The sequence below is a fragment of the Dermacentor silvarum genome, chromosome 10 (assembly GCF_013339745.2).
Source record: "Dermacentor silvarum isolate Dsil-2018 chromosome 10, BIME_Dsil_1.4, whole genome shotgun sequence".
NCBI lineage: Eukaryota > Metazoa > Arthropoda > Arachnida > Ixodida > Ixodidae > Dermacentor > Dermacentor silvarum.
In genome coordinates this window covers 61,792,378-61,920,886 of record NC_051163.1, presented here as the reverse complement: position 1 = coordinate 61,920,886, position 128,509 = coordinate 61,792,378, and the positions used below count along the sequence as shown (strand labels likewise).

At 47.2% G+C, this 128,509-nt stretch overlaps 5 protein-coding genes across 10 annotated transcripts; 4 read left to right on the top strand and 1 right to left on the bottom strand.

The window, feature by feature from the left end:
* The first annotated feature begins 23,307 nt into the window (after nucleotides 1–23,307).
* On the top strand, nucleotides 23,308–31,423 carry LOC125940886 (uncharacterized). Its single transcript, XM_049657536.1, has 3 exons — nucleotides 23,308–23,559; nucleotides 29,468–29,718; nucleotides 31,200–31,423. Exons 1-3 carry the CDS (start codon nucleotides 23,331–23,333, stop codon nucleotides 31,377–31,379), a joined length of 660 nt encoding a protein of 219 aa, XP_049513493.1. The 5' UTR covers nucleotides 23,308–23,330; the 3' UTR covers nucleotides 31,380–31,423.
* Nucleotides 31,424–32,179: 756 nt separating this feature from the next.
* On the top strand, nucleotides 32,180–43,594 carry LOC119431591 (phospholipid-transporting ATPase ABCA3). The gene is made up of 6 exons (XM_049657928.1): nucleotides 32,180–32,197; nucleotides 32,410–32,568; nucleotides 35,890–36,071; nucleotides 36,809–36,982; nucleotides 38,742–38,964; nucleotides 43,025–43,594. The coding sequence occupies exons 1-6, from the start codon at nucleotides 32,180–32,182 to the stop codon at nucleotides 43,259–43,261; spliced, it is 993 nt and encodes a 330-aa protein (XP_049513885.1). The 3' UTR covers nucleotides 43,262–43,594.
* Nucleotides 43,595–46,023: 2,429 nt separating this feature from the next.
* Nucleotides 46,024–57,094, top strand: LOC119431590 (neprilysin-1). Its single transcript, XM_049657927.1, has 6 exons — nucleotides 46,024–46,066; nucleotides 48,798–49,477; nucleotides 50,729–51,301; nucleotides 52,931–53,508; nucleotides 54,209–54,525; nucleotides 56,618–57,094. The coding sequence occupies exons 1-6, from the start codon at nucleotides 46,024–46,026 to the stop codon at nucleotides 57,058–57,060; spliced, it is 2,634 nt and encodes an 877-aa protein (XP_049513884.1). The 3' UTR covers nucleotides 57,061–57,094.
* Nucleotides 57,095–64,805: 7,711 nt separating this feature from the next.
* LOC119465798 (striatin-interacting protein 1 homolog) lies at nucleotides 64,806–92,487 on the top strand. 5 transcript variants are annotated; one of them, XM_037726256.2, is made up of 17 exons: nucleotides 64,806–64,915; nucleotides 65,274–65,364; nucleotides 65,439–65,513; nucleotides 66,402–66,657; nucleotides 67,687–67,862; nucleotides 68,817–68,944; nucleotides 69,030–69,218; nucleotides 70,393–70,500; nucleotides 73,432–73,794; nucleotides 75,139–75,210; nucleotides 75,328–75,399; nucleotides 77,776–77,873; nucleotides 78,345–78,572; nucleotides 80,471–80,537; nucleotides 81,920–82,024; nucleotides 83,781–83,985; nucleotides 85,539–92,487. In XM_037726256.2, exons 1-17 carry the CDS (start codon nucleotides 64,910–64,912, stop codon nucleotides 85,835–85,837), a joined length of 2,538 nt encoding a protein of 845 aa, XP_037582184.1. In that variant the 5' UTR covers nucleotides 64,806–64,909; the 3' UTR covers nucleotides 85,838–92,487. The 5 variants fall into 5 exon arrangements, with proteins under 5 accessions (XP_037582184.1, XP_037582180.1, XP_037582181.1 ...); XM_037726252.2 differs by having other exon boundaries at nucleotides 75,325–75,399; XM_037726253.2 differs by having other exon boundaries at nucleotides 70,390–70,500.
* A 4,582-nt stretch (nucleotides 92,488–97,069) lies between these two features.
* LOC119465799 (ras-like GTP-binding protein Rho1) lies at nucleotides 97,070–126,549 on the bottom strand. Of its 2 annotated transcripts, none has more exons than XM_037726257.2 (5): nucleotides 124,620–126,549; nucleotides 107,438–107,604; nucleotides 105,171–105,371; nucleotides 101,892–102,074; nucleotides 97,070–100,470 (listed from the first exon to the last, which is right to left on the bottom strand). In XM_037726257.2, the coding sequence occupies exons 1-5, from the start codon at nucleotides 124,657–124,659 to the stop codon at nucleotides 100,432–100,434; spliced, it is 630 nt and encodes a 209-aa protein (XP_037582185.1). In that variant the 5' UTR covers nucleotides 124,660–126,549; the 3' UTR covers nucleotides 97,070–100,431. The 2 variants fall into 2 exon arrangements, with proteins under 2 accessions (XP_037582185.1, XP_037582186.1); XM_037726258.2 differs by lacking the exon at nucleotides 124,620–126,549 and adding an exon at nucleotides 108,523–108,654.
* Between the last annotated feature and the right edge of the window lie 1,960 nt (nucleotides 126,550–128,509).

The following is a 128,509-nucleotide window of genomic DNA, read 5'->3' as shown; positions in this document are numbered from 1 at the left end:
CCCAATACGCTGCTACTGCGAATGATATACGTACGCGTACTTTATCTTGGATATAATCAATGCAGCAGGAACAAGCTGACCTAAAGGTAATGTCAGCTGATATTTCAAGTCTTACCAAGATGCCAGAGCCAATGCCGCTGGTGCAAATTTAGGCCACGCCTTGTTCTGGGATCCCTTGTTATGTAGATGTGACGGTAGAGGACCCACCGGTTCGTTCGTTCGTTCGTTCGTTCGTTCGTTCGTTCGTTCGTTCGTTCGTTCTTCGTTCGTTCGTTCGTTCGTTCTATCGTTCGTTCGTTCGTTCGTTCGTTCGTTCCGTTCGTGTTCGTCGTTCGTTCGTTCTTCGTTCGTTCGTTCTTTCGTTCGTTTTTTCGTTTGTTCGTTTGTTCGTTCGTTTGTTCGTTCGTTCGTTTCGTTCGTTTCGTTCGTTTCGTTCGTTTCGTTCGTTTCGTTCGCTCGCTCGCTCGTTCTTTCTTCCGTCCGTCCGTCCGTCCGTCCTACTTACTTACTATGGAACGAGTGGAGTTACACGTTGCTGCGGACAGTGGCTACAGCAAACACTAGCGCTCGCGACCAAAACGTAGTAATCGCATACTGGCAACAGGATGTTGCACAAACAACGGGTGATTTGATGTACTTTGAAGTCCGCAACAATTCACGTAACTTTCTGCTCACGATATACAAACTACTTCCGTAGAAAGCACTGCAGATCAAAGACAAGCGCACTAAAAACGCGTAAAGTGGGAATTCCATGGCAGCACTATACCTCCGTAGCTGCCGCCGCGTTGCCTTCTAAGTATCAGACGGAAGACAGTGTTAAAACATTCAGTGTGTAACAGTTCTGGGTGCAAGAGTGACGAAGGTCCACGATAACGCATTATGTCCTCGCATCGTCTACGCTTTGCGCACGTCACGCAGGTGCGATGGCTCGCCGACTTTCTTGAAGCAGCGATACGGCACGGGCTACCACATGAAAATCAACAAGCTTCCCAGGTGCAACGTGCCAGCGATCGAAGATCTATTGCGCAAGTACGCTCCCAAGGCTAAGCTGCAGACCAACTCGGACAACGAGGCTGTCTTCATCCTGGGGCAGATCATCGCGACGCGGAAGATCGTCAGCATGTTCAAGGTATACTCTGCGCGAATTCGCGCCTGTCCACATAAGCCGGACCTTGCCTAATGTCATATGATACAACATAGGCAGCCGAGTGCGTTCTTTATTGCGATAGGAATTACACGGGCACTCGAGGAGTGTTCGCGCCGTCGCCGTCGCCGTGCTGATCCGGATGCTACGGTGCTTGAGTGTCTCGCCCGCTGTGTGCTGGAGTTCACGTGATTTGCTGCGTGTGAGACAGGGCGAGCATGCAAGCACAAGCCAAGAAAGCCAGCTCCTTAATTCACGCCATCTTCCCGCGCACCAAGTGCTGGAAGTCACGTTATCTGCTGAGTTTCGGATGTGCAGCACATTTGAAATGGCGAATCGAACGGCAGTACCAAACATTCACTTTGGGACAAGCACGCGCGCTCACCTCTGTCGGCACTCATCACGCTACAGTTTTGACTGCACGTGCTTGCGATCATCGAGTGAACTTTGGTATGTCCGTGGCTAATAATACCAGCAGCAATATCAACTTGCTAAGTTTTCTACCCTGTTCTGTTGTGTTTTGGACGACGTTTCAGTAATCGAAGGTTTTATACTTAGCCTATAGATATATACGAGGCTTACATCGCGTAATAAGTTTAATACTTCAGTACCGCTGTCAGTGACTTTCTGTGGGATTTAACTTTCATTTCTCTATAAATCCAGATCTATAAATGGGCATGCGAACAGTCGCGGGCACGCACCCTCAAATATATTCAATGCTATTATCATTCTTTGGTAACTTCACGTAGTTTGTCGTATATATTTCTGTCTCTCTGTATTCGGCTAACATATTCCCGCCTTCTTGGATCACTGCGTAGTCTCTGGTATAATGGGTAGGGCATCGCGCTGAGGAAGCCACGTTCGAAACCAGCCATTGAATCAATCAGAGTATGAGGCACTGGGTTTGTTGTGCCACTCGATCTTCGATGACGTTATACCACGTTGCACAAGCACCACCACAAGCGACGTACGTCACGTGCACACGTACGTATAGTAGGCGGAAGTGCAGCATACATCTTCATTCTTCAAGGCCGTCCGCCAAGCGCGAGTGCCTTATTGAACTAAATGTTTAAAAGTAAATTGCGTCAGAAAATGCGTAAAGTACGACTTACACACAAGCCGCAGACATGATGGCTTCGGATTGTCATTCGAATGTACGAGAAAGCCGTCGTTTTTTTTTTTTTTCGGGGGGGGGGGGGGGGGGTGAGCAACGACGACAAGTGCCGACCAACTAGAGTCTAAGAGCTTCGCTGTAAAATAGCACTTTTAAAATAACTCCAGTGCCAGGCGGAATCTAACCCGTGTCGTAGACATTCCGACAATTTTGTGCATATTCACACACGCGCCGCGCACGCATTTCGAGGCGCCACCGCCAGATGGGGCAGCGTGCCTACGGTGACACGTGATAGGAGCCCAGCTGCACACACGCCTCGTACACACATGACCCGTTTCAATGGTGGCAGGACCGGGTGTCGGCATATCGCTTCAATGCTATTCGCATTAACGCCGACTTTCATCGCGAGAAAGGTTCTGCGGGAATTCTTGTTTTACTGGAAAGGAAGTTTCTCGTTATTGTTTCTTAATATGACCACGGCGACTTAGTGTGATTGTGGAAACCAACAGAAACGTGGTTTATGTGAAGAACGGCTGGCCCACTATGGTGGACCCTATGTTATTACTGATCCGATCGTATCAGTGAATTGACCTACCGCATAGCACGCCTCACATCAAGTGGCCGACGGTCACCAAAGACTGAACTTTCGCATGTGGCCCCGTTTAAAGCCCTTTATCTCTAGACAACCTGTTTGATTTGCCCGGCGGGCTTCGTCTGCGCAGAGGGCAATGTGACTCTTACGTGCGTTCTGGCTTACGCCTCGACAGGATGTGGGGCATCCAAGAGGGAAGAAGGCGACGTGCGACTAGCTATAGCTTGAATCTCGATTGGCACTCAGCTGATCAAGGCACGCCGCGACTCACTCTACTTGGCTTATCAGTAAACGCCTTTTGTGGCGTAACAATATTACTAGTCGTTCCGAGTTAATTTTGACAAGGGTTGAAGGCAACGTGCATTTATTTCTAAGTAGAAAACGAACGCGACGGTGTCCATACGGTAGTTCGAGATGAGAATAACTGTGTAGTTAAACTGCCATCTGGATGCCGCGTTGGTGATCTTCGCGATCCCGCTTTTTGCAGGGCCTCGAGAACCGCAGCGCCGAGCTCGGCATCGCCTCTTGTGGGGTGACGGTGACCATCCCTGGAGGACGTGTTGGTGCGGGTGGGCGAAGAGCAGAACATCCACCGCAAGGCCCATAATGTAGGGCCCGCAGCGAGCGAGGAGAGCCTTCCCTCGTCGATGCCAAGCGTAAGCTGTCGCCTGTTCCACCGCTATTATCACTTACGCGAAGTGTCACCAAGGCCTCAGAGATTAGGCGAAGCGCCTCCCGCGCTGACGATCTCGGAGGCCATAGGCATCACTATACGGTCTCGTACAAAAAAATCACGTGAGAGAAATCGTACGCCGCCGTCATCAGTGTTCAGTCTGCAAGGGAATTATAGGAATGACATGTATAGTGTATATACTTAAAATCGGCCATCCTGTATTCGAGAGACTTATTAACCGCGCTCCTGAACGTCATTTTTTTCAAATTAATTTGTTGTACGCCAATAATTAACGGTTTTATTTCTACTGTACATGGTTTTCCTAATAGCAGAAACAAATAATTGTCCAGATTATGCATTGAGAAGCACGACGAATGTTATTTACCAAACGTCATTTATATTTAGCCACAGACTCATACCCGCAAGGGCCGTAATTGATGTAATTGTACCCACCGTGGTTGCTCAGTAGCTAGGTGTTGGGCTGCTGAGCACGAGGTCGCGGGATCGAATCCCGGCCACGGCGGCCGCATTTCGATGGGGGCGAAATGCGAAAACACCTGTGTAACTATAAAGTAACACAGCGTTTACTACCCTAACATTGTTTTTTTATTGTCTTGTGACTGGCGCAGCATGGCCTTTATCGCTTTTGCGCCATTAAACCAGAATTAACTAACCAACCTGTGTATTTAGATTTAGGTGCACGTTAAGAACCCAGGTGGTCCAAATTTCCGTGTAAAGAAATTATAAATTAAGGTGGAGTCCCCCATTACGGCGTGCCTCATAATCATATCGTGGTTTTGGCACGTAAAACCCCATAATTTTTTTATTAATGTAGTTGTGAACATCGAACACATCATTACTTTCAACGGTTCGTTATAAGATAGTACGGAGCACTCCTGAATCACGCAAAGAATAACATAAGCTACCCTACGCGTTCTCAACGAGACCGAGTCAAATTCGGTCAGAAATCCTCTAACCGGTCGCTATTGCCTGGTGTCTGAAAGATAGCACGAAACGGCCGATATTACCTATTAATTTAAGCCTGAAATTCAGCGTGGAGTAAGTAAGCACTTTATAGCACCAAAACAGAGCATTGCAGCCCAAGTTGGACTGTGGCTACGACAGACATTCTAGTGGGTCCCTCCAGTGTAACTTCTCGCCCTTTGATTCATTTGCCATGCAAAAAAATATTTTTTTTTTTTTTTGCATTCTGACCGCATCGTGACGTGACCACGATGCACCGGCTTTGGGCATAGGACCAGCGCACTTCTGCGCCGCAGGAGATGTAGCTTCACATTTAAATTTTGATATTTAAGATAAGCCAGCCATGCGAAAACACCCGTGTACTTAGATTTAGGTGCACGTCAAAGAACCCCAGGTGGTCCCAATTTTCCGGAGTTCCCCACTACGGCGTGCCTCATAATCAGATCGTGGTTTTGGCACGTAAAACCCCATAATTTAAGATAAGCCAGCCGGCTTTGCTACACTGCAAAACCTAAGATCTTCCGTCAGCGATCTCCAGTAGCCCCTGTGTACCGTCCTCATTCTATACTAAACCCATCACACTGTCTAAACTGCTGCCGCCCCCAAATATGTTCCTTCGTCATATGGCCACTGCTCCATTCCTAAGCGAGCAGTCATCTGTGCCACACATCACGCGATCTGTCCAACTGCATCTGCTTTATTGTAGTGCTCTCCTGTAGGCCGGCTTCAAAATACGCCATTGTGTTTCTGTGCTACGGAGGGTTAGGTGCGGAACACGAGGTGATGATGTAGATGATGATGTTGCGACGGGGCAGAGACAAGAAGTCATCTATCCTGCTGATTTATTCAGGTTTTTGTTTTACTCCATTTATCGCCATCTAGTCTTTTGCCTATCTAATCTCGATCTTTCGCATTTAAAACTTCTGTCACTATGTTCTACTATTATACCTACGCTTGCAACGACTATGGCGGCTCTATCAATATCTTACCTGTTATTTTTCGATCAATAATCTATTCACCTCTTAATTATCTCTACCGCTCGACAGTTAATTCTTAATCCCAATACTTCTGGAAGGTGGACACTCCCCACGGGTCTTGTTGGGTGAATATCTTGGTATTCCATTACGATGTAACGAGTCATTTCCGGGTTTTTTCTCGTTTTGCAACACACATGCCTCAACAGGTGGCATATAATCTGCGGTATATGTTCTTGTCTTCAGGCAGCCGGCACGGGCCTCAGATAACAAGGCATTATTTGAGGCACTATGGTTTGAACCCGGTCATGTAGAGAGTTCGAACCCCGATATCTGGCGGCAGAATACCAAGGGGGCCAGAATGTAGAATGCTTATAAACAGTACCTTGGGCGCACGTCTCAGAACTCCGGGTGGTGTTATTAGTTAATCCGGTGCGCACCTTAGGATGACCTCTCTGAAATTCATGCGTTGCCTTCGGGATGTTAAACCCGTAACAACAACATGGCCTGGTTGCCTTTTATTAAGCTTACGTGTTCTGTGCCTCCTGCGGTCGAAAGGATCTATCTACATCTGCCACCATGCCCCCGAGTGGCGCGGGCTAACAATCCTACGGCTACGGATTAGTACACATACAGAAATACCCGAGAAAGTGGACGGGCAAATTGGACGTCGTTGTAGTTCAATCGTAGAGCACCGCGTGCGTAATGACGAAGACGTGGGTCCGACTGCCAGGAGAGTTCATTTTACCCACGCAACCCTTGGCTTCATTTCCTGATGGCTTCACGTGGTTGTAACCGATATAAAAATCCAAGCCCCTTGATTTCCCTTCTCATACACAGCATAGTCAAAGAGTTTGGGCCAAGAAATAACTTTTTTGTTTCAGGTGGCAACAGCGGTGAGGACCGGGAAAAATGAAGGCGCACAAAACAAACCAGACACTGCGCTGATAAGTGCCTTCACTTTGTCATTGGGCCGTGTTCCTACCTGAAAAATGAATAAGCGACTAGGCTAATGACTGCGTGTTAACCAACCCAACTCCCTCCTCCCACAGTGTCCGTCATCCGGATGATGGCAGCGCCTCGGCCACGGAGCCCTCGCCCTTCGCGTGCGTCTGGGCCGTGCTTCACAAGCGAGCCACGTACATGTGGCGAGAGAAGAAGATGCCCCTGTTTCAGCTGGATGCTGCCGCCCCTCCTCCTCCTGCTGCTCTTCTTCCTCGAGGACGTGGGCCTGCGCGGCAGCGGCTACGACGTCGAGCACGAAGGCGGGACGCGTCGCGTACACCTTCCCCGAAGTGGTCGGACCGGCCAGGTGAGCGACTCGCGCACCTGTATTCGAATTTACGTTTGTGAAGTGGGAGAAAATATTTCATCAACCCCACTGTAGCACAAGCTACAAAGGAAGACCCATAGGTGCCCCTTTGCAGAATGAAAGTGTTTTGCGGTGGGAAAGAAAATTCACCGTGATCCGGGGTTTTGAATCCGGTACCAACGCCTTTCCGGAGCTGTCACTCTACATCTGAGGTAACCAAGAGGCTTGAAGATAGACACAGTGAGACCAATTTCTTCGATTATTTGATGCATTTAATCTTCTTCCGCCTTCTGGGCTTACCCAGAACTGATTTGCCATATTCGTGTCCCTGTGCATCAAATTTTCAAATTTGGCCTCGCGGAGGCGATCTGCTAGCCTCCTGGTTAGCTTCAGACTGCATAGAGCGACAGGCTCCTGTTCATTCTACTTATCTTATATTACAACAATTTATTGCTGGTAATTAGTCACGTTTTTGATGTGAAGTTTTCTCATTTTATAGTTCTTGTCACTGTTTCGAATGTAAGGTTGTTGTTTTTTTCAGCCAACTATCCCTCTTATTCTTTTTTTTTTTCAGTGGTTTAGATACTGCCTGTTCCTTTTGCATTGTGATTTACTTTTAACACTCCTCATTTCTGTACCTGACGTGCTGCTTTGCTGCATATTTTTGTAGCAGCTACCACGAAACCCGTCAAGCAGTTTATACAACTGTTAGCTCAGGTAGCGAGCAAGGGGGATCTGGTTACTGAAGTGCGTTGAAAAAAGACCATTACTTATAAAAATGCCTACAGCGCCCAAATTGGCCCTTATTGTATGCGGAAACAAAATGAATAAGTTACAATGTAATTTCGGTCAGCATATGTACATGAACAATATTGTTTGACAAAGACAGGTAATCATCCTTTGATTTAAAATACACGTTCTTGCAGCACGGTAACAAACGATGGCGGAGTGACAGCAAGCTTCGGAAATGAAGTCCACTCTTCATTGCACAGGGAAAAAAATCATGTTTGAAAACAATAATGCAGCAGTTATACTGGCGTACTTTCACGGCATGATTAGCTCTTCTTGACACGTAAGTGGATTTTTGAGGTATTCTTGTTGACATAATAGTACTGTTTATGTCCATCAACACATACATGTTGACAGAGGTGGCAACGACATGGGTCGACGACGGTAGATAAATGAAGTGCATACAAAAAAAAGGCGAAAGCTTGCACTAGGCCGCGCAAAGCTCAAGACACAGCGAAGCTGGCCGATTGATTGCTGTCCGTTGGTTGCTAGCTAGGTTGAACTGGGCTATGTCGAGGTATAAAACTTGGTTGTAGCTAGGCCTATACTCGTGTACGTCATCTGTGTAGTACTGGAAAGGCTGCGGTAGTATCGGAAAGGTGCGCGGCGCTAGCGCGATCGGTGCGGGGAGCATGACGTCATACCAGCTGTAGCAGCTGGCGATAGTGCAGGCGGTGGCGCGATGGGGCGGCGCACCTTTCCAGTACTACCGCAGCCTTTCCAGTACTAGCACAGATGACGTACACGAGTATAGGCCTAGCTACAACCAAGTTTATACCTCGACATAGCCCAGTTCAACCTAGCTACAACAAAGAGACACAATCAATCAACTAGCTTCGCTGTGTCTTGAGCTTTCCGCGGCCTAATGCAAGCTTTCGCCTTTTTTTTTTTCTCTCCTGGTTCAGCGCGCCGCGGAGAGAAAAGAGGCGGCGGCTGGGAAGGGAGGGAGCTATCGAGGAGGAGACGGCGTGCTCACGTGCTGCGCCGCCCTCCTGGGTGTCGCCGCCCTCCCGGTTGCCATGGCTACGGCGCGGCAGTTTCTTGATACGAACCACTCATTACGGCTGGCTTAAACAGCTTTTCTGTTAATAGTGGAACGTATTGATCCTTTTCGCGGAGCAGTTGATTCTAGAGAAACGAGATGGCGCTTACGGCGGCGCGCCATACGTCTCCTCAGCGACCGCGCACGAATACGAAACCATTACCGCTTCTACCTTGCTTCTGTGCGATCAGTTGTCGGAAATTCAACTGAGTTTTCGCTAACACACTGTGCTCCAATCATGCTAGATTGAATCATGCGGATTGAAGACGTGTGCAGTAGTTGGCTGCAAAAACAGTGACTGGCGTATTAAGGAATGTAATGAATATGCGGGGCCAAGTTCGCGGACAGCTGCTTCAACTGTCCTTACGTGGGTCCGGCACTTCGAGATGTACGGCTTTCCTCGAGGATACACAAATTTGCTCATCCGCCAGCGTTGTTTCGCTAACCTTCCAAAGAAAGGGTTTAATCCCAGGAACGTCAGCAAGAGTGAGTACTGCTCGTTAAGCAATGGTAGCGTGGCTTCTTGTTATAGTAGGTTTTGCGCATTGTATCTACACGCATCTGGCCCAACCAGCACGGAAACTTACACCCACTCTTTCACCAACGTGTCAGGAATAAGTGAATGGGCGCACACTTGAATATATGCGCACTGTATAAGCACAATAAGTCACGGTACTACACCGATAGCGCACGAATGGTCGAAGCTGAATGTTTTGTGACAGTCCACAAGAGTAAGCAAGTTACGAGCGATAATACGCATTTTCTACAAAGTATTACAATGTGCCGAACAGCTGCGTTTCAAGCCTTGTGCGCGGCAAGAACAAATCTAACCGAACTGAGTACACCCACGAGCGATTAGGCAGAAAAGGATCAGATAATGACCGCACCGAGGAACCTTACTGAGTCGGAAACGTGACAAGCCACTGCTTCAAAATATTTGCCCTCCCCCCCCCCAAAAAAAAAAAGTAAAGAACGAAGACCAAAACACCATAATCCTGATTCAATTCACGAGCGGAAAGTTTGAATAGCTTCGAATACACATTTAGCCCCGCTTTTAGAGCAAGCACCATATACGCTGCTGGCGCCGTTTGGACATAGCTTAATCAGCTCCGAAAGCGCTTTAGCGGGTTCTCTGAAGCTGCGGCCAAATCTTCGTGTCGTTCACCCAGTCAACGTCTACGATATTTCCCGAATAAGAGGTTTGCTAAGCCGCACCGGCGTCATACACATCCATTGTAAACATGGAGGCAACGGAGGCAGTTGAGGCAAGCAATGGACGCGTCACCACGTGATCAAACATGGCAGCGCCACGGGATCGCCGCGAAAAGAGTCAATAACTTAGAGCATACGTGATCATTTCATTATACGTAGTAAATATAAATAATAATAATATACGGCTACACATGCGCAAAAACCTACGGCGGTGATGGTAAAAGAAAATACGAAGAGCATCTTACGCTTGTACACGAAACACAGAATTCAACTAATGGAGCACAAAGCCCAATAAAATATGGCCGTACATGCAAACGTTATTGGCAATTTGCGGCGCCGCAGAAAGAAATAGAAGAAAAAGAGAACGACCAGTGATCAAGTTAAGGTTTAAAAAAAATTACACCATCTTCCCGAGGGGAACCATGGGCTGATGCGGAGCATCGCGGTCGTTCTAACGGCGTTAATTACGTTGTTATTAACGTTAACTTGGTGTTACTACGTTTTTATTACGTGTTAACTTGCGTTGGTCACCATCACATCGCTGTGAACGCCGTGCTGCTGCTCGACGTTCTCGAACGACGCTGCTTCACGTTTCCGAAGCTCAGGATCCGCTGCCCGACGTTCACGAACCAAACGCGGCTTCACGTTCTCGAAGGTCGGGTTCGCCGCTCGCTTATACGTTTACGTTGAACTTCACGGTCCCGAACCTCAGGTCTGATGGTTCGACGTTCACGAACCAACGCGGCTTCCCGTTCCCGAAGGTCGGGTTCCGCGCTCGCTTCGTACGTTACGTTGAGCTTCACGGTTCCGAACCTCAGGTTCTGCTGCTCGACGTCACGAACCAACGCGGCTTCCCGTTCTCGAAGGTCGGGTTCCGCCGCTCGCTTCGTACGTTTACGTTGAACTTAACCGTCCGAACCTCAAGGTTGTGCTGCTCGACGTTCACGAACCAACGCGGCTTCCCGTTCTCGAAGGTCGGGTTCCGCCGCTCGCTCGTACGTTTACGTTGAACTTCACTGTCCCGAACCTCAAATTCTGCTGCTCGACGTTCACGAAACCAACGCGGCTTCCCGTTCACGAAGGTCGGTTCCGCCCGCTCGCTTCGTACGTTTACGTGAACTTCACGGTCCCGAACCTCAGGTTCTGCTGCTCGACGTTCACGAACCAACGCGGATTCAGTTATCGAAGCTCAGGGTCCGCTGCTCGACGTTGACGTTTCGAAGCGGCTTCGCGTTCTCGAAGTGTGGAATCCGCTGCTCGACGCTGACGTTGCGAAGCGGCTTCGCGTTGCGAACTGAATCTGGATCCGCTGCGCGTCGCCGACGTTTACGTTTCTCTCTGCTCTTCTCTGCGCAGCCCTTGTTTTCAGAGGTGCTCGCGGTTCTGTAATGAACTGGCTGCTGCTGTTTGAAGATGTGCCAGACAGGCGTTGACAGATTCGTTGGCGTCCATTCAGCGCATCGGACGTCACAGCGGACTAAACCGAGCAGCAACTGAGGGCAGCGGCGCATGCACCGGGTTTATATAAGCAGCTGGCGCGGAGAGGAGGAGGAGAGAGAGAGGCGCGCATGCGCGCGCTATCGCACAGGTGGCGGATGAAGACACGGGGGGAGAAGCACATTATCGAACAGATGGCGTGGAGAGGGGGAGAGGAGGAGAGAGGCGTTAACGCACAGCTGGCGTGGAGAGAATGAGGAGAGGCGCGGACGGACGCCGACGCCAACGACGCCGCGGGACAGGCCGCCGCTATAAGATGCTCCGCATCTAAAACATAAATTGGTAGGGTTAGACAAGAACAACATTTTGTTTGGCTGTAAAGTAGTCCCGAATAACGGAATAACTGATGTTCTATAGGCAAGCATTGGCATTAGCTAGATTACTGAGCGTTAGCTTATATTACTTATTTTGGCAACCATAGTTAGTCGTTACAGCGGGTAGTACAAAATAAATATTGGAAAACAGTGATATCCGCAGATATTTTCGTCTCTGTGATGGCCACCCCGATTGCCAAAACCTGGACAAAAGTTTCCTTCCACTGAAAAGCTCTTCTTTATTCTCTCTCTCTGATAAACCGCTACGTGATTACTTCGTGTGTGTTACTTTTGGGTGGATGAAAATTTTGTACATGTAATATAACCGGACTATACTCTATCGTTATACGTATACTAATGTGCTTTGGTATAAATAAAAATATTAAAAACTTAATTGATAATGATAACAATGATGATAAGAGAACAGAAAATGGACGTACGTAGCGCAATTCGTTGCTTGATTCATTGATTCATTGCTTCGACGGCTGACTGCAAATGCAACGGCGGCTGTTGGAACAACGGCGACAGTTATGAAATGTTGTGTATGGGCTACCGTGCAGGGTTTCTACGCTTTGGAAACGGAGAAGTCGTTCACCGACAAGTGGCTGCGCCCGTTGACCAGCGACACGGGCGAGTACTTCATGGAGGAAGTGGACCCGTCCACCGACATCGCGACAGGTCTCCTCGACATTGCGAAGGAAACGCTGCGCAAATACGTATTCAACATCCACTTCGGCGTGCAGGCGACCAAAAAAACAGGGTAAGCCTTGCACGGCTGCGAGTATTCGAACTCTTTAACGGGATCAGTAGGGAAATCTGGAAAGCAGATAGCATGTATCGCGGGAAAGTTAAACAGCTGGTGGACAATGGGGGCAAAATTTCTGTAAGGTGACACCAGGGAGAAACAATGCCTGTGAAAGAGCCAAAATGGATTTTTCTGGACCATTTTACTTGGTTGGAGGAGTTTTAACTGCTATCGTGGTAAACAAATGCCTGGCCAGCCTTTTCAAATTCTGCCCCTAACAGGCACCGCCTGTGACGTGGCAGTACAGCGTCAGATATTTGCTGCCATTATGGGCGCAATGGGGTATTTTTTATGCATAAAATGCAGGAGATGGAAAAATGCTAGGTATGTAGAGTCTTCGCTTCTCTTCACATGGCAATTTAGCCACTTCCTTATAGGTGTGTGCGAACATTCAAAGTTTCGAATACGAGTAGAATATTCCCTGCTATAGGGTTCGCTTCCCATTCGAGAATTCGCTGTTCAGAGTTGTCGAATATTCGTTTCTTTCGAACATATAAGAGATTTTTTTTTTAATACTGATGAGTCGAAGGGGACAGAACGATGAATGTGAGCACTGTTTCGAGTGATTCTGCTGCAGGATAACTGCGGTTGTGGCGGAGAAGCACCACTTTTAGAGAGAAACGCACGAAGCGGATAACTCCTGCTCAATAATTTCCATTCTCTCATTAAGCATGGCTCCCTTTTAGGCAGCATATATGCAAGTGTGTTTCGACTTACTGTTCGGCCAGTCTGACCATGTTTGCATCATATTACGGTGGTGGTTGTAGAAATATACGGAACGTCAGAGATGTCTGCTAACTTTTTAGCTTTATCTCAACAAGAATTGTTTTAAATACGCAGCTGTTTAGCAAATGCGTTTCTCATTATTCATACAATAATGAAGCGTTTGGTATCAGCACTCTTCTTTACTACTAGACACAGACGAAGCGAGTTAACCGGCAATGGCGGCACCAGCGCAGGAATTGCGCTGCTGAATCGTCTTCTTTCTGCGTGAGCAGCGCACTCTGCTTCTACGAGCAGCGCCGGTATTCTTTATTACAGTACCAAGTTTTATCTAAAATATATTGGCAAGTACTGGTATTGTAAGCTTCTCTATCTATCCGTATTTCTACCGTATTCAAGGAACATTTTAAAAATGTCTGATAGAATTAGAGCGCTCAAACTCCTGTCAAGTATGGTTCACAAATTAGGCGTTTGACGGAGCTAAAAGAATAGCATTCACATTTTCGTTCGCTTCAAAACACATGTTTCAACATTGACATCCCATACAAGGACAATTTGGCAAGAAAAAAAATATTTTTATTTTAAAAGATCTACTTAAGGCAACGAAATTGTTGTATTTCCGTAGATGCATTAGACAAATAGCAACAATTGGGGAAAGTCTCGCTCTAAACATTTTGCGAGTTCCGGAGACAATGTTCCTTTCGTCAGCAAAAAACGGTGTTTTCCTGAGATCGCGTTCAAGTTTGAGTTGTGAACCATCAAGCCAAAAATCAAACAGCGCCATAATTTCCCACAGCATTCACCAGTCATTGCTTTGCCAAATTATTTTTGCCAATTGCTCTATGTAACTGCTTTCAGGTAACTGAACAAAACACGAGCGATCTTCATGACGGTAGCCTTCCTGAGCGCGGCTTGGCCACGTTGACGACACAGGGTATAGCGCCTGTTTCCCCAGAGCCTGCAGTATTAATGCGAAAGCATTATATATATATATATATATATATATATATATATATATATATATATATATATAGTAACTAGATTTTTCAATGGGCCAAGCGTCTTTAGGAAAATCAGAAGCACAACTTCGCGGTTGTCTTAGGTTTATTATTTACCCAACAGTTTCGGTCGGTGGACCGACCTTTTCCCTTGAAAAAAAAAATATATATATATATATATATATATATATATATATATATATATATATATATGCCGAATTTTTCAGAGACGTTCCTGGAAACACAGTTATTCAACTCCATTGAAAAGGAAAAGTTGTAAATTTCGGTCTAACTGGAAATCGAACACGGCCCACCGGGGTTCGATTCCCACCCAGACCAAAATTTAACAAACCAATGCTTACACATATTCCCACACGTAAACAGTTTTAAGTGTCTCTGCGGAATTTTTTTCAAGTATTACGAGAAATGAGTCCCTCCGGTCTTCTGAATGTAACATGCGAACACAACTCCGTTCTATACTAAAAAAAAAAAAAAAAAAAAAAAAAAAAAAAAAAAAACGCATATCCACGCGGTGAATGAGTGGGCGAAGCTCCGGAGGGAATCATCGGTAAACCGTGAATCTTCCGTGTAATTCGCCCAGTCTCGCCGCACGATTGACTTCCACCAATGACACGCGCCATGTGTGACGTCATTGCTATTTTATAACAGCGCCCTTCATTATAATTGCACCATCTCCCGCTTAAGGGGACGCTAGCACAAACGCGTTAGAAACGTGCAGTGCTCTCTAGTAAGGGGGAGAGGCCACAGCGTCTTACGCAGCCGTTTACACATGCCGGAACGTGCACCGCGTTTGCCGACGCCATCACATGACTGCTGAGAGAGTATAACCCCCGTATTCATAAACGCTCCTCGACTAGAACTTGACTTGCCACCGCCTTCAACGCGTTTCGAACGCGCTGCCCAAGGCGGTGGCAAGTCAAGTTCAAGTCGAGGAGCATTTATGAATACGGGGGTAAGGCGGAGAGGCCACAGCGTCTTACACAAGCTTCTTACACGGGCCGTAACGCGCTAGCACAAACGCGTTAGAAACGCGCAGTCTTTCGTTAATGTTGGGTATTTATTGGCATCGTGGTGCGTGTGTCTATGTGCGCTTCGTGGCGTAGTGGTTAGCGCCGCGCGTTCGGAAGCGAGGGGTCCCTGGTTCGATTCCGCGCTACGGACACAACTTTCGGAATTTTTTTTCATAAAAATTGTCGCAGTTTCACCTGAAAGGCGAAGCATCAATTGCGATAGCAAATTTGTAGAGAGCTATACGGAGTAACGATAGTAGCTTTATCAGGTGTATAACCTTGGACATGCAGCAGCACCGGCAACACGCAGAACTGTTGTCGACGCCGTCGGCGTTTTGCCCGCGTTCGCACAAAATGCGTACGGCGTTGGTGACTGTTGCTGGAGCCTCTGATATAAATAGGCACTTGATGCCGCAGCTGAACGTCGCCTCCCTTCCCTCATCCCCCCCCCCCTTCCCCGCCACGGCCTTTCGCGCGTCGGAAGAAGGCGCGTTTGTTCTACATATATGGTGATTGTAAAGGAGGAAAGATACTCCTACTTCTGCAGCCCTTAAGAGAGCACGGCGCGGAACGCGCGTTTTTTCTTCGCCGTGCGTTCACTCCCCGTGAAAGCGTGCGTCCCTCGCGCCCTTTCACTCGCACATACAGCGTTCGGCGCGCGGCGACGATTTCATCTCCACTGACGTCATATGGAACCTCACGGCAACGGCGACGGCGACGACGACGACGGCGACGCCGACGGTATAAATCTGCTTTGGAGTGTCCATATAATTGCTATCGCAATAAAAGTAGACGTGGCTACCTACTACGACGACGACTACTACTACTACATACTACAGAGGAGGGACAGACCCACACCCTACGGAGCTTCGCCCCTAAAAAATTTGGAGAATTTGACCTGCGATGAGCAAAGTGGCGGATGCGTAGGGCAAGAGCGCTGGAGCCACAACATTTAGCAATGTCATGTTTAGTGAACATTCAAAACTCCCAGAAGCGAAAATCAGTATAAAGCCACATTCTCATTTGTAAACGATAAAACAAAAAATAAACACAACTTTCTGCATGTTTCAAGTCCTTTTCAAGAACGAGTTTTGTCAAATGGCTATAAGGCCAAGCCGATTTTTATAGGTGGTAGCTAACTTTGGCGCCTCGTTTGAAGCACTTCTGTTGTTCGTTTCGGAATGAAATTAGGAGGGTATATTCTTTGGTAAATGAATTATTTATTGTAACAAAATTGGGAAAAGCACCTTTTTTTAAGATCGTTACGTAACGTCCCTCATTAAGCACAATGTGTGATGCTGTAATGTGGCACACTTGTTTCCTTCAGCGAACGCAACACTGTACGTGCACCTGTTGGTATGCTGTTCTCCTGTTCGATTGCACTCATGGTCTCAGGCAATTCAAAGCAGTTCATCATTTATGAACTCCTCAGTTATTCGGGTGTTGTGAACGATCATATAACCATGTTTCAATATATACATTTGAAGAAATCTACGAAAAAACACAACCTATTCATTTGCGACGTTTCGGCCGGGGACGTCATAATATATATGTATATATATAAAGATCGGTCCACCGAACGAAACTGGTCTGTAAATAAGCCTAAGATAACCAAACACAAAGTTGTGTTCTCATCTTATATATGACTCAAATATTGCTACCAAGTGGAGGAGCCTGTGCAAACTTTATCTGATGTTACTTCAGATGGAACTGAAAAAAAATTCGATATTCGGGGGCCATTTATCTCAAATATTTTTATACGATTCGATTCGAAAATTTCACTACACGAACACGAGTGTTTTTTATTGGTAAATCATTAACCAGCGTTGAGCAGACGCTACCGACTTCGTTTGCTAAACCAAACACCCAATATTTATTTTAGGGGGAAAGACACTGATCATGGAGACAGCAGTTAGGTAATCGTTGGTGGGTGGCCTCTGAAGTTAAATCATGTGTTCAGTTTTCAATGGCTTTATAGATACGCGCGAACACGGTGAAAATACTGCTATAACCATCTTTGCCGAGATTTGTTCACCAACTGCATTTCTGCGCACCTCACTTTACCAATCCACTTGCGCAACATTACCGTGAATGTTATCACGTAGTCACGGCGACGAACAAAAAAAAGAACATTAGGAATCTAGTTCATCACTGGGCGAACCTATGCCCAGAAAGGCACGGAACACTTAAGTCACTACGATAGCGACGAGCCCGATCTTCGGTAGTTGAATCGAATCCCACGGGTCGAATTTGTCCGATTATTTATACATGTCTAACCATACACACCAAGTCAATCACTGGTGCTTGCCCCCTTAGTGAATGAACAACACTCTTGTGATGCGCGGTTATTCTGATAAGGAAAGATAGGTCGAAAATTGAAAGAATGAAATAAGTATATTTTTAAACAATAAAGGAAGTAAAGCAGGGAAGCATTCGCTCGGTCGCGCTGATCTGCGCATGCGCCGTTGCACCCACGACAAGATGGCGGTGGCTACTACGTGAACGCACCTCGAATGTCCTCATAATTATCGTAAAAAAAAAAGCTGATGTAGACATAAATGTCTTAGGTGTTTTGTTCTTCGTTTAATTCAAAGTGAAGTCGAAGACATTGGGTAAACAGCATTCCTCTCTCTGTCGTGGATATCCTCTCGCAGGAATGTGCTCTGGTACAACGGTCAAATCCAGCACACGGCGCCCCTGGTGGTGACGCTTTACAACACGGCGCGTCTCCGCAACGTTACCAACGACGCCGCGGCCGACTTCACCTTCGAGTTGACGGCGCGGGGCTCCGAGGAGCTCCACGCCGCAGCGGGGAGCGGATCCGGCGTCCTCGAGGAGGACATCCGCAGCCAGAACACCTACCGCACCATCCTGCCCAAGGTGCTGCGTTCTATCTTCTTCCCGCTCGTCACCAGCCTCATGTGCAGCAACTTCGTCATCTTCCCGACCGCCGAGAGGGCACTCAAGGCGAGTGGTCCCACATGCGGTATATACAGTTGTCCATCTGTGTTCCGCGATGCACGGAATTAGACTCTTTTGCGAAGCGCGTCGACACGAAAGCTTTGGGACTTTTCTGTGGAGAGAACGACTCAAGACACTCACTACACTGTAAAACGTGCCGCAGTAAATGATAGGAAATATCTTGGCAGACCTATTTCCAAGCATTTAGCCGTCAGAATAACGGCGGGCTATAATTTTTGTAAGGCGTAAACAACGACGTATACTGCACACGGCAGCCAGTCGAGTCGCCTTACTGTCACGAGCAGTTTCATAATTTTTTTTTTTCGTGTGATATTCGCGGCTCTCTCCTTATCGCCTTGCTGAGGGCGATAAAAACGCCTTGTCAGAATGGCGCCGATGGCCTGACAAGCATACAAACATGATCGTTAAAGTGACGGCTGGTTTTTACAGTGTCACTTGAAGCCTTTGGTTACTCACAATGTAACATAATCCTCGTTTACCAAAGCAACAAAAAAACTGTTCATTAGACCAGAGCAGATGTTGATACATTCCATGGTAGCGTGAACAGCTAGTACGAGAACTTAAAGGTGAAGTCGCAGCCGGTCTTTTCATGTTTGTGCCCTTTTCTGTCTTACAAGCTCACCGCACGTAAAAAGTTTTCGGTGCTGCAGGAGCAGCAGTTGGTGAATCGAGATCAAGTTCGTAATATTATTTAGTGTCCATTAAACGTGCGGCGGATTCGAAGACGAGCGTGCACCCGATACGCATGCAGCGGTGTTATACAGTGGAGATTTCTGTCCTTTTATGTCAAATTAGTCTGTCAACGACTCGAACCAAATCGGTCACATTGCAAATTTTCTGCGACCAACTCGGTCCCGCGATCTCTACAACTCACCAGTAATATGAATGCCGGCTTCGACAAACCCCCGACCATTTGCCACCGTCGTAAGCTGCTGCGCTGCCTCCGAGGCTGGTTCGCGAGAAAGCGTATACGTTTGTTCTTTGCGCGGCACCTCTTTCGGCAGGTGAAGCACCTGCACATGATCGCCGGCATGGGCCCCGTGCTCTACTGGCTCACAAACTTCGCCTTCGACTTCATGTTCTACATGGGCACGGCGTTGATCGTGCTGCTTCCGCTGCCGCTCGTCCCTCACACGCCGCTAACCTCCGAAGACTTCCGTGAGTGTCCTGCACAGGTCTCTTCACGGCGCCGTCTCCCCTATACCGTTCAAGTTTGCCTATGACCGACTTCGCAACGTTATGGCGCGAACGTACACGAAATAGGCCGCATATATGTGCATGCCCCAGATGGTCCAAAGTCCCCCACTACGGCGTGCCTCATAATCAAATCGTGGTTTTGGCACGTAAAACCCCATAATTTAATATGTGCATGAAAATGCATGTTAATATGCAGAAGAGAAAGGGTAATGGGCAATCGCCTGCCAAAGGAACTAGAATTAATGATTGCCAGTCAGCCTCCTGTGCAGGAGTAAATTTGTCTAGGGCAATTACTCCCAGGTGATCCTGATCATGAGAAGGCCTATTGCAGAAGAATAAAAATGGGTTCGAGTGCATGCGGCAGGCATTACCAAATCCTGTCTTGTAGCTTACCACTGTGGTTGAAAACAGAAGTGCACAATCATTACATTCCACTGGTGCTAACATAAAGATAAGGGCTTAACAGAGAACTTCTATACTAGTAAAAGACCGCGCAAAGAGCTATGACATCAAAAATGTTAAGGGGAACGTTAAGGGACGTGAAACTAGCAGTGAGCATCAGATAGCAAACGGGGACAGCCGATATTCCAGTTGACATCGCGAGAAAAAAAAAAGGAGCTGGGCAGACTATACAATGCGCAGTGGAGATAACCGGTGGACCATTACAGTTACAGAATGGGTGGCAAGGGAAGTAAGTGCAGTCTAGGACGGAGGAACATTAGGTGGGGTGACGAAAAATGTGGAAATTTGCAGGCGCAAGTTGGAATGAGCTAGCGCAAGACACTTGGAGATAGCTTAGAGAGGGCTTCGTGCTGTAGTGGGAACATAAATAGGCTCATGATGGTGACAACGACCATGATGATCATGATGATGTGCATGAAAAAGTGAAGGTGCTACGTGCAGGCGAACTGCCCCTGGAGACTGGATTGTTTCAATCGGACAGAGATGAGTTACTCACGCACTGCTGACCCAAGCTTTCCAGTTTAGATAATTTTAGTAATCGGCCGCGTAACATTAGTACCCTGACAAGACCATCTCTTCAATTCAGTTTTATTCAATATCATGTCACACGGTGCCAGGGGCACAGACAACCAAAAAACGCCAAGCGGCTTGACGGGCATATGTGCTCCCTACACGAGGAATTATGAAACGGGAACAGCACACTAGCTGTGGTAGCACAGCGGATCAATGATTTCCTGGTTCGCATAGCTATCTGCATATATGTGTCCCAGAATATTCTGAATTTCTCGAGCCAAAGGTTTCTTTTTCTAATATTACGTATATCCTGGCATAAACATATTTCTAACATCACATCATCTGCTAATAAAACACTAGGTTTTTTAAAGCGTAATCTCCGTCAGGCCTCTCAAAACGTAAAACTGCTTGGCTACAAATCAATTGTTCGAACTAGAATATGCATCTGCCATCTGGAGCCCGCACCAAACATATTTTATCAACTCACTTGAATCTGTTCAGAACCGCGCTACTAGGTTCATTCACTCACAATATTCAAATGACTGCAGTATTTCTGCACTTAAAACACAATCCCGATTAACACTACTATCTAATCGCTGACGCATCGCTAGTCTTGAGCTCTATCACAAGTTCTTTTTCAGTGTCCTTCATCATGCGCCATACATCATTCCTGCGGCGCGCATCTCTCATCGCACCAGTCATCCGCAGCAAGTCGCACGCCCGCGTGCCCGAACCACTCATTTTTCCGTCTCGTTCATTCCTCGAACAGCTAAAGACTGGAACGGCCTTTCTGCTGACATTGTTAACAGCACTTGCCCGTCTTTGTTCCAACAGCGTGTGATTGATCATTTTGCATATAACTACTGATGTGTACAAAATGTGGAACTTCTGTTAAACCCACCCGTTATGTAATACCCCCTCCGGGGGTCTTTAAGGACAATAAACTGAACTGAACTGAAGTGATACTGCGGTGCCAGGGCCTGTATTTTATAACGACGCGTTATGCTTTATTGTATACTAGTGTTATCATCCACCGCTCACGGCCGGCTGATCCCGTTGATAACGTGAGCGGACCGTCGCTCTGGCCACTGACCAAGCGCGAAAAGCGCGAAAAGGCATTAGCATCGAAAAGGCATCGCTACAAAATACCGGCCCAGGTCTCTCCCGATGTAACAATTTTTAAAAAATGTTCCCATCAGCACGCATTCCTCTGAAAACCTGATTACAGAAATCCTGCAGCCTGTTGCGTCACAATGTTTGAAGCGTTCGTCGTCCTGACCTTAATGCCAGCCAAACGTTTTGACCATGTTTTGTCGGTCAAGAGCATTGCCCTATGTGTTGTGCGAGAAAGCTTTTTCACAATAAAGTCTGCCCTAAATCGCGACGTACCTTGTTTTCACTCGCAGAGCTGATCTTCGTGCTCAATCTGCTTCACGGCTACGCTGCTCTCCCGGCAATCTACATCTGCTCCTTCCTGTTCGACAGCCCCATCATAGCATACTCGGCTCTCGTCATCATCACGTTCATCATCTGTGAGTAAACTCACCGCCCATCAAAACCGGAGACAACGCGATATATAGGCCCTTTAAATGGATCGGCAAGAGTGTCGGCATGTTTACTATATCATAAGAAGCCGACAAACAAAGACACCAAGTACAACATAGGTGAAATTACTTGTACTTACTAGGTGCATTAAAGAAATCGAAAATTCTGGGGTATTTATTCAATTGGTAAGAGTGCATCGCACGCGTAAAGCAAGGACCTGGGAGTGTTCCACACCTGCGGTAAGTTTTTTTTTTTTAACAGCGAAGCTATTTTAAGCGACGGCTGGCTTAAATTTATGGTAACGTAAGGAAACTAGTCGAAACAGCGAAGATTCACATGCCTAGACCAGTGTTTGTCAAACTTTTCCATTACGAGGCTGCTTTTATTAGTTTCAAACCTACCATGAAACCCCCCTCCCCATTTTTATAAGCCTTCCGAATTCTTTTTTTTTTCAGTGATGCAAGATACACTTACATGTTAATTTATTTAAAACACATTAACCAAAGCAGATAGAACTACCGAAAATACTTGTTAATATTTTAACGAGGATTTATTTAATGATGTGTTTTAATATGATGGGTGTACTGGCTTTCTTGATACAATCATATCCGCTGAACTCCAAATTTACGGTGTCGACGAGACAAAACTTGTTGGGAGGCTGTGTTCGTTAAGGTTTCTTTGTGGTGACCGAAGGTTGAGATCGCCGTTTGCCTTTGCAGTTTCACCGTTCATTTTGCGCCCAACACTAATATTATACTCTGCAAATAAACATTTAAGGGGCAATATACATGGGCAATATACATGGGCAATATACATGGGCAATATATATGGGCAATATATGGGCACGACACTGAACATTCATCTCTGTTTCGGCAAGCAGAATGCAAATATAGTTCGACCCTCCCTGAACCCCAAAAATGCTCAAAATTCATTTGGGGGTCAGGACCCTCAGTTTGAAAAGCACGGTCCTAGCCTCAAGATTTCAAAAAAAAGTTTTACTCTTATGGTGTGACACGGATGGCGCACTCATATAAAAATCTGACATGTGCTGCATGTGGAATCCTTCAGCAACTTCTCTCATGAACTTTATCCCTGCTATTCAATAACACCCTGGTATCACTGTAAGCGCGTATTTGCGTCCTGTCTTTGTCGTTGCCCGATGTTCTTGCGCCATAGAAAACAACTCGCCTAGAGTCCCTACCTTCACTCTCTCTCTTACACACACGCACGCACGCACGCACAAACACCCGCGCACGCGCCCAATCTGTACTTAAGCTCGGTGTTAAACAAACCGCAATATTGACGTTATAAGATTATAAGGAAAACGAATGAGTGATCACGCCAACTGAAACAACGGAAACAAGCCGATACGAATTTATCGGAATCCAATTCGCGCAGCCTCGGGAGGTTCTTTGGCCGCGGTGTTCATGGAGCACTACGGCGAGGATCTGCACAACGCTGTGCTGACCACGATCATCGAGGTGACGCTACAGGTGCTGAGGCTGCTGCCTTCACAGTCCTACTCTCGCGGCATGACCAAGATCCTCCAGCTGGCCAGAGAGAACGCGCTGTGCCGCAGGGGAGGACTGCAGCTCGAAAGCCGCTGTCACACCAAGCAGGCACAAGGCCGACTGTCCCTGCTGCAGTGCTGCTTGCGTGAGTTCTCTCGTACGCTTTTGAGACCCGGAAATGGAAAATGCGTCCAACTATATTCGTTGGACGACGGTTTCTTGGATGCTACGGTTAAGTGCCAGCAGATTTTACCGCAGGGAAGTCATCTATCAGCAAGTATTTGGACCTGGGAGTTCGACGTTGCGAGTGTATACGGTCAAAGTCTCATTGTGTCACGCTTCAACGGGAGCTCTTGAAGTGTCGAGCGTGAGCATGTTCGACGATGCCTGTCGGAAAACCAAGCAGATCAACACTGGTGTACGCGGGCATTCTTCCAAGCATTAAAGCGTTTGAAACGTATTATCTCGTAGAATGCACAGATTAGCGCAGAATTCCATTGTTACGTCAAAAAATAACCCGGTCGATGTCTAACATGTTCGACAGTAACGTGCAGAAAGCCAAAAGTTCAGAAGAAAAACGAAACGCCTGTATTCACAACGTCTCGGCAGACAAGTAACCATGAAATAAATGTTAAAAATTGGCAACCAAAGTTGACTGCAAGAGGTTAAACACAAAGTAAGGCGTACACTAACGTCATATAAAGGGATCATCCTCCAGTAGTTTGGGCTCATTTAAAAACTGCGCACAGCCGAAAGTACCATGACCACAGATGGAGGCATGGATACACAGAAGCCACTTTCATGGAATGTGATGTGAATCGTTTTCAATCGGCGATCGATACAAAAAAGACGCATTTGGTCACGGCCGTAACTACAAGCAGACACCAGCTCAACTAGTCGTTCCGCTTCATTATCACCACCAAGTAACGCATACTGTGTCAAAGCAGTTGTCCATCCCGCTTAAAACAAGTCATGAAGCGTAGCTGAATTGAAACTGTCGAAACAAAATGTTTGCGTTTGAGGACATAGCCCAAAATTGCGCTTTCTACAACCTGAATAACAGATTCTCTTTACTATTAAATGCAACAAATTTATTGTGCAATGAAAGGGCCGCTATCAATGCTGTATCTCACTTGTATTTGCATGGGGAAATATGGCGTGACTTCGAGCGAGGCTGCCCCTTAAAGACAATGAGGCAAACAGCGCAAACAACGACACTGTAGGTGGCGTCCAAATCCAGCTCAGAGCGACCGCTTGGTTGGGGTAACCATGGGGTCTCAAACGTGCTCTTGGGACCAACGACAACCCAGTAGTGCAGACAATCGCAAGAGCATTTATTGCACCTTTCACACACCAATGTCAGCTAGCCGAATTGCTATCAATAGAACATGCCAATGGGCGAGGACTAATCGAGGAAGTCTGACTCACCGTGACAGAATATCGAGCGAATATGTTCGCCCCCCATGCTGGACACCAACGTTCAATCGTACTCGTGTATAGCCACGCGAACGGTGGCGCGCTCGAACGATCAAGTTCGTACACCCCGGTGCCCGCTCCGAAGGCTCGCGAGACCATCCCGCAGAGAGTACCAACAGGGGCGCGACCAGTCGGCACTATTGTGACTCGGGATCCGGGACGAGAGACTGAGTCTTGAAGCAGGCGAAGATGAGACGAAAGCTTTATACAATATGTACAAATATGTACAGATATAGCAGGAATAGCAGGTAATAGCTGCCATTAGCTGGGGATAGCTGGTCAAAGCAGTCAGAGCTGGTAAGAGCGCACCAGACCGACGGGGCGGCCGGTGGCGACTCTCTCTTAACAATGGGCCGGTTCCTCCTTAAATCCCCTTGGCGGCGGCTCCTCGTCGACAGGAGGAAGAGGGGACGGTTGCTGACGTCACTCGCGTCGCATTGTGTCGTCGCGTCCCCCTGGCGACTCGTCGACAGGACCCCGAGGTGGCGATGATGGCCGGGGCTGCTTGCACGTCGGCAGGACACAGACGGGGCAGTTGCCGAGGTCCCCCCGCGCCGTATTGTGTCGCCGCCTCCCGTCGGCGACTAGTCGGCAGGACCCAGAGGGACGGGTGGCGATGATGGCAGGTGCTATGGCACAACAGCACCCCCGCCGCCAGACAATGCATCCAGAGGTCGAGCTGTCCGACGCAGCTCGGAAGAATGGATGCGCCGGTTGGGCGACGTCTAGGATGGTCTGGAGGTATCGGCTCTGCCGCTTTTGACGCCGGTGGTCTTTTCTGCTGCTCGGTCCTGATAATGTCCACTGGAACGACCAAGAATCAACAACGCCAAACCACTCCGGCCAAAGCAAGCACCCTCCGAATGCTCTCCAAACCGCCAGACCAAAATCATCGAACAAAGCATTTTTCGAGATCTGGCTACGCTAAACAAAACAAAACAAAACAACAACAACAAAAAATCCCGAACAACACGAGGCACGTATCGGAGAGTGAAATTCGAAATACGGACCCCCCTTTTTTTTTTCTTTAATCGTCAATGCGTGAGGGTTTATCAAATCAGAATTGCGTCGCAAGCGATTCTCAACTGTAATGCGGGCGGGTTGGCAAAGATCAAGGCTGCCGAAGATGACTTAATTTTGCCCCCGAAAGCCGTGGCGCAAAGGCTAAGCGTAGCTTATCTATGTGCTCGGGCGCCACTTCGCAAAATACGGAACGAAATCCGATAACCACAAGAGCCAACCGAAAAAGCCCGCCGCTTTGTGCTGTCTAAATGCACTCGACAAAACGAGCGCCACATTCTTACAGCACAGAAGCGGTCCTAACAAAACAAACAAAAAAGATACTAAAACTCACACTAATGACACGAAAGCAAAGGTGAATCAAAATTATACACTGACACTTACACTTATAACTAACGCGTACAATACAAAACAAGTCATAATCTAAATCAAGCATTTAGGCTTTGTCTAGCCTAGGTAAACGTAAAAACAACAAAACGTGAAAACACTGACGCTTTCTCTACTTGAGCGTTCAGCAATCATGTCTCAGTAAACTAATGATGAACAAATTAAAAAACGTCGGTGTCTCGCGAAAAGAAAGGACCAAAGACTTTAAAATTGCGCTCTTGGCCTATCCACCCTTTCCTACGCTCAACACGCGACTCAACTTTATCGCAAGAAAACACAGAACAAAATGATCACTAAATGTACAATTAACAGAATGGGCTTTCAAACTACCATGGCACGTTCACAATCACTTGGTGCTCACAACCACACCCTTTGAGACGCGCTCGAGCCGGTCGACCATTCTCGGGTCTACGAGTTGTCCACTCGCGACACCAGAACAAAGCGGATTTGCACGAAGTACCTATAGTAGCCGTGACATTCACACTACTGCCTCCAAACAGTCGGGGAGCGGCGCATCCACGGGCCCGCGGGCGCGCTGTCCCTTTGTCCGCTAGACAGTCGCCTTTCTTTCTCCCACGAAGGGGGCGACCATTGCAGCAGACTATCGAGCATACCTGATGCTTCGCTACGTTACTCTGCTTACAATTCATTGATATCGCTGAGAACCGGCGGAATTTGCGGCGTCTAAATTTCCGCGATATCCTTTCTTTACAGACGCGCGTCACGCCTGTTATAGACCTCAGCAGTCTCCTAAGCCTCGGGCTCACCCTACTGCGCTTTTTCCCAACGTGTTGGCGGTTGGCGCGCTTGACCCGGCTCGTATCGCCGCCCGAGTCCGACTTTCTCGGCTTGCGCCTTCGTCGTTTGCCCTCGGCGCGGCTCACAGGGCTCGCGGTCTCGGCACGCGTACTCGTAGGTACGCTGCCTTCTTGTCGCAACGACGTGGCTCCGGACGGCAAAACCAAGCTAGGCTCGTGGTCGTCGCTAGATGTATGTACCTCTGATAAGACATGACTGCATCCGACGCCATCTGAGCTAGCCGGCTCGCCCTGCGGTCTCTCATCGACAGGCTTCGCCTTGTCGCTACTATCTAAATCAAAAGAGCCACTGTCGGCCACTTTTCCCAAAGCGGCCTCTCTAGACGGCGAAACAACATCGTGTTCGTGCCTGTCACCTAGCGTGTGCGCCAATGGCACCACATCGTCTCCTGGGCTAGTAAGCATTTCACTAGGCGGTCTGTCTTCGACAAGCTCGGTCTTGTCGCTACCGCCTTGGCCTTCGCAGTCGGCCTGACTTATAGCTTCAAAATGCCTCAACAGAGCCATCTTTGCCTCATCGTAGTCCCGCCTCTCCTCATCAAGCAGGCGTTCCAGAACACACGAGAGTCTACGAGGAAGCAACAGGATCAACCGCTCGGACCAGAGGTCCCGGTTGACACCTTCTTTCTCGCAAACTTTTTCAAAGTCCGCAAGAAAAGTAACAATGCTATCGCCCGCCTTGAAACTACAAAGATGGTATCGCGCTGTGCGCCATATCCATGTTTGATTCTGTCGACGGCTCTCTCGTCTTGCCCTTTCCTCGGGACTTACGTGCTCTTTCGCTTCAAGCTCGCGCCTCTCACGTCGCTCGCGTTCTTTTGCCTCGAGCCTTCGCTCCACAATCATTTCCCAAGCCTCTTCGGCTTCCTCGGTCGTCACGTCCTCTGCTCGCATCACGTCGAGAATCGCTTTTCTTGCCTTTTCGGAGCCAGCGGAAATGCCCAACTCCTCGCAAATTTGAATGAGGTCCTGAACTTGGAATTCCTCCATCGCGATCTCGTTCCTCGTGTTGCTTGCCCACTAAATTTACCTTACTTTAAACTAAAATCCACTGTTTAAAGAAGGTAGATGCATAAATCATAGTCTACCAAGAAACAAAACACTCTCCTAACATCTGCCTGTGCTAGAGAGGTCTGGCGACCTGAGAAGCAAACATGGGGCACTCACCCAGCCAAAGTGGTTGACGCTGGTCGATCTGGTAGCTGCCATCGAGCGGTGTAGCAGTCGTCTTCGGGCCTCGTATCTCGCAGCTTGCCATCCGCTGTTCAGATACTGGTTCGCCAATCCCATAGCTGCCATCCACTATTGTGACTCGGGGTCCGGGACGAGAGACTGAGTCTTGAAGCAGGCGAAGAGGAGACGAAAGCTTTATACAATATGTACAAATATGTACAGATATAGCAGGAATAGCAGGTAATAGCTGGTAATAGCTGGGGATAGCTGGTCAAAGCAGTCAGAGCTGGTAAGAGCGCACCAGACCGACGGGGCGGCCGGTGGCGACTCTCTCTTTAACAATGGGCCGGTTCCTCCTTAAATCCCCTTGGCGGCGGCTCCTCGTCGACAGGAGGAAGAGGGGACGGTTGCTGACGTCACTCGCGTCGCATTGTGTCGTCGCGTCCCCCTGGCGACTCGTCGACAGGACCCCGAGGTGGCGATGATGGCCGGGGCTGCTTGCACGTCGGCAGGACACAGACGGGGCAGTTGCCGAGGTCCCCCCGCGCCGTATTGTGTCGCCGCCTCCCGTCGGCGACTAGTCGGCAGGACCCAGAGGGACGGGTGGCGATGATGGCAGGTGCTATGGCACAACAGCACACACTGCCGACCCCAAGCGAAGGAGCAGGCGGCTACTCCCTTTCGTGCCCGAGTAACCCCGCCGTTAGGTGGCGTTAGGAGCGCGACACTCGCGCCATCTCTCCTACTATTCTGCAACTACTGGCTGAATGCGGAGGTTACGACTGCGGGAGCCCGAAGCACGTCATAATACGCCGGGTTTTCGACATCACCAATTTGCAAGGTCACGCAGCAGTGTGAAAGCCACAAGCGCAAAGTTTAGCCAAATCCATCTGCTATCCATCACTCCCATGCTGGCTGAATTAGCGCCAGATTTTCATCTAGTAACACATTCATGTATATATTTTAGGTGCACAACGGCGAACCAAGGTGACAAACATTATTTCGGAGCCTTCCACTACGTCATCCCCCGTAACCCATTGTGCAGTTTCTGGACTTAAGCTCCACAATTTCTTTAATTTTAATGCGAAGCAATGCTTTCAAGGACGCTCGGTCCTTATTGGTGCGGCAAGGCGTCAGTGTATGCGCGACTGAGGCGCCACCGCGCGGCGTGCGCTGCAGACCTCGACGCGCCGAACCCGTCCGAGTACGTCATCAACCCGCTGGACGTGAGCCCGTACTCGGCCTTCTACGAGTTCCTCACGCTCTCCATCGAGGGAGTGGTGCTGTTCGTGCTCCTGCTGTGCATCGAGGTGTGGCTCCCGTCGTTGGAGAAGTCGTTTACCTCGCTCGACCCTAACGTCTACCGGGAGGGATACGCGGTGGCCAAACCCTCCCACGCCGTAGGGAAGTCCCTTGCTGGCACGAAGAAGGTGAGCAGTATCGCTTCTGGCCTGATGCTGCCGCTTGCAGAGCTCATCAATCACTCCGCCAACTTTAAAATTACAATTTGCGTTTTCATCAACAATTGGCGAACAATGGAGCCTCATTTTTTTAGCATTTAACCTGGTGGAGCCTGGGGGAGGTAAAGGGAAGTAAGAAAACGCGGAGAGGATATCGAGATAGAAAATAAATATCCGCATATATATTTACAATGTAGCGACTGGTTGAGGGAGCACACACAGTTCGCTTGTAAAGTCACTTCCTTGTTAAGGGAACTGTGCAAACTCCCTGACCTGGAAGCTGCATTCGAGTAGGAGCTCCTAGCTGAGGCGCCGGCATTTGAGGGTGACCCCGTGTCTAACATTCCTCGACTTTACACTGTACCCGAGTGTCAAGAAGTCGAGATCCACGCTCCTCCTGGCCTGATGTTGCCTGTAATAAACAGGCCACTCTCCCCATTACTAAATGCAGATTTCTCGCGGAACCATATTTTTATATTTTGGGGGTCGGCGTTGCGGCATTTCCCAGGCAGAAAAAAGAACAAGGCCAGAACGTAGCATTGCTAGCTCTGTAAGTATGCGATACCTACTTAGATTATGATAAGTGTAACGCCTTGGCAGGCGGCTGCACGCGCGTGCATCATTAACGGCCTTGCGCACACTCATTTATGAGAGCGATGCTTCTATGCCTCGCCATCTCTCACAAATACACCTCGCGTTTTCTGTTAGGGTGCCTCCAAAGTGTGTTAAGTCCGCCTATGAAGCTATACAGAAATGGCGTGTCCCATTGCGGGACCGAACCACTGTCTTCCAGCACAGTAGCCCAATGTTTTAACCGCGACCGCACGCAGGCTTCTATCGTGCCAAAGTCGCTCTTTGAATCGTCTCGAGCGTCACGTGCCAGTTTCTCGCATTCTCCTCACGTGACAGCTTGCGCTTTGAGACGCTGTGTTTCACTGCACTGTATTCGGCAGAAGCCCACGTTTTTAACTCGAGAGCATTGAGGGCATCGTGCCGCAGAAAATCAGGCGCCGGCGTCGTTGGCGGAAACAATGATGCCGAACCACATCATCCCGCGAACCAGCCTGACCGAGCAGGTCCTTCGCGTGGCGCAAAGGCGTTGGTGAACAAAAATGTAATTTCTCAAAGTAAAATCCGTCAAAAAAAATTGTAAAGTACGACTTAACCACAACCTACATACGTAATAGCATCGGATGGTAATTTGAATATGCGAGAAAAACGCCTGATAAGCAGCCACGGATCTTGGAGTGCTATCGCGTTCCACTCCTAAAGGCGAAGCTTTAGCGTCCTCCAATTTGTCCTTTTTTTCGGCCAGACGATATATCAAAGTGGGTGAAATCCTCCTATCGCATTGAAACATTCTAAGCGATAACTTAGCACGATGCGCGTTCCACAGATCCGGTTAGCGTTGTTAAAGATTGCGCACTGTGCTTTTTGGTTTGTGCGAGAAGCCCGAGGACACGGACGTGATGATTGAGAACCAGATGATCGTGGGGCTGGTGAACAACCAGATGGCGTCATCCGCATCGCGGCCTCTCTTGGTTGTGAATCGCCTCTTCAAGTCCTACGGCTACGTCGAGAGCAATCCCGTGTTGCAGGCAAGTTGCTATCGTGCACGCTGGCATTGTTGAGCTGTGCCGCTGTCAAGGCCTAGATATGCGTACTCTTGCGCCGATTCTATATACCCGGCGTAAACTGGGCAGCCAACGACAAAAGCAAAAAAAAAAGCTAATTTCTGCGAATAGGTCAAGAAGGCGTCAGTGAGGGAGGCCAAACTGATGAATGGATTTACAACTACGGAACTCTGCAATATAGCAATTCTGTACACTTCACTCAGATATCTAAAGCGGACAAATATGTTCTGTTATAATGAAGAACACATTATGTTAACATGAATAATGATAGGTGACCCTAGAGTATAGGGGAAGGTAACTATTTACGTGAGGTAGAAAACAAAAATCAATACGTAAAGAAGCGTCTATATAAACATAAGAAGTGATAGCTCACTCATGTCCTCACTTTGGTGAAGCGTTCGTAAACACTACCCCCCACCCCCACACCGGCACTGTTTAGCTCATGCAGAGCAGCCGGGACGTGACGCCCGACACGTCCCAAAAAAATCTCGTTGTTTTATAGGCTGCCTGATACGCGTTAGATGGACCGCGTGGCCATGGGAGTGTCGAGCTGCTGGTGACGTGGCTGGAGTCGAGGAATCGGAGGAGCATTGTCCACAAAGAATCCGGCGCAGTAGAGCCGACGCATCATACGAATATAGTGAGGCGTTTGAAAAGGCTCGAGTTCTAGCGAGGAAATCGCTCCGGATATGGTAAAGGCGCTCGCGAAATTCTTCGGTAGATTTTGGGCAGTGGCCGAACAAGACCCCTAAAGCTTCCGATGGGTGTCAAAACGGCGGCTTCGACTTTGTCGCACTATGGTGGCGTATCAATCGGTAAGTTCCCAAGCGAAGGTACCAGATTATGCACGGAGTTTTGAAGGCGGAGTTTCTGATCTGGTGCGGTCGAAGACCTGGTGTGATCGAAGTGTCATTCCACGTTAGTCTTGTTTTTCTGTGGCGCCGTTTCAAAGAAATGAACGGTTGAAGAAGTTTGGTCTTTTACGTCACCATTGACTTGTGTTCCGCACTATGCCTTTCGTGCGCAGGGGCTGAGCTTCACCGTGCGCTCCGGCGAGTGCTTCGGCCTGCTAGGCGTTAACGGCGTAGGAAAGACCACCACCTTCCGCGTGCTGACGGGAGACATTCTTCCGCACGACGGAGACGCCCTGGTCTCCGGTTTCTCCGTCGTTAAGCACACGCACATGGTGAGCTCCCCGAACGCATGCATTGAAATTATAGAAGGCCTTAGCAACCGCGGTTGAACGGGATTGGCTGAAACGCCGCCGGCAACGCTCGACGCCTTTTGTAACCGCTCTGAAAGTACGCCGCGCCACCTAACGCCTCTTACGCTAACCTAACGTAACCTAACCTAACCTATCGTGGACGACACGCGAAGGCAATAATCCTCAGGGCGTGACGTCAGAGCATCGCCGGCGGCGTTTCAGCCAATCGCGTTAAGGCGCCGTGCCTTTTAGATTTTCAACATACGCTCCCCGAACTAGGCGCACTTTCTGGGCACGGCGTCCTTGCGGAGATAGCTTCCGCCCGCGTGTGACCATGGCTGCTACCAAAGGGGAAGATGTTGCTAGTGGGGATGAAATACCGATGTTTTCCATCAATATTGTTCAGAGTATCGGCAGCTGCGCAATAACCGGTTATTTTGACGAGCTTGCTGTACCTACACCATGCATGAAGGAAGGAACGAACTGGAAGGGAGTGAGTCGCGGTTTGAAATTGGAAGCCTCAAAAAGTCGGCGCAGAATGTGATCACGGCACGGTAAGTCTTAGTGGCTTCCATCGCCACGCTGAGGACGCTCAGCGCACGCTGGGAAGTTCTGTCTTCACTTGACTCTTTCTCATTGAATTTTTCTCGTGACGATTACTCGCGCTTAATTTAAAGCGCATTCGCGAGAATATTTGGCGGCTTCTGGGGAACTTTCGCGTCACCTATAGGGAACAAAGCTAACTATAAAGCGGTACTTTTTGAGCATTACAACCCGAAAAGCACTGTAAGCAAAGCCGAACGGTATTTTCAGTCAGCATTTCTTTTGTTTCAATCACAAATGAGCTATGTCAACAGTTTGCGAATGAAGCTGCATGGAGGATTTCCACAATTGTTTACGTGGTGATTAAATTGTCACAGAAATAAAATGCAACTATTTGCTACAAATGTCACCGACCCAAGAAAGGCGGCCACGCCAGTTAATATACTGCCTCCTTAACTTTATGAGCACAGTTTTACTCTTTTATTTGCATGACAACTATATGCGCTTTGCAGTTTAAAGCAACGCCATAGGAAAACATAATCTGACAGTCTAGTGCTCTAGAAAGCTTAAAGCACAACATAACAGGAAACAGCTTTGCTAAGTAACAAAATTGCATAAGACAGGGCCAGCAGCCAACAATGTGAAACACGCGCACACATGAGCGCCTGGAAAGAAAACTCCATGGACAATTTCCGTGGATATTATTGCACTTAGTATACTAACAATAGCCTTCCGTTCTCGCAAGTTTACCATCGAGCCTTGACATTTACCCCGTCACTATTACGGGGTAAATAATAAGCCGTCACATTTACCGTCACATAATAATAGCCGTCACATTTACCCCGTCACTATTACGTCTGACGATAGCGGCGCCACTCATCCTGAAGCAGTAATGGGCCTCAGAGATCTGTTGTGGAGCAGTCAAGTAGTGTATGACGCGGCAGAGGTGATGTCACAGGCTACATCTAGGCTAGTTCGCGTGGCGCTGCCCGAAATGAATGAGTACTTGGTAGAAAGTTCACTTGCGGAGAACTCGGCTTCGATTCCCGAAGAAGACAAGATTTGCTGCAGCATGGAGTTGATAACGTCGATACATCAACGTTCCGAAAGACAGAGCATCCGGTGCGATCATTGAATATGGTAACGTTTATTTGTTGAGTGATGATTGTGAATTATTCTTTTTTTTTTTTTGCTTGTGCGATGATGCTTATGCTGCTTTGTGTTGTTCATTCTGTATTTATATAGATGCAACAGAATAGACACTAGTGTTTGTACAAAGAAACTAGAATAATGGGGTCACATTTTCATTTTCGCGTGTTTCTGTTTCGCTTCGTCTAGGCTTTTATTGTTTTATTAGAATGATAATATAGGAAGGGCTCTCGCCTTCAGGTGGCGCTGACTACTCCTTGTTGCATATTAGACAAAATGAAATACCAAAATCCAGCGAAGAATATTGAGTACAGTGAATAGAGCGCAAGCGCAAAGTTCTGAACACTAGTCCAGCAAACCACAGAGGAAAGTATAGGAACACGCACAAACATTTATCAACACGCGCATTTCCATAATAAATAAAAGTACTTGAAGAAGTTGTTCCGTGAAAACAGTTACATTTCGCAGACAAGTGGGCCAAAATTATTCCGCTTAATACACAACTACATAACATCGCATAACTTTCATGACCCATATGTAATTTGTGTATACCTGCATATAATTCTTTTGTATCAAAGAACAAATAATTATTATAATCCTAAGATTGTGGTACTTTTTTAGAAAATTTTCACAGCACCTGCCTAGGTAGCTCAGTGGCTATGGAGTTGCGCTGCCGAACACGATGTCGCGGGTTCGAACCGGTCAGCTGCTGCCACCTTGCGATGGTGGCGGAATGCAAAAAAAAAAAAAACGCACGTGTGCCGTGCATTAGGTGCACTTTAAACAACCACTGGGGGTCAAAATTAATCTGGAGTATGCAACTGCGAAGCGCCTCATAGCTACAGATCGTGGTTTTGGCACCTAGAAGCCCAAAACTTAATTTCTCTGTGACGTGGGCCATTATTTTTTCTTTCAAAGTAAATCTTGACGATTTATTAACACCAAATCTGCCCTCAGAGTCCGCCTTGCAGTTCAGTACTTCGGACATTCGATAAATAGGTGGTGCGCAGTATACTGTGTGATTACGGCGACCTGAACTATACCTTGTATGAGAAAAGGAAACGCACATATGTGCGTGTGTACCAATCACGCGCGTAGCTACTCGTAAAAAAACTTCCGGCAGAAACCATCTCAGGATGACTGTGGACGTTGATGCGATTAGCATTGAAGTATATTGGCATTGAAGCCGTACTCATCTCTCTGAACACAATGCGTCATCCAGCGTCGCCGCCCCGAAGTGCGCGCTTGGCACGTGTCTGAATATCCATATTAACAATTGTCTGAATATATATGATGCATGTGCAATTGCGCCCAGCGCCGGATAAACTTTATTTTGTCATTCAAGAGCAGCACGTATCCAGCGGAACACGCCCAGCGCCCAAGTTGGCCCGACGAGTAATTTCGAACCCGGTTCATCAGCATAGCAGCATAAACCCATTCGAGCACGTGACCCAGTGAACCAAGTTGGCGTGAAGGACATTAGACGCGGACGGACACGGAGAGACAAACCGCGAACTGGTTGCCAAATAATGCTCAAATCACAAAATTATCCTGCGTTCAGCTGACCCTGCGAGTTCACAACGCTGCCTCGTCTCACCCTGTGTCTCGCAGTATCGGCGGTACCTCGGCTACTGCCCGCAGCGAGATGGCCTGCTCGACATGCTGACTGGCACCGAGACTCTGCAGTTGTTCGGGCGCCTCAAGGGCATCGCCATCACGCCCCAGTACCTGCACGTGTTGCTGCACATCTTCCGACTTCAGGACATCGCCGAACAGCTCGTCGTGACGTTCAGGTGCGCTGCCAGTAACGTATATCCGGTCCAGGTAGTCAAGACAGAATACCGTTCTGAGTGGCGATATCCCTACAGATCCTTATTCACAATAGAACAACGAATGCCTGTGAATCTCGAAACGTCATTACGTTTAGACTATACGGTCAGTGACTTACTTCTTTCCTAGCAGTACGGCAGATTGAAGCCCGGTAGAGTGAGGTTTTCATGTTCAGGAGCTCAAAGTAAGCCATGCGTCTGCTCGCCCAATAGCTTCATAATGCCGCAAGAGCCTTTTTCAGCCGATATGATGGGGAAGAAACGATTGTTTTGCACTGTCTGTCACGACAAAATCTTCAGTGGAGTGCGGGTATGATTGATAAGAGGCTTTACTGGCCAGCCGGGCTGCTCCTAAAGTTCACGTACTACGTTCATGCAAGTGGTCAAGAGGAATTTCCACATCGGCCGCCATGGCCATGAGTGGCACTGACTAACACTTCCAGTGTCAGATCTTGTACACCTGCATAAACACTCTGAGAATGCGGAACGTGAGAACAGCCACTGCCGCAGTTAAATTTGGTTGAGCATAGCACGCCTCCTAATGGTTGACGATCTGTGATTCGCCTCCCACCGGTGGCCAGCTGTTCTTTCATCCACTTTCATGTGGTTCTGAGTGACCAAAAAAAATATGGGCTCCGCGGTTCCCCTCCTTGTTCATTTCAATGGTCAGTTGTGTGTGTTGCACGACGGGTCTTTCGCAGTGCTGGCAACCGGCGCAAGCTCTCCCTCTGCGTCTCGATGATGGGAATGCCCCGGATGCTGCTGTTGGACGAGCCGTACGCCACAATCGCCACCGCCGCGCGAAAGCGAATCGTCAACTACATCAACGCCCTGCAGCGGGTCAGCAAGATGTCCATACTGCTCAGCTCGCACAGGTTGGTGCCAGTGCTGTTTCTAATAAGCGGTATCCTAATCCACGCCCCAAGTTGGTTCTCTCTGCCCAATAGACACATGATCTCGAACGTTGTGCATACGCCACCAAGTGACTGGCGGCAGCCGAAAACACGTCACAGACGCCATCTTTCGTACACCACCTATACCCACTGTAGACGGCTAAATAAACGGCAGGGTAGACAGCCGCCGTCTTAATTAACCCTGTCTAGGAGGACGTGACTTCGACAAGCTGCGCCGACTAGCCCGGTCTAGAAAAAGAGTGCGTTCTTTGATGCTCGAGATCCGAGTCGCGCAATATGCGCGGCGCGATGATAGCAGATGATGATGCGCAATGAAGTTGATGATGCTAATACTGTAATGCCCAATCACAGTTCCACATTTCAAAAAATTAAAACAACTTTTTCACGTTTGTTTCTCCGCGGAGCTTGCATTGGCATAGCAAGATAGTGAAATGTTATTTGAGTTACAACTTATTTAGTATATTATCATTCAGGAATTGGGTTGTTGAGCTATCCACAAATGAAAACTCATTCCAGCGTATCACAAACAGTACTATAAGCTGTGAGCTGAGATTTCCGTCCCTAAATCAGCATTTTGAGATATCGCACACTGCGTAACATATATGCGTGGGTCATTACAGTGTTAAGTCTCCTTTCAGATCTGACGAAGTCAGCAAGAAAATTAGGCAATTTCCTGAATAGAGCATCGAAGGCAAGAACATGTGCATGTTAATTTGTTCAAACAATATGGCGGCTGAGAAGCCTGCCAGAAGGCTCGGCGGAATGTTCGCCTGCGCAGGAAGTTCGCCACGATGCCTAGAGGGGCTACTTTCACTGCTCGCATTCGCGACCAAAAAAGACTGCAAAGCATATGGAAGAAATATACAAGTATGCGTCGTGTAATTCGACATAACGTTAGGTTCCATACCTTTAAGTCACAATATAACGCGTTTATCGCGCGGAAGGCGTCGCAGGTCCGAACCTATTTACCACCGAACAAGCGGAGTGACACGTTTGTGAGACAAACTGCCACCGTTTGCGCTCGCTCTTACAAAAACGTAGTGCGTCCCATGCAAACAATGCTCAAATAACAGCGTAATTTGACGTCGCGGCCCTACATACACAATTTGCAGTTTAGCATAAGAAGTACTTATTCAGCTGCACTGCGAAACGCGCGGTGAGACTTCTATGACCGACACTACTTTTCCTAGTTTCCACAAGCCTTGCCTGCCCTATGTAGAAAAACGCATATGACCCATATCCATAGTCCAATTTGAACATATGGGGAATCCACATAAAGCGCCGTATGTTCTCATATGTCATATGGGGCAACCCTTTTAAGAGAGAAAACTATATACCCCATAATTCCCATAGCCAATATAAGAACATGTGAGCATCTCGTGATAAGAACGCGTATGTTCTCATACATTCTATGATAATGCAATATAGGAAAGAAGGCGCATGTCCCGCGAAAAAAAAACTGAAAAATATAGACATGACCCGTATGATAGATAGATGGGAATAGAGGGTTTATATGACCTTCGTGTGTTCAAATATTGTATATAGAGGTATTGAGCGTATAGATTTTTATAGACAGAGTATACCAAGTCATATATTGGAACATACGGATACGGCATCTCAAAATGTTTATTTCAGGTTATTAGATATGGGTTTCTTTTTTTTCGATAAGGAACTAAGCTGTATGAATCGGAGCACATGTTCCGTTAACTAAACATCGCAGCCTGTCGGACGTCGAGTTTCTGTGCAACCGGATCGCCATCATGGGCGAAGGGCGTCTCCAGTGCCTCGGCTCGCTCGCGCACCTCAAGGAGAAGTTCGGCAAGGGTTACACCATCAGCGTCAAGACTTATCCGGACAGGAAGCAGGACTTCGGGTACCAGCAGGATGTCGCCGACGCGGTGATCAAGGTCTTCCCGGAAGCCGAGATGGTCCACACTTGCGAGGTACTAGAGTCGAATGCCTACATATCAAAGTGCTTTGGGGACTCCGAAATCATTCGTTATACAGGTGACTTCGTTCTAGAGGTCGCACACCGCACCATTCACAATAGAACTGGGACAGAATTATTCCTTCGTTATACAGGTCATTTGGTTGTAGAGACGTTCGTCGCAGAGGCGCCAGACTGCATGCTATAGAACCCATTTTCACAATTTGAAAACACGCTCATAGAAGGCTTCCGGCGTTCATAAAAAAAATGTTTCACTATATTACTTCTTTCGTGTTTCGTGTCCCTCGGTGCCATAAGCAACACGCTTTACCACGCTGCTTGTATACGTTACTATATAAAGTTTAGGAAACGGAACACGATAACAGTGGCACGTAAACGAAAAGTCCCTCATACGTAGATGCTGAATGTATACGGTACACACGCATGAATATTAAGTAAGGTTCATCATCCTAACAGAAACTCAAGGGAAAGGAGAAGCGCCAGTTAAACCAACACTTTTAAGTTGAAGCTCATGGTAACTTTATTGAACAATCTTGCAATAAAATGTGTGAAATAATAGAAAACATATTTCAGCTAACTCTATTGATCAATTTTACAGTAAAATAAGCGAAATAATATAAAACATATTTCAGTCAACTTTACCAAAGCTGTCAAAAAAAAACTGGTACAATGTGACATTTTGTGTTCGCATTATCCGGCTAATTAACGAAGTTTAAACTTTTTTTTTTAGTTTAGGATGTGGCTTCCAATAGGCAAACGGTTATAGTCCTGCGTGATAACTTCTTCCACGCATTACCTAGCTCGTGGCTCTCGCAACCTCCCGCGGCAAAAAAAAAAGAAAAAAAGTTGCCGCAATGCGTTTTTTTTTTTTTTATTTATTCCGCCGGTGTGGCTGGGGCATAACACGAAAAGTGCGGCGTGATTGCGCGAGCGTGCAACGCGACACACCAGCGGTCCCAAAACGTGGTTTGAAGGACTAAACACCGCTGATTGCCTGCATCGGCACCCACCTGGTCATTGTGATAGGGTGTGATCGTCCCGCGGAACACGAGGTAACCATTACTCGCGATGACCGGAAGCCAACTACATCAGAGTGCCACTTCCTGACGGTTGCCGAGTCGCGGGTAATGAGTGGAGTTAATGAGTTCTTTCAGACCACTTTTGGGGAACAATGGCGTCGCGGTGCGTGCGCGCGCAATAAGTACCATGCAATCGATAAGTACCGTGTGCCTACCATAATACCATACGTACCGCGTGATTGCGCGGTACTTATGGTACTTGGCACACTACGAGTACCACGCGAAAAATAAATATATTTGAGCAGGACATAGCACGATGAAAACGAGGAGAACGCCAGATAAACGAACACTTTTAAATTGAAGCTTATGATAACTTTCTGCAATTTTGCAGTGAAGTATGCGAAATAATAGAAAACATGTTCCAGCTAACTTAGTTTTCCCATCGAAAGCAACGCCCTGAATTCAAAAATTAAACACTTAAAATTATTTAAGAGCATTGACAATGAGGGCACGCGATTCAACGCTAGTCCAAGATTTCGCTTGTTAAAATAATTTTCTCTGATTAGCCGGATTATGAGAGCACACAATTGTTCTTGGCGGCGGCAGAACTATTGACGGAACACGGTGTCATAATCGTATATTGTACCACTTTTTTCAACAGCTTGCCGCCCTCTGTATTCACGTGATTTAGGGATGATAGTTTTGTAACTTTTATTTAAATCTGTAAATAGAGGCGTGCTTTAGATTTAAATCACTAGGAAGCATTCTATCCAGCAAAAAAGCCTTCAACATACTCCAGCAAAGTCTGCTGCAAAACAAACAAGCCAGCCGCCCGCCCTGTGCCATTATAGCTTTGCTTCTGGTCTTCCTTAGCGCTATTAACGTCTCACCAGACAGGAAATTTCGTGACTTATCATTATTTTATTTATTTTTTCTTGTCATTTGCAGTTGGTAAATAAAATTGTGATGGGAGGGAGGAAGGAGTAAATGGGGGAGATAGGGCGTATTTGCTCTAATGGCGAGTGCTACTTCGCCTAACCGCATGTAAGAAACACTGCACCGTACAAAATATAGGCTGCGACTATCTCTCCCCCTGTCACTAACCCTGCCGACGTAGAGGGTTAGTCAAGGACGAGTTTTGCGGTGCCTCAATGGTTTGTAGCTTACTGATGCGGAGCATCAAGTCGTGGGCTCGATTCCTGGACGGGATAGCCGCATTCCGATCGGGTGTAAACTCACAACGCGCCGAATAAGACCCACCGCTCTCAAGTTCTAATTTTAAGCAGGCTACGGCTTTTGGTTCCCGTCCGGAGAAAATCATGTTTCACACTTTTTGATTACGCCTATACGTCTTGCATGCTTAGAAGAAGTATTCAAGCTCTTAGACTGGGAAGGATTAGGAGTGAGGATTGATGGCGAATATCTCAGCAACCTTCGGTTTGCAGATGACATTGTCCTATTGAGCAACAATGGAGAGGAATTACAACAAATGATTGAGGACCTTCATCGAGAAAGTGCAAGAATTGGGTTGAAGATGAATATGCAGAAGACAAAGATAATGTTCAATAGCTTGGCAAGGGAACAAGAATTCAGGATCGCCCGTCAGCCTCTAGAATCTGTAAAGGAATATGTTTATCTAGGTCAATTACTCACAGGGGACCCTGATCATGAGAAAGAAATTTACAGAAGAATAAAATTGGGTTGGAGTGCATACGGCAGGCATTGCCAAATCCTGACTGGGAGCTTACCACTGTCGTTGAAAAGAAAAGTGTACAATCATTGCATTCTACCGGTGCTAACATACGGGGCAGAAACTTGGAGGTTAACAAAGAAGCTCGAGAACAAGTTAAGGACCGCACAAAGAGCAATGGAACGAAAAATCTTAGGAGTAACGTTAAGAGACAGGAAGAGAGCGGTGTGGATCAGAGAACAAACGGGGGTAGACGATATTCTAGTTGACATTAAGCGGAAGAAATGGAGCTGGGCAGGCCATGTAATGCGTAGGATGGATAACCGGTGGACCATTAGGGTTACAGAATGGATACCAAGAGAAGGGAAGCGCAGTCGAGGACGGCAGAAAGTCAGGTGGGATGATGAGGTTAGGAAATTCGCAGGCGCAAGTTGGAATACGCTAGCGCAAGACAGGGATAATTGGAGATCGCAGGGAGAGGCCTTCGTCCTGCAGTGGACATAAATATAGGCTGATGATGATGATGATGATGATGATGATGATGATGATGATGATGATGATGATGATGATGATGATGATGATGATGATGATGATGATGATGATGATGATGCGTCTTGGAATGGTTCTGATCAGAATAACAACTTCGCCGTAACACTACACACTACTTGTGCAGCTTGTGCTTCGATGGGGTGTTACGAAGAATAGCCTTTCTTGATAGAAGGCGAATGTGCGTGAGTCGCTTCCTCGCATGTCCACACTTCCATGAGAACGCCAAGCGGTAACTCGCAGCTAATGTTTTTCGCCGCTTTTATTCTACACGTCATGACTTTGTTTTACGTATACCTGATCCGGTAATCCGCTCGCTGCGCTTTAGACACCACCGACACTCTTACCGTTTTTATGCGAAAGCATGTTATATAGCTCATGAAGCGGAAAATCCGGTGGCGTGACCGGAGATGCTACAAAAAATCACGTGGTCACAGAGACAGACCGCGCGCCAGGTGATGCTTTCATTGGTGGAAGTCCACGCGACGCCACGCGCGCTTCCGTCAATGGAAGAGGAGTGGCTCCGATGGGCGAACAAGTCACGTGGTCGCAGACAGACCGCGCCGGTGGCCGGTCTATATATAGCACCGCGCGTCGCGGCGCTGCCAGTCGATGCGGCGATTCCGGCGAGTTCTGTCGTGCGCTCCGATGGACGAACCTTCGACTTCTCCGTCAGTATCTGCGCCCGGCTCCTTTGGACGTCCCCACGAGTACGCGAACGAGGCGGTCGCAGTGATTTCGCATTCATCCACGTAGGGATGCCTAATTAAGTGCCCTTAAATTTCTTCAACTAACTGCAGGGTCTCCTGGAGTTCCGGATGTCGCGGGTGCAGATGCAGTGGAGCGAGATGTTCATGCGCATGGCACGCATCAAGCAGCGCTTCAAGCTCCAGGACTTCTTCATCTCGGACACCTCGCTCGAGCAGATCTTCACGAGCGTGACGCGAAAGGAAGCGTTCGAGGCTGCCGCCGCAGCCGCTGCTCCAGCAGCCGCTGGCGTACTGCCACCCGTCCTGGGCACGACGCTGGGAATATGAACGGCTGCCCCCGTCGGTCGTGCGCGCTTGCCTGGACACTAAAGCGCCGCTCGCAAGCAGGACGCGCTGTGTCGACGCACCGAGAAGATTGGCCTCCCGTCGGGTCGAGCAAATATATGTCGGCTGACAGTAAAAGAAATGTGTGGGCGTGCCGGATTTGCCACACTTCCCTGCCCATGCACTGGCTCGTACATCATATGCCGTGCTATGCCAGCGTGGTTAGGAAAGCGCGAAGGCAACAAAAGAACAATGGACGAGCGTTCTTCTGTCGTCTTTTTCTCTTCGCGCTTTCCTAACCCTGAATGCACGCCACTTGGTCATTTTGAAGTGCGGGCCAGCGTTGCTGTTGCTGTTGAAGTGTCCCAGGTTCTCTCTCACTCACATTGCCTTCCTCGTTTCTGTTCGGCAAGTTTCTCGGTAATTCTGGGCAGTGCAGCGAAAGCTAGTGCTCATGCCAGCCAATCAGTAGCGAGGGCTAATTATTCGATCTGAGAAGGGAGGAAGGCTCGCTCACTGTGCGCTCCTATTCCTTCCGACAAGCTTCCATTCCGTCTTGCATCGCGCGGATGGCGAGAACAGGCGCCCAATGGACGAGCATTTTGTTCTGTTGTGGTTCTGTGTTATGCTTCGCTGACGCGACCTGTACCATTCGTAGATACAATTCGTAGATTGAAATATGTGCCGTAAAGTAATTAATCTAAAATGTAATTAGCGTGATTATGTTAATTACTAAATTGAGGATTTTTATTTCTCGTGGCCGCCTCATGTAGTAAATTATATGAAGGGTTACAATGTGATATCTACCCCAGGAAATTTTTAAAAATTTGGTGCAATCGAGAACACCCTATTTAAGCAATGTACGATAATAAAGCTGGGCTTCTTTCGTCACAAGGCAACACTGCGTCTGGACCGCTTCTCTAGAGCGCGCTTAGGCGTGCGCTCCGCTACGCCACCCCACATGACGCCGAGGCGCACGAAATCTTGAGCTATTGTTGTGCTGTGCCGTTTGTGTGGCGTTCGCTGCCCCACGCAGGCTCCGAGAGTGGTTTATCGGCTGTGCGAGTATTTCAGAGGCCACAGCAAGCAACGCCTACCGCCGCACGCGTAAGGACTATGCTGCGAGAATCAACTTAGCGAGAAAAAAAAATTATGCGATCCCATGCACTGTGGGAATCGATGCAAGCGAAGCTTCGTATGCTGTTTGCTTTGATTGACAATAATTAGCGGCGATATTGGCGGCGAATGTGCAATTTCTTCAGCCTTTAGTCCAATACGAGAGTGGTGAGTTGATGTTCAACGTTACCTTGCGTGCACCACTGCTGTTTGTCTACGTAGTCCACAGAACACACAAATACGTGTTTGCTTGAGGCGTTGTTGTGCGCCATTGTTCATAATCTCTGAGAGAGTGAGCATTATTATTGCCTCACATGGCACGTCGCATCGTGGCGGAAGTGTCAAGCTTTTATTTATTTACATGGGGATGTACGTAATTCAATTATTATAATTGTCTGCACCACGTTTCGCTGCGTAGCGAAGACGCTCCTCTTCCGCGCGACGCTTATTTCGGGCCTGGGTGCACATGTCCTCGACGCTGAGTGCACGCTTTGGAGCCATTTTGCTGGCGCGTGTTTACGTACTCCTCCTGCATACGTGGCCAGGACACTGTTGTGACGCCAGCTACAAGCGCTCTCTTCAGGCTATGGACGATTGTAATGTTTACGCTATCACAGCCCAGCGCCTGCATTTTTGTCGCATAGGAAAGCAAGTACAGCACCTGTCATACACACAAACTGTGAAACGCTGCCGCGGCGGCGCCGGCCGGGATGCGCGGAGGCGAGCGCCATCTGATGGTGTTGCAAGACAGCAGAAGCAGAAGTGCCGGGAAAGTCGGGAGAAGAGGCTAAGAAACCTTGCACTAGTGGCGCAAGTCTAAAGACATAGCGGAGCTGGTGGTTCCTACCTGGTCGTGGCTATACGAAGTGATGCTAAGTTGTACGAAGTAACGCCAAGTGATGCCAAGTTATCCGAAGTGTACAAGCATTTCCTCGTGGTCCGTGGCATCGGGGAACGCCTCGCGAAGCACTTGCAGTCCGAGCACACGTATACCGGAAGTGGGGCGAAAGCTATGCACGGTGTACCGGCGGCGCGCTGCAGACGACGACACGCCGGGATGACGTCACGGCACATGCGCTGTAGCGCGCAGCTGGAACTTCAAGCGAGCAATCTCGCTTGAAGGGCGAATCATTCACAGCGATAGTGTAGCTTAGTGTTTCGCTTCAACTTATCGGATGATGTGCGACAGGCGGGTGCAACATGTTAGCGCGACGAAGCACGCCCGGCAACTACTGTACTGGGCACAATAACGAACGTCCTGGCAGCCACCGGGCGTCTCGCAACGCTGTCGTGATGAAAGGTGCCGTCAGTATAGCGTTAAAGTAGTCTTACCCCGATGGTGCATGAGATGATACCAACGGGAAACCGTCGGCGTTAGTCAGCGCCCAGTGAAATATTGGATAACATTAGCTTGACACAACATTAGCTGTTCGTTCAGTTAAATTCGGCGCGTGCACAAAGCAGTTCAGCAGGAAGCTTGCTGTGCGTGTGCGCACAACGCTCATGCCAGCAGCGGAAGGCAAAAGGCCGTCCCCGGCTCCACCACCGAGCCATCTGGGCGGAGCGTTGCCGGGGCGTACATTTCGCTTCGTTTTAACAGCGAAGTTTTATCCGTAACTTCGTTAGTCGTCCACGAACTGCGCCGGGCTATGACGCCACCTCGCGTCAATTGCCTAGTAACCGCCGGCGCAGGTGCGCGCTCGCTTCGCCCGACCAAAGGAGGCGTTGGCCCGACACAGACACGGCTCCGCCGAGCTCCCTCCTGCTACGCGCTACTGCGCATGCGCTGTGACGTCATCCCGGCGCATCTGTGCTCGTCGCCCGTACACTGTGCATAGCTTTCGCCTAACTTCCCCTACGACTTCGCCACCAGCTGCGCACTACTGCACATGCGCCGCGAGTCAGACGTGAAGTCACGGCCAACTGTGCATGCGCTTCTTCGTTCCGTATAAAAGCCGGTGCGCGGCGGTGGCGCGCCAGACGTAGACATGGGGAGTCCAAGCCGAGGAAGAAGCCGCTTACCAAGAATTGCGGCGCGCTGCTAAGCAAGATTGCCAGCGTCGACGCCGATTGGACCCAGCACGGTTAGCCGAAGAAGCCGCAGCAAAACGACGATGGTGAGCCGGAGACCCCGAGTAAGTCCAGCGAGAGAATGCTAGGGAACGGGAGAGAAAGCGTCGGCTCCGATGAGATCCCGACGTGAGAGAAGCCGAGAACGAACGATACCGATCAGCTCCGCTGTGTTTTTAGCCTGGCGCCACTAGTGCAAACTACCCTGAATTACTGAATTATTTTTAACGCGACAGCGTTAAGGGCCCCGTGTCGCAGCAAATTCATTGTCGGAGTCGTAGCCGGCGTAGGCACCCCGTGGGCGAAAAATATTTTATACGACACTAAAGTTCTTCTATCACTAAAGTTGCTTATATACCTTGTCTTACATTGTTTACAAAGTTATTCCTCGTTTACAAAGTTATTCCCATCAAATCACGTGGACGCCGGGTCACGCGGAACTGGAGGGGAACGAAAGGGCAAACGCCTTAGCTCGAGCGCTAATTAACCGAGTGGGGCAAAACCAATCGTCTGATCAATCCCCACCCTTTACCTTTGTGCCCCTGCCATCAAATTACTGCGACCGACTCGAGATCCAGCGACTCAACCGCAGGATTTATCCTCCCCCTCACAAAAAGCTCAGCACTGAAGACGCAATGGCCCTCAGACTTATCCAAACAAACACATTCCCAAACCTACACAGATACAGCAAAATATACCCACAAACATATCGCGGCATCTGCCCCTGGTGCGGCGACACACGCCCTACGCTCTTTCAGATCTCGTGGGGATGCGGGGGCAAACCTGAACATTTAAAGACGCCTAACACGTCATTTGAGCGGTGGGAGGTACAGCTGACCGGCGATAGCCTGGCGGGACAAGAAGCTCTCGTCGAGCAAGTACGTCGAGCAGCCATGGCCAGTGGAGTCCTGGAATGAGGACACCACCCACTCGTCCTCAAGATCAACTCGATGGTCTAAATAAATGTTTTTCTCTTTCTCTCTCTCTATTCCTCGTAATTTTGAGAATGACAGCCCAAAACAAATGCCAAGAAACAAAACACCGACAGCGCATGCCTTTTATGTTAAGTCTTCTCGGACGGAAATATTAAATGTACGAAACAATAACAGAAGATTAGCCCACGCAAGAGGCCTCGTTCCTACCAGAAAGCTCGCCTTCGTGCATAGCGTTCGCCGCCAGCGTTTCCCGGTGAACATTATGGTTACATAAGCAGCAGTTGCCGGGAAGCGTGAGAAGCCAACTTTAGGCGTTACATCGCCGGTGCAGGCTAGCGTATACAAGCTTCGCTTGAAAGCCACTGCATTGCGTGGTTATTTATATATACGCATTCCTTCTTCCTGTCATCTTTCATCCCCTCTTTTTTTTTCCATTCCCTGAGCAAGGCAGCAGGCCAGCGCATACTAGTCCAAGCCGACCTCCTTGCCTATTCGCCTCTCACTTCTCATCCACCACCTTGACCGCGAGCGGTGCTTCTATAAGAACTCTACAAGAACAACAATGCCTCAGGCAGCTTCTACCGTTAACGTACGTGGATATATATGTCCATCCTACTATCGTCAAACAACTTACAGCATCTGCGTTATCTTCTGTCGTGCTCGACACAGCGGGAGAGACCGCCGCCGGGCAAGCCGGCAAGGACGTTCCATACAGACAGAAGTTCCGAGCGGGAAAGAGCACAGGCGCCCCTCTCCCAACGGTTTTATTGGGCAGACCACACAGTACACCAATCAGCAGCATCCGCGCTGACATACACCACAGTGGCTTGACCACATGTACAGACTCCGCCAAGCGGCACAACTCAAACCTTTGGTAGTTTGTGCGTCGATCCGAGAGGGGAGCCGCACAACACGTTACCCGTGGAACACGGATCAATGCCGCCCACATAAATGCTGGGTTTTATTGACCAGCTTACGATGTGGAGTCTCTTCCCTAAATCTTTGTCGTTGTATCGGTCCGACACCTCATATTCTAATCTTTTCTTCTTTGTAATAAAGAATAAACACTGATCACTTCCTTTCTTTCCGCCATGCCACCTCCTTGCTAAATTTTTTTCCTTGACATCCCTCTTGGGCATCTTGCGTTTTCGATTACCACCAAATTTGCTTTCGTTCGGAGCTTGCAGTTCGGCCTCAGCCAGCGGGCAATTGCAAGGCATTTCATAAATTTAAAGAAGTATCTAGCAGCTGTTTATAGGGGCGCCATCTCTACTGCGATGTTGATCACACGTAGTTTTCTTTTATTATTACGCAATTTTAAATTTCATTACAATTCCTTATCAAACACCTTCGCTTATTGCCATTTTTATATTGTTATTAATAGGCAATTATTTCCATTGTCCTTTTTGTGTGGCCAGTACCACTCGTGGGCACGTTCCGTGAATCAAGGCATCAACATCAGCAACGTCCCGCACGGAAGCCCCGTGACCGCTGCGCACGAGACAAAAGAAGAAGCGAAGCGAGAGGTCACGAGCGCACGCTCAGCCCTTCCCGTCCGAGTCCGTCGATTCAGAGCCGACCCGAAGGCCTCCTGCTCTTGCCTCGACTCGTTCTAGCTGCTCTGCGAGACGACACGGTACAGAGCAACGTTAAGCCGGTACCGCAGGTTACCCTGCTGCCTCCTCCTGGTACCGTGCTTTCCACTATCCCGGGCCACCTATTCGGGGAGCCTGTACCAGGACGACCGTCGTCTGCAGTGAGACGCTACCGGGCTTGGGACTCGGTGCACACTCTTTTCGCGATCGGCCGGGCCACCGAGCAAGCAGCCACGCTGGACGACGACGGGGACGGTGTGCAGGCGGCCGGCGTGCTGTCGTGGTGCGCGACGAACGTGAGTCCGTACGTGGCGGTGCTGGTGGCGAGCCTGGCGTACGCCAGCCTGTACGCGCTGGTGCCGCACCTGGTGACCACGGTGGTGGCGCCGCGCTGCTTCGCGCCCGACTGCTACGACTTCCCCAACGAGCTGGCCATGGCCATGGACGCCAGCGTGGACCCGTGCACCGACTTCTACCAGTTCGCGTGCGGCCGATGGAGCAAGGTACGTTCACCTACACTAATGGGGAAAATACGCAGTTTGAATATGGCCAGTGGGTGTGCTAATTAACCTCACTGTCATTAGAAGTTGGCAGTGACTATTCGCCCGACAGCCGGGAGAATTTCTGAAACTAATTTCTCCCGGCACTCACCTCTTTGCTCTCGGAAGGTTAAGTTAGGTTGTTAGGTTAGGTTAGGGCACACCTGCAGGTAGCTTTTTTTCGGCAATTTGTCACGTGACTTCGAGCGCCAGTAGGAGGTGAGTTCCTGGAGAAATTCGCTCCAGAAATTATCTCGGTTGCCGAGAGAATAGACTCTGCCTTATAAGTTTCATACCATCTAAAGGTGGAACAACGTATCTGCCCTGATTGTGGAATGTTAGGTGTCGCTGTGCCACACGGTATGATCTGTCATCGTTTAGGTACAGAGCACGTACGAAGAAAACACACAAGACTTGTCAGCAGTAAAGTTATTTGTATTTCTAAACATGATGACAGTTTCAGTGTCGAAACAATAGTGTTCTGCCCCTTTCGTCGTCCATTGAGAGTCATTAACATAATCGAAGACCGCGTGTGAATTCTTTCGGAACACCCCTCGTTTTTGAACGCTCACAATAGATTATGTGAAATGCCGATGAATGGGTCATGTCTAGTTCCGGCCTCATACGATATGTTATCGGCATAATTTCCGTTCCTGAGAAAGTACAGTAGTTTACAAATAAGTATTATTGAATTTTTGGTCCTGTGCGAGAAACTTGTATGTCTGCAACTTTTTTGTGTGTCCAGACAGCAGTTCATATTGTAGCTGCTGCTGCTGCGGCTGTCAGTCAAGTCTAATAGGGGCTGCGGCTTCATCAAGCTGCCAATAGGGGTATCTGAAGGTCGTCTGTGTCTGTGAAATACAAATTGGAATAAGTGATTTTATTTTATTTATTTCTTGGTTAAAAGTTAGCCCTTAGATTGTTCTGAGGCATGAAAGTTCATGAACATTTGGCGTTTGCTAGAGATGTACGCCAGTGCTGATTGAACGTGAACTCGCCCGACACAACGGATAGCTGTTTCAGTCCGAGCGCAATCATGACGTGTCTTAGTGCCGCCGGATCGTTTCGCAGATGAGCTTCTAGCTGCGCGTATTGGTATTATCTCGGTCACGCCATGACCTTCGCTAGAATAACTCAGCGATCCGTCCGACACGTCACAATCAAAACATCGTTTGACGTGACGAGAACCGACGTGTTCGCGGCGCACGTTTCCAGGTGCACCCGGTGGACACCAACCAGTTCACGAGCCTGCAGCGCAAGATCTTCTTCAGCCTGTACACCGACATTCGGCGCCAGCCGAGCCTCGCGCAGAGCCGCTCGGGCGAGAAGTCGGCGCGGGCGCTGCGCATGTGCGAGGACATCTTCGTGAACCGCGAGGAGAACCTCGAAGGGCTGCGCGCGTTCCTTGGCGACCACGGCCTGGGCTGGCCCGACGCGCCACTCGACTCGGCCGAGTTCAACGTGCTCGACACGCTCGTCGGGCTCAGCCTGGACTCCGACGTGCACGTCTTGTTCCAGATGAAACTGGTGCCCAACTTCAGGCAAGACGACCGCCTCATCCTGTCGCTGAGCCAGAACCAGGGGCTCATGCTCTGGTTCCAGCACCGGGCCCTGCACCTGCCCGGCGCCGCTCTGGGCAAGATGCTGCTGCAGCTCGCCGCCGCGCTGGGCACCGCGGGACAGGACTACACGTCGCTGGTCGAGGACATGGTCCAGATGGACACCGACCTGATGTCCATGTATTTCGAGTACAAAGAGAAGGACCTCATCGGCTACTCGCAGTTCCAGGTGCGGCATACCCGGGAGGTTGTCAAAGACGTCATCTCTAGAGCCAGCTAAGAACGCCAGAGAACCGTTGAGAGGTTGTGCCGGATCATGCCTTGTAAAAAAGTTTTCTTGAGCATAACACTGAAGCAGACATCATGCTCATGTACTTTGAGTTGGAACGGTAGCTTCTCAGGAGGACCATCAAGTTTGAACGGTCCATGTGACTCGAAAGTAGACCTCTTAACAGAGATGAGGACGTCCTTTCTTGCTCGGTAAATAAATAGTGCTACTAAAGTCACAGATCCAAACACGGGAGCGAAGTAGAGAGAACGGCCGCCATTTTTTTTTTTTTCAATGTAGGAGTACTAGCTTCCACAATGTCGTCAGCCATTTTAAAGTTCACGAAGAGCCAGCTTGCTCAACAGTGTGAGTTGCTAAAATATATAAGCATTGATATAAATTTTCATACGCACACGACTTTCGAATACTCCAGCATTCTCTTAGCAAGATGAACACCTGCGGAGCGTTTTCAATCTACAAATGAGTATATGCCGCGCAAGGTGCAGGCGTTAATTGTTCAAAACCACTGCTTAGAAGCATGAATGACACCGACTGCAGCATAGAAAACTATGCCATTTGAAGATCTCTTTTGGTGTTTGCGAAGGAATGAGTCCACGTAAGCAGGCACAGGTTTGCTGCTTCGAAATCTGTTCCGTTTCTAATCCGTTCCGTTACCCGAATCTGTTCCGGTAAGTCTGTTCCGTTTACATCGCGGCTGCCATGACTCAGTAGTAGTACTGCAACCTCGCCGTCAGCGGCGTGTCATATATCATCAAAGATCGCTAGTGAGATGCTTCCAAAGAAATCGGTTGTTCATATTCCAGCGAACCAGCAATCGCCTACAACGTAATATCCCCTTTATAAGCAGACCTGCATACACATGTTTAGCCGTACAGGATGAGTCGTTATCTACCACAAGGCGTCACGCGTGCCCCAGCGACTCTTTGTGGAAACCCGCTTACAAATATCACGTGCCATTCCACTGCTGTGAAGGTGGATTACCAGCGAAGCAGCTTTGCACACGACATTGAGGTGACATGAAGTTTAGATCAAAGTTATGAGCAAATTTTATTTCTCTTGAGCAGCTAAGGCGGTTATCCCGAAGACAGACTCACTTTATTTTGGTCGGTGGTCTTGATCGGTGGCATACATTCGTATGGAAGTCTACCGCGACCTCGGGGAGCCGGAAAAGACTAGACACGCGCGACGAGACCGCCACTCTCGCAAGCGCTTGGAACGACGACAAAGAGAGGGCGGTGCGAGCGTACACATGGCCGACGCGGGTCTCACAGCGGCAAATCTTTGAGAAATCCTTATTATCTACCTGAGAGTCTACTGATCTTGAAATTGGTACCTATTGATAACTAATCTACTGAAAATGCATATCCAAGTGATGAGACGTATATGGCGCCGTTCGCGCTTTGCATAGAATGAAGCGATTTTGCATCAAATTCGGGAGCCGAGTTCTTGCACACGCAGATCTGTTGACGGACACGAAAAATGCATAGTACCCTAGCCATAGACAGCTTCACGGTAGTAAATGTTGCACATGCCTCGTGCGAAGTTCAACTTATACGCCATACAACACAGGAGCTGGGCGACCTGAGCGCGGGCCGCGTCTCGTCCGAGCGCTGGCTGGAGGCCATCAACCGGCACCTTCCGGAGGAGGCCCAGATGGGCGCGCTCAGCGAGCTGTACATCATCGGCACCGCGTACCTGGGCGTCGCCGGTCGCTTCCTGGGCAAGTACGCGCGCGAGCTCGACCGACTGCGGCTCTTCGTCGGTTGGCACGTGACCCGTTCGCTGCTGCCGCTGGCCTCGTACGAGCTCACCAAGGCCCTGCTGGCCGAGACGAACGAGGCGCAGATGGCCGTCGCCTACCTGGAGTCGTGCATCGGCCGCGTCTCCGAGATGGCGCCGTTCGCGCTGGCGCACTTCTTCTTCGCCAAGTTCCTGCCCGCGGGCGCGCTCAAGACGGCCGACCACATGGTGAACGCGATCCGCGACTCGTCGCTGCTCGCGTTCCGCAACCTGTCCTGGATGGAGGACGCCACGCGGCGCGAGGCCGTCAACAAGCTCTCTTCGCTGCACGAGATCGTCGCGTTCCCCAAGGAGCTGTCGTCGGCAGAGGCCATCGACGCCCACTACTCCTATCTGCCAAAGTTCAGGTCAGAACACTGGTCAAAGAAGTGTTTCGGTACTGTCCGCGGACAAGCACAGGAAAAAGGTCCTCCACAGAGTTTCCTATAAAATATTACTAGAGGAAACTCCAGCTCTAGTGTCTATGCGAGCTTCAAGCATGCGGGTTCAGCCAAGGATGCTATTTTTTGAGGGGGAGGGGGGGGGGGGGGGGGACATTTTGTAGCGGTTCGGAAAGCGAACCATTTGCTTGCCCACGCGTGACTCGTCAGAATGGCTATGTCGCTGACGAAATGCAGCAAGACAGCAAGTCTCTGCACGCATGCGTAATTATTAACGAATTGTTGCATTTATAGCGCGATATTTTGATGAATATGATCAATTTGCGAAGTCGCAAGGCCGTCTTAAGCCAGAAGGACGACCAAGATTTAGGCAAAGCTTCGCCTAATGTATACTCCGACCTGTGTTATGAAAAAAAAAAAACATTATTTGTCTATCGCCCTCGTCTACCCCTTTTTATAGTTATTTCTCGCTTGTGGCTGACTTTGAATGGATATACTCTGCGTATTTATTGAATTACATTGTGTACGCACCACCAGTAAAGAAACAACGCGACTGCAACCAGCGCGCCAAAGGATACACTAAATTAGCTTGTACTGATAAAGTGTTCTTTGAAAAAAAATATCTTGTTTCGATGCCCAACATGGCGTCGTGCCTCTCGCAATGCAGGCGCCCTTTCCTGCGCACCTACACGGAATCGCTGCGCGCCGCCCTGGCGCAGTCCAAGCCCCTCTTGCGCGGCGGCCGCGGCAACCGGTCCATCAACCGGGAGCTCTACATGCACGCGCAGCCCATACCGGTGAACGCGTTCTACATGTTCGTCTACCACGTGATGTTCATCATGCCAGTCCATCCAGTTCCCGCCCTACTTCGCGCGCTCCCTGCCGGCTGCAGCGCGCTTCGGGGGCCTCGGTCACGTGGTCGGCCACGAGATCACGCACGTCTTCGACCCCTTCATGGGAAACATGGACCAGACCGGAGTCAAGGTATGTACGCGCTCTTTCACTTTATTAAACTGTGCCCATTCACTTTGTTAAACTGAAAACTAAGAGTATTGGGCTAGGTGAGTTGATTAAACTTTAGTAGTAGCATTTAGCTCGGCCTTGCGGGAAGCCGACACTTGGTTAGGCAGAAAGGGTTCGAAAACGATAGAGGGGGGTTGGCGTCACTTCAGTATCCTTGCACCAGCTCCGTTTGACGTCAACAGATTTCGACGACGCCTCTTAGAACCTACTTAACTTTATCAATAAATACCACACTGCCATTTCATGTAGGTAGAGGTTCTACCTATAGCTACTGGGAAGTTCTCGCCCATAAAAGCTATCCTAATAGGTTAACTACCGTGAAACTTGCAACGCCACGCTGTTGTACCTACAGCGGCGGTCTATGCGCGAAACATTTATAAAAGAACTTTGGCTTTTACTTTTCTCCTTCCGTGATCAATATTTCATTAATTAAGAAACGCAAAACAAAACCTCCTATACTAACTTTTTACAATTTTAAGTAATCTAGTACTTCCCTTAGGTTTCCTTTTCATGAAAAAGAAGTTCTCTATGAGATAAGAGTCCGTGAATTTTAATCAATTAGATAAGCACATTAGAGATTGGGAGGAAGATGTTACATGCCGTGTACAGGAACGCTTCGTGCACCGTGGCTTCATCAAACAGCGAGGCGCTGCTGCACAACCACTAAGGGGAAATCAGTACGAAATGTCAACGTGCATCGTCACACGAAAAGATTTACGAAAGAGCGCTAGCAGCGCGCATTTGTAAAAACATCACATAAGGGTGAAGGAAGGCGGACGCAGTTACTCATTCTGCAGATGCTCTCACAAAGCAGCACTGTTCATTGTGAAGCATACGAATGCAGTATCACAAAAACACTGAAATTAGCAAGTCCGGTAAAACACTTTTATCATGCATCGAGCACACCGGAAAGTTTGTACCTGAGGCATGTGGGACGACCCAGAAGTGCAGTGATGGTCGAACATACACGACCCGGGGGCTAAACCACAGGTCTCCTTAGGGCGTTCCACTGCAGAGCCCGAACTCCAAGCATCTGCAAGGGGAAAGAAATATATCCAGCCTCTGTCTGGAAGAGTTGATGCATTGAAAGGTACTTCATGTGGCCCAGAGCCCAGCATCCATCAGAAATTTAGTGGGCTGCTTGTTTTCGAAGGAGGCAGCACCACGGTTTTAGACAGACTCACCCGACAATGCTTAAGTCTGGGATGGTATGCTCGGGCGATAACTTTCGGGGATGTGGTCACTTCGGCGAGATTTTGCATGTCTCGGCACTGGACAAGTCGGTGTATGCAACCTAAAGCATTCCTACGCAGTGCTCAGCTCGCTATCTTCGCCCTGTGCCAGAAACACAGTCAGCCTTAAACTTCGACGGGTCCGGTGCAGATTCACGCAACATCTCGCAAAAGTGATTCTATCCCCAAAGTGATCATTCGTGAACACCACCCCTGCTGCCTTTTGAAAACGTCCGTCCTCCTAAAGTAAAGGCACACGTTAGTGCTGAAGACACCTGAAAAAAAAAAAGAAAGAAAACGAATCTCGTTCACTACTCGCGTTTCACTACGTTGACTACACTTCTCGTTTACCATCGTCTTTTATGCAATTTTATGCAATTTGTTCCCTTTGTAGAATGTTCAGCGCAATGCATCATTATAAGTAATGACGGCAGCAGTATCCAAGCTACCGTAACTTCACGGCTTTTTTTAACATGCGAGAAGAACGTGTACGATATGTCTCGCTGCAATATCGGTTCGCAGATCACGTAATGATTGGGTTGCAATCAGCGTTACAACACAAACTTCCAGTAGCTCCCTGTACACCGTACTGCAACGTCTGGACCGAGAGCCCATAGCAGATGTTGCGGGAAAAAAATTATATGTATATGTATATGTGTATATGTATTATATGTATATGTAAAAGTATATGTTCAAGGATTTTATGCTTAACCAAATTGAAATTAAAAGATCCGTTTCACAATCACGGGTTCCTCCAGAGTTTAAGGAACCTCTTCGAACCCTGTGATGCGCTCGACGAACCCTTCTCCTCTCTCCGACAGGTCAACTGGTTCTCGGAGGCATCACGGCTGAGCTTCATCGGCCGCCTCGAGTGCCTGGTGCAGCAGTACAGCGAGGCATCGAACCGCTACCGCGAGCCGACCTCGCTGACCCTGTCCGAGGACTTCGCCGACAACAGCGGCCTCGAACACACGTTCGCCGCGTACCGGCGGGCCGTGAGCCGCGGGGCCGACGCCTCCGGGGTGGGCGGCTTCGGCAACGACCAGCTCTTCTTCCTCGCCACGTGCCACAAGTGGTGCTCGGCGAGGGCGGAGCTCAACTCGCCCTACTACTCGCCCAAGAACCTGCGCTGCAATGTGCCGCTCATGAACAACGCCGAGTTCGCCGCGGCCTACGGCTGCCGGCCCGGGGCGCCCATGAACCCCGTCAAGAAGTGCACGTTCAAGTGAAGGCGACAGGCGCGAGGCGCGCGTATTATGTGTAAAGAAAGAATTATGCGCGGCAAGACGGATGCTTCGTATTTTGATTATTTTTTTACGGCGAATAGTCTCTCGTGTTCTCGTGTAATCCGTTGGTTTTGTTTACTTACGTTGTTTCGTATGTGCCAAAAAACTCCGGTCTGACACATGGGGAGACTACACCTCTCTCATGAATCCCATCTGGTATAATGTCTTATTGATTGATAAAAAAGAAACAACCCAGTCGAGAATCGAACATCAGTACGGGAGACGAGCCGCGTACCTTGAAACTAATCTTAAATTATTTAATACAGCAAGCGGTGTGACGCGGTGTTCCTACGTTTATCGTTCTTAAGTTTCTTTTTCTTTGCAAGTTAAATACGAAAGTGTAATTGCGTCACCCCCTGCTTCGTATGCTACGGTTGCCGCTTCCCGGCAACTGCAGCTTATGCGACCGCAATCTTTATCGGCAAACGCTTAAAACGCCGAACGCTATGCGCGAAGGCGAGCTTTCTGGTTGCTTGCTGTGCTTTCCCCGTACGGCTGGCGCCGCCGCTGCCGCGGATGCGTAGGGAGCCTCGATGCCAGCGCCGCCGAACGCGGCGCTGGCATCGAGGCTCCCTACGGATGCACGGAGGCGAGCGCCAGCTGCTGGTGCTGCAAGGAAACCAGCGGCACGCGCTTCCGAGTTTTGCCTACGGACACGACAGAACCATTGGGAGGTAGAGCTACACAGTTTCGAAAATCGGCACGCCTCAGGAACGAAGATAGGTTCTCTGTGTGTTAAATGAGCTCTATATCGTAATCCCTACAAGTTCGTACGGTGAGGCGCCTTCCTTGCTTCCCACTAGAGAACTGGAAGCCCATTTCTGCTTCGGTGAGAGTCACGCAGCGCTCGGTAGATGCCGCAGCGACGCCCCACTCGCGAAGTGCTAATACAGACGCTAATGCCGCCGTTGCGTCATCACTGCAGTGATTTTAGCAACATCTTTCATTGATTGAAGCATTGGGAACAAGGCAAAGTACGATGGAAGAAATGCGAAAACAGAGTGCGGCGCCCATTCGTTGGGGGTAGCGATGATGTCTTGGGGTTGAGGGAGAACACGGCGCGGTGCCGACTGGTTGTTGCAAGCGATGATGCTTTGTCTAGGCGCGAGGTGAGATGCGTTCATCACTTAAATGTACACTAGGTCTTAGAAAGAGGCCGGCCACAGCCTCGACTGCCGCGAACAACCAGCCAGATGGTAACTACCGAGAGGGAAGGTTGTACCGGTGTATAGGAGGAGGAGGAACAAACTTTTATTTAATTAAACCAGCAGTTTAGTTGGCTGGGCCTAGGCCTCCCACGTGGGGACATCGAGGTCTTGCCTCTTCGCCGCCTCGAAGGCTTGCATAGGAGAGAGAAATATATAAACTTTATTTAAAGAGCAGACGATGAGGAAATAAATATTTTTAGAACCAGAACCTTCGGGTCCCGGATTTTATACTAATCGTGCACTCGTATACCACGCCGAACGTGATCTCGCCAGTTCTCACAGAGCTTGTGATCTGCGTGATCTTTTTAGTATTCTTTTTTTTAATCACGCCCTCACGTCCTGTCAACGTCCTGTTTCAGTATACAAGGTAATCCAGAATCTTAATGGCAGCCGACGGTAGGGCTAGTAGCCCGACCTTTCAACACACCACCAAATGCCCACTGTAATACATGTTGTTAACGTTCTGCATTCCAGTGTTTACTGAAACAACACGTCGCTATGGCGTATTTACCGAAGCTCTCCAGTCCAGCCAGGCCACGTCGAGGCCACCAGATGCCATAAAAATGGACCACGGAGCAGACTTGCACGCACGAATTAAGCAGGTGTATTTAGATCTTGCTTCTCCTCAAAAGTACCCGTTATGTGGAGAAGCTTGCGGTAGGTATGTACTATGTATGTATGTACCCTATGTAGTTGAGCAACGTCTTCTATCGTTGCGTCACACGAATTAAACATACGCCTTTACTTCTAGATTCTCCTCTATGCGATATATAATGTGGAGAAACCCACTTAAGTTATTCCTTTACACTTTAAGCAGCGTCTACTATCGGCTGCAGCGCTTCAGCATATGTGCTCAATCTTGTCCCTCTTTCTGGCTCATCGAAAACACGCTCAAAGTTTTCCAACAAAGCTACATCGAAGCCACCAGACGCCACATAAACGCGCCACGCAGCAGGGCCCGTATTCACAAACAGTTATTACGCCTACAATTCCTCATAAATATAATATCATCCAATCGTGATGCTGGACATAATATTAGCAGAGGTGGCTAGCCAATGGCAACATACACTTACGTATGTGAAGCTCTGTGAATTCGACCTCAGATCTCTTAGCACACGAATTTTAAGCAGATGTCTTTACATCTGGCTTCAACTCAATAGTACCCTTTATGTGGAGAAGCCTACAACCAACATGCTAACGTAGAAACTGTAAAAAATAATAATAACCCACACCAATTTATTCGCAAACTCGATAACAAACTCCGCATCAAAACTCGAAAACATTACTCGCAGATCAAAACTCGAAGGACCGCTCAGCGGCGTACATTCGCAACTCATAAGACGTGCTTAGGTGTCCTGTGATTTTTTTTAATTATATGAAATTAGCACGTTCCACATGCACGCAGCATCGTCAGCTCTAATGAGCTTATCCACGCTGCTGGAGCACTAGCTTGCAGGTTCATCGTCTAGTAATTGCCACAAGCAGCAGTGTAGGCGTCGTGTGCGTAAAAGTGAGACTCATAAAGTGTGCCTCGTTAGCTTCTCGAGGGGTTAATTGAAAGGCTCCTCACAAGATTCGGGCATTGCTAAAATATAAGCATGATGCGCAGATCCCGCGCTGACAATCGTGCCCGCAAAGTATCAAACCGGTGCACGGAGTGAAAAGAGCTGACATTTCAAACCAAAGCCCACCTGCTTTTTCTCTCGAACGACCCGGGCCAGTTTCCTGCCGGAGAATCAAGGTCACACGCATCAACGCCTCTAAGTCAGACCGACAAAGCTACAGCCATAACCCTCCTTTCATCGAGGTATACAAAAAGGCAGCAGCTAAGACGCGTCCACTTCCATAACAGACAGGTGCTTTCCGGCGATTTGCTGTGGTAAGAAAAACAATTCCCATACCTGAAGCTATTCTACTACAAAGAGCTTTAAAAAGTTTCAACAAAAAAAAAAGCGATCACAGAACCTTTTATTGAGTGGTGTACGAAAATTGCACTCCGGCAAGAAAAGAGTGTCCACACGTAGGGCGCTATCAAAGTGTAGAACAACTTTCTCGTTATCGACGCTCCGAAAACCCTAAACATTCACTAAGAAACAGCGCCACAGCGAAAGAAGAAAATGGAAGAAACACGCCCGACTTTTGGACACCCAATAACAGTGCTGCCACCTGCAGTTGCGTCAGTCTTGATCGGATGGACAAGGACGCCAATGTTTTGCCATTGTGTCAACGTCTACGCGTACAAAGAGAGCAAGTAGCTCCAAAAACGTGGCTGATGTTCTTTACTGTGCCCTGTCTCATCAACCTTGTGCGGTACAGCAAGAGGTACGGGTCACGTAAGCCAATCAAAGTATAGAGAACCAGATTAAAGGCCGCTATAATATCTGCCTGTGATCGCTCTCAGAGTGACATTGACTGCATAAAGGCGTCAGGGAAGTATTAGTAAGACACAATGAGCGAGCCCTTCCATATAACGCGCAGCCGGGTGACACGCGCAAGTGACACATGGCCGCGTAACGGGCTGGCCTTCTGCAGCTAACGCAGGAGTACTCGCTTCGGTTTACTCCCTATTGCCGTAAGAATAGAACAGGCATTCCACTCTCTCCCAGCAGGTCGGAGTATAAAGAGCATTTCACTCTCTCGTTTCTTACGAAGTGAACAACGCATTTCAGCCCATGCGACGTTTCGCAGATAAAACAACGCTTTGAAAAATAAATCGGCCCCTTTACTTCTTAGATACCCCCCCCCCCCCCTGCTCCCCGTTTTAGGGTGTACTGATTGGCGGATTCGAGCCCTGCCCTTCACTACACAGCATGATCCGAAGCTGGGGAAACGACGCTTAATCCATCGTCGCATTGTCGGGCCAGACCAATCTAATTATTCAAATACTCCTCAAGCCTATCATATGGCCATTTTCTGTTTTCCCCAGACGTATTCGTGCTAGATCTGGTGCTGGAAACCAGATACATTTTTTTTTTCATTTCAGTATAAAAAGTTAAAACCGAAACTATTTATTCAGAAGAATAACTACTGAGGATTATACGAGTTTACTACACAACTTAAATCCAAATTAAATTCCTCAAGAGGAGCATACTAATTCGTAAAGTTCAAAAGCATCATACTCTGTTCACGTGTATGCCACTGGGAAGGTGACGCTCTACAATGAAGAAAAAGATACCTTAAATTTCTACCTTGCCGAGCGGAGTCGAGCCCACGTCACAAGGGTTCCTCGAGGACCGCAACCCGACGCTTTAGCAGGCTGCGCCATGGGTGCACCGGATATGTTCCGCTCTTCAATGAACCTTTCGCCAACTTGGGTCACTGAGTACGCGCCACTGAGTGTGTGCGGCAAGCGAGGGAACAATTCTCAGCGTTCGCAGCCACCGGCGCGCGCCACGCTTCTGGTCTAAGAGGCCGCGCGCGGACTTCTGGTCCGCGCCACCAGATGACGCAGCGAGTCCAGAAAGAAGCGCCAAGTCCAGAAAGATGCACGGCGCACCCACCTGCGCGCCGTGCATTTCGGAGGCCACGCACAGCCTTCGCGGTGACGGCACTACATGGCGCCGCGTGTTCTTAGGGAACCGCTAAAAAAGAATCCCGCTGCAGTACACACCTCATACAGAATTCGTTTCAGCAGTGGCAATACGTTGTGTCACTATTCAATTCACTATCGATTCAATGCACAACGCATTACCGTAGACAGCCGTCGTGATATGGGTTCTGCCGAATTCTTTTAAGAGTGGAATTTACGGAAGAGACACACTCCCTGTGTTCGTAAATAAAGGAGGGAACCATAAAGGAGGTAGAAACAAGTAAACAAAAAAAGAAACTTTTTTATTTGGTATGTTTAGGTATCTCTTGGGAAAATACTAGGAACACCGTCACAATGCATCAGCGAGAAGACATCGCAAAGGTATCATTAAGCTAAATACGCAGATGGGAAGATCAGAACGAATTTGTAAGGCGATGCTCGAATCCACATGTCTGCCCATCTTGCGGAGTCTCGTGCAATGCCCCGGATAGCTTGCGGGAGCGACGTCAATTCCGTCAAAGACGACTTTGTCTCTTCGACAGTATAGCCGCGTCGATTTCCTCAGGTTATGGCACCACGACCACCGCTGACCTTTCGGTGGCATATTGACCGCCACTGCATATACGCAGGCCTGAGGCTGTGCGTAGTGGTATGATTATCCCGACAAGGTCCACATAGGAGCTCACAACCATCCACTGAGCACAACACGGCACCGCACATACACCAGGGCGCCTCTCTGTCAAAAAAAAAATATGCACCATGTCCAATAGCCCGATATGGTCACATGGGGCATGTCTCACATTTAATCCCCATATGAACATGTACCAGTATGTCCCCATATACTATACGGGACATACTTCCGTAACATACATCATATGGTACTTTCCCCGTATAATATATTGGAACGTGTTGGTTTTTATATGGGATCCCCAGATGTTCAGATTAAATTATTGGATATCTGAGTTTCTGTCCACACGGTTAATTGGCAGGTCTTGCCGACGTGAACCTCCAAAGTGCACCGCGAAACAGACACGACAAATTCCTTGATGCGCATATTAGGCGCTTCTCGAATAAAAATGAAGCTTGGAATTAGCTTTAATGGACATTTCCATAGCGAACTGTACTCGCAACCCAATTCAAACGTGAGAGCATTTAAAATGAGACTCCTGAATGGACAGCATCTTTCCGAATAGCGCAAGGGCCGCACTCGGTCTCCAACGGACAGTGAAACAAGGAAGAGAGAGAGAAAGAAAGAAAAAAAAACATTTATTCTCAATGAGGTGGGGCGACTGCCCCCGGGGGAGAGCCTCAAAGTTAACGGCCTAACGTTCAAGCTGCACGGACAAGCACTGGTTGTTCATTGCAAAGGATGAATCTCCCCGTGAAGCACGTTTTTAGGCAGCGCTAGCGATCAAAGCGGCCGCGCAGTAGTTATTATCTCCCTGGTGTTGGGGACTCAATAATCCTTGAGACTCCACGACATTCTCGATGGCGTCAATGATGTCGGCAGTATGTAGCTTCTTGCAGCGCAGTGAACTGGAAGCACCGTTGCTTGGTTGGCGTAGCTCGTTGGTCCATGCCCCAAGTCGGGCGATGATAACGCGAATTCCTGGGAAAGGTTGGACTACCCAGCCGGTTCTGCGAGGTTTCTTGTAGGGTGGATCCAAGGACGTCGGAAAACAAATGTCATACATTCCAACGTATGTATTACGTATTACAGAGACAAATTACTACAAGGTACAGAACACACAAGGGGTAACGGTCGTTAAAATAAAATCACGGAGGTGGACAGGCAACGTAGTCGTGGCGGTCCGCTTCCACTGAAATCGGTGCGAGCTATGGGACGGTGGTCAGGTGGCACCAAGGGTATAGCGGGAGAGCGCCCATTATTTCGACGACCTTATCAGAAGTGACGTCGACATCCGGGCATGTAGCTGAGATATGTCTATGGAAGGCTACGCTTGCCCTGTATACTGCAGGCGGATCCGTCCACTGAGGTCCACGATTCCCGGGGCTCGTCGGAACCAAAACCCATAAGGACATGCCAAGTTCAAAAGGAAAAATAAAGTTTGCACCACCATCACCGCCAAGTAAACACCTTGCAAGGGCCTGCGCGGGAGTTTCGTCATTCGAAGTGCGCAGTAACGGAATGGAAGCTGCGAGCGGAAAAGATCGAGAAGGCACGTGCTCGGTGTGCAGGCACCACACTTGGTCTTGATGCATCTAGGCTTAGCGACAGACAACTCAAGCGGTTAGCTGATCGCCATAATATCGTTCTTAATAACGTTGCTTACGGTATCTTGATTCGCAGGGAAATAAAAATATGCTTCGGAGCTACAGACAATTGCACCATTGCGATCGTTTAGCGCGCTCTGAAAAAAAAAATACTAAATGTCCCAATTAGTTCAAAAGCAGCAGCAGGAGTGTCGCCCACATACCACATTCCAGCCACTGAAAAAGCTCGTAAATGCTCTTCGGGAAAGGCCACTTACTCACTCCGCAGAAAAGGGGGACAGTTCCTCCACTTAAAAGTTACTCGTTGCGTAAAGTTCTCCATGGTGTAAGTTCAAACTCGCGAACAAGTTACCTGTGACAGCTGCACAGTTACTAGTACACTGTAGCACAGTTGCTGCCTGTGAAACAGGGCTAACAGGGCCGCGGATTGCGGAGTCGCCTGCTGTTTACCAATGGGTCAAACGCCCCATCGCGTTGCCTTTCTTTATTTTTATTTTATTTGTTATCCTATTTTTCTCTCAATATAGCCTGTAATAATACGTTACATTGTATATTCTTTATAGGGCGTGTACGCCGGTACGGTGGATCTAGCCACTGTAACGCCGTAATCGAACCCAAACTCGAAAGCCGTGCTCTGCCGGATTCGAGACCCGCAAAAAAAAAAAAAAAAGAAGAAGAAGACGGTGACGTCATGAACGCCATGGTTTCTGACCGGCTCTGGATATGACTCTGTTTCGTTTTTCGTGTTCCGCTTCCGGTGCTTTCGGTTCTGTGCATCATCGAGTGAACAGTTTTTGCGGCTGCTTGGACTTTCGTTGTGTCCTAAGTTGATGCAGTTGATACCTCTTAAACACAATGGAGGTGAGCTTTCTGATTGCTTTCTTTATATATACATATAAAGACACTGTTTCTCGATTGCGCTGCGTTAATCCCGTTGGGCCAGTTAGCACTTTAAAGCATATGAAGGCCTACGCTAAAGTTGACATTTGCACAGTACGGTTGCGATGTTTTGTCATTCTGCTTGCCTCGTGTTCGTTGCGGTCGTAAGTTGTTCGACATATTAAAAGTGGTATGTGTGAAGTTCCACAACCCATAGTATGTTCGACGGCATGTTTAACGCAGCGCAGCATTGAACAGTGAATGACAAGATCGATCATCTCGTGCACACGGAAGTCCGTTTCCTTAGCTAACGTGTTTCATTGTTGAATCTCAAATTCAGATAGACAACTACTGTTTTCAGCAGTCCGGGGATTCGCCCGATCTGGAGTTTGTTTATGATGACGCCGACTCGCACGAGAATGAGATCGCAGGTAAGTTGACCGCTTCCGAGCGCGGTTTTGCGCCCGTTAATCGCAGTTTACACCCATGGCGCCTTCCCTTTCAGAGCTCTACACGTACACGGAAGAAGCCGAATTTTTTCTCAACATGAAAGCGTTCGAGGATACTATGACGGAATATGGTATGTACTGCAGCCGTGGCTATATTCTTTTAAGCTGGGATGCGGTTCCGTGAATGGCTCCGCTTCCCGGCAATCCGTTCATTCATTCGTCTAGCTGAAACAACGCGTAGAGTGGATTCTTTGACTTAGCATGCAGTATGCAACGCTTTGGATTCTTTTGACAATCAACTGGTATTACTGGAGGGGATGCGACTCGAATGCGTCTTTTGGTCATAATGGTGTACGTGAAATCATTTGGATCGGGAAAATGAAACAGAGCTTGTCATACAGACCTGCACTCAAGCAACACCCCCGCAGCGGTCATGGTGACATGGCCGTAAGATTGTATACTTCGAAGTGTCCCTTTGATTTCACTTCCCCTTTTTATGGCCAACATGTTGCCACTTGTTGGCCACCAACTACGGGCCACTAGTTAGCCAACTAGTGGGCTAACAGATGCAAATGCCCATTAGTTAGCCAACTAGTGAGCTAGTGGAAGTGACTAAAATCTGCTCACTTTGAAGTTTTTGATTTGAGCTCCCCTTTTGTTTGCCAACGTGAGGCCACTTGTTAGCTGGTTGGCTACTTGTTTACCACTAGTTAGCCATCCAGTGGCCAAGTGGATATGTCACTGAAACATTGTTCACTTTGACGTGCCCCTCTGATTTCAGCTCCCTATTTGTTGGCCAACATACGGTCACTGATTAGCGAACCACTGGCCAAGTTGATATGACTGAAAATCTGATAACATTGAAGTGGCCCTTTGATTTCATCTCCCATTTCATTTTATTGGCCAACATGAGTCCGCTGGTTAGCCAAGCAGCAGCCAAGTGGATATGGCTGAATAGTCTGTTCACTTTGAAGTGACCTTTTCGTTAGCCTACATCACATCATTTGCATCTGTTCCAGGATTTGAACCAAAATGGTACACACTAGACGAAACAACTCGACAAGATGTTGCACTGCGACTGATGGATGGCGTGGATGTGAGCCCCCGTACTGCACGGATGCAGGCTGTTCGTGCCGTTCTCTACATCATGCAAGGGGCCTTCGGGGAGTGCACAACGCTCGAGGAACAGCCGCAAAGGGCACGACAAAATGTTTTTCTTCTGTATCGACATGGCTTCTTCCATGTCTTTCTGCAGCTGCTAAACATGGAAATCGAGTAAGTTGGAGCATGCGTCTCTTACCCTTTGCACTGGTAAGAAAAACCAGAACTCATACATTTTTACTATGACAAAAAGAGCTTTAAGTGTTGGCCTAATATACACTCACACAGAAAGTAACAAGTAGACTAGACAAACGCTGGACGTCAACTGAGTTGATTACGCTGTTACACACAAATATATATATATAAAGCTGTGCAAGTGCTAACACCATAAATGAGGGTGCAAGCGCACATGTCACCAGTTTATCATGTTCTACGAAAACTAAAGGCAACACAGAAAAGGTAGGTAAAACTATCACCACTGTGCACATGCTAAACTTTTATTCAGGTATTTGAGCTCTTTTTGTGATGTGCTATAGACGGGCGCTGACACCTTTGTCTTGGTTATTGCTAATAGCAGTAACTAAGACAAACGAAAGGCTTTGGCTTGTGAAATTTCTCTGATGGGACTGGTCTCGCCCTTACGTAGCACATGTGTAGCATTGAATGCTGGAGGGCAGAGGCACCTGCGACAATGGTCTGCCAAGTGTCCCCCCGCTACCCACGCATCTACTGCTGCTCAAATTTTCCCTGTGGCCAACGGGCGCAAGTGCAACAGCGCGTGCAAAAAGAAACGTGCGACTTGCTTTGTTCCTTGCGCAATAGGCGTCGTGTCCTGCGGGAGAAGCTATATTGGCCAAACTGGGCCCTGCCTTAATGCCAGGTTGCAAGAGCACTGCGCCATTGTCCGCCTAAGTTTCATGCTTATGTGCTCAATCAATAAGTCCTACTTGTTTTCTGGGGAGCTTTATGGTTCACTGTGCCTCTCACTTTTCATAATTCCCAATTGTTCTGGCTTGACTTCACTTCAGGAACAGCTCTGCACTAGCCTATTAAGCTTTATACTTACGTATTCCATCAATAAGTTCAGAATTGTTTTCTGGCGAATTTTAGGGAATATAGCATTGTGATATAGAATATAGCATAGGTTTATTGTGCGTTTCACTTTTCATAATTTCCTATTGGTTTCACTTGGCTTCACTTCAGGAACAGCTCCGCTGCCACATCCGCCCTTAGGAAGCCAGCCGTGTCACTGGGCGACAGTACAGACCTGAGGGCGATCCTGAGCGTCCTGTACATATTCGTCGAAGTGATGCGCGTCTCCTCGGAGACTGACACTGACGACATGAAGCGAGATCGCGCAAATTTCGCCAGTGAACTGGGTAAGCAGCACCTGTGGTATCTTTCTGTCTTGCCCGCACCATGTGCTAGAGGGCTTTTACACTGCACAGCTCATTAATGCGAGTAGGGTGAGTTGCTGCTAAGCACGTCGTTGTAAGTTGACTTCCTGGCGACAGTATCTACATTCTGATGGAGGTGGAAGGCAGAAATGCTTGTGTACACAGATTTGGGTGCACATAGATTCCTACTGGTCAACCAGTCATTACCAGAGGAGAAAAATTTATGCACATGTCAAGCCGTAACAGTGTGTTTTAAGAGATCAAAATCGAAAGAGGCAGAAGGAAGATGGTGCTAGCTACAAACAGATCTAGCCTTGCAAAGTAATTCCAGCAATTGTTCTACTCGAGCATCTCATTTTAACTTGTGCAAGGTAACTGTATCACAGAGTTACATGTGGTGTGAGCGTGTCATGCTCGCTGTACTCTACAAACTGAAGTGACAAAAGCAACTGGTACTATCACACCAGATTGAAATGCGGCCACGAAAAAAAAAAAACTATAAAGTACACTTCTCTTTCCATATTCGCTGGTGTGTTTACTAGCGTGATTCATTCAGAGACAACTGGTTTATGCCTTTAGTGATGATCGTTCATAACAATTTCAAGTCGTAAAGCTTGAAACACATTCTACTTCATATCTATGCATTTGCGTTTACTTTAGTAGAATGTAAGGAATCGTTTCACACAGATAACAAACTTTCTTGAGCTCATTGGAGTCTCACCAAGCTCTATCATCCTCATATGAAAAGAAGATGAAAAAAAGGGAAACCGCTTTGCTCTTGTTTTGCTTCCATTGACATCATACTATCGATCGCCATTTCAGCTAACACTAGACGTCTGGCAAGCATCAACAGGTGTACAATTGGTTGTCTGTCTTGTTCTATGTGACCGTGAAGTTTCATTCTTAAATTGCTCTGCTTCCCCGCACTGCCTACAGCCCAACCGATCCTGGGCGAAGAGCTGCTGGCCGTCACTCTGTTCCAGATGATAATAAAGTTCTGCAGTGGTGCCACACCCCACTTCCCGATCAAGAAAGTCCTACTGTTGCTCTGGAAAACCATTCTGGTGAGCCCTCTCTCCTGCATTTGTGTCATCTACATTGCTGTCAAGGCTGCTGACCGTCATTAATGCGATACGTGCGCATGCGCAGGTTTCTCTAGGTGGGACGCCGCAGCTGCGGGCACTGAAGGCCCAGTATCGGGCAGCTAACCAGCTGCCTCCCGCGCCCGAGGACACGGTGGAAGTGGCACGTACCATGCGTGCCTCTTCGCCGCCGACCTCGGCTGCCGACCTCATTGAAGCCCAGCAGCAGCGAAAGACCAGCCGGCCTTTCAAGCGGGTTCGTATTCCCCCACAGGCCTGTGTTTGTGGCAGCCATGCCGCTGATGCTGCTGCTGTCACCACCTGTCTCTCGCCTCGTGTGTCTCCCTATAGGAGTGTTGGTACCTGTAGCCATAGCCCAATGGCTGTTACACTGTGCCGCTCTGTTCGAGGTCAAGGCTTCGATTGTAGCCGCGGCGGCCGCATTTCAATGAGGACGAAATGCAAAAACACTCTTGTACTTAGATTTAGGTGAACATTAGAGAACCCCAGACAATCAAAAGGCATGCCTCGTAATCAAATTCTGGTGTAGGCACGTAACACCAAGATTTCTTGTTTTTTAAGCGGCGCTGGGGAAACATACTTATGAAGCTGTAAGAACTGTAGCACACACTTGTCAAACAAAAAATTCTGCCACTTAAAAAGTATGAAGGTTGCGAAACACTTCTAAAATGTCTTAATTTTATAGTGAAGTTGATCTCAAAATGCCTAACTGGCGTCATCTACATTGTCATGACACAGAACAAGATGTGCTGATGCTGGGTATCATTAAGCCAGAGTATGGTGATGTTGTTCACAAAAAGAAATTAAGCTAAAGTGCTGTGTGCATTTCTTCCAGCTGCGCTGTTGCAGCCACAGTGATAGGAGGAGTGTAGTAAGCCACTGTATCATGACATCAAGATGCGTACGCTTTCTGAGTACCAAAGCCGAAACTGGTTAATAGAAACAAGTATTGTAGTCAATCACTTAGAGTTATCCGATGCTTGTCAGTGTATTTTCTTGGGTATTGGGGGCTTGGGTTTTGTTTAATGATTCTGTTCAATGTTCCATTAAAGGTTTTCAACCCAGATTGTGATGAGCTTGGGAAATAAAGCTCAGTTATTACGAAATAGCTCCGCTAGGGAAGTACTTTCTAAACTATAGAATTTATAGAATTATAGAAATTATAGAATTTAACCAACCTGTGTTGCATGTTTGTTTGTTTCATCCTATCAACATGATATGATGATGTGTTCTGACATTACAAAGCATTGTATCAACCATATCGTAACTATCAACTATATTGTAACCACTAGAAGGAGTCGGCTAAAGGGCTGTAGTTGCTTCTGCTTTCACACGAGTCTTCCGAGGGGGTCACTTGGTGATTGGATGACGTCGGCATGTGAATGTCGTCTGTTCGTCCTTCCCAGCAGCAAAGCCTGGTGAAGCAGAGCAGCATGGATGACTTTCAAGACCTGGAGGGGGACTCGGGTGCCGACGAGGAGCTCAGGGACATGGAGGAGCGACAGTCGATGCCCATGGTAAGGGCTGTTGTTGCGAATGTGAGAGAGAGAGAGAGAAGACTGCTTGATGAAAGGAAAGGAGGAGTGTGCCTCTGGCCTGATACTGCACACATGCGTAAAGGGGAAGTAGAGGGCAAGGAGTCATGATGAAAACGGGGGGTACTATGTGACAAGTGCCTTCTGTCCAGTAACCTATTTTATCAGTGTACCTGACAATTTCACAAGACAGTGCATACACAACCACATGTACAGGTAATTTCACTTTAACATTAACACAATTTTGAAAAATTGAGTTAATGTTAAAGTGAAACACCCTGCATATGTGCGTGTGTATGCAAAGTAATTAGTTTGAAAGTTGACTAGCTAAATTTTTTTAATTAGTCAAATATTCTTGTTTTTTTTTCTTTTTTCCTTCAAGTAATGTCTGCCTCATCTAGCTCAAGCAGTAGAATTGACCCGCCGCGGTGGCTCAGTCCCCTGCTGCTGAGCACGAGATCGCGAGATCGAATCCCGGCGGCGGCAGCGGCCGCATTTCGATGGAGGCGAAATGAAAAAACGCCCGTGTTCTTGCGTTGTAGTGCATGTTCAAGAACCCCAAGTGGTCATAATTAGTCCGGAGCCCTCCACTACAGCGTGCCTCATAATCAGAACTGGTTTTGGCACGTAAAACCCCAGGAAGAAGAAGAGTTGTGCTACATGTCACGGGTGATTTCTAAAAATTCTGTTAACAATAAAACACCCCTTATTCAGTAATACCGCGCTAATATATAGTTGGCGAGGAACGTGGATGAGGTACACACTAAGCGATGCACTATTTAACCAAAAATGGCAGATGAGCAGCTATGAACTTACCAGCCAAAAAAACATGTTCGTTCTCATTCAAACATATTTGCAAACGAGTTTTATTCGCGAGTGGGCAGCAAAAAAATCTGATTTTCACTTGCCACCGTGGCAGCCTGCAGCGACGATGGCATCCTCAAGCTCAGCAAGGCCGCAAGCCAGTTTCTCCATCAGGCCTCACTTCTCTGCGAGCGCCCTCATTACGGTCAACTTACTAGCCGCGTCAGATACAAAAGGGCCAGCATCCATGTCGTCATTCATGACGACGACGTTGAAGCGCTAGAAACTGTGGCAGCAGGAAACACGTCATGGCTATCTTGTTTTGACGTCACAATCGGTGGCGACTTTAGTCCGGGAAAAGTCCGTGCGCCACAATTTCGTTATCTATAGTCTGCGCACACGACGTTTCACTGGTTACATGGTTGTATGCACCGAAAATAAAGTAAATGCTACACGCTAACTGTTTGGCGCGCATTAAGGGACTATGGCTTAAGCGGTCAGCGAATACATTAATTTTAATGGTTACAGGGCAGGGGATTCATCGTTACTTTTAAATCGCAGTGACTTACTAAGCGGGTACATATTAACGAGGTTTTACTGTAGTACGCAGTTCAGCCCCTTGCCTCTCCTCTCTTTGTTTTCTTTGCAAACATGTAGATGCAACGATGCTCGGTGTCCAAAAATAACTGTGCAGTGGAAATAGTGGTCTTAAAATATGAAATTGTATATGAGAAATATGGAATATAAATATGAAATAGTGGTCTCAATATTAAATAACAAACTACAGGTCATGCGCTATCATATTGCACATGAAATTGTGACGTCATTCACAATTATAATTGTAGTTCATTTTGTCACTGCACAGTTACTTTTCGGACACACAGTATAAATGTATGTACAGTGCTCAGCACTTTCTGAAGCAATGGTGAGCGCTGGGTTGATCACCGGAAGGGTCAAATGCAGCGAGAATGTGTCACAAATTCTCTCGCTTTAATTGTATGCCACAATGCATTAGCTCGGTGTCCCCAGTACCCACTAGCAGCGCCAACAGTGCTGGCAACCATGTGCTCCAAGTGTCTCATTTGAATTGCTGAGCACTGTATATACTCAAACTGTCTGCCTGTATCATATTTCCAAGTAGCGGGGCACATAGTAATCAGTGCTAGTGATCGCAGGACTGTAGCGAGCCAATGTATCATTACATAACAACACATCCACTTCCTGGTTAGTGAAACCAAAACTGCTTTATAGAAGCAAGTTCATAATTGTAAATTTAGCTTTTCTGCGAAGCAGGTTGCCCAACTAATCCGAACAGCATGCAATGCAGGGAAGCGCACTTGGATGTTAGAAGTACTTATTGTAGTAAATCATTCTGGGTGTCCTGACACTCACCATTATCGTTTCTAGGTTTTAACAGATTCAGACCTTTGCCCTAACGCAAGAAAGAGAATGGCAAGTCAAAAATGCCATTTAAATACTCTTTTAAGAGTATCAAATTTAGCGGTTTCCTTTATAGTGTGAATTGGGTTTTTCTGCTTCCTGTCTTTGGTACATTCCTGAAAACAAATGCGGAGCTCAAAACAATCGGGCACTGTGACACTGCATTTGGTCTTTCAGCTGCTGTCATTGTTTGTAAAAGGGGGCAAAGGACCCCTCAAGCCATCATTAAACAGCACGAGGCCTCGTAGCTGGGCAAGTTCGTTAACGTTAAGGGAAAAGCTGTTCAACAGTGAGCACGACGAGCAGCGCAGATGACGGGAGAAGTGATGCAGACAGGACTGTCCAGGGGCGGTATTCTGTAAGAGTCTACTTAGTGGACTGTCCATTTCGGCTGTCACTGATTGGCTGCTGCTTCACATGCAGGAAGGAGACTGACTGGCACCTTCCTGCACGTCAAGCAGCAGCCAATCAGCGACAGCCGAAATGGACAGTCCACTAATTGGACTCTTACAAAATACCGCCACTGTCCATATCACTTGTCCCATCGTCTGCACTTTTTATTGTGTTGATTATTGAACAGCTTGTCTTTTCACTACCAGTTACAATGTACTATGGCAAACCAAGTAGAGTAGTCAGTTCAATTCAGTTCAGTTCCAACTTCTCACACAGGACACCCCGGCACCTGGTTTGCCAGAGGACCCCGAAGCGGCGGCGGCCGCCCTGCGACCGTCGACCCCGGCACCGGGATCCACAGAAAGCCAAGGAGGGGAGGCACCGCCTCAACAGCCGACGGGCTCCACCACTAACGAACAGCCGCAGCAGTGTGATGAGACCGGCGGCTTTCCCGCGGTGCTCTCGCAGGCCAGTGTGGCCCTGGGGCTGCCCTGGGTGCCCAAGGTGCGACCCAAGGACATCAAGGAGTTTCTAGATGCGACGCGGCTTAAGTTTGTTGGCTACCAGCTGCCTGATGACCAGACCTCTCTGGCGGGCCTGCCAGAGCCCATCCACGAGGGACTGCGGGTGCTCAAACAGGTGTGGTGATGCCTCTTGTAACTGTGAATAGTGTAACTGCGTTGCTATGGTAACTGCATGTGCCATAACTGTGTTGCCATGGTAACCCCCTGTGTACCTGCCTCAGTGACTCAGTGGCTATGGCATTGTCTTGCTAGGCACAAGGTAGGAGGTTTGATTCCCAGCCATGGTGGCTGCATTGTGATGTAGGCAGGATATAACAAAAGATTCTATCACGGTGCTCTGAGTGCAAGTTAAAAAACAAACAAAAAAAACATGGGGTCAAAATTCATGGAGTCAATGTCAAAAAACATGGAGTCAATGTCACACCAGGTACTGGATGCACGGACGCGTGTCGTTTCGCACAAGCGCGAGGCGTCGGAAATGTAGAGCGAGCTACACGATGGCGGCGTAGTGTCGTATAGTGTCACCTAGTGTCAAGTTAGTGAAGCGCAGAGACTTGCGCAGTAACCAGAGTGTGATGCAGCCAGCACGTTGAAAAAACAAAAAAAAAAAAAACGTTTTTTTTTTTTTCCTTCGGCAACATCAACAGGAAAAGGAGAGTGCCGGCTTGAAGGGCTGGGCCAGCTGCAGCAAACGGCGAGGTCAGGTTTGAATGAAGGGGAAAGGTCACGCCCGCGGCGGCAAGATCGCCGGGTCGAGGGATGCAGGCCCGCCTCGCGCACACTCGCACACGTGGGCTCGCTCTCGCGCTGTGAATTCAAGCGCGCCAAGCACGACGCCGCCGCTTCGCATTTCATCACGGCGGAGAAGGTGCTTCCGGTTGCTGCCTGCGCAAAAATGACAAAATTTGGGGTGAAATCTCTAGGTTGTCGGCGGGGAAAATTCGTTATATCGAGGGGGTCTCCCGCTGCCACTTCGTTATGTAGAGGTTTCAAATACATGTGCTTCTATGGAGTCACGGCGGGGAATACAAAAACTTCGTTATATCCAGGAATTTGTTATATGGAGGTTCGTTATAAGCAGGTTTAACTGTACAAGAAAGCTGCATACATGAGCTCAGTGCGTCGGGCATGTTTCTTATACCTGAACACATCAAGAGCATGGACCTATAGTATATGCTATGAGGCAAAATACTTATCTTTCCTTGACTAACTTGACTGTCAAAATGCATGACTAAGTTTCTGGGGTCACGAACACACTTCTGCCACAACGCGGATAAAAGGGTCTGTATGGATATACATTGAGTCATTGAGAGCTGAAAGAACCCATGCCTCCATAAAAACAATACTCGGGAGCCCTTCGCTTGCAAACACGTGTACATTGAGTTAGTGTATGATCTTGCCGTATCGAACATACCTTGTACGCATGTCAAATGAGCCCACTAATTTTAATTTTTAACAGCACATGTACACGTCGCTGGCCGAGGTTCAGATGAAGAAGGAAGAGGACATCACAAAGCATCCCCTGTCGATGGTGAGTGGAAAGATACAATTATGGTGGTGTGCCTCTTGACTTGACGCCAGTGGTCTACTTTCTGACCAAACAGATTCTTTTTTCCTTCTTGCTTTCTTTTTGCTTTATTTCTAGAAGGAGCACGAAATACCAGCTACTCCAACTGAAGTTCTGTACCAAGCCATGCTACCTAGCATGCCACAGTACATGGTAAGCTCAAGAGAACTGTGCATTTGTTATTAGAATCACACCTGAATGTACTATATTTATTCAATTCTAGCAAGCCACCGAATCATAACGAACAACCATGTTTGATAGGTTCAAAGTAAAAAAAAAACGATGTGCCCCCAAATCTTATATGCCAGTCACATGGGACACTTTCGATGAGCTCAATCGGGATTGAATTTCTCTATTGTGATTGGTTCCCTTTCACAGCTTGCACACAAAGGAGCCTGTCGCAATAGAAAATGACCCTATGACTGGAGTATGACGCGCACCCGCTTTTATAGCAAGGTGAAAGTATCATGCCTCCGATTCTCGCAATCAAAACAAGATGAAACCTGTACACTTTGCCTTCATAGAGTGGAGATCAAATGTCTGTGTGAAGTGTTATTGGCCCTCGCAATGAACTACGTATTGCAGCAGTTTACCAATGTGAGCTGTAGAAAATGCCACAGTATTGAAACAACATGTGCGCGGGTCTGTTTCCTGCCACGGTTTGAGCGAATGAATCGCCTTCAGCTCAAAAAACAAATAGCTAATAGGCTCAGCAGTGGCGCACCGACTGGGGGGGAGGGGGGGGGGGTCGGTTGTTGTAACCCCCCACGCATCTAGCCCCACCAGTCCAACGTGTACCTTCAGCGCTGTGTTCACATTGTCATTACAATTCAGGAGGTGGCTTGAGGTCGAATTTTCCTGATTAACAAAAACACTCTATCACTGTCTTGTATTTATTCATTCACTCTTAAATTACGTTGAGTAAAACGCTGAAGAAATACACATCGTCATCATCCTTGGTGTCATTATTATAATTATTAGGCATTTTATGTGCTGTTGGATTCTTCTGGCTAAAGCAAGGAAATTGCATATTATGCATAGTGCTTGCTTCCCCCCCTCCCCACAAAAATTTTATTTTACCGCCCCCCCCCCCCCTCGGCAGAGATCCTGGGTGCGCTACTGAGGCTAGGATATATGTAATGCATGATGTTCGTAGCAAGACATAGGCCCCTTATTAGCTCACAATGTCAATATATTTTGCTTCATATTGCGTTAAAAAGAAGAAAGAAATTATATGCATGAATAGAATGCACATAATACTGTTACTGGGACGCACCCTAATGAATTGCACTTGTGAATCTCCCGCACCGCATGGGCTGCCCCATCTGTCGACATGTCTGTCATGAGCTTTGGGGAGTTTGCTTCAGCACTAGATGGCAGCACATGTCGGCAGCATCCATTTTGTGGTCGCCAACGCACATGATTCCCCGCATGCGTCAGTAGCCGAACGGACAGCATGAAGAGGAACCAGCTAGGGCAGTTCTGGACGTTGTGCTTCTTGTGGAAGGAGGGCGCTGCGGAGATTCACCAGCAACTCATAGCAGTGTGTTTCGAGCAGGTGGCATTCCAAATATCTGTCTACAACTGGGTGAATGGCTGGAAAGCGGCTCACATGTCAACGGTGAAAGGGACCAGTCCCGGACAGCCGCCTACTGTGACGCCACCCAACATCACGTGGGTGGAAAGCATCATTGTGGAGGACAGGCGCGTGTCACATTCTCCGCATTGTCCCGACATGGCGCCTTCCGATTATCACCTGTTCGGAGCCATAAAGAGACCCCTGCATGGTCAGCATTTCATTAACATACAGGGGCTGCAAGATGCTCTCCGGGCATGGATGTATAGCACTCCAAAGAATTGGTTCCAGAAGGGCTGAACAAGACTCCCTCTCCGGTGGGAAAAGTGCATTGCTCTCCAGGTCGATTACACTGAGACAGTGAAGATTCAAACAGATATGTAACACCTTTTCATTTGCCAGAAAGGAAATAAAGTGCATTTCATTATGGTACGCCCATGTTAGTATGCAACAGAAGGTGCAGTAATCAAAGGCCATATTTTGTAAGCATTATTTTTATTTTCCACTCAGTTTCCCATTCATCATTGGTCGCATGAAGCCACGACCCCAAAGTCACCAAGATTAGTCACCTGGCAGGACAGATGATAAGAATTGAAAAGAATTTTTGCAAAATGTGGGCACTTATCCGTGGATTGAATGTGGGGCCACTGAATTGTCAAAGCAATTAATTGCACTACCATCACTAACCACAAGATTAGCAGATGGCAGAATAAGGTTAAATTAACTGACAACTTAAACCGCTAAAGGCAGTGCAGATGAATTTTTCAAATAGGTTCTATGTAAATTTGCAGCTTCTTTCATTTCACTGCGTAGATACAGATGGAAGGCAATTTTTTTCTTACATCGTATTCAAGAATTCTTTATATCGACATTCACCATAACAAAGTTGCACTGCTTGACATGTAAATGGCACAGAATTTCTTCACAGCCTTGCGCTCTCGTTACCTGTCCAGATTGCGCTGCTGAAGATCCTTCTCGCCGCCGCACCGACGTCCAAGGCCAAGACAGAATCTGTGAACATCATGTCTGACGTGCTGCCCGAAGAAATGCCGTAAGGGTCCCAGTATTTAGCATTCCCACGAGGCAATAGTTACCAAATATGCTGGTAAGAGCAGTTCATAACAAGCACAGTGCTTACGTATTACTACGTCAGCTCACGTGAATTGCAAGAAACCTCGCAGTCTTTAAGGCAATGGCTTTCTTTAGCTCTTTCCCTGGGGTTTTTGTGGCTTGCAGATGTCAATCTAGTACCATAGAGAGTAACAAGAATGACGAGGAGGAGAGCAAAGAATTGAAAAGGAAGCTCATGTGCAGAAGAGCAGAGTGAGGGAGGTATGTGATTGGTTGGTGCAGGTAATGATGTCACGCATAAAGGAGGAGGAGAGATGCGAGCGCCAGGCTGCATGCCTCTCCACATGAGAAACGGCAGCAGTTTAACCGGAAAGCTATCGCTTACTTTGACAGTCATCCTGGATGGTTCCTGCAGAATTTTTTTTTTTTTTTTTTGACGACACTTTTGCAGCGTCACCGTCCTGCAGTCTATGAAGCTGGGCATAGATGTGAACCGGCACAAGGAGATCATCATCAAGGCCATCTCGGCCATCCTGCTGCTCCTGCTCAAACACCTCAAGATCAACCATGTGCTCCAGTTTGAGTACATGGGCCAGCAGCTCATGTTCGCCAACTGCATTCCCCTGGTGCTGAAATTCTTCAACCAGAACATCAACTCCTACATTGCGGCAAAGAACACGTGTGTATAGATAGCACTTCTGCTGCTCTTGCATTCCCAGGCGTGGTGTGGCTTTTCCTTTTGCCTTTCCACTCATTGCCAATATTTAAACTTAAAGATTTGTTAGATGAAAATCGTGAATGTTATCTTTTTTCCTCTCTAGATTACTGTGTAACAATCACTTGTTATGAAAAAAAACACAAAATCCCTCTATGCATGATGATTAAGTCAACATTTCTTTCATTCTCTTGATGCAGCTCATACATTGCTGTTGGACATTGACTTGGCTTGTCCTTCGGCTTGTCCAACATTGTTACTGGCTAAATAAATTTTCCTGCGGAAATAAGACAATCAAAATGTTGGTAAAGTGTTGCCCTTATTTTTCCAAGAAATTAGACAATCAAAATGTTGGTAAAGTGTTGCCCTTATTTTTCCAAGAAATTGTGATCAGCATGCAGATTATTTTTACTAGAAACATCGAGTAGGATGTCAAGTTGTGAGCAGTTGCTTGCGTGATAACAACCATTGGGCATGTCATGCTGAGTATGCTGGCTTGGTGTAGACCTAGTAGTATACTATAGCGTGTCAGGCAATAATGCATTGCGTGTGCAGTGATTTTGCATGACCTCTGAGATCACAGTGCTCTGTTGTCTGCAGAACACGTGCGACATGATCTCTGAGGCCGTGATTTTGGCATGCTGCAGTTGTCATTAGCTTGCCATCATAGATGTGGAGTATCTTGAACTGAAATTCACCACAAAAGCACAAAGCAAATATCACGGCGTGCATAGCGAGCGAGGGCCACGAAACTGCCGGCCAACGCTTGCTTCATGTTAACGGCAGTAAACGAAACTTCAGGGAGCGGGCGGCGCCGGCACGGCACGGCGAAGAGCGCACGCGGAGACCGTGGAATGTGAGGGAGGAGGACGGGAGGAAAGCGGATTTCGCCTCGGCAACTCCGCCACTTCGGTGGCTTCCCTTGCCCTCCGTCGTAGCTCCCTCACTTTCGACTGTCACCGTGCGCGCCCGCTGCCGCCGTGGTGCCGCCGCTCCAGCCGGCCCGGCGCCAGCTCCCCGAAGTTTCGTTTTCTGCCATTATCGGGAAGCGTGCAAGGTCAACACGTGACTAGAAAGTAGAGGTAGCATGAAGGAGAAAGAAGGGTTCACTGCCATTTTCTATGTGTGGCTACGGTAGCGTGGCTGAGACGTCGGCACGTACACGCATGTTCCGGCACAACGCAGAATCGGCGACCTTGCCATTTGAGAGAGGGTGAAATTTCCGCCGTGTTTTTTTGTTTTGTTTTGTTTTGTTCGCGCACGACATCGAGGGGTGTCTCCTAAGTCCCGGAGCAATGCCGGTCGGAGGCGCCGCCACGTTATTGGTTCGAATTAACGAGATTCGACTATAAATTGAATGCAAACGTTCTAGCCACATTCCTCGACTGTCGCATACGCGTGGCGGCTCGGTGCACATGTTTTGCATATGTGCAGGCCTTAAAAATTGTTGCTTTGGTTATAGTGCGGATATTCGCGACTCCGGTGACTTACGTTATAAGCGGTCTACACTGTATCATATGATGTCGTACATGAGAATATGTAAGACCGAGGCTATCACAACAGCCATAGCCAGGAAATGTTGTTGCATCTATTCTCTACATCGCAGGTGAAGGCAAAGTCAACCACAAAACCCGCACTTTCAGCTTCCTGTCATTGTCTTGGTGGTTGATTGTCATTGTCATGGCGGTCGAGATGGATGAATGATGGCATTGCCAGATTGCCTTCCTAGTATTATGCTAAACTGTTTTTGTGAGATTATGAGTATATGCAAAACCCAAACCATCATAAAACCCATAACCAGGAAATGTTGCACCTGAAACACTGATGGTCTCCTCTCCTCCATCTTCTCTTTCTCTGAACAGGGTATCCGTGATCGACTTTGCAGCATGTGTAATCGGGGAACAGCCAGAGTTGACGGCAGAGACACTGGTTTGTACCCATTCTTAACTTCTGAATGCATGGTGTTGTAACATAGTCAAAATTGGTAACCTGCTAGATTCATGGTTACTAACAGTAGCAGCATTGTCATGAGATTCGCACAATATCATTCTGTTCACGTGCTTGTATCGTACTTTTGCTTGTCTCTCTGAACGTACTGTATTTACTCGTGTAAGGCCCACTCTCGTGTAATGCCTGCAACCCCACTTTAGAGAGCGAAATTTTTGAAGAAAAAAAGATAGTTCCACTAAGCATCATGCGCATACCCACATGCTGGTTCATTTCGGCAGTTCACCAAATGGCACAGTCCTGCCAACAATGGCATCATCATAACCGTATCCCGCCAGATCATGGGGCATAGATGCAGTGCACTTCATTCAATGTTATTGGCTGTAATGCAGCCGGGAAAATGGAGAAGCACCTTAGCGTATGCCGCAGGCCTTCTAACTGCAGGAGATTACGTACCCAGAACAGCTTGGCAAATGTGCAGCTGTGCGGAAGCTGAAACTGGGCGACAAATGTGGAAATTGCATGGCGAGGGTGCCAGTGATGCAAATTCATCAATCTATGATGGTAGTGCAAATGACTATGATGGTAGCGCAAATGACAAGGACGACTGAACAAAAGTTTTCATGGTCGGCCACTAGTGGTTGCATATTTATACGCAGCAGTCGGAGCACAGTTAGAGGCTTCAGTGAGTAGCCATAAGCTTGCCTCGCGCAAGGCCCATGCCCCGTCAAATATCTGAAAAAGAGGCACTGGCCTTACACAAGTAAATACGGTATTCATACAAGTTGCTCATAAGGTCCCACTCTGCCGTTATGTTATGGAACCTCAACCTGTATACAGTAGAACCTTATTGATGTTACGTGTGGTGCCGCAAAAGATAAAGCTAACAGCTGGAAGAACGCAACACGCACGAAACCACGAAAATAAATTAATGCATTGTAGTTTTTCTTTACGATCTTTTTTTTTTTTCACTTTTCCTTGCCAAGTTTGAATAAAAAGAAAGACAACTTCGTTGTTGTGAGAGGCATTACTGTCAACCTTTATCACAAATGGTGAACTTGTGCTTCAGGCTCTTGCGCATATCTGGTGTGACAGCTGACAATGTACTACATTGTCGATAGTGTTCACTACTACATCAAAGCTAAGGAATAAGGAATTATCAGTTATAACAAAGTACATCTAAAATTTTGTGGGTTATTCTTTATGTTAATGTTTATTTTAATGTATTCTCCTGCTATAAGGAAACTGAAAATGCTGAATCCGACACAATATCAGCGTCACATTTTCCCTATCTCATATGGCCACAGCGTTTGTGTCTTGTTTGCATTTGACATGGAATGTTTGCTGGGCATGGTCTTCCACAGGAGATCGGTGAGCAGCAGCCGTACTGTTGGCGCAACATGTTCTCCTGCATCAACCTCCTGCGAGTGCTCAACAAGTTGACCAAGTGGAAGCACTCACGAATCATGGTCAGTTGCTGAGTCATAGTTCTCTGTGTTGTGTGTTGCAGTGTGCAGTTATATTTTAATCTTTAACGTAAACTAATCTTTGCAGTTATCAACCTGACAATCCCTTGAGGGGTTGCTTTTCACATTAAGGTAGTGATTGCTTGTCTGAACACAGCTTCCATTCGGAGAGCATGAAGCAAAACCATGGAACCTCTTCAACAAATTTTCTCAGCATTACATACTGAATTGTACACCAGTGTAACCTTCCAGACGCAGCAGTTGCTAAGAGCACAGTAACTCCCTAATCTACCTGGCACACAGAATGTGTTTGAAGGCACACCATGGGAAAGTTTGATGACACTCAGTTGCGAACCCTTTTTGTTCAAGTATATATCCACTTAGTTATACCCGTGCCACACGGGCAAAGTAAAGTGCACTTTGAGCGAGTGCACTTCAGCGCGCTGAGTGTCACTTTGGCGGTGCGCTGCTACACGAGAAAGAAAAGTGTTTTTTCAAATTGATGGCCATGGCGACCGGGAGTCAGACGGGAAAGCATATATTTATTAATATAAAAATGTCTGCACGAAAACAGTTTATTATTGTTAGAAACAACATTTACAATCCACCTTTACAAGCGCGGGCAACGACGGCAACTTTTGACTTGATCTGCCAAACAACTGCGCAGCCATTACCCGGCGTGGTCGTGAACAGCCCAAGCGCGAGTAGTTCGTTGCTGTTTTTTTTTTTTTTTTTTTTTTTCGGTGTGGCGCATTTTATTATCTTGTAACGTTAGCAATTTAAAACAATGTTATTAAAATTACTCCTGATTCCTCTTTCAATATCACTTTATGTATCTTCCATGCATTGCTAACGAGGCTACACACTTCGCTGCCGCAAAGTGAGTTTGCCGAACACACTCGCCGGCAAGTGCGCTCTGCAGTGAGTGTCGCTAAGCATTCCCATGTGGCAGCCTGCGAATGACACTAGCCGCGAAGTGCACTCGCTCAAAGTGCACTTTACTTTGCCCGTGTGGCACGGGTATTACAGTCACACTCCCACACACTCACTGGCATTCACCAGCATTCACGCTCATCTAAGATCATGCTCTTGCCCACCTGTGCATAAATATGCAGTATGTGTAAGTGAGTGTGCTGAGTTATCACGCTTACAATAGCCATTACCCATGGCACTCAGGCTTGTCCAGTTTTGCCCTCACAACTACGCACATCCTGTGGCATCCACTCATGTTCATGCTGACAGTCACAGCTCTGGAGAGAGTGCGAGGCTTGCATTCACGTACAAGTTAACTGACACTGGCATAAAGGTTCCCCACATAAGTCACCGTCACATTACCCCTATCATTGTGGATAAAACGTTATGTTGGTTACTAGATAATGTCAACATCATATCTGGCAAGTTTCATAGTCTCCTTATTTACCACTTTAATTTCTGTTTCGGCAAAGGCTTGCTACTTTCCATGTGTAAGCTAATGCAAGACAAACGCAGATTGTGAACACTAACAACCAATCCACACTCTGTTAACAGCAAAACTTGTAAGGCACCATCGGGGTGTGGCTGGCAGCTGCCTCAGCTGCAAACCATGGGAGCGCTCCCCGAAGTGACATGCAGCCCACATTCGCCATGTGCAAACTTTGCTACGGTGCTTTAACAAAAACATACAAGGGCCACCCATGGCACGGCCCACTCCTGCAAGTCTAATTCGATACTTGAGAGCAGGCGCGACCGTACACGGCTCTCTCAACCCGCTCAATTCCAGATGCTGGTGGTGTTCAAGTCGGCGCCCATCCTGAAGCGTGCGCTGAAGGTGCGCCACGCGACCCTGCAACTCTACGTGCTCAAGCTGCTCAAGATGCAGACCAAGTACCTGGGCCGCCAGTGGCGCAAGTCCAACATGAAGACCATGTCGGCCATCTACCAGAAGGTCAGGCACCGCCTCAACGACGACTGGGCTTATGGAAATGGTCTGTGCTGCTCACTCTTTCTCTACACTTTAATGTGAAAGGCCCACTGCAATGAAATTTTGGACCGTGTAAAAAAAAGCCTAGTTTCAGGTAACGTTGATGTAGAGCACCCTCTGCGCAAAGTTCTAAGTGAGAGTGCATGCACTATGAAAAGCTCGCAAAAGTAAACATTTTCGATACCAAAACCGAAGAAAACACCGCCATTATGGCTCGCTAGAATCGACGACGAGCCCAAAGCATTTTAGAGCTGGCGCGGTGCCTCTACATGACCTCTGAGATCGGGCTGTGCTTGTAGTGCGCTGGAGATCTTGAAGGCCATGCGCTGGTATATTTGCATCATATCTGCTAACCACCAGATGCACACGTTGTCTGCTTAGGTGCTATTTAAACGCTGTTAATAAGAAAATTAGACATCTACCAGCCCTGCAGCTTTGTGAAGGTTACTTCAATATAGTAACATATTTAGTAACAATATAATAACCAATTTAGCCAAAATAACATTTCATTGCAGTTAGCCTGTTTGATCTTGCTTCACTGTGCATGTTTATGATTTACTGCTAAAGCCTTTAACGGGATGCTACTCAAAAAATGCAGGTTTTCTTTCCAAAATTATTTATTTCTTGTTTTCACTTGTTTTGATAAGTTTAGTATCTCTACTGTTAGGAAAGTTAATATCAAAGTCGAGACTCAGCTGGAAATGGGCTAAAATTGCGTTTAAAGAGCACAACGTGGCTGTTACAAGCATGAAAATGTGCCGTCTTCTAGCGTCTCGCGGCCGACAATGCGCCGCCGCTCGTCATTGCGGATCGCATGAGGAGCTCGGCCAAGCCTCATTCTCCCATTAACCATAGTTACCAGGGCTGTTGAGGCACAAGAAATAATAAAAAATGGCATGTGTTTTTCGAGCGTTGCGACTTTCAATTTTTAACCTTGAACTTTCAAACGTGTTTTTCTCAGTTCCTCATCTTGTAGCATTCTTAGAGTTTGTGCACTAAAATTTGTGCCCTTTATGTAGTCGGCTCATAATGAAATTTGGCATGCTTATGCTTCAACATGTCCTGAATTCAAAGAAAGAACTTTCAGAGCTTTCCACAAATGTATTCAGTAAAATAATTTCAAAAGTTTCTTCGTTGAGAATGGTAAAACTGAAACTCAGCGATACAACTTTTCTGTAGACTAAAACACAAAAGTTAGGCTATTATTTTTTTTTCCTTTATTGAATTGTACTATTCATTGAGAGCAATATGAGCCATTTTTTTTTTTCTTGCGCTCACTGTTATCGCCTAAGCTTGCACAAAAATGCATCGTTTTTGCAAATCCATGGTGTGCAAAAAATTAATCAAGTGAGCTATAAAAAAAGTAAAAGCAGATTTGAAAAGAAGAGCACAAACTCTGTAAATGGTAAATGTCTCACTGAGCTGTCACAACTATTCAAGAAAAAGTTTTTCCGAGTAGCATCTCCCTTTAATTCATCAGCCTGAACATTCGACAAAACTAGCGCAGCCTGTGTGTTTTGAATGTTAAACCCCAGTCTTTTTTTTGGCTGTTATCAGACCTCGACGCGCGCCCATGGGACTTCCAAGCCGAGGAGTTCTCCCTCCAAGCGAACATCAACAACTTCCACACCCGCCGCTACGACAAGCCCTCTTCCGCCTCTCAGCAGCAGCAACAGCAGCAGCAACAGGACCTCATCGGCGACTTCCAGCCCGTGGACAACAGCTTCCTCTCGGTGCTCGGGCGGGAGGTGGAGCTGAGCCCGGAGTTCAAGCTCCACTACCAGCAGTGGCTGCAGGGCGACGTGTTTCGCGCCAACGTCGACTGGGACCTGCTGCTGTGTCCCGGATACCTGTGAATGGGCTCACTTTTAGCATCGTCCACTTTCCTTTTTCCTTTACACTCATCGTCATGCGTTGATTAGTCATTCTGCTCGACCCAAGCATCAGTCATTGTTTTTTTTTGTTTTTTTTACTTGTCTCGCAGTGAAGAAAAACGTGCAGGCGTATTGTTTTTAGTATTTTAGTCTTTGGCATCGTTTCCGTTGGATATTCTGTGCATCTAACCAAAAGCATCCGGTGAAGGTTAAACAAGCTGAAACAAACACAGCCCCTTGTGGCATGCAAACCTATGTGTCACACGCAAGAGTTCTCTGGCCTACATATGGACATCGTCAGCAGTTGGTGCACGAGCTTCATCAGTACTGTTCATTGTACTGTGTGCGCAACAACTTCAAGCATACTGGAAAAACAATGATGAAGGTTGCAACTTGTGAGCTGCCATTGTTATCTATAGTCGAAAGAGAATACAGGAGAAGCACTGAGATGCTGGGTATTGTTGGGCTGTCCCCTCTCTCCCCACATACACACACACACACACACACTTGGTGTACTTTGCAGCTGCATTGCAAAAGATTCATTCTGGCTTGCTATGGTTTTGTCCAGCTGTAAAGGCCAGCTGCAACAAAATTTCATTCTGGCTAAATATTGGTTACAAATTAGTAGTAGTACACGCTATTGAAGCAATCTTGGCAAAATTGCAGGGCTGATAATTGTCTACTTTTCTGGTCAGTGGCCTTTCAATAGCCCCTAAGCTTACGCCATGTGTTCCTGGTGGTTAGCAGATGTGACGTAAATCCCAGCACACCGCCTCCAAGATATTTCAGTGCACTGCATGCAAGAACTGCATGCATGTACTGCATGCATGTACTGCCAAAATTGAGCACCGCCTCCAGCGCCCAATTTTAGAGGTCATGCCAAGAAGCCGCGTGTTCGGGAACATGGCTCACGTCTGGCAAGCGATGATGCCACATCTTTCTTTTTTTTTTTTCAGTTTAGGTATTAAAAACGTTTACTTTTGTGAGCTCATTTTTGTAACGCATCCTCTCATAACACGCACATAAAATTTGGCGGTCTCAAGTTAGGTTTTATATGCGGTCCAAAATTTTGTTACTGTTGGCTTCTAAAGGGCCCCTTAACCCGTTTGGGCATTGCAGACAAATGAGGTGCATAGATCACATGGTGATCACCGTGTCTGCAAAGTATGTGTTACACCGATGTGTGCCCCCCCCCCCGATAAACAAGCCGAAATTCAAGGAAAAGCCAACGCTCCCTTCTTTTGTGAGGAGTCACTCTCCTTATTAGCGAAGCAATGTCAGATGCACGGGCTCCTCAGTGTACAAATAGCTTGCAGTGGTGCAAACATTTTGGGTGCCCCGAAGTGCAGAATATACAAAGCTGCCTCTGGAAATATGCCACACAGTAAGAATGAAGAGAAAAGAAAAAGGAGGGAGGGGCTGTTGGTGTAATGCAACTTGGTTACTATTCGGGCTTGAATGGCATGACAACATGGTAGCAAAATCGGGGCTAAGACAGGAGAAGCGAATGACACCGGCGCTGACTTCCGACTTGAGTTTATTGCGCACTGACGAAAGACATAGGCAGACAAAACCAAAAAAAAACATAAGAAAGCGCTAAACACCCTCGTCAGAAAACTATTACATTCGTGACTGGAGAATGCTCAGAGCAGGCGAAGAAAGAAAACCTACTGCAGTGTTTCTTTTTCTTGTTTTTTTTCTCCAAGTTTTTCGCCACTGTGCAATAATCTTTAGTTAAAAGCCGGTAGCCTTGTTGTTAATTTCTCCTGTCTAGCATCGATTCTAATCAGATTGTTTTCCTTTACAATACTTCACGTTAGTGGCACGGCCACCACTCTCTACATTATCATGAGCAGTGCATGATAATAAATGTATAAAATAGAGCAAAAGGAATTGTTGCGTCATACTGGGGGGGCCTTGTTCTTACACTGTTTATCATATTGTGCCATTATGTATACATTGCATGGCCCGTCAGCTCCATGTGGGAAAATGTGGGAATGTCACCTGCAGGCACTGGTCAAGGCAGTGGGCCTCGCCCCTGCTTTATGACATTTCTTTGCTTCTCTCTCGGCTACTACTAAAGGCTTATAGGAAATTCCTGTGATAGAATGCTTTCTGTTCAGTGTTTTACAACTTCTGTGCACCGTTTCATACTTAGCAGGCTGTGGCAGCTACACAAATCATGTTGTCTTAGCAGACTCACTCGGCACATTTCACAGTGCAGTTGCTTGATCTTCTGCAACGCTTTCTACGGAATGTCTACCTCATTTATTACAGCTACAACTTGTAGACTAAAGGTTACGTCAAATCGCACATTATTTGTGCGCTTTCATGCTTCAAGTGTGCAACATAGTATATGTTTTGATTGCAAGAGCAAGCGGTGCACTGTGGCCACTAGTCGCAGAAAAGTGTCACTTCGCTTGCTCGGCGGTAAATATGTTCACATATGCGACGCCTTGCATGTAATAATTATGCATATTTGTAGCAAAAGTATGTGACTTAATGTTACACCGAATTACACGACGCATACCTGTGCCTTTCTTTCATATCAGACATTCTAATGTTAGGTTGCAAATGCAAGCAGTGAGAAAAGTCTCTCTAAGCCTTTGTGATGTTGCATTGCCTGCTATGTATGAAACGAAGCATAGTGTACAACCAAAATTTCCAACAGGGGCTGGTGAAGGGGTTCTTAAATGCCCCTGCATAGCGTGCCAGCTTGCTGCTGTGACTGGCCGATCCCACTAGCTAGCTGAAGCCACTGTGTCACACTTTGACACTATCTCACTAGTGGCTAGCTAGTGTCAAGAGTGACCTTGTGACTCCCCATGCCACTTGTGTCAAATCACACTACACTCTCACAAAAAGTGTCCAATCCAAAGTGCTCTGCTAGCTATTAAAAAATTCCACTAGTTTTCTGCTGCAAGGTTTCACTGCAGTGAGCTTCTGTTGCCCTCATGTTGCGCTTTTTGAACATTTTATGAGCGAGAGGCTGATTTCATGCACACACGCACGTGGCAGACTGCACAGTTAAATTGCAGCTGGTTGCACGCCGAGGTCGTGTTTGTTCCAGTATTGTTTACTGCGTACTGCTTGGGCATTGCCTTCTTTACTTAGTGTTGGTGATACAGTAAAATCTCGTTAATTCGAACTCCAAGGGGATTGGAAATGTGTTCGAATAAAACAGAGTTCAAACCAACGATGGCCCCTTTAAGTATAGTGCCCGGTCAACTGTGCGATGCAGCACACAAAGCCAAAACCGTCACTGGGCTCGCATTGAAAGTTTGAAAGTCTTAGCTTTCCTCCATCAGCGAGTGACGGCACGTGCCGGAAGAAACCTAGGTTCCGTATAAAGTCCGTATGCTGTGGGTGCGAGGGAAAATGTGTTAGGGTGAACCAAGAAGGGTGGTGGCTTGGCTTTTATCTTGGGTTTGTCCAAAAAGCAGTCCATGGGAGTGAGAAATTTTGTTCAACATAACAACCGTTGCGCCATTTTTGGAGTTCGAATTCGCGGGAGTTTTTCTCTATTCAAGTACATAAGGGACTTCACCGGGACTAACAAAAGCAGTTTGAATTATCTGTCAACTCGAATTGAGGATTTAGAATTATCGGGATTTCACTGTATTTACAAAAAGCTGCCTGACAGCATCACCCCTAAACATGTGACTACGTATTTTTTCTTTAATTTCTCAGCGGAGTGCAGAGTTTGTCTATTACAAAAATTCACTCCACCTGTATGTGGCACCTTGTTGCTGCTGTCTTGCATCGTTTACAAAGCTTGAGCTTACAGCCCCAACCTCAAAAAAATTTTATGCAAATATGTGTGACGTGCAGATAAACTATCATTTGGTAGCTGCTCAGCCAATTTAAAACAAATCTGTTGTGTTTGAAGGAAGAAGTCAAATTCTTTTTTGGGGGGGTCACCGAGATTCATTAGGGCACTCGAGAATTTCACAAAAATTGCTGAAAATTGATGGATTTTAAGAAATTTAGATGGCGGTGTTTGTAACACCGCAACTTCATAGTGAAGTCGGATACTATACTTCCGTAAACAGCTGACAGCATTTAAAGTGAGCAAATGTGACATTACATGCGGCCCTGTGCGTGTATTCTGTGAACGTAACATTTATAAAAGTTGCAGGCCAAACAAAACAGGTGCTTACGAATTGCAATTTAGGTTGTCATTACTGCTCATTCTCAAACGCTTTTGCTGATCAGCATGCGTGTTTTTGGTGAGTTATGGAGTTTTGATCTTTCTGTGTCAAGTTTTAAAAAAATTTTATGTATTTATTTCTGTTCATTCTTAACTTCTGAAGGCCTAAGCAAAAGTTCTATGACCATCAGTAATTTCGTTCGTGAAACAAATCTTTTTCAGATTGTTTCAGCAGTTGCCTGATGGAGACGTACCTTGTGCATATGAACAGGGCAGGGCCTAAGTCAAAGCTTCCTCTTAGTATCTAGTGCTGATGATTGCACTGATTAAACTGTTGCTACATGAGCATGCTAACCACGGTTAAGCTGAAGCTCAGTGAAGACCTGCTGCACAGGAATTTTATTGTAGGAAATGTAGCCAAGGGTTCGACGAAAGTTCGTCTGGTCAGGTAACATGATGATGATGAAATTGCAGTCACCGACCAAGTCAAGGTAAAAATAGCACAGAGACGTTTTGGGACCCGTACGGGTTCCTTGTCAGTGTGATCAAGGAACCCGTACGGGTCTCGAAACGTCTCTGTGTTATTTTCATCTTGACTTGATCAGTGACCGCAATTTCTTCATCGGAAATTTTACTAACTGCAGTTATTCAGTTAACCATGGTGACTGCTTATAAGAGAGAGTTATAAATTAACTTTACCGTATTTTTAAAAAATTCCCTGCAGCAGATAATGCAGTTCTGTCATGGAGGGAGGAAAGAAACTGGGAGGCAGCATTACATCATGCAATTAGTCAGGGCATGTGTTCCAATAATTCAAGACAGTTGGTGTTAAAGGCATGCAAATACAAATCTGTGATACCTGCCGCAAGCATTATCTTTAATATGGTGCAGTAAATACAGAATACCCTGTATATATGTGTGTCTAGCTTCGACTTGAGCATAACCGCAGTTAGCATGCCCATGTTACGGTACTTCTACATATCCCAGTCAGAGACATTGTTCTTGCTGATGCCATTCACAGTCACTTAGGTTTGCTTGCAAGGGTCTGGCTTCTCTACTTGTTACAAACAGTTCCCGCTCAAAAAAAGCCCTGCCTAGTAGATTCCCCCCCCCCCCCCAAGAATGTTAAGTCGGCTTTCTAATGTGGCTGCATTGCCTTAAATGATTGCCTTAAATGTGTAAGCAACACTCGTCAGTAAGTTCATGGTTGAACTGACTACGAGCACACACTGAAAAGTGCAAGCAATTTGATTTCAAACTCGTTACACTCGGAGATAACAAAATGCACAAGCCTGCACGCGTAGTTGTCACTTCAACAATGTGCTTGCCAAGTTGTTCAACAGCAAAGTTTAACGGTCAATATTGAGCAGCCAGCTGAATTAAAGCAAACTCATTTTTCACAAAATCAAATATAACAGTGAAAAAGAAACAGGTATATGTGGTTGATCGCAGCAGAAAGTTCCAGATGCGGCTTGTCCCAGAAACATTATTTTAATTTCTGACAAATCAATGCGCACAGTGTCATTATGGCTGACCCTTATGTTTGAAATGCTAATCGAGCCCGGTATTGGCTGAAAATTAAAAAAAGAAGAAGCACAGTGTTGCCTGCCTATGTGTAAAGTGCTAAAACCAGACGGAGATGTCCTCTCGGCAGGCAAAGTTGATGCTTTTTTAAGTTCCTGGTGAATCCATGCCCAATGAAACAAGAAGCACAGCGCCATTCGACTGGTTGCTCTTAAATGACCAACTAGCACACATACCACTCCAGCTGAACGAAATTATGAAAATTAGGATTAGCTCATTATAGGAGTAATTAGTGGGATGAAAAGCCTGCTGCAGATTGACCTGTAGAATTCATTGATGGGTTTGTGGCGTGAGAGCCATGTATGGCTGAAGAGTGCCAAACACAATACTCATCTTAAAAATGGTATGGTGCAAAATGGCTGGTCTCAACGCTCTGTTGGTCATGCACTAAGTGATGTGCTGATTGACGATTTAGTAAAATTGGTTTAAGTAAGTTCATTAATTCACCACAAGTCTAATTGAGGCAATGAGGCGTTTTGGGAAAGTCGACTTGGCATATTCAAGAGGGCAATCTAGCACAAGCCTCCCCACCAGTCAAGAGGAGTACAGAAAACCATGGGATGTCGAGAACAACTTCCATAAGCACGCTTCTACTGGCTGTGCTCTGATGTGGCCGTTCGCTCAGTGGCCAACATCGTTTTAATGACTTTTGCTTCAAGGCGTAGATGCAGTTAGAAAAGGGAAGACAACTGCGGCCTCCATTGCAGAAAACAGCGAGGTCGGGCATTTTCGTAGATCGCTGCTGCAGCAGATGTTTAGAGTATTTATTTGGACATGTGTGTTCAACATCATTTCCGCTTGCTTTCTGTACATAGAATCGGTGTTGTGTGCTCTGTAAAAATGCAAATCTTAGTGTCGCGAGTCAATAAAACAGTGCTCGCCAGATTGGTGCTGCCTTGCGTGTCGTGTTCCCATACGAATAAGGAAGAGGGGGGGCATGATTGAAAGTGGACGAAACGGCAACTTGATGCAGGTAGATGCCAAACCCACATCTACCTAATTATGCATGCAATGCCTCTACCATTGAGCTGCCTTCATGTGGCTGTACCTGCCGAATGGAAATGTTACGGAAGAACTCACGGACAAGGGGCGAGTCCTCCTCGGGAAAACACAGCCAGGTTTCTTTACTGATTGGCTGACAGTAGCCCCAGTCCTCTTGACACTGCACAGAATTAGTGAGTTGTATTATAGTAGGTGCTAGATCGGAGAAATAAAAAAAAAGCAACGGTTAGCGTGCTCGGCAACGGAGCAGTAGCAGTGGCAGTGGAGCAGAAGTTAGATGATTACATAATTTGTGTGCTGTCTTTCTGCTAGCGCTTTCTGATGACAGCGGGGTCACACAATGAGCCAAGTAATGCTCTTGCATTAAAACCACCATGGCTGCGCCAACACTACAGCTGGAGCATACGGTGCATTTGTACTGATTTTGCACCCATCAACTCTTCGAAAGCAATCATCGCCTAATCCACAGTAGGAGAGGATGCGTGTTAAGCGGGATTCACACGATGGGACAGATTGCTGATGCAGCCCGTGAATGAGCATGACGAAGCTCAATGTCACCACACACAAAAGCAACGCAGATCAGCTGCTAGTAGCACGGTTCTTTGCCGCTCTGCCACGTCACAGTTTTCTGCGGACTGAATCGGCGGTCTGTCCTATCGTGTGAATCCAGCTTTAACACAGTGAAGCTTGCACATTTTTTACTGCCTTTTGCAGTGGCCTTGGTGCTTGGCCTTGTCTCAAGCTTGGTCATGTGACCTACCTCCTTCCCACACTGTCAATGTACGTTGTCAGCATGACCAGTTCACAACCTATGCAGCACAGGCATGCACCTTTATTGCAAATTTGGAGCGATCAAGGCTAACATGTTAGAGAATTTACGGCAAGGTAGCAAAGTACTCTGGCTTGCTGCACGTGCTTAAGAGGAAGCCTTGCCTCAGGAGCTCCTATATAAGTACTGAGGGAACTGAGAAATCGTTTTGCTTGGCATCCATTGCACCGAATTTGACAAGGTTTGTGACACTTTAACCCTGTGATGCCCAAACGCTGTTCCACATCAAGGAAAATTTGAACAAATTGTTGACATTTATTTGTGACCATGGAGAGTACACTAGTAGAAAAAAATCAAAAAATGTATTTCATTGACAACTTAATTAATGTACTAATTAATCAGCAAATCGTTTGTTACACTGACCACTGCTGATCCAACACTCAACTATGGGCTTTGTATTGGGTTTCCGGCACTTCAGTCAGCATTTTGAGGCATCAAACAGTGTAGCATATATGATACGTTGGGCATTGCAGGGTTAAAGATAAAGCTAAAGTCTAGTGACTGTAGGATACAGATGTCTTATGTCGAATGACATACTTTTTAACAAAATATTGTTGAAAATTGAAAAAAACTACTTGGTACTACTAAAGTACGAAGCTACTCAGCAGTAACACTTGGCAATAAGTATATCGCAATTCTGTAAAATTCACCTTATACATCTAAAGAGGACAAAGCTTATGTATATCATACACTGCCATGAAATATACCGGTGAATTGCAAGTAGGCCTTTTTAAATGCCCTCGCAGGCATTTTAACAATTTAGTGTAACCTACCAACTTATGTATAAAATTTGTCCTCTTCAGATGCTTTAACTGATGCAATTTACAGCATTGCAATATTAGTTTTTGGTGTGAAGTTGGGAATCTATAAAAAGTGTGCTACAAAGTATTTTTTGAACTTGCTAACTTTTGACAATTTTTATGAAATGTTCAAGGTCATAAATCAAAATTCTGTTTCCTACAGTTGCTAGGAATTAACTTTCTCTTCAATGCAAAAAAAAAAAATCATTCAAGACGGCCCAGCGGTTACCTCATGAGAGGATTTCTGCGTTCTGCACATTGAATAAGGAAATAGGAGCTCGACCCTAGCTAAAGTTCCTCCTCTTAAAACTACATTTAAAAAAGGTGTTTTTAGAGCGCAGCTCTTAGTGGCCCGTTCCTGCGGCGAGTGTTGGCGGCGTAACCGAGCGAACGAGCACAACAGCAAAGGATGAAAGAGAAAAGTGTAGTGCCGACGATCGCTATGAGATGGCGCCAGATTACCGCACATCGTCTCTTCATTTCTTTTTTTCTTTTCAGTCACTCGATGCACCACCATGTAGTGGTTTCTTGAATGTTATCGTTCTATCCGTTGACTGTTGTCACGAAAGCTTTTTGTAATCCGATTGTATGCGCGACGCGAAACGTGTAGTGCTTTCTGGAAGCCACGCGGGCACCAGCGATTACTCTGGAAGCTTCGATGAGTCATGTATAAAAGCCAACGCACTTGACCCGCAGATCAGATTTTCGACAAGCGCGAACTCTGCTCGCTGCTGTCGTTATGCTTGAGTGTTACTTGTTTTGCAATGCTTCGCTCCATGTGCAACGTGCCGCAAGAGACATATTGTCTTCGCCAGCCAATAAATCGCGAAATCAAAACGTATAGAACTGCGCTAAAATTTTGCTTTAGAGAGTATCGTAATGGTCGGTGAAATTTTTCTGCACCAGCTCACTTATCAGTTTGTACTAATATAATTTTTATAGTACATTATCAGAATTGCATTTCTGTTAAACACATTTCACTGTGCCAACTCAAAATTTCGAATTTCAAACAAATTTCCAAAACTACTTCAATATGATGTTAGGTAAATTTTTAGATTCAACTGTTTTTTAAGGTGGACGTTAAAGAACCCCAGGTGGTCCAAATTTCCGGAGTCCCCCACTACGGCGTGCCTCATAATCAGATCGTGGTTTTGGCACGTAAAACCCCATAATTTAATTTAATTTTCAACTGTTTTTTATTGATGTGGCCACTCCAGGCAAAATTTCCGCCGTCATCATCGTTGCTGTGATGTTCTGTATGAAGTCCAAGTGCAATACAATTGCACGCCATATGCTGTGGGTGCAAGGGTAAGCTTGCAAAAGTTAGGCGACAAGGCAGGTGCAAAGCTAGGCGAGCCGAGATGGCTGGTAGTTTTATATGTGCCATCTCCCTGCACGCTTGGTGTTGGAGCTCGCATAATCTCAATTTTCGGAGGTGAAGCAAGAGACATTACGAAGTGTTGGCTCACATTTCCACCGTTTTTCATCACACCAGCGTTGTGAGATCAACTATTCATGCTCAAGTGAGATCTGTTTGTTTGCCTTCTGCATGCAATACCACACTTGTTCATTTAGTTAGTAAGCAAATGTTTCCTGCAATTTATATGATCGATAAAACTATGAAACTTATTTCGTGTAGTTGTCAAATATGTTGCTTTCGCTACCGATGCTTCGCCTTTCAGGCAAAACAGCAACATTTTGAAACATTGGCTTAATTTTGTGCTTCCAAAACATACACTTGCAACTACTCCATGCTTATAAACTAGCTAAAAAGTAATTGCATGTCAGACTTTAGTGTAATTACGTATACAAGTTGTTCTCTGATCAGTTATTTCATCTTCACTTTTCAATTTATGTGGATAGTACATATGGTTACCTTCACCAAAGTAGCAGTTACAAACAGGCTAGAGCACATACCGATTTAATTTTAAAGATCCTGCAAGTTGCCAATATCAAACTGTATATGGCAGCATAAACATCAGAGCAGTGTGAAGGAATTTCATGACATAGTCATAATTTTTACATTTAGCCTGGTTCAGCAAAATTCAGCAATCCTGCAAAATTGCATCCAGCTCAAGAATACCTTCGCATGCTGGTTATAAGCATATATTTCTTACACGATGATATAGGCAATGAAATGTTATTTCATTACCTCCAATAATTTACATATTCTTTAAAATAGCGTCCCCAAGGTAACTTCGCGTACCCAAAACACCTATGTCGCATTCTTTTGTACAGCTGAACCTTCTCATAATGAAGTTGTATCTGACATGAAAATGCCTTCGTTATATCGCATATTCGTTATAAGCATATATTTGTATATTTACAACGATATTGCAGAGAAATAATTTATATTTACTGAAATATATCAGATTAGTTTTATTCATGTTCATTATATTAAGGTACGACTGTACTCTTCTTTTCTACAACTGACCAATAGCGTGCCCTCACTTTTCGTCCATTTCTAAAATTCCCTATCGAGGGTCTGTGCTGGATGGTTCTGTCACAGGTGGTAATCTTGAGTGATTACTTTTGGGGACGCACTCACTTTCACGATATTTCGCATGACCACACGCGCCAAATGCATCGAAGCATGTGGCCATGTTCCTGGCACCGCGCAAGGATATTATTAAGCTTAGCACAGCGCCAGAAACAATGTTGGCCATTTACACCAACGCATCAAGTGCGAGCCGTGCATGCAAAAGTGATCACTCAAGAATAGCATATCATAACATACCATTGGCACCACTCTCTTCCCTTCTCGCAAAGCAAAAATAAAAATACATTGCAGCGCTGTTTCTTTTCGCACTGCTCGCAAATACCAAGCACTTTGAGTGAACACGAGACACTTTTCACCAAAAGTATGCTTTAATAATAATAATAGTTACAGGAGGCCTACCATACACATAACCGACAGAACAATGCACTAAGCTGTCTTGCTTCCCCGTATAAAAAATGCGCCGCCATCACAAATGCTCGGCACTGGTACAGAAACAGGAGGTGAAAACAGCAACGTCAAAAAAAAAACGAAAAAAAAAATATGCGGACATAGCTTTCTTTTTAAATATGTACAAGAGGAGAGAGAGAGAATGAGAAGTCTTCTCTTAGTTAAGATGGTGTCATCGCACCTTGCCACGTTTCCGGTTAGAAATGCCTAGAAAAAAAATAATAAAAGACACTCTGGAGGATGATTAACTCGCGAGCAATGGCGGTGACCTCGTGAGGAGCAAAGAAAAGAACAGAAGCCATGTAGCATAGCAGCAGTAATTCACGGCAGCAACAGTTCCTCACGAAAGCCATAGAAATCCGCAACATTTCCGAAGCTCTTCATTGTGATGTCCGCTTTCAACTTCTTCCGCGGAGACAAGCCACAACACCAACACAGAAAAAATCTAAAATAAAGCTCTCTTTCTCTGCAATACATTAAAAAGAATGTATATAGTACCATACAGACAACAATCACTCCGCGTCACACAAGTGCATTTCAAAAATGTGCCCGCCATTTGTTTGTGCCCATGCACAGAACTAGTAGAAAGAAGCGTTTGGCGACGCTGCAAAAGACAATGCTACTAAAAGAACACCGAAGCAGTAGTTTCGGCACACTTGAGACAGCCGTCGCATGACCACCGACACAGGTGCATCCATGAAAGCTTGCTCTTAACTGCTTGCACCAACTTTCAGATGATGTAATACAATTTTGAGATGTTGATTATACATCTCGCTTAGTCCTCAAATCTTTCACTACATTTGTGCCAAGCAAATCAAATGAACCAAGTGACCGCTGTTTACAAGCAAGGGAAAACTCTTAAGGCCAGCTGTAATCATTTCCATAGCTGTCATTACGTAGCATTGGCTACTAAACATCTTTATATGACCACAGCATAGTATGCAATCTTTACTGTTGGCACTCCCGGTACAAAATACATTGCAATGTGAATAGTCTATATACATAATCATGTGCATGTACACAATTTAGAGATAATGACCAAGCGTCTTTGGTAGCAACAATGACAACGCACAGACGTGCACCAACAACCAATGCATTTAAAAAATTTTTTGTATGGATGCGATTTCAGTAAGACCTTCAGTGCGGCTATATCTCAGTTTAATTCAAACACGTGGCACTAAAATTTGTTTTCTTTTTCTCTGTGAACAGATAGAAGGAACACTAGCAAGCGCCAAAGGAGAAGCTACTGCAATGACGTCAATGACTTTCGAGCAAGCACTTTTTTTTTCACGATGCACAATCATCAGAGGCTTCAGTGCGTCATGTACAGTATCATGAACAGAGTCCTGTTCAGAATCAACCAATACAAGCATGAACAAAGTTTGCAAAGATGCACCTGTAGGTGCGGCACTGCGGGGCTGGATAGATGAAACATGACACACGCTCAACTTGCGCAACTTGGCGCTTTTTCAAGGTTCGGTCAGTTACGACTGCATACTCCGTTCACGAAGAACTCCTTCCTGGGTCACGTCCACGTGGCTTCTACATAAAACGCTCACCTGAGATGTGAAACAACGTCTGGTCCTGTTTACAATACTTGCTCCGTAGGAGATTAGGCAGGCAAACAAAACAAGGAGCAGGGAATGGACTAAAGGTCAAACTAGCAGGAGAGCAAGCGAGTTCGTGTGCATTTTCCTGGGCCTAACCCTGACTCACTTCGATGCTGCTAAGTTAACATCCTTTGAGAGGTGGTAACTTTACAGCTCCAGCTTCGCAGCAAGTAATAAAGAAGAAAAATTTTAAACAGAGCCAACGAGTAGCACTAGTTCTTAGCACTGTCCGCGCAATTGCTGGATTTAAGCTCTAAAACAAGCTATTCATACTTCAACACTGATCGTACAACAAAGCTAAGGTAACACTCTTTTCAGCGCACGATGCCAGGCAAGATGGAAACAGTAACACAAAAGAAAGAAATGAACAACAGAAAAGCTACTCAAGGAAACACTTTATAACAGAGACAGAGCTTGCAGAGAAACTCCCGTCTAAGTTGCAGGCACAGCGCACCAACTTCTTAAATAAAGAAAGCTACTGTTCAAGAGTTACTTCAACTTTCCGCAGTCTCTTCTTCTTTGCACCTCCGTTTGCTCAGTGTTAGCAAAGGCAGACATTGGAGTGGGGGGAGGGGGGTATTCACAATTTGACCAGAACTGACAAAAAAGGGGGGGGGGGGGGGGGAAATGGTTCAGAAAAGTTTTTCCAGGCACTTGGTCTAGGGGGCCGCCTGCTTTTGACGAGCACTAACTTTCCTGTGTAATCCCTGGCACTCAGCTAAAAGGGCTCCGACAAACGGTGCTGGCGAGTGCCACACGAAACTAGGCCACTACCGGTTAGCACTGAAAGTGGTTAGCAGTGGGTCTGTAAAAGTGTGGTGATAGACACAATGCCAGAAATCTTGCGCAAACTCAAAGCACTAACCCCAATTGCTCACACCAGTGCAATTGCAGGCAGCTAGCCGCCACAAACCACACTCCCTGATCCAAGCACGACCGACACAACTCGCACCAAAAATTCAAAGCAAGCAGCTCTCCTTCAAACGTGTGGTAAGCAAGACTTGAACATAAGTTCATCTGCTGCTTGCCTCAAATTGCTGGGTTAAGCTCTAAAACAAGCTAAAAAAGCTGAAACAAGTACTCCAAACAGCTTCTCCGTGCACTTTGGCCTTCCTGCCTAGGCAAATGTGGCATGCGGAAGGCTTACGAGAAAAAAAAAAAGTTTAAGTTTGTGAACGGCCCAAGCACGCGCGCTCCCCCATAGCCACAAAATGCCCTTCAACGCGACACAAACTTGAGAAGAGTTTCTTCTTATTCTGCACAAGGCGACGAAGCGTGACCGGCACTTTCTTTGAAGCCCTCGAAATGCCAGCAGCTCGAACAACATTCAAGGAAAACCACCGCCTCGCCGGGCGACGTTGCACGGCCACACAGAAGCAGGCTAGGCTCGGCCATCTCTGTCCTCGCAGCTCGGCTCGGAGGCCTGGCAGCGATGCACGAAGAGGAGAAGACGGGACTTGGGTTGTTGACGACGACGACAACGGACAAGAGAGGCGGCGACGCCTGACGCACGGTGCGGAGTGCAGACGGAGCAGGAAGAGGGTGCGGGGAAGAGGTGGCGGCGCGCACAACAAAGCGGCGAAGACACTGCAGCGAGAGAAGCTCCTCCAGCCCCCATCTGGCTTCTCACCGGGAACGGGAAAAAGGTTTTACTCTAGAGCAGAATGCACTTTGTCTTCTTCGGCCTCTTGACCTGCAAGAGGAGATGCCGACGGAGGCACGGTGTGAGGCACAATGTGTAAGCAAGACGCAAAAGATTCATAATGCATGAAACCAGCGCAAGCAATATCAAACGGGACATAAATCAGTCACAGGGGGTGCCTGGTATAGACTACTGAAGTGCCGAGTCTAAAAAAAATGTGGGGTTTTACGTGCCAAAACCACGCTCCGATTATGAGGCACGCTGTAGTGGGTGGACTCCGGAATAATTTGGATCACCTGGGGTTCTTTAGCGTGCACCTAAATCTAAGTTAACCGTATTGGCCGGGCAACTACTGCACTTTTTTTTATGTAAATCACGACACGGTAGAACAAAAAATTTGTGCCACTTTGTTAAAAATGTTGTCGCAGTTTCACCCGAAAGGCGAAGCATCAATTGCGATAGCAACATAGTAGAGAGCTATACGGAGTAAGGATAGTAGTTTTATCCGCTGTACAAACTTGGACATGCAGCAGCACCGGCAACACACAGCACTGTTGTCGACGCCGTCGGCGTTTTGCCCGCGTTCGCACAAAATGCGTGCGGCGTTGGTGACTGTTGGCGGAACCTCTGATATAAATAGGCACTTGGTGCCGCAGCTAAACGTCGCCTCCCTTCCCTGCCCCCCCCCCCCCCCCCCACGGCCTTTCGTGCGTCAGAAGAAGGCGCGTTTGCTCTACATATATGGTGATTGTAAAGGAGGAAAGAGACGCCTACTTCTGCAGCCCTTAAGCGAGCACGGCGCAGAACGCGCGTTTCTTCTCCGCCGTGCGTTCACTCCCCGTGAAAGCGCGCGTCCCTCGCGCCCTTTCACTCGCACATACAGCGTTCGGCGGCGCGCGGCGACGATTTCATCTCCATTGACGTCATACGGAACCTCACGGCGACGGCGACGGCAACGGCGACGCCGACGGCAGAAATCTGCTTTGGAGTGTCCATATAATTGCTATCGCAATAAAAAGAATTACGGGGTTTTACGTGCCAAAACCACCATCTGATTATGAAGCACGTCGTAGTGGGGGACTCCCGATTAATTTAGACGACCTTGGGTTCTTTAACGTGCACCTAAATCTAAGCACACAGGTGTTTTCTGCCTTTCGCCCCCATCGTGCCACATTTATCACACGTAGAGTGGTGGCTCCTGGCACTGACAGTCATCGCCAGCCGGGCCCCCATCTCAATTTCTTTTCTGCACGCATTTCTTGCAATCTTGCACCGCCCCATCTTTCAAGAGCATTTTGCGGAGCGAATTTATTTCTCGTAAGACTTGACACCGCATTCATAAAACCATAGGAGTCCAAATTCATAAACTTCACGAAAAATCGGGGAGAGTCGGCAACTGTGCTCCAACGAAACCCAAATACAGCTCACGAAACCATGCACGGGAAAGGAGAGGTACGCAGAAGAGCACCCACCTGCAGGGCGGCCCTCGTTGCAGTCTCGAACACCTCGCGCACACCGTCCTTGGTCTTGGCAGAGCACTCCAGGTAGCCGTAGGCGTTGATCTTCTCCGCCATGGTGCGTCCTTCCTCTGGTGCCACAGGCTTCTGCTTCATCTTGGCAAGCTCCCGCAGCGTGTGGGGGTCATTGCGCAGGTCCTGCACACAACAACAGGCCACCGATTGAGCCGGCTGCACCAACTCTTGTCAAACCCCGATGAGTCGACCGAGTTAAAGGGACACTAATGACAGTAACACTTTGAGCTGGGCCAGTAAATTACCAATCTACAATACCAAGAAAGACACTCTTACCATGGAAAGGATCTACACGCAAGAAAAGGCACCAAAAACAAAAGACGGGTGGCAATGCTGCCTTGTGAAGTTCTTGCACCAGCGCTTCGTGGCGTGGTTTTTCAAGATGCCTGCTCAAGCCAAGTTAATTTTTTATTGTTAAAATTTGACAATGTTGCATTCTAAAACAACAAATAACTACATTTCAAGAACCTTTTCTTAGGCACGACAACCCAAGTGCCAAACAATACTTCAACATTATTGACTTCACACTAACTTACCAGCACTGGAGTTTGGGAGCAAATTCTTTAACATGGAAGCAGATTTGACCTTCATTTTCTTTTGTGATAACGAACCTATTCCAGTGAAATTTACAAAAATTCAGCTTTGAATGAATACCGTATTTACTCGCATAATGAACGCACTTTTTTTCCTGAAAAATATGCCTCAAGTTGGGGTGTGCATTTACTATGCGAGGTAAAATTTTAAGCAACTTTTTTTTTTTCTGCGGCCACCTCTAAAAATGTGGCAGTTTCGCCTGAAAGGCGAACCATCGATTGCGATCGCAAATGCGTAGACAGCTATACGAAATAAGGATAGTAGTTTCATCGGCCGTATAAACTTGCAAAGTAATTTAACCAGCATGGGGTCAGCGCGCACAGGCAAACGTGAACCAATCACACTCGATGACCGCAAACACTCACTGTCAAAACACTAGAGTGAAGAAGCGCCGCAGCAACAGCGATTGAAGTGACCTTTGTGCCGTGTATCGCTTCAATGCAAACTGAGCAGCGATAACAGAGCATGCACAAAGGTATGAGCCGCCGTCGCACCTAGACTCGGCCCCCGACAGAAATCGCTTTCTAGATAGGGCGCGTGCGGCCGCGCAATGTGCAGTTGCTGCGCCGCCTCCCTCCTTCCCATTGGCGCCATGCGCGTGACGAAATACGGCACGTTTCTTCCCCGCATTCCCCCTCGAACACGGGAGATAGAGCCACGATCGTCGGCGCCGACCGCAAAAATGTACCTGGAGTGTCCATACGAGTGCTATGGCAATAGAAGTAGGAGACACACGGTACAATGCGGCATCCGATGCGGCGCCCAATACAATCGTACCCGCCGGACGCCATATCAGACGCCAAATCATACCGTCTCTCTCCTACTTCACGTCGGCAAGTTTAGGGTGTGTTTATTACGCGGGAGAAAAAAAATTGAAATTTTGACGACTAAAGTTGGGGGTGTGTTCATCATGCGAATGTGTTCATTACGCGAGTAAATACGGTACTTTATTGTTGCTTTTTAATGTCCCTATAGAGACATCTTTTACTTGTCATTTCTATGCACTCAGTGAAGGTCCAAATTATGTCCACCCTAGAAAAAATACCGGCACGTGACAGGGTACTCCAAAATATTTACTGCATACAGTGTAGACCGCTTATAACGCAAGTCACCGGGGTTGCGAATATCTGCACTATAAGCAGTACCGCACTATAACCAAAACGATTTTATTGAGATAGCAATTATATGGACACTCCAGGCACATTTCTGCCGTCGCCGTGAGGTTCCATATAAAGTCCAAGGGCAATAAAATTGTTGCCGTGCACCTTATGCTGTATATGCGAGTGAAACAATGCGAGGATGAGCCGGCGATCACTGGCTCAATCTAGCGCACGCAATGGAGGAAAGCAGGAAGGAAGCGCGCCGAATTCCGTCGCGCGCAAAGCTCCCGGGGGGGGGGGCTCTACTTCGCGCGCGTTCACCCGCCGGGGCCGCTGTATTTTGAAAGCCATCTGCGACGGGGGCACAATCCGCCATGCGCTGTGTTTTCGCGGCTTAGTTCGCGTTGATGCGAGACGCAGCACGAAGGTCAATTCGCTCGCTGCCGCGCTTCCTCACTCCAGCGTTTTCACAGCGAGTTTCCGCGGTCATCGAGCGAGATGTGTTCATGTTTGCTTGTGCGCGCTTCATACCATGCTTAGAGCCGCGGCAGCAGACGCGCTTTCGCGCGCACCCACCATTGGGTCATTCTGCCTGCTCTGCGAGAGGAATGCCGGGATACGCGGCCGGCGCGGCAGGCGAAAAATAGGAACGGAGCTATTCACGCGCCAGCAGCGTTGGAACACGCCCGACAGCGCCAGACACGCCGGTTGCGTCGTGTCATTGGATTATAGACGACGGTTGTTCGCCACCGTAACGTAGCGGAGCTCGACGCGCGCGCTTGGCGTTGGAGTATATCTACGGCTTGAGGGGAGCATTTGCAGTCTCGGTTGACAGCCAAACTTCCAGACAGCCGCACTGTAACCGGTATTTCGTCTCCCGCAACTGCACTATAAGCGATATGCGCATACATAAGAGTCCTATAGGAAAATTAACGGGAGTCTGAAAAAGCGTATTATATCCGGTCCTGCACTATAAGCGGTTATGTTAGAAGTGGTCCAAGGGCGATTCCTGTATCAGACTGGGAGGCCCTTCACATTAGTGAACCAGTGGCCACATTAGTGGTCAGCTCTTGCCAATAACAACCACGTGTGTATGAGCCATCCACATTTGCAGCTAGCAAAACTGAGACATGCACCTTGCTCGTTATTTCCAGCGTGTTGGTTGATTCGAGTGGTTTTGCTCAACCAGCCAATCAGTGTACACTGAAAGTGATATCTCCAAAAGTGACCATCCGAGAATACATCCCCTGGCGAGATTCAGATTCGATGACCGACAACTGTGCTTTCCACTATCATGGTGGTTCAAGCGTTGCTTGTTTTTCTGGACACAAGTTCCCCCAATAAAGAGTCATTTTCTTAGTACACCCAGGCGGTCAGCGCGCTATAGTCACATGACACTTTCATGCTCACTGTGCAAATTAAAAGCTACTCTTCTGACGGGCTGCTCGAAGCTACAGAAAGCAACCTAAACTCAGTTTTGGCAATGCTTGATTCTTTGCCGCCACAGCAGAGTGACAGTACGTACCTTTTTGTTCCCCACAAGTATGATGGGCACGTTCGGGCAGAAGTGGCGCACCTCCGGCGTCCACTTCTCCGGGATGTTCTCTAGGGAGTCCGGGGAGTCGATGCTAAAACACATGAGGATGACATCGGTGTCCGGGTATGACAAGGGCCGCAACCGGTCATAGTCCTCTTGCCCCGCTGTGTCCCATAAGGCCAGCTCAACCTGAATGAAAAAGGTGAGAACCAATGATGTTGGCAGTTTTCATGGAAAACATAACTCTACATTTTTTAGCACTTCTGAAGGCAATGACAAGGCATTTTCCGTGCCACTTGACCAATTGAAAACAAAGAAAAAGTATAGTGGGCATCATGAAAGCGAGACCGCAGAAATAGTGAGTGCTTATTTAATGATGCATTGCAACTGTTGACGCAACAAGCTGACCTGGAAGGCAGTGAGATAGACTGTGACCGCAACAAGTCTGAGTAATCCTACTTACTTGCTAATCCGAGTAATCACTAATAAGAGTAACTAACTAGGCTGAGTAATCCTACTTATTAGCTAACACCAGTATATTGCCTTGCAAAAGTAAAGCTCTGAGCCTAAACTCATGAATTGCTCAGACACATTCCATGCACAAGCTTGCCTAAGGAGTGCAGCATTCGGAATGGCACGATAAACATTCTTCATTCATGCCCTTTGCCTTCATATTTATGTGCGAACAGCCCCTGAACAAGAGCTTTTAATTTCCTGAATGCCCATTTCTTGGCACAACTCAGCATATGCAAATTTGCATGACAGGGGAGGAGTCAGTAATCGCCCAACAGCAACCCTCAAAGCATTGCAAGAGCGCCCGGTCACAAAAGGCAACACAATGCCAAGCTGGCCATTTGAACAGCGTGGATTTCCTTCGGAAACCCACACCCATCTGTGGCATACACCTCCCACAGTGGAACACTGAAAGAGAAGGCAGCAAGGCCTAAATAACAGCCCAACCACAATCTACACACACACACAAGTTTTGCTATTACTATTACAGGTTTTAATATCACTTGAGAAATACAGAGCAGACTTTTTTACTACACTGCAAAAGTTGGTACAGCCATGCCGCTGTCAAGAGGCAAGAGTGGCATAGCTTGTTGCAAGGACCAGATATGCTAGCACTAAACAGTGTAAGGTGAGCATTGTGCATAGCATGGAAGATAGTTTAAACAGGCAAAGTTTAAACTGGTTAACAGACTGCAAGAGCTATGCACAAAAGTGATGGAATAGGATGAATGAATGAGGGGTCGCCATAGTCGGATAATACTCCACCCAGAAAATGACAACTGCATCTCCCCTATCTGCGCCTCCGCACTTCAAAATAGTTCTTGAGAGACGTGAATATTCAAAGAAATTTGTCTCCACTGCGGCATTCTAGAAATGAGAGAATGTTACTGGCTGGCCATCTATACACACATATTAGTCACCGACTGCGGTATGTTCACTGTCACTGTTGCCTACAGACTATCAGTAATGCACATCCATGCAATTTTAAGCAGGAACCAAATGACTAAGGTCTTTTCCATCCCACATGGAGCTGAAGTACCAGAAGCACTCTCCCTCATCAAAGGAGATACAATATAGCAAACAATGAGGGTAGTAAATGAGCCAATAAAATTACTGGCCTAACTATATAGCCTAATGTTACCCGTGCAACAACCACAAAGCATTTATACAGAGCCATATCATATCCAGAGCCAGACCCATATCAAGAAAGCCAAAGTCTATTTGTTTCACAGCATTAGACTCTTTAAGCGTTGGTCAAAGTGATGCTGCTGTTAAACTAGTTTCAAAAAATGATGCCTTCTAAAGAGCAGAGCAACACTGACCAACTACTAACAATCACTTTGCAGTCTTTCACCATACACGAAATGCCATAGACGCCCTTTAATAAAGAAGAGTCCAGTTTTAGAAAATAAGCGCCGAAAAACGGATATCCAGCAACAAGTAGCAACACACAACATAAATCTGGCCACTCTAAATTCTCAGGAAACGAACAAAAACTGCTGCAACCCAGGTTGCGGTCTGCAAAACACGCTCACGTACAAAAGTGAAGCAAGAGCCAAAATACAATCGACGCACCAATTCCGCCCTAACCGCCTTATTGGTGACAGGCATATCTGCGGTTGCATAATGGTTACGCTAGTAAGTCAAATGAGCGGTTGTGTGCTTGCAACAGCCCGCTACACAGACTAACCTAAAACAAAAAGAGAGAGACAAAAACCCAACTTTTAGGACATGTCACATACCTGTTTCCCGTCGACCTCGATGTCGGCGACGTAGTTTTCAAAAACCGTTGGCACGTAGACCTCGGGAAACTGATCCTTGCTGAAGACGATCAGAAGACAGGTCTTACCGCACGCGCCGTCTCCGACTATCACTAGTTTTTTTCTGATCGCCGCCATCTGTGGTCTTTCTGCGAAATAAAAAAGAAGAGCAAACAGGCACGGCTACGTTTTCGACGGTCTGCAAGTGGCCGTAGGACGAGACAACAGCGTGCAGCAGTCACTCAACTTCCGACAACCAAGCGGAATTCGCCATGACTAACGTGCAACGGCACTTCTCGGGCGCCTCCTCGCATTTTTTTTTTATACTTTTTTTTTTCCTGCTCGTCAAAACTGCCTGCTTTTACCGGATACGAATGGAAATCGCCAAGAGAGGCCACAATCGGGTTTCTAAACGTGCGCTGGCAAATCGTAGCTATTTCGGGACAAAAACGTTAGAGCGAACCGTCATCGGCGCTCGGAAATCAAGACGTTCCTTCAGCATACCTCGCTCCTACTGACAAGGTCAGCAAAACGTGTGGCGATGAGGGGTCCCGACACGTTATCTTACGCGAAACAAGTGCAGGCCGATCGGCTCACTCGGTTACCGCAGCGGTGTGCAACAGGGATACACTAGATGAAACACGGCAACTTGGCGAGCCAGAACGCAAGGCGGTGCGAAAATCGAGCAGAAAACGGGGAAAAGGCCGAGAGCAGTGCATTTTGTTTACTTTCAGCTACGTCCACGATTGAAAAAAGTAGGCAAGAGCTGCGGCTAGCAGCCCGCCAAACTACGCGTCCAAGCACAAACCGAAGCGGAACTACGAGGATTCGCTTTTAGAAACGGGCAACGAAGGTTCAATTAAAAGAACCGAATGAAAGCCGGTAACTCGGAGCGCTAGGCCTAAGCTCACAATCGGCCATGCAATGCACTCGGATGGGGGGGTGCTCGAAAGATTCCAGCGGCGTTCGCGGAGATATCGGCGCTATGCCAAGCATTCCCGGTGGATTGAAAAGCCGATGCAATTAGGCGGCATTGGATTCGCGAGCGTGTCAAAGACGCTACTTACGTTAGTGTAAAAAAAATATAAAGTTGGAGTTTGACGGCTGTCGTCGCACACCAAGGAAAACGACCACACCTCGCTAGGTAGAGCGAGCGGCGGGGTACCTCTCGCGCGGGCGAGGGGGCAAACAGCGCTGGTGGAAAGGGAAAAGTGAGGGCATTCGCGTGGAATGTGGCGGGCGTTTGACGTAATGGGCCAATCAACAAGTTGAGCGCGCGCGGGTATCTCCGGGATTAAAAATACAAGAAATATCGCCGGCGCGCTAAGTTCGGAAGAAACAAAAGGAACCGAGATAAATTCCGGCCAAAGGGCACCGAAGTCAAACCTAATCGCGAAACTCTGCCCAATGGGTGGACTGGCTCGAATTTCGAGCGCCGCCTGAGACGTATTGAAGCATTATTCGAACATTAGAAATGAGAAAGAAAGAAGATACGAAATTGTAGCCGGTTCAGAATGTATTGCATGCACTACAAGCAATGAGGCAAACGAGTTGTTCCCGCGAAATGAGCGCATAGGTGCATGGAATGAAACCAAGCAGCGCTGAACAAAGACAGTACTCTCAAACATAGCATTGCGAAGCCTAAGAATTGTACGGACACGCTCAGAACTGCCAGTCGTAATGCTGATGCTATCCTACTAAAACAATTCCTTCACCTAATTTCCAATGTTTCCGCCGACTGACTAAACATCCACGCACCACGAAGCCCTGTTATAAAAAGAAATATTCAAAAGTAAACAGTCGGGTAGGAATAAAACGATTCCTATAGCTAGTCCAGAAATATATTCCTCCTCTCCAGTACAGCGCTCCTGCCCAAGAAAAGAAGCACGCCTGACTATAATTATTGCAATCAATCAACTCGATCGTTTTCTCCTTGGCCATCGTGTGTACAGTGAGCCGCTTCTGGAGATCACATTGAACTTATAAATGAAAAAAAAATGTGGTGTGTAGTGTTCATTGGGAGTTAATTGACCGAATAGCTCATTTGTTATTCTCTTTGGCCCAGCGTACCATGAGCAGCCCATGCAGGGAGCCTACATGCAAGCGCTTGCATGTAGGCTCCCTAAGCCCATGTATGTATGAGTGCCCCCTACTCGAGCACAGAGAGACTTTAAGCACTATAGCCATATAATCACATTTTGGTGATAAAAATAATATTGCGTTGCTTTCGAGAACAAAGGTCGGGTTTTGTACACTTCTGCATTTATCGTGTAACAAATTAAATGAGCCGTGTGTATACATATACCTACGCAAAATACCGTGAAACATGTGACGTTATACAATGGAGCCGTCAGTGTTATGCTATCCATGGTTTAGGAGCGAAATATTGAAATGGAAAGTTCGGCCTCCACTTTTCCCACAATTCTTTTTGCGGAACACTCCAAAAATAGTTCGCCCTCTCTGGGGCTTTCGTGTATTTCCTTCTTTTAACACTGGGCGCTCGGCACTTTCGGGTCACGAGCGGCATGTACATATAGCATTCCTTACAGGAAAGTAGCGACCGCAGAGTTTTCGAGAAAGGAAACGCAGGGAGTGAATTCCTCTAACGCCTCCAAAAAAAAATAAAAAAAACTCTAGAGAGAGAGAGAGAGAGAGAGAGTGTGTGTGTGTGTGTGTGTGTGTGTGTGTGTGTGTGTGTGTGTGTGTGTGTGTGTGTGTGTGTGTGTGTGTGTGTGTGTGTGTGTGTGTGTGTGTGTGTGTGTGTGTGTGTGTGTGTGTGTGTGTGTGTGTGTGTGTGTGTGTGTGTGTGTGTGTGTGTGTGTGTGCGTGTGCGTGTGCGTGCGTGCGTGCGTGTTTGAATCCCACAATTAGAGGTATTTAGAGGTGATTTATTTAGAGGTGTCAGAGCGATTTCCTGTGCAATGATCTTCACCCAAGCAATATGACGCAAGCAAGATGGTGATAATTTAGCATGTAACACAAAGATATATGCCCCAATATTTTAATTGTGATATCACTTGTATACGCGAGGCGCGTTCGCCTTTGTCGGCGACGTCGTGCTGTTCCGCTATCGCCAGCGCATGCGCAGCTTACACGCAAGGGTTAGAGCATAGGGTTTAAAACTCTATGGGGTTAGAGGGCCACCAGAGACGCTGAGCGCGGTCGTCTGCAAAAAAGTCACCGACTATTACGGTATACTCCGGCCGAGCCCTAATGTGAATTTCAAGCGCAGCTCTATACGTGTTTTCATTTTGCGATATATCCTCCAAAGACCCCTTGTATTGCACATCGTCTTCTACACTATTTTTTCATAAATCTACTCGGAATTGATTACGCAAAATATTCATTCTGGGTATGAAGTACGGCGCATGTGTGGTTTACTCATGTTCTTGTCATCCGCTTTCGAGCAATTTGACACTCAATTGATCTAGACCTCTGTGTCATCCCAAACGGCCGAAAGCAAATTCTTGAGGTGCGCTTCGAAATCACTGAGATCGCGTGAAAACGCCGGACGCGCCAGGAACATGACAATGTATACTACACGTAGTTCCACCTTCATCTCTGCGTTTGAGCAACGAAATGCAGTTTTTACCTTAGCGAACATCAGGAGATGAGAAGATGTCCACGTACATGGAGACGCAATTTTTGGAATCTAACCGTGGTATTAAAATTTTTACATGTTTTTCGAGTTCATAACGTAACAGTAGACAATAAAAACCACCTTGAAGAGCGATTATATCGCATGGTTGCATGTGTTCGGGTCTGAAGAGGATATTGGCTGGCGCGGACATTCTGTCCCGTGCGTCACGTTGCAAACGGAGCGAAGTGTGGCGCGACTATCTCGCTAATCGGGAGATCGCGAGAGGCAGCTGCGGGTGACGCTTGGGCGCGATTCACAACAGCCGCCGCAGACAGACCTCTGCTCATGCATCGGTTTGTTTCCATATATGGTATCGGTGGCGTCATCGGTAAACAGGCGACGCACGCTACTCTGGCGCCATCTCGTAGCCATCGTCGCCGCAGAGCCCGTCTTGCGCGGCACTGCGCTTTTCTTCTCACACTTTCGCCGTACCCTCCTCCTCTGCTTTCCACCTCATGGTTCCCCTGCACCCTCCTCGCACTCTCTTCGCTATCACCGTCTTTCATCGCCCGCTGCCCTTCGCGTTCGCTCTTTCATCATTCGCTGTGCTCGTTCGCTCGGTTACGAGGGACGCCGACGCTCGCCGTACGAACGCTGCGCTCTTCGGCTTGGTGGAGGAATCAGGCCAGCATTCTGACTTTCGCTGCTGGCATGACCGGTGTGCGCACGCCATTATACAGGCACCCTGCATCCGCCAGGAGCCTCGACCATCGCTTCGCAAACAACGCCACTCGTGGCGATCTTGTCGTCCGCGTCGAGAGTGATAGGGCCACGCTGTAGGATGGTAGCAATCCAATGTGAGGATACCGCGAGCAGTGCTTCCCTGTCCATAATGACAGGTTTTGTGACAGAGATATTTTTTTTCGAACTGGAAATGTAACAAAAGGCCAAGACTTCTACGAAGCAGGCTATGTCCTCGACGTGAAAGAGGTTGTGTCGATGGCTGGCGTCGAGGTTTCAGGCCACCGCATTCCTCAAGCAGGAATAAGCACGCTTTTTTAAGTCGGTGACACTATCATAAGGGCACCGATGCAACCCTTCTGGGAGAAACCTTCTTCCTCTTACAGAGCCGTGCTATGCTCGCATTCTGCATTACAAATTTGAGAATATACAAATTGCGACAGATACGTACCTCACATTACCTTTCATACAGTTCACAAGAGCAGCTTGCAGACTTCTTGTAGACTTCCGGAGAAAAAAAATATGAGTTGTAAGCAGGATGCAACGCAACCCTTCATTGAATTCCACGTTTGCCGACAAAGGTTTACTGCATATATTTTTGAATTGTTTCTGAGAGGCCACATTTTTTTTTTTTTTTGTGGTGCATGAAATTGTTCCTGCACCACAAGTTCCTGGTGCAGGAAATTGTATGAAACTCTATGGCACACTCCACCGAGCTATAGCACTGTCAACGATATATACCAGAGCGGCTGCATCCCTGACGTGAATGAGCTCGCCGCCGCTAGAGGCGTTCGCCCCGACGCAAAGTTTACGCGAAGTTATACAAAAATGCTATAGAATGAAAAGCGGACAGACCCGATTAACTCAAGCAGGCTATAGGTGACTATTTGTCACCGCCCTGTTTCTTCTTTCTGGGGTTTTACGTGCCAAAACCAGTTCTGATTATGAGGAACGCCGTAGTGGAGGGCTCCGCATTAATTTTGACCACCTGGGGTTCTTTAACGTGCACTACAACGCTCAAAGGGGATGCCAGTAAATGATCATCATCATCATCAGTTAGATGTGCATATAGCGCACTAATGTTCCTGCTGAGCTGCTGTGTGTATGTACTGGTCTGAGGCTCTGAGCGCAAGGACGGGCAGTAAACGTCGAACTATAACGTTATCTAAAATTTCACCTGGGTATACTGACCAACGCAGACGGTGGTTTCCAGTCTGTCTCATCTCATGCATGCACCACCGAGATATGCGACGCCTACAACACGCAGGCGTCGTGGTGGCGCCCCTATAACCACGCCAGCCTAAGGTCCTTATATATAATAGAAAAAAAATACTGGCTCTCCCGTAATCAAGAGTAGATGTAAGCATGAAATGGCTACCATATGGCGTATTTTGCTACCTGTGGTGGCGCCGCCTTCAACCGGTTTTCTTATTCCAACAGTGCAGAGCGCTGAGCGTCTGTCGCTATATACTTTTTTCTTGTTGTCGCGCGGGACCGCTCACGACTCACGATCCGGATCGCTGGCGTTCAAAAGATCACAGACAATCGCTGTCGGAAATGACAAATAAAACTTCAGCGTACTATAGAAGCTCCAGCTTGAGTGATATTGTGAACAAACATAAGGAAGAAATCACGAGCAATATGTTTTGTAACTTGTTTGGGAATTATCTGGCGTATACGTAATGCGATCCTGTACAAAGGGTTGGAGGCCAGATACCTTTTTTTTTTTCTGAACTTTTGACTAGTTGCCCGGATGATATATCTCGTGTTGTTCCCGCAACGATGAGCGAGTGTTCTCGTTTGAGTGCCCGGATGACGGCTCTGGCTTTTGGCTCAAGGTCACTTGCAGGTCGCCGACAACAGGAGCTAAAATGATTTCATGCTTGAAAACTTTGCTTGTTTTACCTAGGGACCTTACGCCAGCGCACAGTGCGCCAGCGTTGTGAGACGCCTGGTAGCTGACAAGGCGTTGTTCCTTCTGCACGTCGCAACCGCGTATATGGTTAGAACACCGTCCGAAGAGTCTAAGCGCAACGTTCCACTTTATGTCGCTGTCAGTGTTTCGCTGTGCGGCCGAAATTGCCATATATATATATATATATATATATATATATATATATATATATATATATATATATATATATATATATATATATATGTGTGTGTGTGTGTGTGTGTGTGTGTGTGTGTGTGTGTGTGTGTATGTGTGTGTGTGTGTATTCATGGTCAGCACGTCATTGTACTATCCCATACTAAAATGTTCCGTATGCACTCCACTAATTAATTCCATTGTTTTCTGTACGATCCAGGCTATGGAAATTACACAGAATTTATATGCAGCCCATACATATTTCGTAAGAATGATATACGAAAACCATTCGCAGCTATTTGAACCGCATACGGAACGTTTCAGTAGAATACCCGTACTTCCTACGACGTCAGCAAATTTCGTCATGACGTCACGGAAATGCCGCTGACACTAGCTGCAGGTCCGGCGTTTCGAGACCAGCTTTAGTATGAAATTAAACTACTTTCCCAACCTTTATATTTTGTAATTATCGTCGTTTTACGACGAGCAGCGTGCGACGCTGCAGTTGGTACTACAACTTTGAAAATACACATGCGACAGTACTCTTCTAATCTCCCGAGACCCAAAGGCAGCTCGGGGTACAGAAGCGCATTACAAGCCGGTTATTATATTTATCGACTGGCACATTGCAACTGAAAGGAACAAGTCTGTAAACGCAATTAGCATTTTTGGGGGAGAACTTACCCCTCTTTCCGCGGTTTGCCCATTTGTACAGCTAACCGTTTTTCACGACAACCTAAAGTCACTGGGTACGTAGGTGTCGCATCTTCGAAATGACAAAAGTATATATATATATATATATATATATATATATATATATATATTAATATTCCTGCGGTGCTGGGCGCAATTTAACCCTCGTCATAGAAGGCAACCTTGCCTGAATTCAAACTAGCGTGCAATTCGTGGCCGCGCCAGCAGATCGCGCGGCGTGTCCAGAAGGGAGCGGAGATATGAGTCCGGCTTCAACACATGCCTCATACCGTAACATGACGTGTTTCGGCGGGGACAACACGGTGTCTCGCTACATTTCTTCAATGCTAATCGCAATAACGCCGACAGTCATACATCCTGAGATGGTATGTGCCCTAATTTCTTTTTAAATACCGCGCTTGGATGGCGAAACAAGTACTCCCATGTTCATGGAGACAGTAAACCATCTCCTCACGTTTGATGTCGTAGAAATTGCTTGATATGGTAGAATGTATAAACACGTCCCAGTTGAAAATTTATTGTAGTCATGGTGGGGCTGTGAACACGTTTGTGCTATACGTACTGGATTTTCACGTCGTCTGGCGATATTCGAAACGCAGTTCGCGGTTGGTTTTCGTCGTTATATTGACGACACAACGGTCTGGACCAAATCAGTCTTTGACCAAATCAGCGCGCCGCGGTACACGATATAGCTCAATGGTAGAGCACCGCACGCGTAATACGGATGATGTAGGTTCGACTCCCATCTGAGCGGGAAGTTGTGTTTTAGTGGACTTTAATTTCTATTTTCCTTGTTATTTCTACGAGTCAACTTAAAAAAAAAAAAACGCGTCCATTACCCGTATTCTATCCTTGGCTTCATTGTCTGTTGCGTTCATATGGTCCTAACAAGCAAAATCGGACCTCTCGGTTCTTATAATCGCTTAGCTGTGCAGCGAATTTCACGCGCTTTCAGTCTCGTCAAACGCTCTTTCCAAGCGGCAGAAGTTCGAGTGTGCATTGTTAAAGTGTTATATGTGCTTTACTGAAGCACAGTCGACTCTCGTTAATTCGACGTTTCGGTTATGTCGAGCGCACTAGAATGTCCAAGGGAGAAACCATGCATTGCTAACGAAGCAAAATACTCGTTTAGTTCGAATACGAAACCATGCCACTACGATTAATTCGACTCGAAGTGACGATTACTTGCGCTTTGCCGCGGGCGACGTCTCTTTGACTATTTTGTCGACGCCGACGACAGCGTTGAGGTCTGCAGCGCAAGGCCAGTGAACGACGACGACATTGTCAGTAACGTGATCGACCGCGCATACTGCAGTGACGAGAACGACGCTTATACGACGTTGCCGAGAGAGCCCTCCTGGAGCCTCCGAGGGCGGCTGGTATGTTGAGGCTGAGCTAACGCTACGAAACTTTCTGTTTAGGCGAACTTTTTAGACGTTTAAACATACCGACGCTCTTCGCCGCTTGCTGCATGGGTGAGTCACGTTTCAAGAGCAAGAAGCAAAAATATATATTCGACTAATTCAAGTTATAAAGATTATTTCAATTTTTTTTGTCTTGCCGACGTTTGTTAATTCGTTCTTTCGGGTAATTCGACAAAATCTTCCGGTCTCCTTAACAGCAATTGGCTAGTAGCTCCTAGTTTGAACAAAGCACTGGAGATTTATGTGGTAGTCATCAGCCTGACTCTTGGACGTGTCTGTCCCGCCCACGATAACAGGGATTCAGGGACTTCTCTCGATAGCTTCTCCCGAGCTGTTTCGCTTGATCCCTATGGTCGCCGTTTCACTTCGTGCGCTGAATCTCAGTCGAAATGTCTATTGCGCACGTCTTTGATAAGCAATTGAAGCCTATATGTACCAGCCGCATCCACTTCTAATGAACAGCCCCAAGAAGCAGGCAGAGAAAACTAGAAAATGAAACGCACAAAATAACAATGGGTGTCGGCCGCATTGAACACCCATCAACACTTTAGAGACTGAAGATAACTTTGGAAGCAAAGTCCCGCGTATACGCCGATGGGGTGTCGACAAACCAAAGCGAGCGCCGAGATCGCACCATTGTTGTACCAATCTCAGAGGCCACGTCATCTACAGCGTATAGTTTCCCCACAAAAATCACTAGGGGATATTCAGGCGCTCCAATCGTTAAGCCCCCACAGGAATGATGGGTACAGCACGTGAATTTGTCTAATCTTCGGGCTTGTAGCATCAAACGTCGCGATATTATTTATTACGCTTTATCTTTCTAAATGCCCATCCTCTCGTAGTTTTCTATCAAGGAAAATATAGTCTCTGCGCACATGCGTAATCATAGCGAATTGTCGAGTTTGTTACGACGCAATATGTTGAAAATAAATCATGTTGTAAGACCACGAAGCCGTTTGAAGCATGAAGGAGGAAGTTTACGCTAATTTATGTATACTGCCCCATCTTTACATTCCGGATGAACAGCCATGCTTTCAGTTCCCGTAGACACTGCGCTAAAGTTTACTCTTTTTTTTCTTCAATTTTTATTTCCCCTGTGCGTAGAAAAGGGCGCACCCAAAATTTAGACCCATCTCCGATGGTTATGATATAGGGCCTTATACAATATGTGCCTATACAAGGAACAGGCAAGTGTGCAAATAGTATGCATACATTAAGCACGAAACATAGGTTTAAACTAGTAGCAATAATTCATAGTTATAATGAGAAACTAACATCTGGTAACTTTTGTGAGAAAACTGCTACTCCCCCAGATTTTGGAGCGCCACGTCGGAGACAACATGCACAGAAAAGTGCCAGGAAAAACGAGAACAACTGCTCAGTTAGTCCAACTGCGCAGTTAGTTTTTCGAACTGAATAGTCCCAATAGCTCAATTTTTCTTTCGCGCTCAATAGTCTTTTTTATGACCGTATAAATGGCTATTATCATTAATTGCTTCTATGATGAGCATCTGGAAGAGTGGCCGTTGCTCCTTTGAGCATCGGAAATGAACAGCTGTTAGTCCTCGAAGGAGTAACTATACATGGGAAGTAACGGTGCGTCCCTCGCCGTTACTCCCAAAATAACCAATTGTTGTGCATGGTAAGGCACTTATACCCGTGCCACACGGGCGCCGAAAATGGCATTAACTTCCTAATGCCCTAAGATTTAATATCATTCGCGTGCTGGCACACGTGCAAATCAAATGGCATTCGCCTTAATGCAATTCGTCACCGAAGGCGTCCGCCACTATTCTATCATTAATGTTGCTCATACCTTGCTTTGCATTCTTGGCAAAGCTATTCCTCGGAATTTTGAGAATGACAATCCACGAACAAATGTCATGAAACAAAACACCCACAGCGCATGACTTTTACGTTAAATCTTCTCAGACTGAGGCTGGCCCTGATACGACGAGCAAGAGCGGTGGCGGCAGCCATTGGGGCCCTGGACTGAGGGCCCCAACCACATTCATCGTTTCACGTTATAATAAAGTTTATTTCTTCTTCTTCTTCCTTCTCAGACTGAAATATTAAAAGTGCGAAACAAATACGGAAACCTGAAAATGATGTAATTTCTTTGGCGCGGTTGTGCGTTATCTCCGGGATCGGCCCACGCTAGAGGCCGCGTTTCCACCAGAAAGCTCGCCTACGTGCATAGCGTTCCTCGCCAGTGTTTGCCATGGAGTAACCATTACGGTTGCATGAGCTGCAGTCGTCGGGAACCATGAGTAGCAGTCAGGGATCTTTGAATGCTATCGCGTTCCACTCTTAAAAGCGAAGCGTCCTCCCAATTTATGATTTTGGGCTTCGGATTTGACTTGCAATGGCTTACGTTGCTATGGTTGGTTGCAACGTTGTAAAATACAGCAGCAAACTAAAGCTAGCGGCACTATAGTATGCTTATTTCTACATTTCACTAGCCTTGAAGGCAGATAATACTTGTAAATGCATGTTTATCTTTTTATTATTACTTTAAAATCGCTCACTTCAGATGACGCTGTTATCGACAGCATCGGGTCAAATGTCATTAAATTTGGACGTGTGGCAGCTCCGCCGAAAAAAAAAAAAATGTCATTCAGGAACTCAAGGCCATTTTCTGTGCCCGTGTGGCACGGGTATTGCTCCCCAAAAGGAGTAACCTTCACGCCCTTTTTATTCCCTTTTTTCTTAGAGTGTATCAGGTGATGATAACGCGTCGATGAGCTTGCGAGCATTACAGGAACAGGTGCCCTCGTCATCACTGCGTCGGCATCAGGTATTCGTCGTCATGCCTTCATGATCACGGGCGACCTCGGCAAGCGAGTGCCGTAGCAAAGTGGGACGATATATCCGGTGTATGTCGCATATGGCCGAAGCAACGGAAGTCTCAGAATGACCACTGTCAAATAAACGTCACTTCGGGAATATACGGCGTGTCGCTGTATACGTTGCTCGAATGCTAATCGCATTACCGTCGAAACTCGTCGTCAGATGAGTTCAGCCGTAATTTTTCTGGTAACAAGGTTAATTTACTACAACAGCTCAGCTTACTCTATGGGCGATAGCGATTATAGGGACGCTCGAGGCGCAGTCGTGCCTACGGCACGGCCGTCGCCGCCGTGCTGTCCTTGGTCACGTGCCGTCAAGGAACAAAATCTCGCAGTGTTCTGTGTAATAGCGATATGGACGTACAACTCACGCATGTACGTTATCTACGGAAAATCCTCCTCAAATTCAGTAAGTTATTGGTCTCCCAATATTAGGAATAGCAGAAATTATATTTGTAATTACAGTTGCTCCTCAATGTGATGTTTGACCCAATCGTATACATCCGCCGTTCTAATAAGAAAACAAAACATAACAAAAAAACTTTAGGCTACCTTAATGTTGCCGTTAAGTGGCTTCAATGGCGTTAACCCCTAGCACTTAGGTTAACACGTCCTTCTCCTACCACACCCGGAGGATCAACTGACAACTGACCAGCAATGAATGGCTCATACCCCCTTAAGCAACGGCTCATACCCCCGTAAACGCGGCCTCCCGATTACGACGACAGAAGAGAAGTGAAATTCTACACTGGAATGATGGGCGGCAACGGAGCCAGCTGTGGAAGAAGACGACGACGCTCGAGCCATAGCTAATGATGATATAGTTAATCATCACAAGGATGAGAAATACCTGACGGACGTGCCAAGCTTTGCAGTACACACTATGGCGGTGTACCGTAGCGACCATAAGGCCATGATCCCTGTGGTCACTAAATAAATTAAAACCACCGGATCATATATATTTCTCATTGCTTAATAGTTCAAATAACCAATTACACCATCACATCCTAATAGTCATAATTGGAAATACATAATTCCCACCATAGTACAGCTTCGCTGGTCTTCCATCAGTGGAAGGGCTGACAGTATTTTTTTTTTTTTCTTGTTCCTTTGTTAATCTCCTCTTTTTCTGCTTCGCTCTGTTTCCTGTATATTTATTCCTCGTTTGAACAAACATGTTTCAGTAAGCGCTTGTTGCGTCTAGGTATTCGGTGCCTGTTTGTTTGCGCGCTTCTGCACTCTCTCGGAATTATAGGCGCCTTTAATGTATACGTTCATGATCGCCCTCCGCACGACGCCGACTGAATCGCAGCTCCACGGAATGATCAGTAACGCACGATGGGCGAGCGATCATCCCGCCCGTTGTCGTTATATACTGCCCGGTTGAATTCCCTGCACTGAACGGAATTAGTGAGACAAAGTGTGGACCCACTCCACAACTGCAGGAAACGTACACGTGACGCGTACGACTCGATGACACACTATAGCATCGCTCCTATATATACATATATATATAGACACGACGAATAGAGTAAAGGTATAGGATTACACAATGGGCCGTCTCTTCTAACATCCCGTAGCGTGGCTATGCAGCGCCGCGGTTGGAGAGGGATCGACTTGTCGCGGTGTCAGGAATGACGCACGCGTTAGATTTGTAATGCAAAAAGCAACCCCACTGCAACCACGCGCTACCTTACGCATAACTGCGTGTGGTTATGTATACAGTCGGCGGTCGCTTCTGTCGCAGCCCACCTCTTGAGGAACGCTAGAATGGAGCAGTCAATCATTTAATACGGGTAGAATATTCTTTCAAAACCCTATTTTATTTCGATTGGCGGGAAGAAGTCGATTACTGAGAAAACGGAGGCCAAACTTCATTCTGAATTTCGCGCCTAAACCTGATTGTCAGCACGTCAGTGTGAAGTCACGGATGTCGAACGTGTCTTTTCGCAATTTGCTCGTTTTGGTGCTCGTAAGGTATTCGAACGTGCTAGGCGGAGTGTCTGGTTCGTTTAGAATGCAATGTCGTTGTCTTGTTGCGATAAAGCAGTTCCTTTTTAGCCGCTCAGTGGCAGCAGTGCATCCAAGGCCCCGGAACACTTCCGGTCATGCGATTTCGACTGTCAAGTTAGTCAAGCAAAAAGAGTATTTTGTCTCGTAATATATTACAGGCAGATGTTCCTGATTGGTTCAAATATAAGGAAAGTTCTCCATGCGTCGAGCTAAAGTATGCAGCTTTCTAGTTGTACTTAGCAATAAAACTCACTTGTCAAAAATTCTTACTCTGCTGCAAAACTGGTGCCAGTAGGAGAGTTCTATAGAGTTGTAGGCTATTATAAGTTTCAGGCGCGAAGCACCTTATGCACCCGGGCTGTCGGCGTCTCCTGTCGTCTTCGCCGTCGTCGTCACGGTAAGCAAGCGGCTAGTGCCGAGCACTCCCGCGGTCGTCGTCGTCTTCCACAGCTGGCTGCGTTGCCGCTCACCATTCCAGAGTAGAATATCACTTCTATTTTGTCGTCGTAATGGGGAGGCCGCGTTTACGGGGTTACGAGCCATTGCTTAAGGCAGTATGGACCCATTAGCGGTGCATCACTGCATGCTTGGCACCTCTCCAAGTTTCACGTCAGTGGAGCTGCATTTCGCCCAACGGGTCATCTCACAGTTACGCATAAAATTTAATAATCTTGTTGCAGAGCACTTGACCGGAAGTCTTTGGGGAGCTCTGTTTGTAAACACAGGAAGGGAATTTCAGATATCAGGTGCAACGCTATGGAGGTTACATAGAGACTTGTTGCAGTGGCTGCGTTCTCACTTGGACATAGTTCGATGGGTTTTCTTCTTTCTTTCTTTCTTTCTTTCTTTCTTTCTTTCTTTCTTTCTTTCTTTCTTTCTTTCTTTCTTTCATTTTTAAATTTGCGGTCCGTCGCAGAGAGCCCCACGTGCATGTTCGCGCGAGCGAACGCCGTTGGCGCGCAGCGAAGCATGGGCGGAACGCGCAGCGAAGCATTGAAGGAACGCGCGGAGCGATACATTTCCGTGACCGAACTTCTTGCGTAGCTTCCAGAGCGTTGCTCCTGATGTCTGAAACGGAGTACAGATTCTGACCAGAGGCTGTCGAAATTCACGACGTAACTAAGTATTTCGGCAGACTGTGACAAGCCGCTCATACCAGGAAGGACCGTTATAGACCTTTTCATCCGCGGTGTGGCCGCAGTGTGTTCATGACCCCGGGAATCTTCCAGTCATGCATTTTTTGATAGCCAAGTTATCCTTCCAAAAATATATACTATTTTGTCCCATTGTTAACTATAGGTACGGTAGGTGTTCTTGATGTGTTTCAGATATAATGAACGTTCCCGGCGCGTCCACGTCGTGTATGTAGCCGTCTTAATTGTTGTACTTGGAAGTAACATTCATTAGTCAGACATTCTAACTGCACAGTAAAACTGGTGCCTCCTGGAGGGTTCTATATATTTATAAGCTGTTCCAACTTGTGCTATTCCAGAGGTCTTAACCATAGAGAAGCAAAAACTCTATGGCTTAACCAGATATATTTGGACATCTGTGTGTAAGCATTGAAAGGGTCTTGAAGCCCCCTCCACGACGTTTTCCCGCTGAAAAGCGTCGATGGAGAGCCTTTATACCTTGTCCAGCTTGGCTGTCTTTGATGTATCAATTCTTCAGATTATCATAAACCTGCCAAGAAACTTTTTTTTTTTTTCGTCTATAAAATGTAGGCTAACAATTTCAAGTGCCACAGCTGAAGGCAGTTAGCTTGCACTATGACGTTTCTCACTGAATAGTCGCCACGTTAAACTATTATGTCTGACAGCCTTTGCGCGGCTTCAGATCGAAGTATTTCGTTAATACGAGCGCAAATCACTAAGCGCAGAAGTATTCAAATAGGGTTTCACCGGCAACACGCATCTCTCGTCTTTTATTGCCGCCATAGAAAAGCAAAACAAAATCAAGAAAAAAAAAAACTAAATCGGATTCCACGCGCTCTGGGAATCGGTTTAAGGCGAGACGTGCGCCTCCAAGATTCATTTTCGTTAATATTAAAGCTGATTGGAGGGAACGTGTGCCCAATATACAACTTATATTCTCCTGTTTTCGAAAATCTGGTTATTTCTCTGCGCCCTCTGGAAGTCGGAAAAGTAGGGTCTCTTGTGCAAGCTTTAGGCTTCATATTAGGCCCAAGATAAAGTTATAATATAGCCTATTCCTCCTTATAAACAAATAATTGCAAGCAAGCTCGAAAATTTTCTTATAGTTTTATGCTTTTCTCGCGTTTATTACAACATTTTAGTGTATTCAGACAAATATATGCAGATCAACTTTTCGTGACCCACGCATTGATAAAAAATTAGACAATTACGCCCGATCTGTACACATCTTCAAAAAGCCTGCAAGAGCGCTTATCTACTTTGCATACAGGAAATGAACAGTGATAAATGTTTCACTAATTAGTCAAGGCTGGCATGTATACCTACACGCCTTCCGAGTTCGAGTCCTATACCGAATTCTTTACAAACCGAAGTCGAATCACGCTTTCCACATTGCAACTAAGATACGAGAGTAATCTAATCGAGGGCTGGACGAAAGCTCGTCTGGTTGAACATGGGTGAAGAAAAAATGCAAGAGTAAGAGTTTTATGATGTTCCGGCACCCAATACGGGTTTCCTGGTTAACAATATGAACGAACTGCATGGCAGTCATCGTTATATACGTGTCGAATGACGCAACACCTTTGTGTATACGCGCAACTCTTTATCGCGCGCGCTGTGTGGATTGCATGCAAAATGATTCAAGAAGCAGGTGGCATGATAATCTCTTTTTTTTCAATCCAATACCAATTGCCAATCATCCAATAACCAATCAAGCCAATACCAATTGCCATTCAATGTTGTGACCTGTTTTTTTTTCTCTTCAAAATACAGCAGTGACCGATTGTCGTTGTCCCTTTAGCACCATTTAATGCGATTAGCTTTCTTAGCCTGCTTCAGCATCTATCTATCTATCTATCTATCTATCTATCTATCTATCTATCTATCTATCTATCTATCTATCTATCTATCTATCTATCTATCTATCTATCTATCTATCTATCTATCTATCCACCAACACACCCATTCATCCTCGTTACGCCGCTATTTCCAGTTACCCAAGTATACTCTACTAGCTTGGACCACAAGGTATGTGCTGGCTGCGGTCTTGCCGAGCAGACAACATATAGACCCCTGGGTATGCACGTACACGAATAGACAAACCTGCTGTGTCAGATCTAGTAGACAACTTGGGTCACTGGCAATGTGCCCAGACAGACAACTTACGCTCCCATATAATTACAGAACACAAACGTAATCTGTAAAATATCTACCAAGAATGAATTTCCCATCACCAAATTACATATCCATCACTACTCGAATGCTAATCGCATTAACGTAATCATATCCTAAGGATGCATTCTGCCCGATATTTTTTTTTTTTTAAGGAGGCCGTCTATGATGTTTTTCCAAAACCTTCAACCGTCTGTCCTTTATTTTTCTCTCTCTGCATCGACCGACCTTCAAGCTGTCAGAAAGAGCATATGCGCCGAAGACCCCTTAAACTCTTTCAGCCTGTCATCCGTTTGAAATAACAATGGATGCAGCGACTCGTTGATTTCGAGTGAAGGAGCGCGAACGTAACGCGCAAACCGAGACACTTTGCAAAGAGCAAAAACACACAGTGTCGCGAGATAGAAATAACGTATATGTCTCACCTTCTGATGAAGCCGAGATGCACTGCCTCAGCGTCTTCATGTTGGTCCGCGGTGCTGATGCCCAGCTGGTCGTTGATGTTGATGTCCCTTAACCTTCGGGATGCTGTTCTTCTTCGACACGACGAAAGGTTTGACACAAAACAACAGCCGCGCGCTGTTACCATCCACCTTTCCCACAATCGGCGCGAAAGGCCGTCAAACACTGCGACGATGCCACGATGACACGATAACTGTTCAGCACTAGGCCGCGTAAAGCGAAAATATCAGACTATTGTTGCCCTTGGAACACTTGCGCCTATGACATCAAAGGAAAGACAAAGAAGTAGAGTTTCTTGGCCTTCGACTTTGCCCGTACCTATACGACGCGAGTGATTTGTAAAAGGCGAATCTGTTGCGAATGCGAAGGCACAGGCTACAAACGCGGCGACAAACTTTACCACGCCCTTCCAGAGCCGACGCGTACGTGTGGTTAAAATTCTCTCAGGGCGGCCTGACGAGCGGAACTGGAACCAAAGTTTGTAAACACATTAGTCATTCCATATAGCGTCGGGTTACCGGCCGCCTAAGGCAAAAAACGATGGCGACGCCAGCCAACAGCGCGTCACAGACAGCGTACGCGGACTTGTCTCAGCGCGCAGTGGCCAATTTCGCAACGAAGGTCACGAACTATACTGACGGTGACACCGCAGTGAAGGTCACTCGGTTTTGGAGTTCAATTCCACTGGCAATCCGAGTTTGTGTGTTAGTGAACAGCGAAATCCGAAGAATTAATCACTTCAGACACTCGCGGCAAGCGATCACTCCGCGAGACGCAGGCGTGCTTCGAGTCACGAGTAGGACGTCATATCTTGAGAAGACAGCTTTGAAAACACCTCCGGTGACCAGGATGAAGCGAGACGTACAGGAACCAAGCACATCTCGTTCCTATGGCATTACGTGTTCGACGTCTTCCGTCCAGCGACCGTCGAAGTCCAGCACGCGTACACGTCACAGAAGAACGATCTGCGTCACAACTGCGCTTATCGCTGCTCGACAACCAACCACTACACAAGCGCCCACAAGACACACACGGATGTTCCGACCTTCCACAAAAGCACGCACGCACGTCTTCTACACTCGGTTTCCAGATTTTTTCCACTCGTCTCGAAGGCCGACAGTTTAGCCGTATCCAGCAAAAGGGCGATGAGTTGCACGCCCCAGAAAGACGTCCAGAAGACCGCTTCAAGCAGACGAGATTTGTCGGGACCGCAACTACACACGACCGCACAGCGCAATATGGTTCGCCAAGGTCTTCCAGACGATCACGCGCTTCCTGCGCCGCTTAGCTCTTCCACGAGCTCCAGACGGCGACCAGACGGATAGAAAAGTGCGGCGTCGGTGTGGGGAATAGAAGTCGTCTCACAGCCGTGTACACACAAGCACACACAAACGCACACACATGGCGCGACCGCGCGCTCGTCCGCGAGAAGCGAACGAACGAACGACGACGCACTTGCCGCTGGCTGACCTCTTCTCTGCACTCTGCCGCTATAGCGACGGGGCGTCGCCGTCCGTAGCACAGGCAGCGATCGCAGCGGCGTCGGCAGCAGGCCAGCCCTAGAGCTATAGCCTCACAAACACTTGCCGGAGCTGCTTGAAATCGTCGCACGTACTACAAGGCCCGACCACCAGCGCGTACGCTTCTCCCTCGCCGCTTTTCTGCACGCGTAGCGGTGGTCGTCTCGGGCTGTGCGCACACCGAGCGCTTCCTCCAAGCTCCTCCACGCGTCCCCGCTCGCACGTAGCAAATAGCGCCAACAAGTGTACGACAGGGGGGATAGAGTCAGACGGCGTGGAATAAGCAGCCGTGGCAGAATACCCCGTTATTCTTTCTATTTTTCTTTTCCTTTTTCTTCCAGTCGACCGCTTAGCTAGCTACTTCTGTGTATATTACAGTCATTACACGCAGTCTACTTCGGAATCCCCGTGAACCGTGAGAGAGGAAGACACGTAATATACCTTCCCTCCTCCTAATGTGAGCCTGTGTGTCGCACCGTTCTTCGGGCGAGGCGGAAAGACAATGAAATCTTCTGCGCCGTAAACTCGTGCTTAGAAGGAAAGAAGAACAAGAAACGTTATTTTCTGCCTCTCTCCCTCTCTCATCACGTATACGTGCATACATACAAACACGCGCCTATGTATCACATGCGTTCTAGAGGGAGCTATATGACGCTGGGCCGGGCAGATGGCGGAGTTTTATAGAGCCTGGCATGTGCGGCTGGCCTATTGTTCCGAGTGACATCGCGATGGAACTCCTTTAAATAAACGTTGTGACGGGCGTTGCGAGGTTCTTTTCCTCTAAAAATGCGTATCGTTGACGGTTCGCGCTTGCTTGCCGGCCGCTTGTAGTTTTGGCGTGAAACATCGAAGGTCGGCCAGCATCACGTGACTCGGTATATTGGATTTCTGCGGAAAGTGGCTCTATACAGCTGGGATTTCATCAAAATAATATGTTTGTTGTTTTTACGCAATATTCAAAAAGAACAACTGTTAGGTAGTCTATCCCATTAAGGGAGACAATTTTACTCCCCTCCTGAATGCACTTTCGTGTATAGTTCGAAAGAGCCAAATGCGATTGTAACAGATCAGCACGCTACGTAGATCATATGAGATGTGACCACTGACAAGACAATTAATTGGTGCCAACATACCCGGTACTACGCGACACATCCGAGTATCCACTTTACTAGTTTATATAGTCATGCTCTGAGCGGCAGGACTCACACTGATTGCAGCTGTATCATCTATATCTGCCTATACTTGCGTGCCTGAAGCTGTACACACATAGGTCATTGGACAGTAATGGTCATAAATTTCCAACTTTACGTTATGGGGACCAGTTCTGTTAAAATCAACCAATTGACCCTAAACAAAAGAAAGTCATTTTTGAAATTGAGTAACTTCCATTTCTTCGACAGAAATAAAGTTTATGCAGTAAAGCCAGAATGTTTCGGTTCTTTTCTATGTTTTTGGTTCATACTTACTTTTTTCACCGTGCTATATTCAGCGTCGATATCAATCTGTTCAAACAGCGATTCTTCTAAACTTGCAAAACAGAACTTCACTCACTGCTATTCGCTATATTATTCTCGTGTTCAACAATTTCGCTCAAGGAACTCACCCCCCCCCCCCTTTTTTTTTTTTTGCCAGCGCAGGAACTAGCAAAATTATCGGCTTCAAAATGAACATCTACCGTTCCCTCTCATATTGCTGCAGCGTGTATGCGTGCGGCTGCAAGCTTTCGTAGCGAGCTCGAAATGGATTTCAGGAACACGGCATTTCAGTGCGAAACGCGTAGAATTCCTGTATCTCAAGGCCCGCGCTTTCACTGACCTCTGCTGTCAGTTTTGGGCCTCTTGGGCGGCTGAAAAGAAGCAACAGTAGTGGCCCGGAAACAACGGCGATGACGATGCCTCTAGCGGCGTTCGTCGACACTACCTTCGGGACGGTTTCATGCCTGTGGCAGTGCTGGCCATCACGACGAAGCCGTCTAGGAAAAAGAAAAAGACAGTCGGAGGAACGTCCGCACGAAGGTCTTCAACGACCCCCGAAAGAGCAATACTTGGCCTTACGAGACCACGAAAAGGGGACGATGATTTATCGATTCAGACTTGTTGAATCCCTATGCCACCTAAGCGTAATGCGCCGCGCTGACCTCGCATCAAATTCTGAGTATACACATTAGAACTCTCTCTTGAGGCAGCTTTTCTTTTTTTCCTTCCGTCAAGGAAACAAAATGATAACCATGATGATGATACCTGCGATAAGTGGCCTACGAAATCTGGATTAAGTACCTTTTACCTGTAATATAGCTTGTGTGAGTGCGTCCGCGCGTGTGCGTGCGTGTGCGT

Excerpts from the sequence above, each read along its gene's own strand:
- LOC119465799 (XM_037726257.2), bottom strand. The coding sequence starts at position 124,659 with ATGAAGACGCTGAGGCAGTGCATCTCGGCTTCATCAGAAG. Across the intron at positions 107,605-124,619 it reads CATCTCGGCTTCATCAGAAG|AAAGACCACAGATGGCGGCG; the intron begins GTGAGACATATA and ends TTTATTTCGCAG. Across the intron at positions 105,372-107,437 it reads TCGAGGTCGACGGGAAACAG|GTTGAGCTGGCCTTATGGGA; the intron begins GTATGTGACATG and ends TTTTTCATTCAG.
- LOC125940886 (XM_049657536.1), top strand. The coding sequence starts at position 23,331 with ATGGAGCACTACGGCGAGGATCTGCACAACGCTGTGCTGACCACGATC. Across the intron at positions 23,560-29,467 it reads CCTGCTGCAGTGCTGCTTGC|ACCTCGACGCGCCGAACCCG; the intron begins GTGAGTTCTCTC and ends CGTGCGCTGCAG. Across the intron at positions 29,719-31,199 it reads CCCTTGCTGGCACGAAGAAG|CCCGAGGACACGGACGTGAT; the intron begins GTGAGCAGTATC and ends TTGTGCGAGAAG.
- LOC119431591 (XM_049657928.1), top strand. Across the intron at positions 36,983-38,741 it reads ATACTGCTCAGCTCGCACAG|CCTGTCGGACGTCGAGTTTC; the intron begins GTTGGTGCCAGT and ends TAAACATCGCAG. Across the intron at positions 38,965-43,024 it reads AGATGGTCCACACTTGCGAG|GGTCTCCTGGAGTTCCGGAT; the intron begins GTACTAGAGTCG and ends AACTAACTGCAG.
- LOC119431590 (XM_049657927.1), top strand. The coding sequence starts at position 46,024 with ATGACGCCACCTCGCGTCAATTGCCTAGTAACCGCCGGCGCAG. Across the intron at positions 46,067-48,797 it reads CCTAGTAACCGCCGGCGCAG|TACCACTCGTGGGCACGTTC; the intron begins GTGCGCGCTCGC and ends TTGTGTGGCCAG. Across the intron at positions 54,526-56,617 it reads TGGACCAGACCGGAGTCAAG|GTCAACTGGTTCTCGGAGGC; the intron begins GTATGTACGCGC and ends TCTCTCCGACAG.
- LOC119465798 (XM_037726250.2), top strand. Across the intron at positions 67,863-68,816 it reads AAATTTCGCCAGTGAACTGG|CCCAACCGATCCTGGGCGAA; the intron begins GTAAGCAGCACC and ends CACTGCCTACAG. Across the intron at positions 68,945-69,029 it reads TGCTCTGGAAAACCATTCTG|GTTTCTCTAGGTGGGACGCC; the intron begins GTGAGCCCTCTC and ends GCGCATGCGCAG.